This window comes from Phaethon aethereus, assembly GCF_964289735.1.
Source record: "Phaethon aethereus genome assembly, chromosome: 17".
In the NCBI taxonomy this organism is placed as follows: Eukaryota; Metazoa; Chordata; class Aves; order Phaethontiformes; family Phaethontidae; genus Phaethon; species Phaethon aethereus.
The window spans coordinates 6,814,743-6,947,758 of NC_138593.1; the positions used below are offsets into that span (position 1 = coordinate 6,814,743).

Here is a 133,016-nt window from a genome sequence, read left to right on the forward strand (position 1 = left end):
CGTGTTACAGAGTTAAGCAAGTATAAAACACTTTGGCAGAAGGGAAGACAGATAACCTTGTTTACTGCATTTTATCATGTGGTTAATTTAAGGCTACATTCTGGTTTCTATGTATTTTTCCAATAAATTTTGTTTATTTGCAGTAGAATGGAAGGGAACTGCATTTAAATATAAGTTAGTATTAATAGCTTGTTGCATGTGGCCACACTTTCTATAACTGGATTATATTAATATTGCTATTCAAGCCTCGAAGCTGCAAAAAGTGTCCCATCCTAATTGCATAACCTCAGCTGAGGTCCCTTGGTAATAAGCGAGTGGATAAAACTCTTCCTTATGAGTTTCTCAAGAGTCAGAAAGAGGATGTTGGCATCCTATTAGACCATGTTAATTTTTAAAGGCTCTTGTCAACCAACAACCCAATAGCTTTTCTTCCCTCTGGGTTTTGTTAGGTTAATCCATGAGTCATGGAATATTTGACTAACGTTTCGTGAGCCGTGGGAAAGCTCCATAGCTCTCGTAGTTCTGAATGATCTTGCTGTCCAGTACAGCCAGGTCAGGTATCTTCCCAATGCCTGGATATACATGGCGAATGCATCCTGCAACATTTTATAGTGTCAATAAAACCAAAATCCTCTACTGGGAAATGTTAGGGTTAACCCGGTGTATTAGCAGAACAACTCTCACAGCTTGTACCTAGCCCTGGGGAGCACTAGCTATGGACAGAGAATTCCTAAATCAGGGTTAGCCTTTTTCCTCTTGCTTTCATTCAGATACTTGTTTTTACTAGTGATTGTAACTTGATGCATTTGAAAAAGGGCAAATTACAACAGGGCTGCTTTGCTGAGGTATGTGCATTTCTGATCTTTAATTGGACATAACATTACTGCATTGAAGTAGCCACCAAAATAAAAGTAGTACAGAAATAACTATGAGAAATTAGGTCTTCAAAGACCTTTTCATTTACATAGATGAGGGAAAAGGAAGAGATGGCAATCTAGGGGAGTCGAGTACCTAAATACCTCTCAGAAATGCATCTCTGATTTGTCAGGCAGGAAGTCAGCAGCTAGATATTGCCAGCCCCAGTCAAGGGCTTCAGCTAAACATTATTCCTGGGCAATTGTTATGTGAAATCATGGAGCAGAGAGCTCAGACGTGCAAAAAAGAGGGAAAGAAATTTTAAAATTCAGGTTACAAATAACTTGTTTCATTAGCTCCTTGCCTGTAGGTCTTCCTCTTTGCTGTGGTGTAGTAAGTGTTGGGGTATAGATATCTGTGGGTCTGACAACTTAGCAGATCAGTGATTTTTTTTTTATTATTAAAATGAGTCTGAATGCACTAAACACTAAAGAAACTTTTCTGATGCTCCACTGTTTTCCCCTGTCACTCATTGCTTCAGGCTTCTGTGCTGGAGAACTGTCCCTCTGGTTTCCCAGAAATGTGCAAGGACAAGGGATCATTGCTTTGGAGTGTTGCAACGCGGGTACAGATCCCAGCTGCTTGCTGCTGCAAACAGCAACGTCCAGGCTCACCACAGTGTGCATCTGTGCCGAATTTTACATTTCTGCGAGGCAGCCTGTCCTCGTCAGTTGAAAAAGCCGGCTGACAACAGCTCCAGAGGAAGAGTCTGAGGTTTTTTTCCCATGTGCTCTTTCTTTATTTATGTAGGAATGAGACTAGGATGATAACTTTCAAGGCCTGAGTTAGGAGTAACTGCTCACCTTGGGCTTTTAGGGAGAGAAACTCTCAGCCTCTGCCCAAAACCAGAACACTGAAAACAAACCACAGAAAGGGGGAGCGAGCTGGGCATGATCCAGCTTGCTCAACCAAGGCCACAGTTTGACCTTGCCTGTGTTGCTCCTGCCAGATCTTTGCCCAACCTGTCCCAGAAAGGCTCCAGCAGTGGCAGTGCTCTGCTGCCTGGGCAGCCTGCTCCCCTCCCGAACCCATTGCCAGGGCAAGAGGTCTCCTTCCTTGATGCTGAAGCTCATTATGTCTTGTCCTATCTCCTGTGGACATTTCTCACTGTTACAGCAGTTATTTATGTATCTCTGTAAATAAAGGAAACTATCATTTTTGTCCTGGCTTTACATGGGATGAGTAAGGCCTTGGGTGGACCAATGCCTCTTTGAAATGGTATATGCTACCGGTCTACTTGAAAACACAGACACCTCCAAGCCAGTTAGTCATAAAGAGGAAAGTTTCGTAACAGTCCCTTCCCAAGGCAAAGCTGAAAGCAGTCAGCCATCCTGAGTGAGCTGATCCCAGGCGCAGGGTGCTCCCAGCCATGCCTTCCCCAGGCGCAGTGGTGCTGATGCACCAAACCTCAGAAAGAGTCCAGCTGCAAAAAAAAAAAAAAAAAAAAAGCCTGAGAATCCAATTTTTAAGTTGTTGCAGGTCTTGGACTTAGCAGATTCACAATGGAGAGGAAGAGGTGACTGTTTCCAGAAGCCTGCAAACTTCTGTGGCTCTTTGCCATAAGCCAGCAGGGAAAGGGTGTTAAACATGCTCTCAGATGGGCAGGTTTTGGAGCAGGAAAAACAAGGAGGTCCCTGATTCATAACAGGACAGATGCAGGCTTCTCTGGGAAGTCACTGCTGGCTTCTAATATTTTAGCTTTCATAGGTGATTTTTATCTTAAGGCTGCTTTTGAGAAGTTCAAAGACACCTGAGGTGATAAATGTGACTTCACTGTCCACTTGGACTGCTTTGGAAAGACTTTCTTGGGCTGAGAGGTTCTTTCTGGCCATGATTTTCAGCTCTCTCCTGGAGAAGGAGTTGGTCCTTAAACCTGGAGGTTTCCCCTGTATGAATCATGTCCCCTCCTCACCCCACGTTGGCCCTGCCCTACCTGGAGAGAAGACCAGGCTGAAGGCTAAGCAGCCTTCTTCTGGCCTGCTAAAAGTATGATTCTGTAGATATGAAAGATAAGGGGTATGACACTCCTACGCCTTCTCCTGCTATGAGATGAGTGGTTATTTTTAACATCGAGGTCACCAAAGCAAGGGCTAGAGCTGAAGCCTGTTGGAGCTGCTGCAGAGGGTCCTGTTGACTTGAGTGAGCATTGGAGGGGGTCCCAGAGGACTGGGTGCTGGCCGAGGAGCAGCCTGAGTCCACTCCTAACAAACCTTGGCTTCCCCAGGACTGATGTGAGGGTCCCCATGGATGCCATGGACCAAACTGTGTGTGCAGATGCAGAGAGAGGCTGAGGGTGGATCTGTTCTCATCCGGGACAGAGGCAAGGTCTTGGAAGGAACTGGGTGATGATACCTGCTGATTTATGGACAAGCAGTGTTCTGGCAATAAATAGCTTCTAATTAGCCTGAAAACAGACTGCTCTGGGTGGAGGATTTGCAGACTCTCTCTTATTTATTGGCAAACCTTATTTTAATATCATCTGCTGCTTGACAGGCAGGTTAGGGAATGGTCCTTGATGTGAGCACTAGCAGATTCGAACACTGAGTACAGCCTTTAGTGCCCAGAGCCCTTTGAAACCCATCTGATATTAAAATGCAAGGGGAACCTAGGAAACCCCTTGCCAGAGCATCTTGCTGAGTACATTAAAATGCCACCTTCAATAATTCATAAAATCTGCTCAGTGAGCTAGTGTATACGTGTGGGGAGAGGGGTAATAAAACATCTCAGACCTGGCCTGCCAGGATAATTGAGTGGCTAGTTAAATCTCTCAACAGTATTAATCAATAAAGGGGCCCACAGCGTAAATAAATCCAGAATGTAATATGACAGGGCTGTGGAAATGCACGGAAAGTGAGTCTTCCTCTCCTGTGCCATACTGCTCCAGCAACTGGTATTTGAACAACCTCAATGCTCTGACAGTTCAAACACCCAGTCTTTCCAGCTGTATTATACCACGTTTAGATGTCACCTAAATGTCGATTCCGCTGTGCGTGCGACGGGGGAAGCGGTTGGCTGTGAAAGGTAGGGAGCACATTGTAACTCCATCACTTAATTGAGTGTCTCCAGTTTCACTGATCAAGAGCTGATGTCGTGAATGGGGGATCACTCCCTTTCTATGATAAAAGCATTTTAGCAGAGTTTGGAACACTGTTTCTGCAGGTGCCTGGTGAGGTATGAACAAATATTCTTGACATAACTTACACTGCTGCTGTAAATTTACAGATGTTTTCAGGGCTCTGAATTAATCCACTCCTTCAGCCTCTCCAGGAATGCAACACAGCATGGTGGTGTTCAAAGCTCACTTATCCTCGTGTGATTTTGGTGCAATTCTACTGTAGTCTGTGTCTTATCCTTACTGTAACTAAGCCAGAATCTAATCTACTAACAGACATCCAAAATGGGTACGATTGAAAAATGTCATTTTAATTTTTCATTAAATTGAGCCTGCAGCTTGCCTTCTATTCCATTAAGGCTGGGCTAATATTTACTTCTACCATTTACAGATATTTGTGGACCTTCCACATATTTCTTCCACCAAACTGATTTTCAGCCAAGCACTATATATTCAGTTCCTTCACTCCTTCCTGATGAATCTGACAAAAGTTCCAGCATTCAGGTTAGTGTTGGCTCTGCCCAGACACTGGTGATTACGCTCAGCTATTAAAATGTTTGTGGAAAGCGGATGTGTTACTGTCTTAACATGTCTGAACTTGAACCAGGTTTTGAATCCACACGAATACAGCATCTGCTTTTCATCCAGATGTACTCTGAAACGAAGCCATACCCGATAATGCTTCTTGTGCTACTCTGTCCATCTTTTTTGGCTATGAAATTCTCAGAAAAACTTTCAAGCACCCATTTTTGTAAGGAAAATGAACTGCCCAGCAACAGCACTACCGCTGTATGTACCTATGACTGCCTACAGCTCATGTTGAAGATCATCTTCAGGCTTAAGCTTTCATTTCATGCAAAGAGGAGATGTGTGGCCAATTAACAGGCTCAGTCCATGTGCAGTAACTTGTTCAGTTACATCTTGCTCATGTGCCCAAGCCTCACAGTTCGGCATTTCCCTTCCTCCAGAAACACTGATTTGTTTTCCTGGCCTTAGTGCCCCTGTCTGTGAGGCAATTGCTGTAATAAAAAGATTACACAGGGATGCCTTGGAGATTCCCTCTGCATCAGGCAGAACTTTGACTTCAAAACAGGGATACATAGTGAGGGAGAGAACTTGTTCTTTGTAGGCTTTGCAGTCCGGAATGAAGTCAGTGTTGCTCTAGGTTACTGGTAAAAGAGTTAGCTCGTTTAAAACTACTGTAGTTGTACCTACATGAGCTTCAGTCACACCTAGAGCTACTGGTTAGGTACTTATATAATTTATTCCATAGGCTGGACTATGATGAGAACAATTTAGCTCTAGATGGAAATCTTTATTTTGTCTTCATTCTTAATCTTTATTCTGAGTTTGCTTGTTCTTGCATAATTCCCTCATACTTCTGTAGCTCTAACCAATTCCACAGCATGGAAGTGGTGTCAGAGATAATTATGTCGTACCTCTGCAGCCCAGAGGTAAGGATGCCACTCTTGGATTCCGGGAGGTAGAAACAGCCATCTTTATGACTACTGATTAAAACATGGTATTGGAACAGAGTGTCATCTGAGTCATCAGAGTATCAGCTGTCTGTTGCTTTCCCTCACATGTGAATTAGAAAAAAAAATAAAAAGTTGCATTAAATTAAAAAAAAAATTTCAAGAAAATATTCAAAAGTTTCCCACAGTTGGGTGTATGCTTATATTTTTCTCCACCCATCGTAAATCACAGCAGTAGATCTTTCCCCACTCATGTTTTGCATTAGTAAATTGAACTATATACTCTGTCCCCTCAAAGATTAATGCCTCCATCTGAGGAAGTAGTTGAATATGTGCTGGTGGTAGTACTTTCATCATTAGGAAATGGGAGACTGTGGGAGGAGAACAGAATTTACATGTTGGCTGTTGGCCTAAACATACTCTCACTGACTTCTGGACATTAGGGAAGAATTGATAGAGCATAAGTATTTAATCAGCAAACCACAGAAAAAAAATTTGAGGAATCCTACTTTTAATTAAAAAGCTTTTGAGCCGCCTTTGTTCCATACTGAACAAATGTTTTGCTAATACCATGTGTCTGCAGAGTGTACTCCAAATATCTCAGAACTGTATTTGTTGTCAAGTGCCATTACATTTATCAGTTGTCCTTGGGTAAGTTTTTAAATCTTTGTAGAAGTCTGAAATCTCTTCAGTAGCCTATTTTTGCAAGACATGTTTGAGAGACATTTAATTGCTACAAATGTTAAACTGTCAGTTCAAAGAAAGTGTCGTGCCTCATGTGTACACATGGCATCCGGCACAACTTGGTCCTCATCCTTGTAGACCTCTGAGTACCTTCACAATTCTTATGCTACTTTGAAGTTCCACTTATTCACTGGAAAGCTACTCAGTCAGTCTGCTTAAAAACAAACCCAGTTTGCTTAGGAAAAAAAAAATGTCAATAGAGAGGAGTCTGACTTTGCCACCCTGCTCTGTATGTAGCTGCACGCAGAAAGCTGCCTTAGAGCCCACGTTTAATCAAAACCGATTTAAGTAAGTTAAACATTTTTTTCACAACCATCAGCACGTGAAGGAACAAATAAGCACACGCAGTACAGAACAAAGAACATTCATCGCTGTGATATTTTGGCCTCTAATTGAACAGCATTCATATCAACTTCCTCCTTCGCCCAGCGCTGGGACTGCATGTCTTTGCTGCGCTAGGAAAGCAAAGGCAGAAACACCTGCGGTCGCTCGAGATTTTACCACAGCTCTTGCAAGCGTACACTTGCTAACCATGGTGCCCTGGCTATTTCCAGTGGAGGGGGATACAAGATTTTGCCTGCCTAGAAATCACCTAAGATGTTTCAGAACATTTTCTTCACTTCCTGCCTTAAACTTTTGCAACTGTTATGTTCTGCATTAGAGACAGCGGCTTTTAGCAACTGGTAAAATAAATTCATGTGTCTGTCATTTGCCAAGAAGCTTGACTTTTTTGCAAGTTTGATAATGTTTGCCATTTTTACTGGTTTTTGTGTTAATTTTTGAATTAACTCCTTGTGACCAGTGACAAAAGCCTGAAATTGTAGACCTCGTGGATGGCACAGGCCTAGAAGTGAGAATGAAAACAAATAGCTAAGTATATTGTATTTTTTTAAAAGGTATTTTTTTAATTCATTTGTGCTGAAATCACAAAGGTGCTCTAGTCTTGTTTTGGTTTGAAGGCCACTTCAACAGATGCTGTTATCAAATTCCCATTGAAATTTCCATTGAATTCCCTTATCACTTTTACAGTTCCCACTAAGCACCAAAGAACTGCTGGAATTTGAGATGCAAATTACCACCAGTCAGGCACTGCTACTTTTATACCGACGTTTGGTATGCGCTGTCATTTTTCCACAAAAATTTTAAGCGCAGGGTGGTACCTGAACGCAAGCTATCTAGCAGCCAAGGGCAACAGACCACAGGTCAGACGTACCAGTCAGCCACCGCTTTTGCGTCGCAAACAAGGCCTGATGCTGCGAGGTGCTGCTTGTTCCTAATTTTTGCTGAAAACGGCGATGACTGCAGATGCTCAGCGTCACAACACTGAGCGCCCTTTGCATCGCCTACCTGTAGAGCCGCCGGCCTGGTAACGCAGCGCGTGTTTGGTATTGCAGTGCTGATGCAGGTCGGCGCGCAGGTCGATACCGCACAGTTGTGGAAAAAGCAAACTTCAGACGGGAACATGTGCGCAGGGGTGCCGCCCGTGAGGCGCGTTGTTGTCTCTGCAGCTGGAATATGATGTTCTGGTTCGGACATTTCGGTACGGATGCAGATGGACTGGAGTGAGTGCACAAGTGGTCTAGAGACCACCATGGCTGGCGGGAGCGGATGTGGGCAGCCTGGAGCTGCGGATGGGTCGAATGTGTGAGAGGTTCCTGCAATGGAGGGAATGACCTGCGGGCCCACACGCACAGGGCACAGCGAGACACTGAGGATGGCCAAAACCGAGTACCAGGCTGGGGCTGGGAAAGGTTTCTCATCGCAACGGTGACTTCATGTAGGGTGTCTAGACAGGTCTCTCAGAGGAGTGCTCGATGGAGGTGCCCTCGATCGCTGCTGGGTGCATGCTGGAGGCTTCGTTGCTCCCCTCAGAGCCGGGGCCCCCCAGCACTGAAGCGTGTGGGGAAGGGCCAGAGCGTGAGGACGAGATGGGCCATCCTGTGGGAGAAGAAGGGGTGCTGTGGGTGGGGGGACCAGGCCCACATGTGCCCCCCAGGTCCCACCGAGGCCTCATCACCGATCCAGTGGTGACTTTTGAAAATTCACCCAGACCTATTTATTTACTTGTTGGAATAACTTCTCAAGGGCTCGAGGCGGGGGGGTGGCAGGAGCCGGCACGAGCCCTCCCGCTCCCCGCCGCAGGAGCGGCGGCCGGCAGTGCGGAGGGGCACGAGGTACCGTTCCGCGCCGCTGACTCAGGGCCGCCCGAGGGCGGCGCCTTTAAATGTGTCGGGCTCGGCCCCCTCCGCCTCAGGTGGCCGCCGTGCCTGCCTCCCCCACTGCCGCGCACCGCGCTTGCGCCGCGGCCGGCCGTCTCTCGCCTTTCCGCTCGTCCGCGCCGCGCTCCGCAGAGCTTGGCCTGGGCCTGGGCCTGAGCGGGTGGCGAGGCCGGGCGGGCGGCGGGAGCCTCGGGGTAGCCCCGGCCCCGCTGTGTACAAACGGTCGGGGGGCGCAGGCGGCCCTTAAGGTGGACTCGCAGTTAAGGTGGACCGCTCCCGTAAGGTGGACCGGGCGTTAAGGTGGCTCGCGCTTAAGGTGGACTCTCCGCGAAGCCGCGCCTGTGAGGCGGGGAGGGCCGGGGCTCGGCATGGGGAGCCCCGCCTGAAGCCGCCGCCGGAGGAGCCGCGCCGGTCTGTCCTGAGGAAGAGATGGGGAAGGCCCGCTGCTGAGGAGCCAACTTCTCCCCGGCCTCTAACAATGACCAGCTCGCGGCCGCTCTGCAGGAAGAGGCAGCCCATGGACGAGGGCGAGGTGGGGGAGCGGAGCCCGGCGCTGAGCTGCCGAGGGGCTGACAGGAGAGAGGCTCCCCCCGCCAGCGGGTCTCCGGCTCCTGACTGCTCTTGGGGGGGCGGTGTGTGGGGTGGGGGGTGCTCCGTTGTGTTTGGATTGGGAGAGGTTTGAATTTTCTTTAAAGGGAGCTCCTTCATCACCGCCATCCTCCTCCTCCTCCTCATCCCTTTGCAGCTCTGAAGCCGTCCCGGCCGCAGTCTCCCCGCCGGCTCCGGGGACCCCCCGGCGCAGCGCCATGGAGACGGTGGGAAAGTTTGAATTCAGCAGGAAGGACCTGATCGGGCACGGAGCCTTCGCCGTCGTCTTCAAAGGCAGGCACAAAGAGGTGAATAATCTCTTCTTTTTCTTTTTTCCTGCCCTTTTTTTTTAAATTTATTTTTCGGTCTGGGCCCAGCTGGGCACCGTGTCCCGGTCGCCCTGTCCCCGCTGGGCTGCGGCGGCTATTCTTAGCCTGGGCATCAGCCCCGGGCTCTGGGGCAGCGCTGGTGATGGTAGACGTGTTTATTATTATCTGTTATCCTTCTCTCCGGAGCTCCTTCGGGGGGCTGGCGTGTGCCCCGGCGGGGCCCGGGCAGGTGGCTTCACCTTGGGGCTGGCCGGAGCGGGGCGGGGGGCCGGCAGCGCTGCCGAGGCCTCCGCAGAGGTGGCCTGCTCGCCAGAACTGGCCCTTACCTGGAAAACAAGGAAGAAATAAAAAAAAAAGCGCGCCCCCCCCCCCCCCCCCGGTCTATGAACTGTGCAGAAGGCTCTTGCTTTCGGGTTGTTGGGGGGTTTTTTTGTGTCTGTGAAATTTTGTCCTTCTCCACTTAATTTTTCCAAGAGGAGGGGAAATCACTCACTGGTAAATACAAGGAAACCAATCCGGTAGTGGATTTGCCATCATTAGGGCTTGGGATAAGCCTTGGCTCCCACAGTGTGTTTATTTCTAGTGATTAAATAAGAGGATAATCATTGTATAAAGTAGTAACAAAAACCCGAACCTTGGGCTTTTCTCCTTGGGCTGACAAGCATAATTTGGGAAAGGGCAAGTCTGAACAAGTGAGGGATAGGCATTAGGATATAAAGTGAGAGGCCTTTACCGGTGCTGCAAGACACTTCTTTCAGTAGTAGTTGTAATCTGTTAAAAGGCTGCTTATCCTAATGTAAATTAATGTTGAAATTTACATTTATTACTGAATTACATATGCACTCTTTCAGAAACCTGAGTTGGAAGTAGCTGTGAAATGCATTAACAAGAAGAACCTTGCAAAATCTCAAACTCTGCTGGGCAAGGAAATAAAAATACTTAAGGTAAAAGTAGACTGACTTGTTTTCTTCAGTCTTTGTTTTCTATGTCTTTTGTTGCTCCTAGCTTATGGTCTTTGTTTTATTTTTTCTAGGAATTGAAACATGAAAACATCGTTGCCTTGTATGACTTCCAGGTAAATACATTCAATTATGGCAAAGCATTCTGGATTTGGGAGAGATTGAATGGTGGTGTTTGAATTTCAGTTTTTAACAGTTGTTTCTAATCAAACATCTGTATTCTGGGGTAGGGAAAAAAGGTCTTCTGGTAAGTTTGGGAGAGAGAAACAAACATGACTGAGCAGATCATGTGTTAATTGTTGTCTGGACCACAGAACTCTTACGCAGGTCAGAGTTGAGGTGGGACCTCCTGCTCTCAGGATGTTAAGCAGTGAAATACAGTGTGTGGTGAATATGTCTGTGCTGGAAGCTTATAAGTTCTCAAAATGTTAGAAATAAAATTGCAGTTGTTATTCTTGGCATGCCTACCTTTTATTTTCTTTCTCTAAGAAAGTTTCTGTTTCCTAAGCAGTGTAAAAATAGTGTGAGCATGACTTTGTAGCATATGATTGTCTTCAGTTCCAGAGGATTTTCATTTGCATTTTTCTGCTGTCCTTATGGCAATCACTAAGTGTTAAAAATTGCAGCAGACATTTTTAGATTATTGTGGTTTCCCACAGTTGCTTTTTCCTTCAAAGTCAGCTCTGAAGATCTAATCTAAGGGGCTAAAACTGATCTGCTCCGAAACCAAAGTTATCCAAAGACTTTTTTTTCTCCTTGACTTTTTAGTTAAAAAAAAAATCCTGCTGGGTCATGGGGCAAGTTTTCTCTGACATTTGTGATGCTTTTCGGGGAGGGGGAACCAAACCAAAACCACCACAGGATCTAAAAGCATAAAATGGAACCCTTCCGGTCCTGGGCGGAGGGGCCGGCGTGCGGCGCGTCCGTCCAGCCCGTGCCACCAAAGGCTGGATGTCTGCGAGCGATGGCTTCGTGGCCGCTGGCTCCGCCGGACCCCCCGGCTGGCCCTGGGGTGGCTTATCTGGAGCTGCCTGCCCTGTCCCTGCTATCACGCGTCCCGCAGGCCCCGTGTTTGTTGACATTCCTCCTCCTCCCGTGGATTGGCTCGGGTGGCCTGCACGTCACCCCGGGCAGGAGTGCCAGCCGGTCGGCACAGCCTATTTGCAATGTCTTCTGGGCGCTGTAGTCTGCCCGCGTCACCCCGGCCCCGGGGCTGTGTCACCCGCCGTGTACCCCTCTGCCGGGGCGGGGGGGTGTGGTGAGGTGCTGCGGGGGGTCAGGTCCTCGGAAAGCGTTTAATGCCTGGTGGTGTTTTGGCGAGAGGCGGACACGGCGGATTTCGGGCCGCTCTGGGAGGGAGGCAGGCAGGCAGGGCTGCTGGGAACGGGATTGCTTCTTGGAAGTATCCTCTGGGTAAGAGACCAGCTGTGCGTTGCTCCTGAACCACCCTTTAGAGCTGGTCTTGCGGAGCAGTGACTGCCTTTGGCCTGATCTGTGCTGCAGAGTAGTGCAGAGAGCTGGGGAGGTTTCCTCGGGGCCACTTGGGACGTTAGATCGCGTGTGTTTTCATCCTCCTCTGTACCTTCTGAGTTTACTTAATAATAACTTCTCAGCTGAGGGAGCGAGTGGCTGGTCCTGCTATTCCCCTATAGTTTGCATTTGTATGAAGCATTATGCTCTTGGATTTGCTTATTGCAGATCTTTCAAAACCTTTGTTCATGTTCTGTTCCTCACCCTGCTTCAAATAACTGCTGGGTAGGAAGCAGCTGAAAGACATTTCCTGCAAAAGGAGTGATTTCATCACTCTTACGACTGCAGCAATGCATTTTTCTCCTTATGTGATGGCAAATGAGCTTTAGTTAAATTCTGCATATAGCAATGTAGCCTGGTGAGAGATTAGCAAGAAGCTGCGTAAGATACCCCAAAACAGGAACTTGAGAGTGGTCCTGGGCTCAAGGCATGCCCAGGTATGTGTTTAGTTACCAGCTTTGTCAGAGAGTCCTTGTATGACCTGGGTAATTCGATTTCTTAAGCAAAATGAGATGACTTAGGTGGCATTGGGGCATTAGAGTGCTACCAGAGTGTGGAGTCTCCTCTGATGTAAGGTGGTTGCTCATCGGACACAGCCTGATGTGGTCCACCCGCCTCGGTTGTGTGTGCAATGTGTCCGAGTGTTTGGCCTTGCTCTGTGTCTGCTTAGGAGTTGTATGACAGTAAATTATTTGCAAAGGTAAAAGTACAGTTCTGTGGAAGGCTGGCTGCTGCCCATCTTTCCTTACTTTGTGGAGAAGGCTATTCATTACTCACCTTGTTCCTCTGATACAAGATCGGCTGCTTCATTCATAGCTGCACATATATTTACCCTCGAAAATGTCATAGTTGCAGTTAATTGAGCTCTTTTAGGCTTTCTAAAACTGAAGAGGCTTATTCTTGTAAAAGGAAAAAATATTTCCTGTGAATCTTAATGTTGCTCTGTAGCTTTGCCTATGGTTGCATTTCATGTTGTCCCTTCCTCTGCACCTCCTGTCAGCAGTGACTTAACTTTTACTCGCGTGTTCCTTACACACAAGGAAATGGTTGCCAAAACCACAGTGGCTGTAAGCAAGTGATTACACCCAATGATGCTTTCGTTTGCATTTTCCTGGTTAAAAGCTAATGCTAACCAGGCCTCATGCAACTCAAGATTTTTGATGTAATGCCAGATTTGCCCGATAGACACTTGCAGTGCTCATATTTAATACTGACAGCAGCTCTCACCCTGGCCCACTTATTTTATCCTTCAAATCCATGAGAATTGCTGTGTTCCTCCTTGTTTAATAGATCTTTGTGATATTGGTTCATAAATAATGGCAAAATAAGAAGCTTCCTAGGAATAAATGATACTAGTCAATGTTTAATGCATGAAAGTGCAGTCTATGGACTTTTAATAGATCCCTTCACTGGAATCCTAAGAGCAGCATCATTACATGAAAATGGCTCACAAAATGAAATATGCATATTCCCATTATTATGTGCTCACGTATTAATGAGAGGTGCTGTGAATAGTGTAGGAGCCTAATGCGAGAACCCCTGCTCAAAAAGATGATGTATTGTATTGCGTTTCTAAAAGTGCTGTCTATTTTGTGTCTGTATGGAGTTGTGCAAACCTTTCCCAGGGACAGGAGATCTTTGGCATAAAGTAAAAACTGTATTCCTCCATATGTGGAGTGCATTAGTTGCTACTGAGTAATTCCCGATTGCTCAGCTGGCTTGCAGGGGGGTGGGAGTTGGAGTCTCCAGACTGCAGCAGTAGAGAGGAGTGGAGCAGTCTAGAGGGACATCTGGATACCAGAAATCTTTTTACTCTGTTTGAAGACTGCCAAATGAGCTCTTGTTCCTTAAGGTGGAAATTAGTGACAACAAGGATACAAATGATGGTTTCTGCCGGATGAGGTCTTGGTCTGGAAATGAGGTTTCTTAGAAAACGGATTTCCAAAACTCTGAGGATCAGCCCGACTCATCACACATACTGACACTGACAGCTTAGCAGCATGTGGTCTGGTGTATGGGACTTGCTTTGGTTTCTTCTGTGGCTGGGGGCAGTGAATCTGAAGCTGTGATCAGAGATCACTTGAATAGCTAAGGGGATTCAATGGTAGGAAGGTAATTCTTGAACTTGAGATCCTAGGAGCACTGTGTGTGAGACGACTTCTTCCAGCACTAGTAAGAAGCAGGTTCTTGTGTGTAACTAAGATCTTTGGGGCAGTGGGAGGTTCTGGGTATGTTTTCTTCCCTGTGCTGTGTGTGCCAGCTGCCCCAGGAAGATTCCATTGAATACATTTCAGCTGAAGATCTCGCTTGTGGCTGTGTTAGTGCTGGCGCAGAAAATCTGCTGTTCCTGGACATAAATCATGCTTTGGATATTAGAAACCATTTTCCTGCATGAAATAGGAAGAAGGATTATTTTACCGGCACATTTTCCCTAGTTGTGTGCTGTGATCTGAGTTTGCTGCTTAAAGCAGCCTAGCAATGACTCTGCCTGTGTGGGTATCGGGTGGTTTTTGTGTTTCTCATTTTTGCACGGGTGGGATGGACTGGTTGTAGAAACCTAACTGCTAACATCGTGCAGGGCACTGTGCTGCTGAGTTTCTGGTTCAGCCTAGGTTACCTGAGGGTCTGCTTTCTATAACTTTTGTGTCAGGTTGGCTTATTGTACTCATCAGCTCGGGATGAGCTGAGAGTAATGCTTAACTTGCTTGTGCAGTACAGACTCAACAAAAATATTTCTGCTGGGATGACTACCACCAGGAGCTCCTGGAGACAAAGGACACAGTCCTGGCAGTGCAGTTTTTCTTGTACATATGGATTAAGGCATGGGTGGCAGAACAAACACTTCTCATCTTAATAATCAGTCACTCTGGGCTGCTCTTGAGAGCAGAGTAATAACAGGCTTGTTCTATTGTTGCTGTGTAGATAGCCTTTGTGATCAATAGGATGATGGCTGTTGGGCTGTGATGTTCTCTTGTGCTGTCTGCACCGTCATTCTCTTCTGACACGGAGCCTCTAGCTGCTAGTCCACATCTTGCCTACATGCCCCCCGCTGTCCTCTGGGACCTCTGGAGCTCCGTGTATGGCAGTGTCCTTTGGTGTGCCCTCCAGCACCGCTTGCTTCTGCTGCAGCACTTTGCTGATGAGTGTGATGTCGGGTGAGTCGGTGTTGCTGCAGTGTCACCTCCTTGCCTCGCCACCCCTCGTTGCCACCTAACGCAGGATCTTCTGTTCCTTGGGCACTGCTGTTCGGGTGCCCCGTCTCGGGAGACAGGGCTCCACCGTGACACTTGGAATGACTAAGGAGGCACTCTGTGTCTGTGAGATCACACTCCTGAGGTCAGGCTGCCTGCCTGGTTAAATCCTGTTTTAATTCCATCCCTGAGTGAAGCTGGCAAGTTGCCTGATGAGTGGGTGTAAAGTGCAGGCTTCTCTGAAGTGCCAAGCAATCCTCTTTCTGTTCGCGCTGTGGACAAGAATGGGGTGTCTGCTATCCTGCTCTGTCAGCATCCTCGCATCTGTCGAAGGGAATCACTCTGTTGCTGAAGATTGGATCTATTTTAATTTAGAGCTGGAGGGGGGAAAAGGATGGAAAGTCCAACCGCCCTCTGCCAGTAGTTTTGTAGGATGAGGCTTGAGTGTTTAGTGGACCAAAATGGCTCTGTTTATGGAGACTAGAGAATTGTATAGTCTTGGACTTTTGTTTTATGTTGGCTTCACTACCTGGGTACCCCAGTGTGCAGGTCACAGAAGCATGTAGCAAATGTTGACCACTAAATATAGACCTGAGAGGAGTCATGGGCTTTTTTTAGAGGGAGTGGTTTTATTGCATTTCTGAAATTATGATCACTGTTTTACTCATCCTGTGTGTAAAGCGTATACCTGTGTTCCTCTCACATGATTAAGATGTCATGGAAGAGCCGACGACGTGGAAGTTAATAGCCTCCAAAGCTCCTGTGGAAGGTAGCATTACTCAGACTATAATGACAGATTAAGGAATGTTTCCCAGGAGTAATTGGAAACTGGTAGGCTGTTGTGTTCACAGTTCGACAGCAAACCTCTGGTAACGGCTGAGGTGCTATTCATGCTGCTGCTCTTAAAGCTCCATCAGTGCTTCCATTATAAAAATTTCCACTGTTTAAATCCTTATGATGATTGAATGCATTTGGTTGGAGTAAGCAAAGCAAGGAGGTGGAGATTTGGAAGATGGATGGGAAGAGGTGTCTCCTAATCAGTTGCTGGGTGGGATTGAATTCAGGTGGAGAACCAGTGTTTGAATTTCTTTCCAGTATTTGTAGGTCCAAACCAAAGCCCAGTTAAAAGATTTAATTTTGTGACTGGACTGGACTTGACCTTAAACTGTGAAATTGCAATAAAGCTGTGTGTTGCAAAGGCTCATCTTAATGCTTGAGTATATAGAGAGAATTGAGGATAATCTCTTCACTTTCATGTTTCTTCCTTTTTCTTCTTCCTTCCCTGCACTACCTGCCTTCCCACCTGTTGATAACAACTAAAAAGCTTGCACAACAGGCAGACTAGCAAACAACAAATGTAGGGTTGGTGCTGGTGGCAGGAGTCTGAGCTGGATGGCTCTGGTTTGCTTTGGGGAAGTTCCCAGAGAATCTCTGCTCATCTGCAGTGGATGTGTGTCTTCCATGAGGCAGACCACCTTCACCACACAGTGAGATACAGTCAGAAGTGAGAAGCTAAGCACAGGGGTGGTCAGCAAAGGTCTTTGATTTGCAAAGTCAAGGAGAGCAGGTTTTTGGTTTGGTTTTGCTTTCAAAACGAGTAGTACTTTTTTGCTTGTTTTTGTTTTGTTTGTGGGTTGGGTTTTTTTTTTTTGCTGTTATTCATGTTCATGTAGCAGTAGTAAATGGCAAGCTTGATGGAAAGTGAATATGAGTGATGTGGTCTTCCAAGGCAAAGTTTCTTAGGTATAGACCTAAACATACTGTGCTGAAGAGGAGCTGTCTTTAATTGTCTTTAGATGTTATGGTTCCTCTCTGAGAAATGTATTAATAAAAGCCCATAGCAGAATCCAGGGAAGAGCCCTGCTAACAGATAGCTTTAGAGCCTCTTTTGTGCTTAGTGTGTAGCAAGAGATGCTTTAACTGTGTGTTGTCTCCTGCTTTGACATGTAGGTCTTAAGTACCACCATAAACATAAAGATGCTTTCAGAATGCAAAGTGGGGATCTCAAAGCTGCATTCGTTTAATAAGCAAGGTTGTTTCAAGGGGGACTGATAGAAATGAATGAAATTTTGCATCACTGGTTGCTTAGGGCAGTAATGTTCTGTCTGGCTGCAGGAGCACCTGGCTTGTCTCCTAGCATCAGAATAACAGGAGGAATTAGGTCAGCTGCGCTGGTGTACTAGAGATCAACCAGACAGTGTGGTTCAGGTAGGGGTAATGAAAGATGTAGAATTTTAAGTCGTTAGAGATCCTATTTAGTGAAGTGTCTCCTATCTCCAGGAAGGGAAAGCCTCCCAGCCGGCTCGGTACGTGCTGGTGGCCTCGAGCGCAAGAGCTGCTGGCGCGATGGGAACCCCCACGAATCGCAGCGAAGGGCGAGGTGGTGTCAGGCAGGGCCGGGACGCGGCCGCGCCGGGCTGCGGGATGGGTTTGGAGCATGCCGGTTGCGTGTTGCCTAGGCACGTGTGCTGCTTAACGTCAACATGCACACAACTGCGCAACTTTCTCTTTGCAGGATTTTTCATTTGTGTTTGGTTTGGGGTTTTTTTTTGGTCTAGTTGGCAATTGTAGCCAGCCTGTTAAATATGTTAAAACATATTCAGTTCTCTTCTTTTTTTTTTTTAAACACTGCAGATTCAAGCCCATGTTACTCTGGCTTCTGGTAATTGGATTTTTTCCCCCCTCTTAAATTAAGGCAGTTTTTATTTGAAAACCTATGCTTTTTTTTCTTTAAACTCCTTGTTATAGTACCTTTTGTGTTGTGGCAGTGTGTGTTTGTTTTCTTAAATCTGGTAAATGAAGTATGAAATAAGTGGAAGTAGAAGAGAAGACTTGCAAAGGCCAGTCAGTCATGCAGCTGCTGTAGAAAACCCAGTGGGGGTTGTTGACTCTAATTTCCAGACTTGCATTAAAAAAAAAAAATCTCCTGCAGGATATCAGATGGTGTTTGGGATATGCTGTTAAAGAAACAAGCGGTTCCCAACTTTATGAGTAGAACTACATTAATTGGTTCTAAAATCAAACTTCCCGACTGAGTGGCTTTGCTTGTATTTGAACATATCTCAGTAAGTGTCTCAGTGTGTGAGTGATTAAAACAGAAACGCTCGCTCTTGTAGCCTGCCTTATTGTCTGCCTCGACCCACAGCACTCCCCCCACTACTCCAGCGCCTTTGGGTAGGCTCATAAAAGGCAACCTGATGGTATGCAAGGATTTCATTCCAGTACATGTGACTGAGCTTAAGGTAATGGGGAATTCAACCTTAAATGTTCACTTTATAATATGACTGTGATACAGAAAGGAGATGAGGAATAAATATAGAAAAGCAAATTGGATCTTCAATATTTTATTGCTGCTTTTAGAATTCTGAAGTCTCTTCTCTTGATAGCATTAACATAACGCATTGCCATTTGCAAAAGGAGGTTGCTTTTGTTTAAGAAGCTTCTAGGTCTTATTCTTTCTGTTGGGAAAGGGGTGACTACTTCTTTCCACTCCATGTCATAAAGTCCAAACTCTGCAGGATTCTGCTGCTTTTTTCCTCCGCAGTCTCTTATCCTCGCAGGGCTGCTGCACACAGACGTGACCTGCGCTGCCTGTGCTCAGGCAGTAATGCCTCCCTAAGAGCTGGCCAGCTGGGGCACAGACTGGTGTAGGTGACCCAGCGTTGCTCCCAGACAAACGTGATTGCAGTGTCCCAGCAGCAAGAGTCTTCAATTTGCTCTGATGCATGTTTTTGGTCCTGCCTTGAAGCTCTGTAACTTGTGGAACTTGCCACTTGTCTGTATACTCTTATGACATTAATCCTCTATTTTGGTTTCTGTGGTTAGGCTCGGATGCAGCTCTCAGCTTTGACTTGCTGCAGTGTGTCGCTCTGCAGAGGCCCCGTCTGCCTCTGAAGGAGAGTCATATTTTCCTGTTCGAGCTCCCTGCGAGCGCTGTAGCCATCAGTCATCCAGCAAGCGTGTTGAATCTCGGGGCGTTGTGAACTCGTGTGAAGCCGACAGCAGACTGCCCAGTCAGCGGGCTGTGGCAGCTCCTGCAGCCTGGAGGTGGAGAGGGCAAGAGAGCTGGGGCTGGTTTGAAGGAAGCTGCAGAAAGCTCGTATCCAATGGTGAAGTTTCTTCAGGTCACTTGAAGATTGAGCTGTCTTACCAGCCATGCTACCGTTTGTCTGTGGTGGTATTAGCTGCCTGGTAAACAGTAGCTCCACGGACGTGATGTTGTCTTGTTTTTTTAATGTCATGCAGTCAGACTATAGGACTGTTGCCAGGGGGATGGGAAGTACTTTCCCTCCCTTCCTGAAGCCTGTGTAGAACCAGAGGATAGCTTTCCTGCTGTTTTTAATCTGCCCTGAAGTACGACCTCTCCTGAAACAACTGGTCTGTTTTATATGCAGGAAATACTGTAGTCCCTGGAATGGGGTAACGCGGGCCCTTGGCATCGTTGTTCTTCTGGTCCTACAGAAATCTACCCGCTGCAAGCTGGCCATAAACCACTTCTATGCTGCAGGGCCTCCTTTCTGCTTGCCCTGGGCCTCTGTTGGCACTCCACATCTTGGAGCAAGCTGACAGGTCTGTAGGAAGCAGAATGCAGTCAAGAGCCAATGCAGAAGTCTGAGGATGTCTCTGGTTCTTGCTGCTTATTCCTTGGGATCTACATGAAGAAATTAGGAGCCCTCATTCTTTTGGGAAGTCAAAGATCTGCTGACTGTGATAATGCTTTCCAGTCAGTAGCAGTAGGTCTTATTGCTGGACCTGGATGTGCCAAAATGGGCAAAGACATTGAGCAGATTGTTGGATAATACTTGTTGCTTGTATACAATCTCCTGGACTGTGCTTATGTGTGACAGCTACCGCAGCCCAAGATTTATCACCTCCAGGGTAGCCCATATGCAAGAGGAAAGTGGCTGGTGGTTTCTTATAATGTGCTAACTTTTGGTGCAGGACCTTGCTGCCTGCACAACTTGAATCCCAAAAGTCTGTCCTAAAATGTGCTTTTGTCTGGCTGTGAATTTGTGTCTGGGTTTGGGAAACATTTTGTGGTATTGTGTGTCTGTGCAGAGAGGAGATTATACTGCAGTGAATGAGTACGTTCCTTTTCTTTCCTCCTTTTCTTCCATTATCTGAGTTAATTGTTGTCTCTTGAATTGTAAACCTACTTGAAATGTTCCTGAATTCCTTATTGGTAAGGTTCAGAAGGAGTGAAGAGAGTGACCAGGGACAGAAAAGCACAATAGGCATGTGGCTATCTTCCAGCTATTTGCGTTAGGTCTTTTTTCCAAAGGGTGAGCATTGGTAGGTGTTCCCACAGTTGAGATTGATGTTAAGTATTTGTCTTTTATCTTGCTTCCGTTCAAATAGTTGCATGAAGAGGTAATCCTTGCATAGTGTGATGGTTTTCCTTTCCCTACTTAAAGGTTAGCTTGGCCAGGCTGTGAGACAGGGTGAAATAATACCAAGAGATTTTACTGTTTGGAAAGTTTCTTCTCTCTCTTGAGAATGGTGGGTTCTGTTTACCCAGCCCAGCCGGCTTGGGAGCCCCTGCCTTAGCTAGAGGCTTTCCAGGTGCTGTTGGCCTAGGAGTTGGCTTCTGTAAAGCAAAATTGTTTTTGTTACAGCCAAAATTGTTCTTGACTCCAGTGTCGGAAGAGCAATGATTAGAGACTGTGTAGGCCCAAAGGGCACTGGCTCCGTGAGATCCTACTGGCCAAACAGGAGGATGCGGTGTGCGGTGGTTCTGCCGCAGTGAGCGGGGGAAGTAGCATTTAACGAAAAAAGAGTGGAAAAGCTTAGCTTTCAGCTGGTGTTGAGTTGACCCTCCGCTGTCAGACCCTCAGTTTTATTTTATGCTTCTGTTGTGTTGGTACAATTGATGACTCCTAGCCCCATTTATAGAGATCTGTGTGTGGCAATTACCTTTGCCTGGCAGCTGCTCTGGGTGCTGTTTGAGAGGCAGGGTTGAGCAGCACATGGTAGATATCTTCTGAGAAGTACAAAACGGGAACCCTTGCCATCAAAGGGAGGCCAACCAACAGGCGGTGGTACGCTGCTCTTCAGGAGAGTAACAACACCAGTTTTGAGGACTTGCGCCCACATGGCTCCTCTCTTGTAGGCAGTAGGAGCTTTGTCAGCCGCATGGTGCTCAGCACGTGGGTGTAACAATGGAGCTACGTTCATCTCCCAAGTGTTCCCCTGCATCCCCCCAGTCTTCCTAGAAAAGAGGGTTTGTGTGAGGTGGAAGCCATTCTTTGCTGGTTTTACCCCAGTGTCTATTACAACACTGGTGCAACAGAGATTGGTGAGAACACTGCACTGCTGAGAGAGTTTGGGAGCGTTGAGTAATTAAACTTCAACTTTTTCCCCTTCCTAAATGTCTTTCTAATCTTGGTGTCGGGTTAGGTGGTGGGGTAGAGTGCAGAGGAGAATTTCTCTAAGGTAAAGCTTCCTCTCGCGGACTTTTTAAGCTGTGGTAGGAGGATGACTAACTGTGGGTACACCCAGACATTTCCCTTTGGACACACCTAAACACACACTTTCCAAGAAGGGGATCATGCCACCTTCCAGTATGGGTGGAGAGAAAATTTAAAGGGGGACAGGACTGCTGGGTCTTGATGTCCATATTGCTATTCCTTCTAGTGTCCCAGTGAGGAGTTTTAACATAGTACTGTCCTGGGGTGATTTATATTGTACTGCTAAATGAAGTTCCTTCATTTCTTTGTCTTCCACCAGCAGATGTGTGTTATTTGTAGACAGTAGAGGCTGTTGCCTATTTTTACACTCAATTAAATTGTAACTTCATTGCTGGGGCCTCTGCTGCAAGAGCTACGAGTCAGGCAATGATCCAGACTGATTAATTATCAGCTTAATGTCTTTGGCAGAGGTCTTTTGCTGCTGTTGTGGAGCATGGTCAGGGTCCTGCTGCCCTTTGTGATGAGAGGAAAAGTTGTGGCGTTGCCTCTACACTGTTCCCTTCATCGAGCTTGTTTAGTGACAGGATTAGCCTTGGCTGCACGGACTGGCACATGTGAGTAAGAGGTCCAGAGTAAATTATCTGTAGCACTTCTTGGACAAAAGCCTCTGCAAAAATACAACAAACTGTAATATTATTCTGGTTACTGATGTGGAAATGAGTGGGTTGGGCACTTTGTTTCTTTTCAGTGAGACTGGTAGCCTGCAAAATTTGGTTTGCAGTATTTTTCCCTTGTTTTGTTAATGAACAAATCATAGATACTGTGGAAGGATAAAAACGGAAAAGAAGTTGTTTCTGCTGCTGAATCAGCTTGAGAGAAGTCCATCAGCCCATTTGAGAAACCAGATGTCTCTTTAGACAGTTGTATCCATTGTAACCACAGTAAGCTACTGGCTGAAGGCTTTTTTCAAACCAGAGCTTGTTTCTGGGGCCCTTCCTGAAATAAATGTTTCATTTTGGTGTCAAAATTCCTACAAATCTTTTTCTGGTAAGTGGTTCTTGAAATACTGCCGTTGCAAATGTGGAAGTTGTGTCATCCCTGCTGCAGGCGTCTGCGATCTGAAAATACACTTGGTAAATGCTCCTCTGCTGCGGTGGGTGTGCGTGCAGCAGGGTGGAGCGCTTCCCAGGAGCAGGGAGCAGAGGGTGCTCTGGCCAGTGGACGGTTGGGAGAGCCACCTACTACTCTGCTGGAAGCCTTCAGGCATCGCCGCCTTATCTCTTCACCCTGTGTTGGTGGGATGAAACCACCAACCACCAAGGTCACTTTGCTGGGGACATCGAGCAGAGCATCCCCCTCGCCTGTGTAGGTCCTTGTTTAACCCTAGTCACTGTATGCACTGGCTGCCAAAAATCAATTACTTGCTTGATGATGTTCGTTTGCAGAGTCTTTAAATAACGTGCAGTGGGGAAAACAACCAAACCGTACAGCGTATATTAGCTATTGGCTAATAACTTGTTACAAATATCTTTTGGACTTTGTGTAAGCTGAACTTCCTCTTCATTTTCTATATCGGTAATAATATATTAAGCTTCCCTAAACCCTGCTGGCACTATACATATTAATGTGTAGAGTTACTGAGCTGCAGTGATCACAGCATGACAGCGATGAACTAGGTGTGGGCTGCAAAACCACTTCAGACACTTTCTCCACGCCCAGCAGTTGCCCTGTAGTGAGCTGCGTGGCCTGCAGCCCCACCGTCGTTCCTGAGCAGCTGCATCGCACTTCTGGTGTGTCCTTGCATCTTCTGGTCCGTGGCTGGAGGTCCCAGAGAAGCGAAAGGCCTGTGTGTCTTTCATAAACCTTGACATTCCACTGTTCCTGCTAAGGACAGCAGGAGCTGGTGGGCTTTGAATGTTTCTGAAAGTTTTCCCGCAGTGCTTTCACGTGCAAAGCTGGTGACGATGCCTAGGGTTTTCTTCTTGCACTGCTTCCCTGGGCTGGTGCTTTTAACCACAGACTCGTTTCCCACTTCATCTGGAGCATGTGTGAAAGTGGATCACTTAATGTGTGCCGCTTTTAAATGCAGAGATTGGAAAACAAAGCCTGTTTAAAGCAGTACTTGTCATGCAAGCAAATGCAACAAACACCTTCTTGAAGTATCACAGAAAATTGCTTTTTGGACAAACAAGGGGACTTTCAGAAAGCTCACTGGGGTTGGCAGTGAGAGCAGCTGTAAGAGCTGGGGGTGGCCAGCTCTGGGGTATGGTGAACACTCGAACGGGGGGAGCCATGTGAGACGAGGCTGCCGGACTGCTGGTGCCTGGAGCCCCTCTGGGGTGAGGTGGCCTGTGCTGCATTCAGCTGTAGCTTGAGTTTCTCAAATCACAGGTAGCTCAGTTTCCTTCCCTCTTCCCCCCCCGCTTCCTCCAGCCAGTCTTCCAGCAAGCATCTGGAAACTCAGATTTCACGTTGCGAGGTTAGAAGAGGACTGTGAGAGAAATGATGGGAGGTGCTGAAGACTGGAGGCACTGACAAAGGCAGCTGATGTAGTACAGGCTTGGTGGGAGGTAGAGTCTTGTGGGCAGACCAAGACGAAAGGGGCTGAGAGCAGACAGTGGAGACTGCTTGGAAACTAAAAGACCGGTGGGGTGGATGCTGGGGCTTTTTGAAATTGTAGTTGGGTTCAGAAGAGAAATCGGGCAGGCAGGTGTCTGAACAGCCTGTAAGTAGAGGCATGCTGCCCTGGAGCTATGGAAATGGAGTGAAGTCTCCTGCTCTGCTGTTGCTTTTCAGAGCTTCTCGACTCACACAGCTAATTGCTGCCTGCACTTGTCCAGGGCTGGGCCTGGAGTTCAGCAGTGACTTCTAGTGTACAGGCTTTTACACAATAGGTCTGCTGCTGTCTGACTTCTGTTTCAACAAGAGCATTTAGACCCCTTCTGGGTCTACCCAGGGCTGAAACATCTGGCTGTTCTCATGTTTGATCTCTGCTAGTGGTTTGGTGGCTCTGCTAGACAAGTGCCAGGCAGCTGCTGGTGCCACCGCGTGCGCTGTGCAGCCACCAAAGCTCCTGATGTGGCTCCATGGTGCTGTATGTTTGTGGGGCACTTCTCTGCAGTATCTTGTGCTTGTATATACATACATGCACGTAGCTAATACTGCCTTGTGCATGCTTCCTAAGGCCAGGGAGCCAGTGGGGAAGGTCGCCGAAGGCTGGAGGTAAATTTTCAAGATTGGAAGAAGCATCACAGTAGGGCATCTGGTAGCAAATTTAGGAAGACTATCATTTGGCTTGGAGTTGCTGGTGTTGACCCCCATGATAATCAAGAAAGCTTTAGCCACCCGATAACAGCACTCTGTTAATGCACGTGTAGAAATTGGTTGGCTGATGTTGTGTTTTTGACCTGAGATCCTTTCTTTTTGCTCTGAAATTAAAGGTGAACCTCTTGGGCACTTTTCAGCCGTGGGGTTGAATTGCAGGTGCCAAAGATGTGTTGCTCTTATCTCTCTGTTCAGACTTGCGCTGCTCATCTGGGCATAGCTGCTATAAAGGGCCAAGTTAAATGTGGAAATGATTAGGGCTCTAAGATAGTAGTGTGCCAGCATCTGCATTACATGCCACAGTTAATGCTAAAAGCCAGGAAGGAACATGAAGACCCAAGCCACAATACAGGAGATTTGCTTGCTTAAATAGGTGCACACTTAGAAAGGAATAAAATGCTTAAATACCTAGCTCTTTCAAAATAAGCAGTCCTCCAGGGATTAATCTATAATGAAATTCCCTCCCCCCCTTCAGTCTGAATCATATAGAGCATGGTTACCTGTTTAAAAAGAAAAGCAGCAGCTGTAATGCATGTGAAATATTTAAATGCATAAATGTTTTATTTTTCCATTTTCTCTTTCCCCAGGAACTGGCAAATTCTGTCTACTTGGTTATGGAGGTGAGTGTTTTTTTGTTTTTTCTTTTTTTTAAACTTGGTTTAAACAGACCAGCTTGTTACACAGGTAGTGCTTTCTGCTCGCAGTCTCACCTGTGATGCTTTTGCTAATCTAATCTGCAGCTGCATGCCTTTGAGAGCTGGCGCAGTGTGGGTGAAGACAGCAGCCAGGGGGATTTTTTGCAGTGCTGCTGTCAGAAGGTCGCGCTGGCACAGGTTTCATCAGTCGGACGTCTTACCTCAAGGGTCAAATGGGAGTTACTGGGTAGTATCTGCCTGAAAGATACATGGAAAGTACATTTTCTCCACACAGCTTTAATGCAAAGCTTTTGAATGTTTTCTTTTCTCTGCAGTATTCCCTCTGAGGTCTTGTTGACTTTCCTTAATGATATGGAACATGATGGGGGGAATTTCAGTTTTTAGCTGTGGCTTTCCACAACCAGCTTTCTGGTGGTCTCTCCAGTGGTGACCCTTCTGTTTTGGTCTGGTTTTATTTTCTCTCTGATGTGCGTGCACATGGATGTGCGCCTCCACAAAAGCTAGCTAATGCAACATAATGTGTAGGGGAAATAGGACAGAAAAGAAACCTGCTTGGAATGTTAGGGGTGTTTTTTTTTTCCTGCCAACTTCTGAATACATATTTTGACATATGTGTGATTTATTTCTGTTTAAATACCAAGATCAGCCTGCCATCCTAGTGAAGTTTACTGTTTTTAATCTTTGATTTGCCTTGCATTAACTGAGCTTTCTCTTCCGGTTGCAGTACTGTAATGGTGGTGACCTGGCAGACTATCTTCACAGTAAGTAGAACAATATGGAGAATATCCTCTGTATTCAGAAGAAAACACTGCCTGTTTTAGCTCATTAAAGTTGCTGGGGTTTGTGGAAGATAAAGTAAGCAGATGGTATATCTCTTTTTAATTCCTGCAAAATAAACAGAGTATCACTGCTCCTCTTCTAACAGGTTCACTCTTGATAATCATCTGAAAACTGAGAATCTATGACAATAAAAGCTAGTTTTGTAGTCTTTCCTATGTAGGTCAGTGGTGGCTGTTGTCAGTAGTTATGCATTTTAGTTACGATGGCCCTATAGATTAAACAAATTTTAACACTGCTACGGACATGGTTTGTCTTTTTCATAGTCACTGGAAAAAAAAGCTATTTATACTGAAGTCTTGCAGTTCTGTAGGGTTGGATTAAAATAAGATCCCAAAAGTATATTTTACTTTCTTTTAAGTTTTCCCCTAAGGGTATCCCCACACCTAGGACAGAACACATTTCTTACTCCACAGTGAATTGAGGGTCACTGTAGTGTAGCCAGTAGTGTTGTGAGGGTGATGAAAGCTACTAAGTCAGGGTCTTCTGGAGAATATAGCACAGGTATCTGTGATTGTGGTGCTTTGAAGAACCTTTTGGTGAGACTGAACTGTGTCTTTGCCACCAAACCGAATGAACATGCTCTGTATGTTACCCAGCAGTTATCCGGTCAGGTTTCAATCTCCCAAGCTATTTTTCAGTGCAGCCCACTGCAGAGGTATGGGATCCTGGCCTACATGAAAATCACATTGCACATGAGTACCTAAGGGGTAGGAGGATAACATGTTTAACGAGTTGCTTGCTGCAGTCAGACACAGCCCTTATTTTCTGTTGGCTTGACTGTATTTTTTTTCTCTAAAGTAGGTTTCTTGTTGTTTTGCATGTTAACTAGAAGATTGCTAAATGTGAAGAGACATCTTTAATCTCATTTCTTGTGTGGCTCTGGGTCATGGTTAAGCAAAGTTTGTTCATAGTGTTCAAATTAAAAGCTAATCAGTTGGATAATACTTAAGGCTCCTTGTTTGAGGTACATTATGCCTGGAAACGGCAAAATTTGAAGGATTAAAAGCTAAATTTACATTTGCCCTACAGCTAGTGTTGGTATCCCTGGAATGATTATTTGGGGCTTGATGCTAGTATGTCGCATTCTCTTCATACAGGGTAATGAATTACATTTGTGGACTTTAATTTTCAGAAAGGATTTTGTACTTGAAAGAAAATGAAGGAATATTCTGCCTTTCATGTCTTTTGTTTCAAACGTGGGTGAGATGGAATTGACAGGCATTTTTTTTTTTTTAAATTCAGATTTACTGTGCTTTGTCTTAGATAAGTGATGGTATTTTGCATCCATTGGGTATTGCTGTCCTTTAAAAGGAGCATCTGTGGTGGTGGTGGTGGAATGCTGTAATGAATACCAAGTGAAAATGGTTTTGTATTTGATACCTTCTTTTTCTCCCTGAATACAATAGTCAATATTCAGTTTTACCAATGTGTGGGCTTTGAAAGCTAAAGTTTCTAGCTTTCATGAACATGAAATGAACCTTGATGTTAAAGCACTGAGCTGTGCACTCTTGTTGGCAGAGCTGTGTATGTAAACAAGAACACAACTCCTGGCTGAATGATTTATAGAAACATAGGCTTATAGAAGCACTAGTACGAATAGTAAGGTTTTCTATGTGTACATGGTCAGCTTCCCCCCCCCACCCCCCCGCCGCGAAAAAAAGAAAAAAAGGATACTGTGCAGTTAGCTAGGCTATTAATACAGCTCACTCCCTTATTTATCAAATGAAACTACTCAGGAAATCGGTGGCTAGTTTGAGAAAGTGATGATGAATTGTATTTTCCAAATACAATTCAGTTTTGTCCCAGTTCCGTTTGACTGTTGCCTAGGGTAAGGTTTGAGCCATCTTTGCCTGAGTTAATTTTAAAGTTTAAAAGTTACCTTTAGCTCTGTCTACCTATAAAATACGCTGACAACTGTAAAGAGCAGCTGTTGTGACTGAGGCATTGGTGCTTGCTTTTATTTGCACTCAATATCTGCATGCTAGTTGCTGGCAGAGAGGGAAGCCCAGCAGGCACACATTTCCAGAGGGAGCAGTCAGTAAGGGACTGCAGCAAGAAAGGTAGTTACTCCCGTCACTGCAGCAGAGATCGGCATCTTCCAGATCCTAGTGCCTAGATACAAGCATCAGCTTTTGCATCATGTGGCTCTTTCCATTCCACCACATGCTCCTTTGGGGTAACTCCCAGTTTCTGCAGGCACTCGGGCTGCTTTTGACGATAATGATCTTTTCCTGAAAGCTCGTCTTGGAAAGTTCAGATTTCTTCCAGGGTATTTCACTGGTACGCAGGAGGCTCACCTCTATTGAGTGGTTATTGTGCTGCTTCGGTTATTTCGATAATTGTGTGATGGTGTTTAATTGCAACATCTACTTTCCCACTGACTCCTCAGCATTTCTGCTGGTAGCTCCTGTAACACTTATGCAAGCTGTGCATGCAAATCCTCCGTTTCTCATTGAACGAGATGCTTGTAAACTTCCTAATCCATTCTGCCCTCTAATTACAAGCATTAGGCAATATGGTAACTCTGTGTTGAATCCAAAGGCACTCTAATTCTCCTTGTCTTCATAACTGGAAGATGTGCGTATGTGCACGTTTCAATGCAATAAGCATTTCAGCTGGCTTACGCTGTCTGTCAGCCCCATCTCTTTGATACAACCCAAGGTTGTGTGTGTTCTGCTGAGTACAGCTTCTGTGCTGTTGTTCCTTAATGCTATAACGCAACTTTCCTTCTGATAGATCTGTGTGGATGTTGCTTTCATTTAAAGCCCACCACAGGGTACATTTTGAGCTGAGAGTGGCAGATGTCCGCTGTGTGTGGTAGAGCCACGGGAGGTGTTACAGAAGTGACTGTCTTCAGTACAGGGGTAATTGGAAATTGGTGGCCTCAGGTACTCAGGAGGTCAGAGCAGGCTAATGTGTAATTTCTTCTTTAAATTCTGTGGACTGGCACTGACACAGGCTGTTTATAGATAAGTTCATAAGTGCGCATTCATGACCTTTCTTAAAGCTGCTTCTTGGAGAGCACATCCTTGTGAAGAAAACGTGTCAGAGCAGGATATTTCTTGGTTTGACCACAACATGTGCAAGGAGCTGTGATCTTCTAGTTCATCCCAAGTGGTGTGCGGACCCCGTTGGCAAACAAGAGGTGTGAGGCACTGCTATGTAACTCTTCACCTTCTACAGCTATGCGATTAAGAATATCTATGATAAGACTAGACCTATCTGGAATAAGTCTTCTGAATTCTACAGAAGACTTCACAGGAGTCTCACTGGCCACACTGCATGGGTGGAGCTCGGGGAGTTACAAGATGGGCCGCAAATAAATCAGCTTGGTCTCTCAGACCTCAGCATGATTTGGAGTGGGCCTACATTGAAGAGATACTTGTGGCACCTGTGGGTAAGAGGAGATGTTCTTTTTCCTAAATAACTTTTCCAAAATGCTGTTGTCATGTAACATCAGTGGGTGTACTCCAATGCATCTACCCTTGGATCAGCTGACAAGGGCTGTTTACTACAGTTTACCTGGCAGCCTCTTGGCAGGTTGAACATGTCAGCACGGCCTGACCAGGCTACTTTTTAAGGTGGTTTCATCCTTTTCCTATGCCTCAAGCTACAAGGCACGTGGGCCCCACACTGACCTGCAGTAAATATTTGCTCTGATCTACTGACCTGTGTAGCTGCTCTTCCCAAAGCAGTAAGCTGAGTGCCTCATCACTGAAGTGGAGCGCATGAAAATAAATACAGGGATATTTTTACTTCTCAGTAATGGCAAAGTAAGGCTTGTGAAAGAGCGTTCTCTGCAAGAATGTGTTGCTGACCACAGACCTCCATGGGGATGCCCAGACTGCAGTGCGGGCTTAGTGTTTTGCCAGCAGTTTTCTGGTGAAGATAAAAGATGTCCTCTTTCTACAGGGACAGAAGTACAAGCTCCCTAGCTGAGATGTAGCAAAGTGAGTTGTTTCATTCTCCATGCTTTTTTTTCTTGTGGCACCTAAATTGAATGAGTCTTCTGTATCTGCTCCTTCCCTCTGCCAATGGTAGCTGGTCTAGAAGATCTTTTGTGGACCAATATCCCGAAGTCCCTGAAAGTGTCAGTTGTATTTATGTCTCTGTCCTTCAGTTGAGATTGCTGCTGTCATGCAGTAGACTGATGGTCTGAGTATGAGAGATAAGGACTTCTGTTTTTCTGTGTTACAGCCTGTTTGTTAATGGAGGGAAGTAAAAGGGTATGCTCCTATGCTCCTGAAATAACTGACTGACCCCTCTCTGTTACTGAGGGCAGCATCTCAATTTCACAGTCCTACCTTGCTCAACTACCTGGATTCGTGAGATTTAGTGCTGCCGGAGGATCCAACAGACCTCTGTCTAATTTTGCTGCGCTGCAACATGGTAGCTCCACTATGCCACAGCAGATGCACTGGGGGAATCTGCAGGCTCAAGACACCAGCTTAGATTCTGCATGTGTCAGGAAAAGAGCATCTTTGCAGCGCTGAGAGCTTCATACAGACTTCTGTAAAGTGGAAACGGTTAATTTCTGCAGGAATTAGTAGCTCAGAGGCCCTGTTTTCTTTGGTGGAATGGATTTTTGTGATCTTGATAGCAATGTTGTTTTCAGTATAAAGGGTTAGATTCCACCATAGGGAGGCTTAGCTGGTTTGCTGAGGGATGGTGGCTAGTGCTGTGTTAGCCTTATAGCCACCAAATTATATAAAGGAGACGGCAACGCCTTAAAAGATGCGGCATGCTGTTGGGACTGCAGGTCAGAACAAGGCTCTCAACACCACCGTTTCTCTGCTAGAGGCAGAGTGTATTTAGCCAGAAGTTTGTAGCTGCCTGCTAGCTCAATAATGTTAAGAACTGCCAAGTTTCAAGTCTTGCTTTGTTTGGGGGAAGATGAGACATCCTGTCCTTTCTTGGGCCTGAGGCGAATTGGGCAAAAAAAATGGAGTTCTTGCTGGTTTGTTTAAAGATGGTGTTTTGACGATTCCCGAATAGATTTCCCTGAATAGGAATTGCAAAAATAATGCAGAGACCATTTGTTGGAAAGAAGATTGAGCACAGCTAAGATGCTGGACCCTTAATAGACAGAGAATGATGGTATAAGATTAAGTATGCCGATATACTTCAGCAGGAGGTCAGGGAAAGCCGTGTTAAAGATGAGGCAGTGCTTTTTTTTTTTGGAAGACACAGTGGGTTTAGGAGACTTGCATCTGAGCTGCCTTTTCATATCCTTAAAATACCTTCACAGAATCTCCCCTTCTTGCAGAGGAGTCTCTTGAATTCCAACTGAGTGCCAGTTCATGAGGAAAAAGGCCCAGTGAGGGGAGAGAAACTCAATATACATGTGCACTGGTCTCACGTGTATGAGTCCAGGACCAGCTGATAGCCGTGGTGACATTTCAGCTCTGCTTGTGCCTCCTTCTGGAACAGTGAGGTTTGGGAGTGATGCGAGTTTATTTTCTATTCTAAGTGCTGTTTAACTTATCTGTGTCCCTTGCTGTTTCCCATGTGCGTATTTTAAAAGTTAGACTTTTAATTTCCTGTGTTGTGTTTAAAGCTGTGTGCAACCTCATCTGTGTTTTCATAAGGATTCCTCCCTTCTAGCTGACTAGGTAGAGTAGCATTTTGAAGCTCCTGCCAGCTTTTTTTAAAGTCTTACTAGGGAACAGCTGGAAAAACACTAATGAAGTCCCAAGTAATTTACAGGGACCTTTTACCAAAGAAACTATTTTATTCAAGTGGAATGGTGCTTTCTTTAAGCCTGACTTGCTCAGTGACTGACGAGGAGGCAGGCTGGTAGCACTGTTGATCCTGGAGTTTGTTCAGCAGGCTGCTCCCAGCTTTGGCAAGAGTTTTGTATGTATCGTTCTTAAAATAACAAGAGCTAATGTCGCATCGCTCTGATTAGAAGAGCCAGTTGAACATTAATTTAATCCTTTCAATATTTGTTTTCACACCATAGTTCTTGGGAAGCTCGTATCCCAGGAGAGTGCAGTTCAGAGCTTCCTTGTTTGCAGATTTTGATTATTTTTTAAATACTTGCTTATAAAAGAGTTCTGAGACAGTCTTGCTGCTCTTTGCTACCTATGGATTCAAGATGGAGAGTGTCAGATGACAGTTTGCAGGGGACACTTGGTAGGGGTACGTTGTTACGTGTTGGACCATGGTTCACTCTAACACTGGAATTGGGATTAGAATTATGGTTTAGTCTAGCGGCTGATGATGCACAAGGCTTAGGCCTAGACTTGGACTCGTATCCTGAAGTTACAGATTCCGGCTGGTCATGTACCCTAACTGACTCTGTCTGAATTTAACTTACCAATGCTTTCCAGGCCCAGCCTAGGCCTTAATGATTCTTGCAGGTGTAAATCGTAATCCTAACTGCCTTTCCTTGTAGCTCCAGGTTTAGACATAGTCTTCATGATAAAGCTCTGAATTTGTTGACCATTGCTTGAAGGTAGCGACCCTCCCACTCCTCGGGCCGCAGGCCCTGCCCAGTGCATGCCTAGAGCTGGCTGGCAGCTCTTGCTCAGGGAAGCCTAAACCTCACCAAATGTCACTTTTTGGACCCAGTTGATAACCCAAATTCAGCACTCGCCACTGGCCTGAATTCACCATGAGAGACTCGGGGCTGAAGACAGCCCTGACCACAGAGTAAGCTGAGAATGCAAATGCTCTCCCTTGTTGCCTGTAGGAATCATTCAGAAAAACTTACGGTGTGGAGAAAAAACACCATACGTGGAAGTAAAAATGCCAAACTATGGCTAACTGCGGTGGGGAATCTGCCCTCTGGACTCTTCAGAGAACTGGCATTGTAATTTTTTCATCTGTGGTTATTTTTTTTCCTCTTCTCTAGCTATGCGAACACTTAGTGAAGACACCATCAGGCTCTTTCTCCAGCAGATAGCAGGTGCCATGAAAATGCTGCACAGCAAAGGCATCATCCATCGGGACCTGAAACCACAGAATATCCTCCTTTCCTACGCAGGAGGCAGGAAATCAAATCCCAACAACATTCGCATAAAGATCGGTAAGACCCCGTTACAAATGTCACCCTAAGTGCTCTTGGGAGAGTTTGATGGATAAGTGGCAAGCCTCAATCTTTCTTTGGGGAACTGTTTAGGGGGAGGAAGAAATTGCTGCACTTTTTAAGATGCCCTAATGTTTTTCATCTTCTTTGCTTCGTCCCTCTGCTAGACATAACCATTAGCTGGCTCCAAGCAGCAGGAGCAAGAGCTTTCTGCTCTGCCAGGACACAGGTTAACGCGAGAGAAATTGGGCAGCCCTTGTTCCATTTCCAAGCTGCACTATGCCTCCCTTGGTAAAAAAAAAAAATACCAGCCTGCCCTAATTGGCTTGTAATCTCCAGGTTTACCAAGAAATGAGCAGCTGTTGTGACTTGTCTTCAGCTTTGAATAGAATTGAGGTAAATGGTGTCTTAAGGCCTGAAACTAGCTGCTCTCCTAGCTGGCCTCAGAGCACAGTGGGTGTCAGGCACACCTGAAGGCAGGTGTTTCCCTGGTCTGAGACCTTAGAGACAGGCTTCTCAGCTGCCTCTTGAAGAAATTCACTTTTTGCACGTTAGGCAAGTGGCACATATGGAAGTAGTTGGGACAAATGCTCCAGAAATCCAGTTACAGACCATACGTATCCCCTGTGGTCTCTCAGAAATGAGCGCTGGATGATATCGCCCTCCACATGTGGACTTTTGATTATGTTACAGTTCATGAGCTGAAGCTGACACCAATTAGATAAAACTGTTCCTTGCCTGAACCCTGTGCTGTGGAGAAAGCGTTAATGCTTTCATTCAGATGAGAAATAAGGTCCAGTGGGAAAGTTTGAAATGTTGCTGCTCATTTGGCTGCAGTGTTTTTTTGTGAAGTGCAGAGTTATCTGGAAGGTGGAAGTGACTGGGAGCTGCAGGTGCAGGCAGAAGGGCTGCGGGCACAGCTGCTCTCGGGTGGGATGTACGCTGCAACCCCTCCCTCCTGCTTCCCTGAGAAGTACGTGGTCCAGGGAGTAGCTAGCCGTACCAGTTCGTTAGTGACAGATGACTGTGTAAACAGCTGTGTCAATCTCCTAGCTTGAAATATCTGGTAACCTTGAGACAACCTCTGAGTATCATATGATCAGATGCTGAGTAACCTGCAGAGGTAATTCATCTTGGTATTCCTTGTCCCTAGCTCTTCTAGCCACCAGGTGAACTATGGCTCAGCTTTCTGTCCTTGCGCTGGGGTTAGTGCCATTGAAACTTGTCTAAAGGAACAGAGGAAGGCTGTTTTCAGTAGGGCTGGTCTGGAAATGTGGGCGGTAGAGAGTAGTTTCTCTTGGATGTCTGTTACCCTGCAGCCTTTTCAATGGAGGGGAACTTTCAGTTCTCCAAATTAGAAGTTGAGATAGCAGCAGATGAACTAGCTTGTATGAACTGGCCTGCTCTCACTAAAGTCGGGAGAGCTGTACCAGCTTCCAGCAGCTGACATTTCAGAGTGCAGACGGATGGATACAGGAAGAAGTGACTGTTGATATCTGAAAAATGGATGGCAGTTAGTTCTTCTGAATACTTTTTTTTTTTTGTGGCATGGTCTCTCCTTTTCTATGTTTGTAGTGTGCATTAATACCCAGCACAAGTTTGTTGCTGCTTGAGAAGAGAGCTATCAAAGTCTTGTTAAGATGTGGTACTTCACTTGCTGCAAAGATTCATGAGAAGTGAAAGGAAAGTAGGGGTGATCAACTGGGGAAGGTGCCGGATCTCTAGAACTGGTGTCTGATCCTGACCTGCCTCTCTGTTTCTCCTTGTAGCTGACTTTGGATTTGCCCGATACCTGCAGAATAATATGATGGCAGCGACATTGTGCGGCTCACCAATGTACATGGTAAGTGTGTTTTGCCTATGTGTTTTTCTGTATTGTTCGTGCTTTGACCTCCAGAAGCAAGGCTTTGTTTTTTGCTAGTCCTTCCCCCAAAGGGGAAATTTTATTTGCTTGTCAGAAACAAGCTATTGCACAGGGAGAGTTCATAAAGTTCTAGCTGCTGGTAATGTTGGACAACAGGTGCCTGTGTTGTCATTTAACTTTCAGGTGAGCTCTTGATAAATAAAACTGAACACAATGAAGTATTGATTGCTGTCTGTTACCAGAAACTGCATGTTCCAGAGGGGACTAGGGCTTCTCCACTGAAGGCATTGGGAAATGAAATCTATTTCCTCTGCTGCAAGCAAAGGAACAACAAAAGAGAGTGAGGGCTCAGGTGATATTTCACACATCTGGCTATATTTGAGGTATTGCTTCCTTGGAGAGGAATCACTGCTTCCTCAGGCTCTTTTGAGACAGAGTGGTTCCACAAGCCTGCTGTCACCTCGGGCTTTGCAGTCATTTTTGCTAAGGCTACAGCAGCAGGAGCAAGGTCGCTGTTTAACAGCAGTTCTGTAAAATCTCCAACTGTTTTTAGCTCTGGGGTCTTGCAGAATCCCTTCAGATGTATGGACCTATGCAGGCAGAGATTTTGCCGTTCTTGCTGACTTACTCCTAAGTATGCTTTGCTGTACGGCTCAGCGGATGGGTGTAAATGGAGCTCACCTGCTCCTGTTTGCAATTTATGCTTTGTGCATTCCACTTCCTAACCTTGTCCCTGACACACTAATTCTTTCACCAAACCAACTGTTTCCAGGATGACTACTTAGCTGGTGAAACAGATGTGTTGAAAAAACCCAAACTGATCCCTTTCACCCCTTTTGTACTTTCCACTCTGGGACTAGGATGGAAGGAGGTGATCTCACTTGTTTGTGCTCATGGCAGCAGTCAAGATCTAGTTGTCGCATCAAGTCAGTGAAATGAAAAATGACAAAACCAGGCCAGAAATAAGTGTCAAAGCCAGCCACGTAGTAGTTCCTGGGGATGTGGGTGTCTGAGCTCAAAGTAAAGGTTATGTGGATCAATTTAGGTTGTAATTTTTGCAAGTGCCCTGGGGCAGTAGGCAGCTGACTTTGAACGTGTTCTAATCCACTTTTAATTTTTTGTCGTTGGGCAGTTAGGCTGGACTGTGCTGTGCTGCACAGGGGTAGTGTGTCTGTTCCACAGTGCTAACTCAAGCAAAAAAGACTTCCTCTCTCTCCCTTTTTTGAAGCCTGATGTTTATTTGAACTATGCTATATGTGAAGATCATGTAATTTTTTTTTCTCCTGTGAGTTTCCTGAATTGTCTATTTTTAGTGATACCTTTTCTTTCGGAGTCTCTTATGAAAGTAAATGAAAACACCCAGACTTTTTTTTTTTTGAAAGGGCTGGAGGAAGTTAGTGATGTTTTTCTATTTTTTTTTTCTTATTTTAAATGACTCTGGACATTACAAGGGATCTCAGAATGTTTCATATTGTTCTCTGTTTACTGATGGGTTTGAAGGAAGAGGGGGAGGGAGGGTTCAGTTGGAATTTAGGGTGTGTTTGAAGTCTGTCGCTGTTGCTATTGTGAATCTTGTGCATTATCCCTGGGAACATCTGCTGGCAAGGCAGGCCCTTATGCCTTGCTTTAGCTCATTGCCTGTTGCTGCTCTTTTCATTTTGCTTTGCTTTTAAAAGAAGATATTTTACCCACCCTGGAATGAGCTTTCTGTCTTCTGAACCCCGATATGGCCCATGTCACATGAGACTTGAAACCTCCTTGTACAGTTCTTGTCCTGCTTCCTTGGCTTTGTTTGGTGTCGGGCCTGCTTCGCTCAGGGAGAGACCGAGCTCCTGTCCATAACTTGCTGCCATTTTTCTTCTGTTACATGTGGCCTTTACTTCTAACAGAGCTAGAAAATTGATCCTGTTCCGTGCTGGCAGCACCGTGATGAAATCCGTTGTTATAAACACGTGGGATTAGCAAGCTTGTCCTTCTGTCCCTCCTCTTCTGCTGCCGCTCCTAAAGCACGCTGCCTCCGGAGCCACAGGGCTTTGTGGACTTGCACCATCCCCAGCTTCTGGAGCAAGCCTGGGAGGGAGCAACCAAGGGCATGGTGTGAGATTAGAAACCCGAGTCTGGGGCACAGCAGGGCTCAAGCTGTTGGACTGAAACGCATAGATCTGCCTTTGAACCCAAACTGTGACCTTGGCAGCAGGCTCCGCAGCATATTAATTATGCTTCCATCTTAGGCTAAATGAGGAAAGTGCGTAAGCGATGCAGATCAGGGTGAAGGCTGAAGCTTACCTGTGCAGTGTGAGCCTTTGCTTTTCTTGATCGTTTACCTGTTACTTGCTTTGGTTTAGAAGATCTGTCTGTGCCATTTCAGTGAGGCTGCTTCCCAGCACAGGTGGATTCAGCAAAAAATGGTACGCTGAGAAGGGAAAATAATGAGTTTACACAAAGCAGCCAAACAGCATAGGGTATCTTTTTGCCTGCCTGAATGAAGGTCTCTGCTTCCCCCAATTAGGTAGGGCATTGGCCCTTTCAAGGTAATGTTACAGTTATTCAGGAATCTAGCTCAAGGGTTTTTAAAGCATAATAGTGACTTATGTTTCTTTCTTGGAGCTGCTAAAAAAAAAAAGCTACATCTCTTCTAAACCAGCTTTGTGTTCTTTCTCCAAACAGGCACCAGAAGTCATTATGTCTCAACACTACGATGCCAAAGCTGACCTCTGGAGTATAGGAACCATCATTTATCAGTGTCTGACAGGAAAGGCTCCTTTTCAGGTGAGTTGCTTAGATCTAATGTTTCTGACTCTCTTGCTTTTTTTCTTTTTTCCCTTTTAATCTGCTTACTCCAAGGCTTCTGTCATCTATAATATTAACTCCCGTAAGATCTAGCCTCATGGAGGTCTGGCTGTCCAACACCTTGACAATGTGGTGGTTTATATGTTGTCATGCTGGACATATTACTGGAATATGACTCTACTTCTCTGGGCTGTATCTCAGTGAGATGTATTTCCTGCTTATAAATCCTTAGGAAGGGTCATGTCTTCAGAAAATCATTGTGAATCAATTAAAGCAGTGGTTTTTTTTCCAGGCCCACACTTAAAAAATCAGTTTCTATTTACAACTGTACTCTGTGTATAATTTATAATTATAATTCTGTTGCTTGTGGAAGGACAATAAGGAAGATTGTAATTGCAAGTTAATGTTCGGGGTGATTTGGTGGTAACTGGTGTATTGCAGCTAAATGGACTTTGTTTTTAGAGCAGTTAAGTAGGATCTTATCAAAAGGATCTTATCTGTCATCTAGCAGCAGTCCCAGCCTGAAATGTTTATGTTCATCAAGTCCAAACCCCTCAAAGTATAACACAGTCCAGTAAAACTCCACCCTGTAATTTATGCCATAACTTCTGGATGAGCTAGAGCATATCTTATGTGAAAGGTATTCTCTGATTTTAAAATTTTGAATGATCGAGAGTTCATAACAGCCTCATACAAGTTGCTTCAGTATTACTTCACAGTATTTTTAATCGTATATAGCTGGAGTTCATCTAGACTCAGTGCGTTTTTCTTGTTCCCAGTCATTAGTGTGCCACACTGCGTATAGCTTCTCTTCCATGCTGAATGAGATCTGCAGGCTCTCCCTTGCAACCACTGTTTAAGTACTGTACTTCCTAGGTTTTTTTCCTTCCTGTTTTATGGCATAGTAGGGAGGTGCTTGAGTTGCTGATACTTTGCTTCTCTAATGTGTGAGCTCTGTAGAGCTTGTATCTAATCCATGGAGAAAGGCCAAACCTCAAATTTGCATGCTGATGTATCAGCTGATGCCAACTCTTCAGCTGCTTAGATCTGTTGAACTGTGGCCCTCTTCTCGTGTCCTGACATCTCTTTATCCTGATACCCTAACAAAATAAGACAAAAACAAACAAACCCAACCACCCCCTCCAACCAAAAAAGTTGGGGGGGGGGGGGAGATTTATGCTCATGTGATAAGGCAAATTTTGTGAACTGCGGGACTTTCTGAGCATTAGTTCCACAGATCTTTAGAATTTCACACAAGACTTTATCCTTCTTGATGATGTAACTGCATGAACAAAGTGAATTATGAATCTGTTGCAGGAAAGAGTAGGCAAATATGGAGTAAACCTATGGTATGTTTTGGTCTTTTCTAGAACCAAGAACACTTTTTCTCCTTCAGGGTACTTTTTTTTTCTCTGCTGCTGTAAGAATCTTCCATTCCAGTGCTTTATATTCTGTCCACTGGCTTTCCCCTGTATTTAGAGCAAGACTTCATTTCCTTTGCATGTTTCTTTTTTTCTAAACACCCCTGCGAGTACACTGAAACTCCTCAATGGCAGCTGTTTAGTGGCTGCATCCACTTGTCAGTGTCGGTATCTTTGAGAGGAGAAAATGACTGTTAGGATAAAAGAAAATATTTGTCCATTAAGATGAAAATGTGGGGCTGGAGAAAGCAAGCTTTGACTCTGCATGCATAGGGCAGCCTTGCGCTCATTCTGTCTTGGCACTTGGTGTCTTTAGCTTCTAAAGGCACCTTGATAGTGTAGTCATTCAAATGACTTCGTTACCGTTTAATGTGGTGACTTTCTCATAAGTGTTCTTAGCTTAGTAGCTCACACACAACCTGGGGGCATCTGATTTCTTGGAAAAGAATTAGGTGGCTTTTATGACTGGTCATTGAAGCATGTCACAGAAATGTTCTTCTGAAACATTATTTGTTATAGAGAACATTTTTCACAGGAAATAAAATTGAATACTAGTCATCTTCATTTGTCTCTCCAGCCAAAGTTTTGAAAAGGCAGGTGGTCAGAAAACCATCAGCTCTCTGCCTATATATGTATATATATGCATATATATATATGCATCCTCAGGCTCACACGAGGTGAGAGCAGCCCCGAATGCCTCTGTCCCTCTGGCTGAGGCATGGCAATACCCTGCCTTGTGGCAAGCAATGAAAGGATATTTTGGTCCCTGCTCAGCAGGTCCTGATCCTTGCTTTGGGCTTGCCTGACTGGATAACTTCTCTCTTTCCCATATACATCCAACATCTGTTGGGCTGGGGACAGGGGTCACTTGTTTCTCTATTTTAATTTTTCCCCACGCCCTTTCCTCTTTTGGGGTTTTATTTTGAAGTAAAATGGTAGGCCCCATTTGTTACTGCAGTAGCAGCTGTGGATTTGTTTGATCAGGGAGAGAGAAAAGCTCAGCCCAGATGGTTCTCTGTGCACCATCTATTTGTTTTGACCATGTGTGTCACAAATTGCCTTCTAGCTGCGAGTTTCAGGTGAAAGAAGCCTGTCTAGGGCAGATGTTGGAAAGGCAGTTAAAGGTTAACCAGCTTTATTTCTTTGTTGGCATGACTGTGTTGTAAGAATTTGCTGCTGATGACTGAGCCAGTGAGAAGCTATTGTTTATAGAGGAGGGGGGGTAGTGGACAGAGGTGATGGGGTGACCATGAATAGGAATGAGTCCTTTTGGAAGGGAGATGTACAAATGGGTGGGGAGATAACAGGCTGATTGTACACAGTGCCACCAGCAGACCCAGTTGTACAGGGCAGCCAGGAACTGGATTTCTGGCATCAACCTCTTCAGGCTAAATCCTCACCATGCCTTCCCTCCCAGACTGGCAAGGACAGCCCCTCACCTCTGTCTAGCTGAGATTCCCATGGGAATCTGGATCACTGTGAGCTGCATTTGGGCACTCTAGCTGTTCTCTGTATGAGCCAATTAGGCACCTCCATGGACATGCAAACCAAAAGGACTCCAGTGTTACCTGTAGTGAGGAGGAATGAGCTGCCTAAAAATAAAATAGGGCTTCGTGGTTCTGGGTTAGATGGAGAAAAGATCAAATGTGTGGAAAGGCTGAGGCAGCTGTCAATCCAGAAGGTGCTTGTAAGTCAAGACAGAGATGTGTGAATGTGATTTTCAGCTGTCTCAAAGTTAAAATTAACTGTAGCTGGGTCCTCAAAGCAATTTCCCAGAGCCATTCCTATCCCTTCCCTGCCTCCCTGCACACAGACAGGAAAGAAGCTGCTGATGTTCAGATGTGAACAGTTGGTAGGGTGGCTGGTGAAGCTGTCTTAAGGAGCTTTTTGTATTAAACATGCCCATAAACAAAACAGCGAGGCTGCCATAGGGATAAGATTAATGAGATTCATAATCCTTATAAACAGATTTGCTGAGCACTGTATTAATGTGGAATTGTTAATTTTCTTTGGCTAATAAATGGTCTGCACTTGCATCTCTTCATTTCTGTCACTGAGGACAGGGCTTGAACAGTAAGTTTCCTGATCTTGCTGACCAGTATACTGAGAAGTGCCTCGAGGGTATACTGGTTTTCTCTTGTCCTTACCTGAGCTGAAAAGATTGGGACCCAGTGCCCACCATGAAGTGGTGTAGGCTGTGTAGATAAGTGACAACCAGAAGCAAAACCAGAGGCAGGGAAGAAAAAGATTTATACAAGGTCTAAAATACCTTCCAAAAACAATCTAGTCCTTGTCAGATGACATTTTAAATATGATTAGAGTTAAATGACCTCAATCTCCTTTTTTTGGGGGAGGCGGGGGGCAGCAGGGGGAATAATCTCACTGATGTTCCTGGTGACTTCAGTTGTGTGACCCCTTTAAAAACTGGGCAGCTCTTGGTAAGCAGACACAACACCAAGCACATGCACTTTGTCAGAGCTGTCTCTGGCAGTGGCATGGGTCTACTTGGACATCACATCTTGATAAAGACCATGAAACCTGGTTATCTGCTGTCTGAGCATTTGCATGAATCTTCTAGCTGCTTTATGGACATGGACCGCTGGGTCCGCAGGAGCATGAGACAGGGAGCAGGGAAGTGGCAAGAGAGGTAACGCAAGTTTTACTGCCTGGTCTGGCAGCTCTGAAAGAGTTAACTTGCCTGTGTATGTTCTCATCTCAGCTAGCTGCTAGGTGAAAAATTCATTTCTAAGCCCGGTGCACCAAGTCCACTGCTTTATTTCTGGGTTAATTCTGCCCGCGTAAGTACTAGGATTATGTATCACTTACAACAACTGCTATGTTGTGAAATGGGCCTTGAGGAAGACTAGGGAAGAGAGGATTTTATAGCCAGCATTTGAACCCCTGGTTTATTTGTTAGGCAGGCTGTTCTTCTGTTCCCAAAGCTGTTCCTCTGGACTGTCCTGTGTCAATGGGGGCAGGTATTCCTGACGGTGGTAGTTACTCTGCTGAAACTGGGTGCAGTGGTTGACTTGTTGCTGTGGACAGTGAGCCGTTGGCTTTTAGCCTAGTGTTTGTGGGCCTGATCCTGATCTGTTGGGAGTAGAGAGAAAAACATCCATGGACAGCTAAAGAAAAAGGTTTGTAGTTTGTATTTTGGGTTTTTGGTGGTGTATTTTCTTTTTTTTTCTCCTGGTGGTTGTGCTTTCAAGATCCCCTGAATGACAGCCACTTAGTTGTGGAACTCTTAAAATACCAGCTGTAAGACTGCATGAGCAGGAGGTATTGCAGCAGGTTTTCAAGCTTTTTCCCCAGAACTATCAAGCTAGAAACATTACACATTTTTTTCTTTCTAACATGTCTGAATCCCCTCCATATCCCCAGGGATCCCAAAGGATTCAAAGAGCAGAGCAGATACTGTACACCTGCTATGAAGTGTTGACTAGACAGTGCTGTTCACTTGAGGGTGTGAATGTCTCTGGTCCTCTTCTGACTGAACCTTGGGCTTTTGCATCCAGCCTTTGCCCAAGTGCAGCAAATCCAGCGCTGAGTGCTTTTTGGAAACACCACCCTGCGTGCTTTTCGTGTGCAATTCACTTGTAGGCAGCCAGCACCGAATGGGATTTGGCAGGGTTACGCTGAATACCTTTGGCTCAACATATTTCCACTGCTGCTCGGGACAAAGTAACAGGGTGGCAGGATTGAATTTGTCCAATTGTCTTTATGTATAGAAAGGACAGACAAAACTAGAGCCAGTTACATGGATGCAGCTGCTCCATAGTAACATGAGAGGGGAACAAGGGCATGAATTGGCCTGCTGGTGCATCTCCTGTTCTTGGGGAAAACTGAGCTGTTCATTCTGCATCCCTGTTTCTGACAAGTGGATGCTGTCCTACAGGTAGCAGCTGGCTCTGTGTACCTTGAATGGCGTAGTTGTTAGGTGCCTAAAATGTGCTTTTTCTGGTGTTTTCTTTGGGTAGGGTGTATCTGCCTGGAAGGTAGATTTCAAATTAAGTCCTTAATTGCCTAGAAGAAGGCATTTGAATAGCATTTTTAATGTCTTATGAACACTTCTGCATTTTTTTGCCATGATTCTCAGAGAAGAGCTATTTATTGAAAGAAGAGGTGAGCAAAGTGGCTGAAGGTACCAGTGCTTTATGAAACGGATGCTAACAGCTGAAGAGCGCTGGGCATGTTACTGCTGGGAGCAGAACTGTGTGACTCAGTTGATTAATAATGAAGTTACATGAAGATGCAGTTGGTTTTACCAAATTAATGGTGATCCACAGTTTTCTGTGCTGGGCACTCACTAAAATGACTCTACTCCCCATCAGGCAGCTGCCTGTATTGGAGACCAGCCTTGAATTGTGGGCTCCTGTGGACAGCCCTAGTGAGGAAGCGTGGTCTGGGTGGGTAGGGCCTGACACCCTGGATATGGTCGTTGCAGAACAAGTAGAAATTGTACTGAGACAGCAAAACATGGAGAAACAACAATCCCTACAGGGTTAACTCTCTGATTTGTATGAAGAGGAGGAGAACTTTATTGAGGATTTTGTTTCTATCCAGGCTCATACTTAGAAACTCTCTCTAATAAACTGGGCTTTGCGTGTGTGCTGCTTTTAATATACTTGGTCTCTATTGCCAGGAAAATTTTTGACAAAACAGTTTTTGAAGTAGATCAGAGCATCATTGTATTTGTGAAACAATTGAGTTGTTGCGACAGGAAATGAACAGAGCAAACAGCCAAGGCTCGTATCTGTGTGAGCAAAAACTTCACTTGCCTGCGTGGGCATCTGTTCCTCCTTGTTATGTCTCAGGCATATTTTGCATCACGCAGAGCATTGTGGCCAAGCCATGTGGTGCAGTGTACACTTGCCTTGTTTGCCAAATATTAAGAATCTAATTACAGGACAATATCTGCAAGGGGAGAGGTGCAAAACAGAGTTTTACTGAACCAAATCGACTGGCAGTGATTGGAAATCTTGATGCAGTTTGACATCTATCTAGCAAGGTGCTTTGCTGAATAACATTCATTTTAACGGTTTGAAGAAAGTACTTTTGCACCTCCTGTTTGGGTCCCTGCTGTGTCTGTGAGCAGCAAAGGATAGGTTATTGCAGAAAGGAGAACCAGGAAATCTTTATTTCCTTCTTTTAGGAATCCAGTAGCTCTTATTGGTACAAATTATAGGAGAGCTGTGAAGCTTGGGTTGAGTTGCTCAGACGGTGCAAGAAATTCTGTCCTGATTGGTGCTACACGAGTCTATTGATATTAGCAGCTTTCGAGACTCTCCCTTTGGTTTCTCTTGAGGTTTTGTACTGAGCTCTCACAGTCATCCTCAATTTTCATCTTCAGCCAGAGGGAGTAGGTGATGTTGAAACAGTATCTGATGTGGCTGCTTTTCCAGCCATGCTGTGTTAGTGGTATTTTGATGGCCATCTGCAGATTGGCTTGTCTGATTTGCTGTTTTAAGCATCTTAATTGACCTTAAATGCTTCTAATTTAGAAATGAAGTAGGTGGAAGTCTCGAGGGCTTTTTGAGCCTGCCCTGAACATCAGGAGAAGCTGCCTGTTGCCTCCTTGTCCACACTTGCCTTCACACTTTCCTATGCACTCTGCTGCACCAGTAACTGATTGCAGATGAATCTATCTGATCTTCCCCATTTATGTGTGCCTTCATGTCTGTGTCATGCCAGCCAGCCTGCTCTCCCTAAGGAGACTTTGCTTAAGTAGAAAAGCTTGAGCCACTAGGGTTAATTTTACTGACCTGTATTATTCATTGCATAAAAACAAATGGAGAAATGACGTTAGGAGATTTTTATGCGTCTGTGCTTCTATACTGGTGACTTTATTTTTAACCTCAGCCATAAACCTCTTGTGCCTAGCTTTTTTTTTTTAATCTCATCTCTCAGAATTTGGGATCTTGTTGTCAACATCCCCAGCAGTTGCGTATGCTACTGCACAAATAGGAGCTGTGGCTTGAGACCTTCTGGCTTCCTGGAATTAAAAGTAGGAGATCCTAATTCAGTTGCTGTTTCCCCATGTTCCTGGTCTCTTCACAGATCCCTTGCCCATCAAGAGGCTCCCTGCCCCTTTTCAGAATGCCCTGCGGCACTAATCTGTGTTCTCAGCGGGAGCTGCCATTCATCATTTGGGACTCCTCATGTCTGTGATTATTTAGCCTCCTGGGTGAGGCTATTAGGCCAGCTCAGACCTGAGCATCAGAGCCTACTGCAATGAAGCTCAGCCCTTGGAAGGGGAAAGCAGGACATAACCAGGTCGGGGACAAAAAGACAGCAGGCTGAAATACTGTATTTTCACTGTGGCACAGTGCTGGCTTTTCAATCTAAAGCAAGCGGTGGGTTCTCGTTGTCTGTGCTGGTTCAGCAATTGGAAAGTGCCTTTCTGCTCTTCAGAGTGACTGTGAAATAGAAATGCTAATCCCCATGCCTCACTGTCAACTGCTTCATCCACTGGTTTTCTTTCTCCTCTACAGGCCAGCAGCCCACAGGATCTTCGTCTCTTCTATGAGAAAAACAAGATGCTGATGCCAAAGTAAGCATTCTTCCACTGTCACTGTTTGTGTGCACTTGTTTACTCTGTATTTACACCTGTCCTCTCATGCTGCTGGCTTGTCACTCAGGGATGTAAAATATTTGGCCACCTGCCTTCCCCGTTCCTTAAACCAGCAGTGATGTGGCCCAGAGAAAGTCAGACAGCAGTGAATTGCCAGAGTTGATGTTCTCTTTCCACAGCTACTACTTCTCTCCTACGTTGCAAAAATTCAGGATTGTTAGTGATTTCAAGAGCCAGCTAGTGGTCCTGTCCCACGTATGGCTTCCTTGAGGCTGAGAGCCTTGGGAAGAAATCATGGCAATTCTTGAATCATGTGAGCAGCCAAACTGCAGTCTCTGCTGTAACCTGCTATACCTGACTGCAGATCACATTCCCATTTCTCACGTGTCAGGACAACAACTGCTTGTGTCCACCCTGCCAATAGGAGGAAATATTATAACCTCGATGGAAATGGACACTACTGCAGTTTCCAAGGGGAGGATAACTGCTCTCGTCCCACCGGGTGTATGTTACCTAGTGAAGCATCTAGCTGCCTCTCAGCGCTGTGATTTGTCAGTGTATTTTGGTTTTGCTGCTGTGGTCTTTCCTTTTGATCTCTGAGCTCTTAAAGCAGAACCTCATGCCTGCTCTTAAAACCTCAGCTTGGTATAGAGACAGGACTGAAATTCCAAGTTCATAAATCAAAAAATTGGAAGGTGTGTTTTATCCAGAAAGTTAGTTTCTGTTTGGCAGAGCTGACAATGCAGCCACGTATGCAGGAAGTTCATCGAGTCACTGCGTGTGGATTCTTTTTTTCCCCCCCCTTATCAGTTTAGACAGCTCCAAGAGATAGAGGAAGGAACTGTCAAGAAGCTAGAGCTCTTATCAATGACTTGTGCTATGCATCTAATTTCCTTTTTTGATTTGGGGATAAGGGGCAAACTTCTACCAGGATTAAATTTGGGGCATCCGCATGCTCTTCTGGATTGAACCAAAGGGTGTGATGGAGTAAAACACCCAAACAAAACAATTCAAAGCAAAAACACTGCCACATAGTTGGAGCCAAATTGTGTGAGCAAAGTAGAGCTTCTGTTTCCCCTGCACAGCCTAAAACATGGTTGCTCACCTTTGAGGTAGTCCCTCTTACTAAAAGAGTAATTACTGTCTACAATTTATAAGCTTTCTTGTGTTGATCACACTGCCCTGATGCCACTTTGGCTTGTGCTGCATGCAGTAGTAGGCAGGTGAGGGGAGAAATGAAACTCAGCTGTAAGAGGAGAACGTGTCTGTTCTTGTAGGGATTAGTCCTTCTCTTTCTTTTTTTGTCTCCTTTACACCCTCATTTTCACTTATTTCCACTTTTTAACTACCAAATTCCTCAAAAATTTAGATCCAAGCCTGTTGTTTTTTCACCTAAGCCCATTGTTTTTCACTGTAGAAATCTGATCCAAACTGGCCTTTGTGGAAACGCCGATTCCCGGCTTTCTGAAATCAGTTTGTCTCTTCAACATGAGCTGCAATCTGTGCTATTTCCTGAGTAAACATGAATAAACGGCCTCCACCAGCCCTGCCAACACAGGATGAAACACGAAACCACTCCAGAGACCTCCTTCTCAGACTGCAGCAGTGCCAGGATTTGGTTTTATTCTCTTTGGGGCTAGGCAGGCTGGCACCCACCTCCCTGGCATCACCATGGAAAGTGCCCTGTTTTGGCTTGGGAACAGGGTGGGGAAGAAGAGCTCGTTACACGCTCGCCAGCGGTCTCTGCCTGCCGGGCTGGTGCTGTTGCTGGCAGGTGAAATGCCATTCTGAGGTGGGGAGCCCGTGTCAGTAGGAGAAAGCCTAAAGGCTTCACAGTTTTAATAGCGCTGATCTAAATAGCTAACATTCATTGTGCTGATTTACATAGCAAAGTATATTCTAGATCATGGTGGGAAGGAGGCAGTTTTGTTACTTCTGTTGAAAGAGATGGCCTTGGAAAATAATACTGTAGGGTAGCATAGCAAAGCTTGATGTTTTAGATGTGAGAGATAAGAGGCAGCAAACAGGCTGTTAATATGCATTGTCTTCAGTCTGTGTTGTGACATCTGAGGTCTACTACTTGACCTTCCTGTTTCTTGGCTTTAAAACCATACAAAAGCTGAAGTCATTGCTGGGAAATGGACTAATTTTGGATGAGAGCTTTTTGTATCATGGATAAATAAATTATGACGATAACACTGAAGGACTGCAGGTCTCCAGCACTTAACTTTTTTCAGGAGACTCTGCTAGCGGTGGTATCTTGGGTTATTCTGTTATGCAGTGTGCTTCTAAGGTACACCTTTTTTGAAGAGAGCGTGTTTTTTCTGGGTTCAAACGGAGTCTCAGTTTAACTGCATCCCTTCTAGAGTCCTGGTGGCCTCTTCCTTTGTCGGCCTGGGAAAGCACATGAAACCATTCTAGCATCAGGGATGGAAAAGCAGCTTTTCCAGTACAAACAAGGATGAGGGATGCTTGCCATCATTCGCTGTTCTAGGAATCACTGGGCTCAAAAGCCTAGGGCTTCACAGGAAAATAACCAGGTAGCACTGAAACCTATAAATACACACCTTGCCTCACAACTCGAGTTTCAGTGAACAAGAGTCTGTTAGTGCCAGCTAATACCTCTTTTTCTTCCCACTATTTTTGTCCCAGCTGCTTTTTTTTTTTTACCCTGTCTGTGGTGGTAGAAATGGTGCGGGAAGGGTTGTTTCTCCCGGCATCACTCAGGGTGGCAAGCGATGCCAGCCCAGCAAAGCGGAGTCCTGCCTGAGCGAGCCACGCGCTGCACTACTGAGCAGGCTGGGGCTCCAGGCAGTTAAAATTACTGTGCTGAGCATGCATGCCATTACCTCAGATGACCCGCACATGGGGAGCGGGAAGAGCCTGGCAGACTGTGGGGGCCGGCATGGCCACGATAACCAGAGCCAATGCTGAAAGGAGCTGCGGCCACCTAGGCTTAACTTGGAGAGCTCGGCTCTGGCTGCAGGCAGGGCCCGGCTGCTACAGCCCCTAATGATGCTTCTGGTTCCAGAGGAAAGTCGGCAGAGCTGAATCCACTTATGCAATAGCTGAAGTCTGCTTTCCCTGCCTTAATCCGTTCATTTATTCCCTGCTTCTCGCAATCTACTGGGCTTGTGAAGAGCTGCTCTGGCCGCTCCCATCTGCTTGTGGGGTGAGGGAGAGCACAAGGATTTACTAGCTCTTTTGTGCTGCAACGGTTGTGGAAAAGAGTACTTTCTTCCTAGCTATACTGGAAAGTGGGGTAATAGATGCACTAATTTTAAATTGCTTGGGTGGCAGTTGCTTGGATCTTAGTGGCCTTTGATTAATAAATGCTGTATATCAAGGAAGTAAATGTACAAGGATTACTTGCTAGTCTTACATAAGCTGCATCGAAAAAAGAAATGCCTTAATAAAATGGTAGTAATTGGTCATACATTTCACCACCAATGTCTTAATTGGAAGCTTTCCCTTGGTAACTGCTTCATTTTAATGACCTTCTTATTCCCATTAGAGCAAGTAGAAGAGCCTTTATTTATCACGTGCAAAATATTGCATGTTGAAAGGACTTAGCTGAGAACCAGAGGGATATCATTGGCACCACTGTGGAAGGGAAGGATCTGCAGGTGCTCACTGCAGAGGCCGCTGAAGCTAGATGAGCTGTAGCCTTAACAATGACCATGGGGAGTAAAAGCCAGAGATGCAAATACAGATGTTCGTGTTCAGCCTCTCTCCAGTGAGCTCTTATGTTCTTAGCCCAGCAGGCACAAAGTGAGTTTGCATTTGCTGGTTGCCTTCCTGAATATGTAACAGCAGTTTAAGTAGACTGCAAGTCTCTCTTATTTTGCTTTTGTTTTCCATCCTAGCATCCCCAGGGAGACATCAAGCCACCTGAGGCAGCTGTTGCTGGGCCTTTTGCAGCGTAATCATAAGGACCGCATGGACTTTGGTAAGACCTCCTTCCAGTTTTAGTTCTGCTGCCTGTCTGTGTAGTCTTTTGTGCCATGGCAAACCTCTGTACTTTTGCTAGGAGAAGCATCCAGACACTTCGGTTTCACCTATGCCTGGAAAATTGCCTAATCTTGGGTTTTTTAGCATGTGCTGTAAAGGTCAGTGCCGATTCCAGTACAGAGATTTGGCACACCTTCAGCAAATGTTTCTTACTTACATGCTCTCTCCTGGCTTGTGCTTTTATAATATCTCTGAACTTCTATTGTGCTAAGTGTGCTACCAGGTGAAACATGTATATTGTGCATCCATGTTCTTTATCTGTCATAGATCCTTCCCAAAGCTGTAAGCTGCACCCGTTTAATGAACAATTGGGTCAATACCATCCCTTTCTCAAGGTCTACAGTGATCTGAGCCAGGAGACTATAGCTGCTTGCAGACCCTTCCCTCCCAGGTTTCTGTGGAGGGATTGCTCTTAGGGCTCAAGCTGGCAGTCTCTTGGCTCTCCCTGTAGACCTGTGTCTCAGCCTACTGACTTGTCTGGCATGAAGACTTCCTTTTTTTCCTCTTTTTTTTTTTTTGATGTGTTAATTCCTTCTAAACAGAGAACAATCATTATGTGCCAGGCAGTTCTGGGTTTGGCAGCATCTTCCAGATGTGTCTAGCTGAGCCAAAAGGTCTGAAGAACTTCTAGTGAAGTGATGCCTTAGAGGAAAGCAGAGAGAGATGGAACCTTTCCTAGAGCTCCTGGAAGGACCAGGTCATCTAAAGGCAACTCTACTGTCTTTATTCTTCCCACTACCTCTCATCCCCCATGGGCAAAGATAGTCTAGACCTGTCTTGGGTAGAAATCAGGATGTGAATATTCTCTCTTGCCAAGGAAATGGTCCTGGTGGTTTGTCATCTCTGAGTGCAGAGGTGAACAGCAGGGAGAAGCTTTGTTTCCATGGGCCAATGCTGGTGGTGGAAAGGGTAAGTTTGCTCCTCAGCCTCTGTGTTTGAGTAAGGTTTGGTGCTGGGCAAGCCTGTTCAAAGTGGCTTTCCTGAAACAATGCTGTGGGGCTGAAGCCCACAGATTTGTGTTAAGTATAAGGTGGGCAGTATCACAGCAAGCCGTAGAGCTTCCTGCTTTTTACACAGACATTACTTTTTTTTACCTGAAAATAAAGTGTGCTGCTATGTGTTTTCAGGATACTGCTTTTTAGTGAGGCTTGGGGTAAAAGGGTTTGGTATTTCTGTCTTTTGGAGGTTGCTTTTCTGTTGGTGTGTTGTTGCTCATCTGCACAGGTGGATTGTTTCCTGCTGGGCAGCATATGCTGGTTGCTGAAGAGAAATTGTTTTGCAGCCTCTGTTATTCTTTTGGATTAGAGATACTTGGAAAGCCTTTCTGGGGACAGTGTCACCTGGGTGAAGCAAGCATGTGGATTATCAAGGCTGATCATAATTATCTAGTGCTGAATGTAAAGGACTAATAGTTACTGGGGTGCAGAAGTGCGAAAACAAGGGAGTTGTTGAAGCTACTGACACTGACTTGGATATAAGCACCTCTCAGTATTATTCCCCGCAGATCTTGTATCTGGGCTGTGGATCTCTACCTCTTCTATCATGTTGCTGTGCATTTAAGAAGAAAATATCTTTGAGGTTCCTGTTTCCCTGCTGTCAGAAACTGAGTCTGGTAAACATTTTAGCTCCCCCTTAAGATGTTTTTGCTCCTCTTGGGAGTAGAGTGCATGAGTCAGTGTCTAACACTTGGAAATCTGAGATAATATACTTTGATTTCACAGAATCACTAGGTTGGAAAGGACCTTCAAGATCATCAAGTCCAACCATTAATCCAAAACCACCATGTCCCCTAAACCATGTCCTGAAGTGCCACATCCACACGTTTTTTGAACACTTCCAGGGATGGCGACTCCACCACCTCCCTGGGCAGCCTGTTCCAATGCCTGACCACCCTCTCAGTGAAGAAATTTTTCCTAATATCCAATCTAAACCTCCCCTGGCGCAACTTGAGGCCATTTCCTCTTGTCCTATCACTAGTTACTTGGGAGAAGAGACCAACACCCTCATCGCCACAACCCCCTTTCAGGTAGTTGTAGAGAGCGATAAGGTCTCCCCTCAGCCTCCTCTTCTCCAGACTAAACAACCCCAGTTCCCTCAGCCGCTCCTCATAAGACATGTGCTCCAGACCCCTCACCAGCTTCGTTGCCCTTCTCTGGACACGCTCCAGCACCTCAACATCCTTCTTGTAGTGAGGGGCCCAAAACTGAACACAGTATTCAAGGTGCGGTGATTTCACTCAGGACAACAGTTGCAGCACATCTTCCTGCACTGAGATTTTTGCCTGGCTTAATCACATGTGGGATTGTTTTCTCTACAAATTGTCACATCCTTGTAAGATGCAATTGTTTCTCAGGGAGCGTTTGCAAATATGTTCTATACAGAAGCCTATATTTGAGATGTTCCTTATGCTTTATAGAAGGCAGATCTCAATGGTTTTCTGGCATCCTATGTTGTATTTATTACAATATCTCCTGTTGGTTGAGAGGAAAGCAAGCACCAGAGCCATGATTTATTTAGACCAATACACTTCTTCAGCATCTCCAGTTGCATTCTTGTTCTCATCCACCCCTGCCTCCTCTCCTCTGACCCTTTGGAAATCTGTTGAAGCATCTGAGCTTCCTCCGTGCATGTGACACATCTGTTTTCCTTTCCCTGCTCTCTGCTGGTGCTAGGTCTTCCACTCTTCTATGCTCCTGAGGCCTTGGAAATGCTCTGACCTACACCTGCTGAATGGTCCCTTTTTCCTTTTCTGAAGAGTGTCAGCTCAGGACACCTCAAGATGATGCCCCTTGCCAAAATAGTAGCAATATTTAAATGAGAGCACTTCCCTGTGCCCAACTATTGTCATGTTTTCAGTGGCTGTCTGTGGCCATCTGTGCACAAACTTTTAATGTCCCATAGCTCCAGATTCTGTCTGAAACAGATCTCCCCCTTCTCTTAGACGGCTCCCAGTAGACAAGTGCTTTGTCCTGCTACTAGCAAACTAACCGTAGGCTGCTCTCTTCACCTACACTGTTTATAGAAGGTCTGCTGATGGCCGATACCTTTGTTCACTGTTCTACCTTCCTGTGCTTTTGTAAGGTGAAGGCTTGTGTATGCTGCTGGGTCAGGGATGATTTCCTGAACTACCGTCCCCAGAGGAGCAGGGTGTCCTGCTGCTCCTTGTTCTCCAAAGTTCCCTCTGTAGTCTACCTGGAGGTGTGTGCAGTGCCCTCCATGGAGCTCCCCCAGAGTTTAGTTGATTCACACAACAGCAACACGTAAGCTTGAAATGTCATTTACTTGTTGTGTCTCAGCTGCTCTTCTGCAAAGATCACCAGTTCCTGGTAACCTTAAGATTATCTAGAGGAGAGCCAGGAGGGTTGATGATTACAAGGAGGGTTGTTAAATTTTGCTTTGCAAGCACAACTAATAAGCAGTTTGGAAGGGGGAAGAGGAAAAGTGAAAGAAATCATGATTTCCACCCCCTCAATTGAATCAGCACATCTGAGGGATGGTACCCTCTAGAGGAGCAGGCTGAAGAAGCAAGAAACTCCAGCAGCTGAGCAGCTCAAGGCAGGATAGGGATGTTCTCCATCCACAGCAGATCTAAACTGTGAGATTCCAGCTTTCCCTGCTAGAGATTTCCATCACTTCTGTTGTGCTGAAATCCAGACCAGTGTGCTCTGGTTGCAGGACACTGGCATGGCAGCAGCAAGGAGAGGCTAGGAAGAGAGGGATTGTTTAAGTTTAAAAAGCAGACAAACAAAAAACACAGTTACGACTTCTGGAAGGCTCACTGGCTAAAGAGGAGCTGTTTACAGAAAGCAGAAGTTTGTAAACCTTGGGTGTTGCAACAGGAAATCCATGCTTGGGAAAACAAGTTGAACTGCCTGCAGTTAGCCAAATAATCAGTGTTGATCCATGACTAATGCTCCTGAAAGGCTGAGTGCTGATTGTGGTAGGAGAGGACTCGGTGTAGAACTGTAGTGGATCGGAGATGGAGGAGTCAGGAGGGTTGGCTACTTGTGAAGACAGGTGAACATGCAGAGGGTCTCCAGCAAGCCAGGACAGAAGCTTTTCTCGGCCTGGATCTGTAGAATATCCTCCTGTAATGAGTGAAGAAAGCAGCAGTTGTGTCTGGTGTGAAAGGGAGTTCTGGGCTGTTGTTCTGTGGTAGCCTTTTAGAAAATGCACTTCTGCCTTCAGTGCACAATGGACTTGGGTCTGTGTGTGATGGAGGATCACTCAGTGGAAGCCCTTTTGTCCATCATTCCTCTTCAGTGGAATGAGTGGCAGCACAGTGCGATAAATACAGCTGCCCTGGATCCCTACAATTAGGGTGATTTGCCATCCTGATCAGCCAGGGACTTTGTCTTTTAGTGCTACTTTGCGCCTTAGGATTTCTCTCTTCTTGCTGATAGGAGCTTTTGATGCACATGCATAGATGTGGCCACACCAGGTCTCAACATAGTCACACTATCTGGCCCTCAATAACTGATTCCCATTCCTACAAGCGTAAGAGTTGTCGCAAGACAGAGGAGCATTAGCAATCAATTTTGTACATGCTTCCTGGCAGCCCAGGGTTGTAGCTTGCAGCAGAACCGTACTAAGTTCTTTAATGCCCTGTGGGGAATTAAAAATCCGTTAGTACTGGTGGTGAGTCCCAAGGTACAAATCCTGATGTCCTTTGGCCATGCTTTTGGCAAAGATATTTTTTCTCTCTCTTTTGTCATTCATGTAATTCCCCAGCTGAGTTCATATCTTTGCTCCCTGCCTCCCCAGTTGATTTTGCAGAGATGGCTGGTAGCAGAGGAGCTGCTTTTTCTTTTTTCCATACTTGTATATCAATCCCTGGATGTAAATAATTTCCCACCCCTGTTTTTTTTTATAGGTAGGTCCTGCATCCAGTCCCCAGTCCGCATTCTTGACCACTACTTTATGCAACTGCAGTCAGTCAACTTCCATGGTTAACTGGATTCCGTGGAAAAATCACTGTAAAATACTGTAATGTGCTATGCTTTACAGTCATTATTTTTCATTGAGTCATTGTTCTTGATTTTTTTTTTTCAGATGAATTTTTCCATCACCCGTTCTTGGATGCAAGTGCCTCTATGAAAAAATGTAAGTGTTGCATTTTTTTATTACAATTCTTTTTGAATCATGACATGACTTCCCTTTGCTGCTAGTTCAAAAGGAAAGAAAGACTGCTTTGTTTTCTTAATTATTTAGGCAGGGATTCACTGTTTGTTACTGTGTCATGTCTAGATTTTGCCATCAAAATGTATTTAATTTTGCTGAGCTATCTTCAAAGAGATCATTAGGGGGCTATTTAGAAACCTAAAGTAGAAGTCAATGTAGCTTTGAAGTGTATTCATCTGCTTTGTATGAAGTGCTTGGCCAGTAGGATGCTGGTAGGTAAACAGGATTATGCAGTACGATCTTGCTTTTAATCCACATCTGTAGGATAATTCAGGACAGTGAATGATGGAAACTGGCACTCTTGTCCCTGCTTGCCAGGTGGTACCTGAGGTTGGCTGTGCAAAATGGCAGGCTCTGGTTACCAAATCTTGTTGCAGCGTTTAACCTCCAAATTCTTGATCAATCTTATCATAGAAGGGTTAAATTCAGGTGCTCTATGAGAACTGGCTAAAACAAAGACAGATTTCCATTGAAAGTTCTTTCTTTCCTCTTCTGATTTTGAAAAATGCCAACCACATGTACTATGATTCAGAAGTTTGTTTTCAGTGGAAAACAATTCAGAATTGTTTCTAGTGTATGCGATACAATAGTCCTCTGGCCAAGTGACTTGGTTTAGTGGAATTGTGTATGGTTGGTGCCTTCTGGAAGGATCCTCCTGGGCCTTTAATCTCCTAAGTAACTGACAGTGCCAAGAATTTTCATCAGTGACTGATTTGGGGTGCCTAGTGCAAGGGCTGGAAGTTTCACAGGAAGCATATCCGATGCTTTCTGAACATGGAGCCCCTCTTGGATATATGCCGTGCATGGATGCCCCTCGTCTGATGTTCACATCACTCCTGACAGGCTCTTAGCTTTCCTGGTTCCAGAGCAGGACTTCTTAGTTGTTCCTGATACGGATTTTAACTGTGTACTTAGGTGACCGTCCTGTGGGCAGGAAAAGACGCTTCTGGTTTAGGAGAGCTTGCAAGCCAGCCAGGCCCCTGTCTCCATCTGCGCCAGCAAGATGTGGGGCGAGTCCTGTGAAACAGGACTGCTCTGCGGGCAGGGAAGGACTCTGTCCGTGTAGCACTGCTCCCATGCCGGCTCAGCTCTCGGCACCTGCTGTACCGCTGCCATGTGGGAAAAGCCCTTCAAAGTCTGATGCCCCTGTGGGCAGAGGAGGGCTGCCTCAGCACGTCCTTACATGCCTGCCAGCTCACCTCTTCCCTCCCGCGGTTCCGCTGCTTCATCGGCCAGGGGAACAGAAAACCCCCTACAGACACGAGAGGGTTCTCTTGACTTGGCCTCAGTTTCCAACTTCTGCACATTTGCAGTGCAGAAACCAGAGGCACCATTATGAGCAGGGGACCGTAGCTCAGCCTTTGCCCCCAGCTGCACCAAAGTTAGTGGTGTGGGGTCAAGGCCCAATAAAAAGAGCACCTTTACAGGCAGATAAGGACTATGCAAACTCCAGACCTCTCTGCTGCCCTGCTGGTCCTCACCTCTGTGCATATGTCCACAGCCTGGAGTCCTATCCAGGCAGGAGAGACTACTGCTGGTTTTGAAAAGATGAGGGGAGAAATACCTCCTCATCGCTGGAGGTCTTCAAGTTGTTGCGCACGGAAATATGCTAGTGGAGAAGATGGTTCTTACAGTCTGCTGTGGAGGTCTCTGCTAGTGCCAGATGGCAGTGAGGGATGAAGGCCTCTGGGAAGTGCAGTGAAGAGCCTGGATGAGAGAGGCTGCATGTGAGAATGGTGGTCCTTTTGATTTCTGAACGGGTGACGGAAGAGCCTGTGTGTCAGCAAAGGTCTGGGTTATGGTGATCTCAGCAAGAAAAACTCACCTGAAGTGTATGGAATGCTGCTTAACCTGGTAGCGTGCTCAACATTTGCGCAGTTTTAGCTAAAGCAGATGACTCGGCAAGGTTGCAGTTGCTCAGGGGTTGGCTACCCTGGCTTTGCATGGAGAACTAAGATGAGTCCAAAAGTTTATTGTGCTACTGCATCTCAACATGTGGCTCAGCATCATGAGTGTGGAAAGTATCAAAGAGAAGAGATATGGCTGCACCTGAATCATGGTGGTCGTGCTCAGACTGAATTAAGAGTCCTCAGGCCTGCGGTGGAGAACCGGCGGGAGGAACAGTATGCCCTCGTGTTTTTGTTCTCCTTGGGAGCTGGTAATTGGGCTGCCACTGACTTTGGTGGAAGCAGAGTGAAGTAATTCACGTTTGAGTGTGCACATTTCTTGAGAAGAGCTTGTTGGATGATCTGTACCAGCATTTGTGTTTTGGAGTGGTAGCTGTTGCATGGTGAATGCACTGAGACCTCAGCTAAGCTCAGGGACCCGCTGTGCAGCCATTAGGTAAAGGACCTTCCAGTTCAGAGGTGCCTGCACTGCAGATGCAGGCACCTGTGCATCCATTTAGGTTCCAAACCAATTTTAAGGTGATGCACTTCCTTTCCATATGAGAACATTTTGCAGTCTGAGCAGAGCGTGGTGGTCTCCGTACCTCTGCAGGCAAATCTGCCCTCAGTGGCGAAGGCAGAACGGGAGAGCCACCACCAGCGTGCAGGGCGAGCATGTCGCCTGGGCTCCTGAGCCCTGTCAGGGCTGGTCCAGAGCTTGTCACGCAACGATCAGAAATGAAGTGAGAGCCATCAGCTGTTCATTCCGTGTGGATATGTGTTAGTACACCATCTCATGGAATTATAGAGATTTTTTTTTTTAATACAACGTAACTTTGGAATTCCAGAAAATTGGGGAATCCTCAAGTGTGGACAATTCTCTAAGCGGATAGTTTTGAAGTTGCTAAAGTGGGGGATCCCCCTCCTGTAAATAAATTTGCGTGGTTTTCAAGACACTTCAGCAAAATCGACATTTCTGTCAAAAGTCTTTAAATACAACATTTCTGACAAGCTCATTCTCTCCACTGCTGTTTCGAGTGGTGGTCGTTCTCATGTCCCTCCTGTCATCTCACTCCTTGGATGAAGCAAGGACATAAGTTTGCTGCCACGTGGCATGTAGCACAAAGCTCTGTTTGCCACAGGCTTTAGTCTGGAGAGTGGGTTCAGGGCCTTGGGCTTTAACTAAAACATGTACTTTATTTTTTGTTTGTTTATATCTTATTTTATATTGTGGGTTTTGTACCTGTGACTAAGCATGTACTTCAGATGTGCAAAAATTGTTAATAAAGTCTTTAAAATACTGTGTCTAGTCAGCATGTCGTCTGTCTGTAGCCAGGTCTGATCAGCATATGGTATGGGGCAGTGTGTTACAGTAATAATGCATGAGAAGGCATAATTAGACGCTTGTGCAAGTCTTCTTTCAGTAAATACGTTGTAATTGGTACCCGTGCAGTATATTTTGGAGGCTTTTTTGCTCCTGCCTTTAATGAATGACAAGCTGGTACCTCCTTTACTCTGAGCGAAGAGAGCATGAAACGTGAGCGGTTATGGTTCAGAAGTGTAGGGGTGGTTCAGTGTCTGGAATATGTCAGGCTTAACTTGACTTTTACCACCTTTGTAATCTTATCGTACATTACCACATTTATCATAAAATACTCAGGTAACAACTAGCAAAAAAATCACTGACTTCTGCATATAAAAGATTTTAATGGTGCAAATTTTTAACCTCTAAAATGCAGCTTATTCTTCAGGCAAATCCTTTTCAGTTTTTGCACTTAACTATTGCCTTGTCAGAGACTGCAATTAAATAACTTTTTGATGACTTGTTTTAATTGAATCCAGATAATAGCAAAAATGCATCTCTTCAGTCTGTGTAAAACTAGGATTCCAAATAAAGCATTTATATAAAGCTTGAGGCTGGGATGTTTTTAGGACAACTGAGCCCCTGGTAGGATGACTTGTCAGAATTGATTTTTGCAGGTGTAGGATCCTGTTTTGGGACCCACACAGCTGGAGCACAGGCTTGCCTTTATGGCTTCCAGCTCTCCCATTTTGAAACCAGTTGGCATTGGTTACGCAACATACAGGATGACTATTTTGTTGCTGGAACAAGTTTGGAGAGGACAATTATGAAAACAGACTTATTTACATTACAATTACAATCCAGCAATTTCTGGATTTGGGTGGGGGCCTACAATTCATGTTAACATTCCCTGCGTTCAGACTTGAGCTGAAAACATGATGAGCCAAGTGTTTGCACCCTTTTTAATTTTAAACTGGGAGTGTCTGGGTGTGTGGAGGAGATGGAAGCAAGCGTCTCGCTTTCAAGCCGTCCTGCGTGGCTGACACTGAAAAATGCACCAACAGGCATGCGGTGGCCAGAGAGGGTTTGTCAGAGCCAAACCTCATGGTTCCACGTGCATGAAAGTCTGTTTTTAGTGTCAGGACCTTTTGAGTTGGACCTCACAACATTACAGTGTGAATTGGGGGATTTTACAGGGCTTTAAATAAGAACATGATTAATAGAGGCTGTATCTAAAGGTGTGCTTCATGCAGATGGGGTTTTAACTTGAGTTTCAGATGGTAGTGGCAAAGTCTGCCCGCTTGTCTGTCTTCCCAGGTTAATGGAAAGCTGTCCAAAGCACATAGACAAAAATAGGAAAGTCTCAATTCCAGCCAGGTTTGAATCAGTAATAAACACAGAACCAAAACAAAGCGGAGGGGGCCTCGAAAGAGAACTGAAATGACTAACAAAAATACTGATTCCAGGAAAAATGAACGGTGATGCAAGTCTTTCAGCAGGCACGTGTGGATATAGTTCAGAAATCACTTACCTGTTCTTAAAAGCGCCTTTGCATAATACGAAGGTCGGTCTGTACAAGGGTGAATTGTTCTGTAACAGTTGGCAAGATAAAAATGGAGACACTTTCCTCCTCCCTCAGGTTTCTGGTATTAAATAAATAGGGAAGGTATGAGGGATTTCTCCATGGGAGATAGCGGAGATCAAATGTGGAGTGACGAAGGCAGGACAGAGCGCTCCATTTTGCCGGCAAGCTCTCGGACCGCGGTGCGTGTTCCCTGAGCGTGGGCAGCGCAACCAGCTGAGCTGGAGGAGCGCGCGGGGCGTGGGCGCTGCAGCTCTCCCTGCCAAGCCCCTGACCGCCCGCCCAGGATCCCCACTGCCAGGTACCGCGGCCCCTGCTCCTTTACCGGAGCCAGGGCGGCGCGTTTTAGCAGCACGCTCCGTTGAGGGCACAAAATCAAGCGTAGAATAGATACAGAGGCTAAAAACCAGACTCTCACAAAGCTTTGGAAGGATCTGTTTCATGATGGACCTAACGCTCGACGCGCTGGCAGAGTGAGTGCTGCCTGTACGGTCCAACGCGACAGGAAGATGTGTGCATGTGTGTCACTGCACACCGGCCCCACGCAGCCACCCCGCTGCGGCTTCCTGTTGCACAAGCGTCAGGACTCTGCTGAATCAATCTCTATCTGCAGTATTAACCTCTTTAGAAAAAACATTCTGGTTTTGTTCGTGTTAGCAAAGCGGGGAGGAGGTCACTATGACCCTGGTTAAACTGTTAACGGTGGTTGATTACTTATATTAAAAATGTGTATTTTAAGTCTACGCTGCTTTGGCTTCATTTTCCTGTTGTTGGATGTTGTTACATCTCTGTCGGACTGAGAGAGTTCAGCATTTAAGTGATGGCTCTCTTTGTGCTAGGAGACACTAACCTAGTCATCCTTTAACCTTCTTTGATAGGCTGCATGGAAAGACTTCTTACAGCCTTTTAATAAAGGCATATTTTCTCATTCTTCTATCATTAGAACACTGTTTCAACAGTTTATTGCAGAGAGATGTACTTTTTTTTTCTAGGTGGTTGATTGGAGTAAGTACTTTGTAGTATCTAATGCGATTAATGACAGAGGTAGTCTTACTTCAAACAGAGGCATTCTTCTTCTGGATGTTATTAACCCTCCTTGTATTAAGTACAGAGTCATTAGCACAGATCCTGTAAAGGCAGAAATCTGATACCAGGTGCTAATTCTCTGCCAGTACAATGGAAGAGAAGCAAAGCAAAGTGTTCCTCTCCGTACTTGAGCATGGCCTCTGATCTATATCTTGAAGTCATTCAAATACCAAAATGATTGCAGAGTAAAATCTGACTTCAGGCTGCCTCGAAGTGGGGGTGTTGGGACTCTTCCGCAACTTTTGCACTATTCAGTCTTGTGCGGATGGACTGGGGAATTTGATACTAAATACTTCAAAGTCTGTTAAAGAGCCAGTGTTACCTTTGACTTGTCTCCCTCCTCAGCTGAGCTGAGCTCTTCTACGTCATTCACTGAGCCTCACTTGCATAAGTCATTGGAGTTAAATACTCTTTTCTCCTGTGATGCCTTAATTATCTTTTCTGCCTGGAGGTCAGTGCTAACTAGTCCTTTCAGTGTGAAGTTTATATCTCTGTGAGGATTACAAAATGCAGTTCAACAATGAAGTGAATAAAGTGGACAGTTCTGATATTGAACAATAAAACATAAAAGGGATGCAAAACCAGGCAGTGCTGTGGAACAATTTCTGTACAAAGAGAAAATCAGCAAATAAGCAAAACTTCTTTAACTTGCAGAAGTGACCGAGGGAGAGTGTGTTGAGGTATAGGAAGTGATGAACTATTTCCTTGTGGAGTGATTAATTCTACGTTGTTGGGGTTTTTTTGTAACATGTGGCCTGGGATGCTCAAGTGACTGTTTGGGCAGCAAGCACATAGGACTTGAGTAGGCATGTGGTTAACTTAGCACAGACTTCCCAGCATTTGATGTATGTGTGCTAAGCCACGAAGTCTGAAGAAGAAGAAACTGTAAAGGCATGGTGTAGCTTCTAACTTCTGCCAGTGACATGAGTAACTTAGTCCACTTTTCTGTTTATTTTTCCCTTCATTTGCAGAGATGCTTTGGAGACTCTTTAGGGCAGAAAGCATCTTGCTACCTATGTAGGTCTGCTGTTGAGCAGACATGGGATCTTGGTCAGATGTTTGGAGACCTTCCACCTCAAGAGCTGTAAATGTGAAATAGTGTGCAGAGGAGTGGATGGGTGTGAATCGTATAACTGAACAGAATGCTAATTTTTTTTCTCAATTGGACACATCTGATACATGAGATACATGATGGTACATGAGATAAATCTGATGGGAAACATGAAAAAGACCTTTTATTATTGATTGATCTTAGTTTGACGACTTCCTTTGTTTTGGTCTTTTGCTGATTTTAGCTGCTTCCGTGCCAATGCCTTCTTATCCCAGTTCAGGCTCCGGTAGTTCCTCTAGCAGCTCTTCTACTTCCCACCTGGCATCACCTCCCGTAAGTACAGCTCAGAGGATGCACTGCTTGTGTTAATGGTCTCCCTGCTTGCTTCTTTGAAACAAGGTCTCTGCTTTTGCTGTCATCTGGTGCAAGCACTAAACACCTTAGTTCTGCCTGGGTTTGGTTCGGTGTCTCCTCCAGTCTGTTTAGAGTTTGGATCTTGAAGGTTGTCTTTCTCTCCCACGAAATATTTCAATTTGCTATTGCCTATTATATGAAAACCCTTTATGAAAGAAGTTGGTACTAATGACACTAGCTTGTTTTGGCAGAGATGGAAAGCTCCTGGAACCAAAAAACAGTCACTAATTCGGGGTGTAGCACTGCTTACTTGGCTGCAGGTTCTCTGTTCTTACGTGAAGTCTCTGCAGCCTGACAGCATATCCACCCTTCGTTGTAAGGTGACCCTCCTCCTTTCTGACCAGCATTCCCAGGCACCACAGAGGGACGTTCAGAAAAGCTGTTTGCTCAGACCAGACCTGCCACAGTCTGGTGGTCTTGTGAGAGATGATCTGAACTGACGGTTTTTCTCTCTGGTTACCCGAAATGATGAAAACTTTTCTGGAGGGCAGAATATTAACTGACCAGTGAACTGACATTCCTCCAGCTCACTGAACGGAAAACTTGTTTTCGGAGGCTCTTGGTGAAATCTGCCTTTTGACTTTGAACTCAGGAATGCTGGTGGTGTGATGGGTAGGGGCGGGGAGAAGGGTTGAATTTTTTTCCTCCTTGACATAGCTTTTTTTGCTTCATTCTCTGAGTTTCCCTGGGCCAAGGCATCACAGCCTGGTGTGGGAAAGTCTGAGAAGCACTATCAGAAGTTGATGTGAGCAGGACAGAGCAGAGAAATCTGCTCTCCTCTGAATGTCACGTAACTGTATCCCCGAGAGCTTTTTCTCCCCTGCAGCCCTAAGTGGTGGTTAGCTGAGGCCCTCCTGGCCATAAGACTCCAGGAATGCGTAGATGGTGTGAAAAGCAGACTCTCTCCCCTGAGCTTTCCTGGTTTGGGAAGCTCAGGGATGGTACAGGCTCATAGCCAGACCAGGAGGGGGTCCTGTACTAGAAGTGTACTGCACTGGTCCTGCTCTGCATTTTGAAGTTTTGCTGATGGAGGTGTGCTGGTTCAGCATGTGAAAAATGCCATGTCTGCAGAGCAGAGCTAGCAGATTGGGTGGAAAAGAGAATCTTTGACAGCTGGAAGATTCCTTCTGCTTGTATGCACTGCATGTACACTGAGAGAGTCGCCACTGGTACAGCAGGAGAGTCTCAGGAGGGTGAAGAAGGTCTTAGTAGGGCCCAAGTGAAAGCTGATTGAAGTCTTTCTCAGCCTAAAAATGCATTAGGATAAAGACTGTGATCTGCTCTGTGGGCAGTTCAGCTGTCTTAAAGCTTTCTTAAACCACCCAGCCTCTTCCATCTGTCTGCAAAACATGAGCATTGTGGGGCTGTTCACCATTTGGCTGAAGGAAGTGGAAAAATGGGACTTTTTAGGATCTGTCCTGCCTCTGATGGCTGTGAGGTGTTCATCTATTGAACGCTTAGGCTCCCTCATGCTTTTCTTTAACTCCTTATCAGCGCTACAGGAAAACAGGGTTGTCCTGAAAGTGCAGGGACACTTATGTGCACGTTCCTGAGTGCTGCTTACTGCAGAAGTACGAGTAGAGACCAGATGTTTAATGTTTAAGAACAAAACAAAAAAACCCATAATCCAAAAGAACAACCAAAGCTGCCTCTGAAAGCTCTTCTCTGTTTCACAGCCACACTAAATTGAGTTGGTAGAAAATGGGCAGTTGATCCAGAAAGCCTTAGCAGAGGGATGCAGTACCTCAAGTGAATTTTTCTTATCTGGGGAGCATCAGACATGCTGGTAGTATGCTTTGTGTAACAAAAGATGCACTGTTCTGTCATGGACATAAAAGGCTGTTCCTTTTCAGTAAACTAAACAGCTGCTTCTGGCAAACTATCAGCTCTGGTTTATCAGCCAAATGTTGTTTGTAGCCTTGTACAGCTCAGTTTAAAGGATCGAGCAGAATGATGAAGTAGCTGTGCTGAAGCCAGTGTTTGTTTTCTTCTTGAATTAGCAGTCCCTTGGAGAGATGCAGCAGCAGCTGCAGGAGAAGGCGCTGGCATCTCCTACCCAGGATTCCCCCGGCTTTCTGCATGGATCTAAGGACTCCGCCGGAAGCAGCAGTAAGAATTCGTCTTGTGACACAGATGACTTCGTGATGGTCCCAGCACAGTTCTCAAGTAAGCTGGTTTCTGGAAATGCAGTTGTTCTGAGCAGAGGGGGATGTGGATGTTAAGGATAGTTACTAGTAAGTCAAAAGAGTGGTTAAACCTGTTGGTTTTGACTGAATAACAGGAATGTTTTTGTTCTCAAAGTAGAAGAGACATCTGTCTCACTGGCTGGTTTCATAGGATATTTTATAATTACCTTCAAAGATAGGATTTGAGAGTAAGGATTATTTAGGGACCTCAGTAAGAGATTGAGCCTGGAAATCCAACTGGAAAAGAAGATAAGTAGGCTCACAGGGAAATGTCTTCCTCTCACAGAAGCCGGTCCCATGTCACCCTGTCTTCAGTTTCACTCAGCATCACAGCCTAAGACAGGATTTCAGCTAGCAAGCTAGATTTTGTACTTGAAAAAATCCCCGAGAAAAAATAAAAGGTGTTGGATTTTTCTTCAAACATCTCAAATTTCATTTTATTAATTTCATTCAAATTTAGAATTTCGTTTCATTCATTTCATATATGTGTTTATACTTAGACATGAATCAATTGAAAATATATATGTACATAGAGGCCAGGTCCCCAGTTCAGCCACATGCCTCAGTATGTCCATGCACAAGTCCTTACTTAACCAGCAGAAGGGTATTGTTCAACCTTGACCATGTGTCTGATGCTTTGCTGAGTTGGAACTTGAGTGATAAAGACTGCGATTCCTCCTTCCACAGTTGCACTATGTGTTTTGATACAGGAATTTGGAAGGGTAGAACTGGAACCTGTGAAAGGGCTCTGCTGTGCAATCCTTATGATAAGGAAGAGCTCAGTGTTGCTTGTATTTTTCCTGGAAACAGCGATGAGACCAGTATACACTTGTGCTACTCATATTTCCAATGTTCAGACATTTTGGCAAAGGCACAAACTCCCCTGTGTTGTGTATCCAGCTGCCAGCTCATTTGGCTGACCTGGGTTTTTTGCCTCTTAGGGCACGGATGTTTCGAAGTCCTACATGCAACATATAGCACAGGCTTTTTACAAAGGAGCTAATTGCTTGCACCAAGTGGGCATATACTTGTTGCCCCAAATGTTTCTGTCAGGTTTTTGCCCCCTTCCAAAAGGGCTGCCTTTCAGCCTAAGTTCTCTGAAACTTCAGGGTAAAAGGATCAGTATTATCCACATCAGCTTCAGCCCACAAGTGTTTGGCAAAATGATGACTTGGCAGGTCTTGTAGGAGCAGGAAATTCTACCCAAAATCTCAGTTGCTCTGAATATATAAGATTTTTTAAAAAATTCTCTAATATTTTTCTGCATTTCTTTGTTCCTCAGGTGATTTAACTGCTGAGGCTGCAGGAGGGAAACCAATCCAAGACAGTCTGATGTACAGCGGGTAAGAGCGCTAAGAACTAAAATTGCGTAGCCACTGGAGCATACTGTGCATTAGGGACCTTTGGGTTCTGGAGGATGGGAGGGAAGATGTTGCTGAGTTAACTTTTGTTTCAGGCATGGCTGTCACCTGCCTGGTTCTGACCATTTTCAGTTTGACCATCAGCATGTGGCACCTGAATACCAGAGTGTACGTGGGGCAGCATGGCAGTCCCCAGGGCTCTTACGACTGCACTCAGCAGCGGGTGCTGAGCTTTGTGGGGTGAGGAGGGCAGGGTTGGTTCCCAGGCTCTAACAGCTGGGTTCTTTCTGTCATTCTTTAGGAGTTCTCTGGTGACTTCAGCAGGCTTGGAAAGCCAGGGAAGGACACCATCTCCTTCACCCCCATACAGCAGTTCTCCTAGCCCATCCAGGTAAGAAAAACTGCTCAGTCATTACTATGCAACATTGATTAATTGAACACCCATTGACTTCCAGGAGGGAATTTTACAGATGTTGGTGTGCTGGGCAAGATCCACATCTCTCTTTTAATTAAAGGGTAACAAGAAATGCCAGGAGAAACTCCCCAGCCTCAGGCACTAATCAGTCCCAACTACAGAGCCTGTCTCTCTCTCTTCTGGCCCTCAGGAGGGGCTAGGAGAGAATGCAGTAGAGCTGGAATTAACTCTGTTCCCTGGGGAGCCAGGGATTATTCTAAAGCAGAAAGCAAATGTACTCCACTGGCACGTATGTGCCACTCATCCCCTCTGTGCTCGGCCTGTAGAGGCGGTGAGTATTCCAGCTAAAGACCCTTGCTTCTAAATTCATGCAGTGAATTAGAGCGCAACACTTCAACTACCATGGGCTTGAATTACTGGGCAAAGGATAAGAGGGCAAATGTGGAGGAGTGTTGCTCTTCCCCTTTTGCTGGGGATCTGGGCCTACTTAATTGTTTGTAGCTTGCTTGAAGCTCTGAACATCTCCTTGCACTATGTCTGCATAAAGTAATGCTGCTACCTGGGCCTTGTTTAGTAACAAGGGAGGCAGGAGTAGGAGTAACAAGTGCAAACAGGCGTGGTCATAGGTTCACTTCTAACCAAACCAGTTGCTATAAACTCAGCTTTAGCCTTTAGAAATGTCATAGGTGACAGCTGCCCACACACAACAGCACCAGCTGCCCAGCACCGCCACTGCCTCCAGACACGTTTATGTTCAGAAGATCACGTTAATGGTCTGTGGAAGGTGATCCCATTGACTCTAGAGCTTGAAGCTTTAGGGTACGTACTTAGCTTGCAGGGAGCTGGCAGCGTTGCTTCCCATCTCGTTCTTGCCTACTGGGGAAGCAGGGCAGCTTTCATCTTCTATTCTGTCAGTATGGCACCTGTTGGAGAAAGAGAGTTGAAGGTGACTTCACACTGGGAGATGGGTGACCCCAAAATCTTTCTTAAGGAGGCAGTGTAGTCCCAGGCTGTGTTGAACACACTTGTCACATGAACAGAGCCCAGAAAATGACAAAACATTGCCTCAAAGCATACAATTTTAAAGGAGAAGAATATAGCTCAAAGCCTTGCTGACGTGATCAGATTAATTGGCAAGCACGTACCAGAGTGTGGAGTTTAATTGCATGAGGCTTCTTATGCCATCGCCTGCTAAGCTTTTTAACAGCTTATTCCTTAACTGATTCCTCTGCATTCTGGGGATCAGTCTTTATTAAAGGATTTGGCCTTGTTTCTGGACAGCAGTGAGTGGAAATTCATAAAGGTTCACTACAAACACTGCCTACTATTCACTATTCACCACTGTCTTCACCAAACTGGCCTCCTCATATTCAACTGGATCACAACGTGGCAAGTCAATGCCAGTGGCTATCTGGCAGCGAGTTCTGCTCTCGCTGTCTTTTCTACTCATTCCCAGCAGCTTCTGTGGAGCAGATGCCAAACCCTCTAGTGCTACTTCCCACTTTTCTATCTGCTTTGAAGAAACACTGAAAAGTTACTTCCTACCCTGTCCAGGACTGGGAATAAGACATAAATAACGAAAGATTTGAGCCGTCACTCCAAATCCAGAGTGTAAAGCATGATCTTTGATCTGTCCCCTGAAAGTGCTTTGAACTGGTGCCACCCAGGTGTGTCCTTCACTGTAGATGTCATGAAGCCTGTTCGTTCAGCATTTGGCTTGGCTGGCACAGAGGACTCCTGGTTTTCTCTCCCTCTGTCTTTCCTCACTCACAAGCAGCAGTTCTCCCTTTCATATGTGGCTCTAGGGTAGCAAGCAACGCTGGATGCAGTCCAACTAGGACAGAAAGCAAAGGCTATTTCAGAGTGGCCAGCAGTGGGCTTTCCTCAGGATATCATGGTGCACTCTAGAGCAGCTCTCCTTGTTAACTAAGAGCATAAAGACTAGGCAGAATTAAAATACGCTGACAGTTGATCTTTTTTTTTTCTATTTATCTTTTTTTTTTAAACACTTCCATCTTGAAAATGCTCTAATAAGTCTAATGAAAGGTAATTCATTGAATGTATTCCACAGCAATGGTTTTAATACCATTTGCAAAGAGCTTTTAATTACTGCCAAGTAATTAAACTCCCTGCCCCTGCTTTATCTCTTGGTCTTTGCAAATCTATGGTCACTTGTATTCTTTAAGGCTTGAGGCCAATTAGCAGGTTTAGTATATGTCAGCTCACTTGGATGCTTTCTTTTGCAACTTGCAGCTTGTGAAGAAAGCTGCCTCCTGTAAGGACTTGATATAACTCTTGGGGCGAGGGAGGATCCTTTCACCCGAGAACTTCTTTTTCTCCAAAAGATTTTGACCACATGGAAAAGATAGCATTTGAAATGTACGTTGGAAGTCAGGGTAGGTACAAAGTTTGACGTTAACACTCAGATTCTTGGTTAAAGCTCCATTCACTTTATGTCTGTCTGACACCATGTCTTACACTGATGGAAGGCAGAGACACCAAAGCCTCACCTGTCCACTGAGCAATCAGAAACCTTGAATGCCTTTATTTTATTGCCTGTCAATGAAGAATCAAGGCTTCCATGCTGCCTTTTAGAGACAAACATCAGATTAAGAGTCTGTTCTCTTGCTAGAAGAAATATTTAAGAGCTCACAAGAAAGAATATTTAGAACTTAAAAATTAGCAGACAAATGGATAGAGGAACGAAGAAATCTGAATCACTTTTTGATCTTTCAGCTTTGATGAAAGTTTTTTTCCAGTTATTTTGTGATGGAGGAGTGTCTTCACATGCATAGTGTGGAGATCTGCAGACACATTCCTGCAGGTCAGCTTTGTTCGACACTGTCACTGTAAGCCACAGAGTACTACTGACCTTCCTTAAAAAATAAATTCCGGTAATGGGATGCTTTGAACTGCCAAATAAATCACAAACTCTTTTCCCCTGTGCACGCGTGTATGTTCTTGCTGAATTAAATATCTCCTTTCATCTTACGTAAAAGAGTTCCACTCAGTGTTAGACCTGAAGAAGTGATGCTTCCTGCTTTGCAGGGGCAGACCCAGGCATGTGTCCTCGACTGACAACAAGGAAGACTGCAGAAACCTTCATTACCAACAAGATCTTTCTGTAATTGTGCAACATCTCTGCAATTGGTGTTGGCAGTTGTAAACAGCATTGCCATGGCAATTAATCCTAGAATTCTGGAACCTTTGGGAAAGCACTTTAGGCAGCTGCTTAGTTAAATGTGGTGTTTGCGTGGTTTTTGTATAGCGTGGTTTGTGTATAGCGTGGTGTACAGGCTAAGAGTAACAGGGGAAGCTGTCACCCGGGGAGTAGATAGCAGGCGTGAGCTGATTAACCTGCTTGGATGGAACTAGAGAGAAGTCTGAATTTTGCAGAATGGGCCTGTCCCATTATGTGTGTGTGATATTCTAGCTGACCTTGATGGGTAAATAGATACCAGCTTCTGTCTCCAAAATTTATTCTTTCCCAAGTCACCTTCTCCAAACTGTAGTTAACTTGCAGATACTTTGATAGGCACCACAAGTTTGTATTCTCTTCGTGGCGTGCTGAGACTTTGATGGTGATGCCATTGCTGCAGCAGAGCCTCTGCATGAATTGCAAGTAGCTCTTGGCAGCAAAAATCTTTGCTGGTGTCCATTGTGAGCCACAAATGTTGAGCCCCTGTTCAGTGATGTGCTCTTTGGCTGTGGATCTGAGCTGTTGGAAACTAGGCCAGTTGTGGCCTGAAATAGCAGGGCTCCAATTTTCCTGGAGGGAGTGGTGCGCTTGGGTGTATGTTTTAACTCCAGTCTGTGGGTGGGAATCGTGCTGGAAGAAAGGTGCCTGTTTACAGGAGGTGTGTGGTGCCACTTCCCTTTGATACGACTTTGAACCACCTCCCAGTATAAACCCACGAGCTGAGAGCAGCCGACCCGACTCTCTGTGTACAGTTGCTTTATGAAGATAAAACCTCCAATTACCTGGTTGAAGGCCCACCCCTTACAAGAGGCTTTCTTTGTGTGTCTCCTTCCAACAGCCGGACAGGTCAGTTTTCTAGCAGCAAGTACGGACACTCGGTGCCCATTCCAGTCCCAACGCAAATTCATAACTACCGGCGGATTGAGCAGAACCTGCAGTCTCCCAATCAATACGCCTCTCCACGGTAAGCACTGGGGCTGGGAGACGGGGGTAACGACAGCGCAGGGGTCTTGTATTACAGCTTGAGGATTGTAAAACAAACTGCTTTACAGTTTGTTTTCCATACCTCTAAAAATTGCCCTGTGTGATGGGCTCTCCCCCTTGCTCTAGGGAGCCAGTGTGATGTGTGTTACGTGGTAACATAGTTTTGGGGTATTTTTTGTAGTGGTGTTGAGATTTATTTGTTACCACGTACTGTAAATTTTGATTGGGTGCATGTATGTGAGACAGCTCCTGCCAACTCTCAGTGCAGACTGAGCCCCTTTGAGTCTGACAGCTTTTCCCATGTCAGCTATGGCTTGGGTGTCCAAGCAGAGAGAATCTTCCATCTGGCAGATGCCTTCATAAAAGGAAAAAGTTGAGATAAACAACTAAAATGGATGGGGCTGCAAAACTTACCTGACTTTACCTTAATTGGTTCCTGTAGCTAGTCACACCATAGATGATGTGTCTTACACAAGTTGCATATTAATGTGGTTATGCAGCCAGGACTGATTAAGTCATGAGCAATTTATGCCTATGAGGCAGAGCACATTTTCTGAAGGCTGTCAGAAAGATCTGGATGCCAACCTTCAGCCGTACAGCTGACCCTCTGAGTTCAGTGGTAATGCCTTGTACATCCAAGACACACAGGGCTTCTATCTCTTCTCACGTATGATTTCTGGTTCTTGTTTGAAATCTGGGTTGACAGCAGCAGCCCAGGTTGTAGACTGGTTGGAAGGAGACTCATACAGGATCTTAAAGAGTTTGTACAGCAGGGCCATTCAAACAGAAGTGTCTATGAGGTGTCATGTCTTTTTTTGTGTGAGTTGCTTTGGTATCTGGGTTAGTTAAAGTTTAGATTTCAGAAGTACGGTAATACCTATGTCAGCCTAAGTTTGGTCTTCAGCCAGCCTAATTCATGATAAGGCTTATTCAAAGTGAACCCAGAAGTAGAGACACAATATGCTGATATCAATCAGGGATCAGCAGAGAGATTGTTTTGCGACAGTGTTACTTTAATACTGTTTTATGTTCACTTCTTTGAGTGTGTGGCAGGTTTTGCCTGCTTCCTACGTGCCTGGTATTTTTACAGCAAAACTTGTGGACCCTCTTATTGTTGGAACTCACAAAAGAGTCTTGGTTATCCATGTGACGTCTAAAGTGAGAGCTCTGGAGAAGATGCACCCAGGCACACTGTGCATAGCCCAGACCTGGTGACAGGCTGCTGAGTTCAGGTTCACAGCCTGCAGCTACCAGTCAGGGATCAAATTGTCATGTTTTGCTCCTTTTAGTCAGCACTGTGTAATGATGAGATTAGCATCATCCCTGCAGAGGAACTCGAGGAATGGACGCAATCAGATGATTCACGCTCTGCTTTTAGCATCTTCTCAAAATCTCTGGCGTCATGGGTTTTTTTCTGCCTCAGGAAGCCATATTTATCTCTCGCCATCACTTCCTCTAATCAGCAAATTCAGTAGACACCCTTCAGGAATGGAAGGAGAAATCTTCATCAAGCATTTAGTATGTGATTCCACTTTTCCATCAGGTGTATCAAATAGGCCATTACAGCCAAGTGCCTCGTCACGTTTGCCAAGTCATTTGACTACAAACCTTGAAAAGTTGACCACTGTCATCTGACTGGCTGGTGTATGCCTGTGTAGCATAGCTTCTTTGTGGATAGATATATTGCTTGTTGAGATGGTAATTATGTGTGTGTACTTTTGGCCACATCACCTGTCCTGCTCATCTGCTTGCTTGCTTACTTATCCCATGTCTTGTAGGGTGGCTTTTGACATTGCACATCTTTCAGCAGTGGTTGTCAGCTGGTGTTGTTTTCTGCAAGTTCCTGATAGATAATATTCAGCCTTCTGGATGGCTCATATTCTGGAGAACTGAAAACATAGGGGAGCAACACTTTCTGCCACTGAATGTCTAGGTATCTTTTCACCTTGCCAGGTGTCCATTTCCTTGTTGCATATGGCACTTGATGAGTGTTAGGCTTCTGAATCTGGAGCAACCTGAGGATGCTGAGGTTGCTGAGGTAATTTTTCGGTTAAGATTTTAAAGAATTTCCTCTTTCTCCAAGCATGTGAATATAGCGCAGATTCATTTGGCTGAGAAACGTAGTAATACATTGACAGTGTGGAGGGGCGGTGGATCAAATTCTTTATATCTCAACTACTGAAATAGATATGTTGTTTGGGGTTTTTTTTGTTTAGGTTATTATTTCTTTTATTTACTTATTTACTAATTTTCTGAACTGTGGCATAAAGTAAAAGATATATCTAGTAGTGTTATTGAGTAGATGTACTGATGCTTCATTAGGATGACTTTGCCATTCCTGGGTAATGTAGCTAGCTGATCTAGCTAGTCCTGCCAGCACTGCTGAAACCCATATGCCTTTGTTCCTCCTGTTCAGTTACGTATGGACAGCTTAATGCAGCATCAGTGGGAGAGACAGCGGGATGCCTTGGTGATAGCATCTTTCAGTGGCTTGAGCACAGAGGTTTTTTTCAGCATATTCATTGATTCCTGTCCAGAAAACCACCCACTGGCTGCGACTAATGTTCTTTTCACAAGGGGAAAGATGTTTCCAAACTGACAGTAGAATGAAGGGTTTGATGATAAGACTGTTTTCTCATATAGAGGAGTGTAATGGGAATCTTGGTGAAGGAGCCTGCAGAGTCAGAATGGCATTTCAGTAGAGTTTAGGTTGTGTGTTCTTAATGGTGAAAACGTTAAAATATTGAGAAATAATTAATTAATATACAATAATCCCGTCTCTTTCCAGAGTGATGGTGTGGCTATACTCACTTTCCCCCTAGTCTAGTTTCCTCTTTTGTTTTATTTTAGCAGCTGGGTAATACTTGAGGTTCCTGCATGGTGGGCGGTACAAATTCATTTTAATTCCCTAAGGTGAGGCTTCACAAGGAGTTAAAGGAGTTTGGAGACCAGGCAATTCTGACTATCCAGCCCAAAGAGAAATTCCTTTGGGTAGTACTGAACTGTTTCAGATTTGACAGCCACACACTGCTCTGTTTTGCTCTGTAGCTTCTGATTTGAGTCAAAGCTGTGTTGCAGAGCAGTGCCTTTGGCACAGCTTATGTCTACATCATACAACCTGCACTCACGGAGCTTTCTACATACATGGCTGCTCTGACAAAAGCGCGAGTGGCTCAGTACAAGAGGGACGCTTGAGTAAAGCCCTCTCGGGGCGTTCTGAAGACACTGCCTAAAATAAACACCTTGGACATGGCAAGATACAAAACTCTTGTCTTGTTCAGCATTGATGTAGATACCCGAAAGTATCTAAAAGTGACTTCTGAAAAATGACAGGCTTTCCTGCTTACAGCTAAGCTAATATTGTTCTTTCTTTTTAGATTGAAACTCTTGAGAACAAGCGTTATCATCTTAATCTGTATTGGTGTAGTCCTAGAACAGTGGGATTTTGATCCAGGATAAACCATCATGAACCTCTTGTTCTGTGGAAGTAGCTGAGAGGGGGTGTGTCTGGTAATACTGTTCTGTTTACTCTTCTGCACTGGCATCTGGATAACATGTGTGCTGCTATTGTTTCCTATAAGGTCTGGTACAGTCCGGAGGTCTAGCAGTACAAGTCCTCTTGGTTTTCCTAAAACGGGTGCTTCCCCTCCTTATCCTGGAGAGCATGGATCTGTGCCCAGCTCTAGAAAGCTCTCCTTTGGCGGTGCCAAGCCGTTTATGCCATCACCACAAGGTAAGATGTCAACTGGCATGTTGCTGCCCTAATAAAATCACGTGCCTCTTTACAGGAAAGAGGGAGATTATGGCCAGCTGTAGCTGCCAGGTAATAGGGAATTCAGATTGTTGTATTCTCCCATGGCTCTCCTCAATAGATTATTTGGCAAATGTTTTGTCCTCAGTAAAATGGAGAGGAAAATACCTATTAGCCCCAGGAGAAGCAAGCTTTGTTTTGGTGTCTGCATCAAACATTTTGTTGCCCTCTGAAAAGGACTTCTGTAATGAAGAAGAGAAAAAATGTAAGCCAGTTGTCAGAACAAAATTCTGACCAGCTTTGGAACTGCTTGAACTTCACTGTTCAAACTGAAAAGTAGCTGTCTGAATAACTGGTAGCCTGATCCAGATGCTGACAAGCAATTCAAGTGGAAAAAGGATAAGAAAAACACCAGTGTGCAACCGATGCAATTTGCTGTTTTCTATAAAAGACAGACTCTGATGTAACTAGCTATTCTATATCCCTAGTGTCTCTGATCCTGTATTTATTAGTCTCTGCTGGTGGGGAAATGCAGAATATTCATATTCTATCCCTCTGAATTAATATCACGGCAAAGTCAAACTAAAACTGGCTAAACTAATACCAGACAGCTTTTTTTTTCCTCCTTTTACAGGGTTGTTGATCTTTTCACTACACAGCTGCAAAGATGGGAGAAAAAACTAGCATCTTTCCGTAAAACAAATGATGCATAGTGTTGTTGCCTATGGAAACTTAATACTGAATAAACTTTTTTATTGTGTTCCCTCAAAGTTGGAACAATCCCAGAGCAGCCCAGGCAGAGTGTTATCCCCTCTTCCCTCGGAGCAGAAGTGAGAAGCCGGATTCCTGTTGCTGGTGCGTTGATCCTTACCTTCCTTTGTTATTCCTATGGATAAGGCCAGAACCATAGCCTCAGGGCATTCAAGGTTGGGTATGGTCCTTCAGCAGCTTCTGTATGCTGGTAGGAGTCGGGATTGATCCGTTCACGTCCCATCAGCCAGCCTCCTCCAGTCCTGATGGATCCTGTGTCACAGAAACTCAGATTTGTGACTTGGAAGTCAACAGGCTGACTGAAGGAAAAGCATCTCAAAGCCCCCAATTCCCCCTCTGCCAAAGGGCCCGCTTGATGTGTAATTTCCTTGCTGCTGAACTGCGACAGTCAGGGCCCCTTGCTCTGTAAGGGCTGCAATGAAGGAAAGCAGCAACACATTTATGTTCTTATTGTGCCTGTCTCTTCCTCCTGTGGAGTCAAAACCCAATCAGGCCTAACAGATTGTGGCACTAATCAGAGTGCCAGCCTTAGCCACCCACTCGAAAGTTTTGATCTGTAGATGTTTTAGCAATGGATCCTGGGATCAGGCTGGCTTTTTGGGTTAGAACCAGAGAATTACGTGGTTTGTTGCTGTGTTTGGGCACTCCAGGTTCCTCAGCGCCTGAACATTCTCCTCGAGGGATGGGCTCCCGGCTCCACAGTGCTCCCAACCTGTCAGATTTGCATTCCTGCAGGCAGAAGATAACCAAGCAGCACTCTGATCCTCTTGTTGCTCACTTCGGTCATAACCCAGTCAGCCAGCCTCTGCAGATTCATGGCTTGCAGCACTGCCGGCAGCTCAGATCCTCACCAAAGCTGTCCGAGTTCATGCAGAGAAGCCCTTTGCCAACTATAATGGGCTCCCCTACAAAGGTATGTCAAGGAGCCTGCTTTTGGGTTTCTCACAGCTTGATCTTTTGGGTTCTTTTGGGGTGAACTGCTGGATGATCAGAGAACTCTGGCCTGGATTTATCACCACTTCTTCGCTTTTCTTTAAGGGCTGCTTAGTGATCTGTGTGAAATGGGGTAGTGTCCTAGTTCTTAGTGGACAGATCTCACTTGGCCTCAGCGTTTGCCATCTGAGCGGAGTCCAGGGTTTTAAACAGGCAATGGAAAGGAGCTGCCCAGATTCGGCAGAAGCGCACTAGTGAGCTGCGCTGCCTGGGCTGGTTTGCACACAGCGGCTCGGCGTGTGATACAAGTGTGTGTCCAGCAGGAATCCCCAGTGGAGACGGCAGACGGTTAAGCAGGTGGCAGCCCTGGTGTCTCATGCGTAGCTGGCACTGTGACAGCATTTTCTCTGCTTATGTTAGGCTGCTACAAATTTTCAGCAGAGTTTGTTGTCCTTTCATTTTATTAGCCTTTCTGGGATTGGGGGCAAGTAACTGCTTGGGTTGGGATTTCTAGCTCTTTATTTCAGGCAATTTAATTCTGATAAACAAATGGAGGGGGTAGGGGGAGCCTTCCTCCTTCATTTTGAAGACACATCTCTTTTTTCTGTTCTTATTAGGCTGTGTCCCCATTTGAGTTTCCCAAAACCCCAAGTTCCCAGAATCTCCTCACCCTCTTGGCCCATCAGGGGGTCATGATGACTCCGACACGGAACAAAACCTTGCCAGATCTGAAGGAGATGGGTCATTTCCACTGCCAGCAAACTGGCTTGGGATTGAGGCCTGTGGAAGAGATCAAGGGCAGGTGAGCTGTAGTCTGCTTTATACAGTGGTGCTTCATTCCCTGTTACGGGACGGATGGGGCAAATTTCAACCCCCAACTAACATTTAAGTTGTAATGCAGCATCTGCAATCATTCTGCAGTTTTCTGCTAGCACCCTTGGTTTACAAGCAGATATGATGCAGGTGTTTAAATTGTTCCTCTGCAGGGGCAGGCCATGGCCTAGATTTTATCAAATGAAAGATTGTCTGCAGTATGTCTCAGTATGTTTAGTGTCCAGGGTTTCATCAAGTGGGGACCAGGGGATTTTGTTCCTAGACCAGTCTCCCTGCAATTATGCAGATGCGTGCCTTGCTCTTTGTGGAGCCTGTACCTGTCGTGGATGAGAGGGTGTTGTGGGTGTTCCTTGTCTATGAAACAGTGAGCACCAATCTTCAGACCAGAGATCTGGTTGAAAGCCACGTGCTGACTGTCATGAGCACTGCAGGATACAAAGTCGCTCAGATGTATTAGAAACTCAGACGTTTCTAACATGCCTCTCTGCAGACTCAGATTTCTGCAGTGATCTGGAGGAGTCCTCTGTTACTAATTTCATATCTTCTGTCAAAGAAAAAATGTGTTAGAATAATGCTGCAGTCTACTTGGATTACTGCAGTTAGTCTTGGTAGTTGTTGAAAGAGTGGTTATTTCAGTTCCAGACTGTTTGCTGTGTAGTGTTAAGTGGTTGTGGACCAAGAATGGCACGAACTGGAGTGGAAGTTAGTTGAAACCTCATACCTGTTGACTTTCTGCATCATGTTGTATGTCCTCTTTTTAGATCTCTGAGCACAGGCAGGCTGACTGACCTCCTTCTGAAGGCAGCCTTTGGAGCACAGATCTCAGAAGCTGGCAGCAATGACAGCCTGAACAATGAGAAGCCAATGGAAATTGCAGGTAGGTGGGGAGGCCAGGCAGATCTGGCAGGATGTCCTGGGTTGGGGCGAACAGTTTGCCTGCATGCCTCCTACAAATGGGAGGCTGCTTTTCTGATGGCTTTTGGCAAAGGAAGCGACTGCCGTGTGTGAGGAGTGTAATGATGTTTGCTTTCTTTTGTGGAGCACTCGAAGGTCTGTGGGCTACGCGTGCTGTGTAATTGCTGGCTAGTGGTGTGATTTTTGTAGGCAGGGCTTCCTCTTTCGGCCCCTTCTGAATGTGATAATGTGTGGAAGTGGGGCCTTTCTGCCAGGCGGCTCAAACATGAATGGCTCCGCAAGGGTGGGTCTTCCTGGGCTTGCAGGCTGGGAAGCAAGGAGGGGAGAACAGCTGCAGCAATGCGTGACGCTGCCCAGGCTCGTGTCCTGCAGTCCAGGCCAGCCTGGCCCGGTCGTGTTCTCGGGGGATGCCTCCAAAGGCAGCGCTGGCCTGTGCTGGTAACCACTGTCTCCCGGGAGTCTGCAGGAACATAAAACCGCTGGGTGAGGCACACCATGCTCTGAGTAACTTTCCTGTAATGCCAGTCTGCACCTTTCAACTGTCTCCCCAGCTCCCTCAGGTGCTTATGGAGGGACCCTGCACTCTGGTGCCCGGGCTGGGGGCTCTGCCAGCCCATCCCCAGTGATTTTTACTGTCGGATCCCCTCCCAGTGGAACAACCCCCCCACAGACCACGAGGACCAGGATGTTTTCAGGTAAAGGGCTGATACCTACCTGCCTGTTCCAGTGGGAATGCCTGGGGGCAGAGCGATGTGTTGAATTCCGTGCTACTGAACACTGGTGGTGGCAGAGGGCTGCTCAGAGCACAGTCTGTAGAGCTCAGCTGGTCTAAATGCCTTTGAGGTTCTTTTGCTGGCTCCTGCCAACCGCAGTTATTGCTGATAACTGTTTGCACTGGCACAAGGGCAAATGCCATAGAGTGGTTTTCCAGTGCTGGAAGAGAGAGGCAAGCTATTCTTTTACTTCATTTCTCTCTGCTTCAGGAATAATGCTGCAGCTGTTCCTAGACCCATTGTTGCTGATAAGTCAACAAACGTAAAGACTGTGTTGTTCTGATTGTTTTCCCCGTGGCTTTTGGATGAGCTATAAAAGATGAGTGTGACCATCCGTGCCCAACAATTTCCGTGCACAAGTACTGTTAGGAAAGCACTGGGATGGCTCTGTATGCAACATTATTAGTGGTGTTACTTATGCTCTGAGCTGCTTAAGTAGGAAATGGGGAAATGCACTCCTGCTTGACAGATACTTCTTTGAAGACACCGATGCTCTGGCCTCATCAGTCAACAGTTGAGGCTGTGGTAATTGGCCCTTTTGGGATAGTGCGTCTGGGAGCTGGAGTCTATGTTCAGTTTAAGAAAATATTTGGACACTTTTATTTGCATTTTTGGCTTGTTTGGGTTCTCGTCTTGGCTGTTCCTCATCTGAATGTAGTCGATTCTGTTGTTCTTAATTACTGCAGGGAAGGTTTGCATGTAGCCATGAATAAGCTGCTTGACTGGGATGGGGGGACACATGGGCTCAGTTCCTGGGCATGGCTTGGATTTCCATCATAACTAAAACCACTCACATCCTTAATTGTCTGGAAAGTTGGGACCGTAATCCTGTTTTTGTCTTTTCTGTTTAGAGGTTAAGCTCTGTAGGGCAGAGGCTCTTGCAAAGTATCTGACGGGCCTGTAGCACAATGGGGTTACTATCCCGGCTACAGCCTCTTGCGACTACTGAAACGTTACAAAAAGATAATTCAGACTTCCTGTATTGCTTTTGTGGGGATAATAGCAATTTGTAAGCAGATCCAAGCACCAGTTTTTAGTGGTTTGATATTTGGATGCTTAAGTGTCTGCTGAACAGTCAAGATCTCAGATGGGATGCCTGGAAGAGAAGGCTGTTGAGTAGTGAACAAACAACACAAACACAGCGTTAGGTCAAGGTGGTCAAAGTAATGCTGCTTGACAAGCTTCGTTTATTAGGTCTGTGCAGTAACTCCTTATGTTACAGTTAATGCACAAAGTTCATGGTGAAAAGGGGAGCTTTGAAAGCTGAAACTGTGCACCCCTAGTGCTTGGACAAGCCATGAGTAAGATCACATGACAGATGAAAAGGCAGAGCCTTTTAGTGAGTCATCATAACAATTTCTGCAAACAGCCTCTTGGAATTACAGGGTAGCCAGAATGTGATATTGTTGATCCTTTCTTCTCTTGGAAAGATCTGGAAATACTCTGCCAGTCTTTGATGATCCACTTGGCTTTGAAGCATAGGTGCCAAGAGGGAGAGAGCTTTGAGAGGAGAGGAGACTGTGCCTCTCTGCAGATCAGTTGTGCATAATATTGCTGAACCATTTGCAGGCAGGGTAAGGCAGCAAATTAAATTCATGGGTAGAAGAGAAACATCCCTCTCCAAAGGATCAGTGACAGTGGAGAACATTGCCTGGGTAGAATTAGCAGTGTTGTAGCTGATACTGGCATCCCCCTGACAGACAGAATATATCCCTGTGTGGCACTGTGTTGGGATATGAAGCCCTGGAAGTGGTGAGTGTATTATGAATACTCTGAGACAGAAATTCCTTTTGAAGTGTCCGTCTTTTATATGCAATGTGTTCTTAGGGTTGATTCAGGGCAAAGACGATGGTGAGGGGATTGTCTGATGGACACCATACTTACATGGTCTCCCAAGTCCTGAGGTTAGGGTCTTGACTCAGCTGAAGTCACTCTCTGCCCAGCCTCCTGTTTGTAAAGAGTGGGAAGCAGAAGTGCAGGGCATGTAATGGAAAGCTCTCCTGGTTTGCATGCAAGTGGTTGATGTTTTAAAGCCATGATAAAAACCTCACTTACCAGAGGTGCTGGTTCAGTGATAGAGTAAAAGGTAGGGAAGCAGGGTTCAAACCATGCTGATGCACGATGGGGAAGTTGGCTATGGTGGTGTATGATAAAAATCAGCCCAAGATGTCATGTCAGGGTTCAGAAAGTGTTTGGAGAAAAAAAGAAAGAAAAAGTGCTTCTGAATTGTCTCCATAAATGACAGACATTCTAGAAGGTGTATTAAATCTGCTTGAGCTTGTAAACTGGTCTCTAAGAAGCTTATGTTGGGGAGTGTTTATTCTGGATCAAGAGTCCTTGCATCTTCCTCCGAAGTACCTGTTGCTGGCTCCTATCAGAGCCAGGATCCTGGATCCTACAGGATTGTCCCCTCTGCTGGGCAAGGAATACCTGGCCTACGATTAATATCTTCAGTAATTCCTTTGCCTATTTTTCTTCTCAGTGGGGTCTTCCAGCTCTCTCAGTTCTGGAGGCTCATTCACCGGCAGGCACTTGGCAGTGGGAACTGGTGGGGATGCTGTGGAAGGCCCCTCGAGTCTCCGGTACGCTTTTGCTGATCCGATCACTGCCAACCTGGAAGGTGCTGTTACATTTGAGGCACCAGAGTTGCCTGAAGAGACGCTCATGGAGGTGGGTATAACCCAGGGACTTGTTAGGGGCAAAGGATGGGAATAAAGTAAAGCAAATCCAGAGGTCAGATTACTCCATATTTGCAGCCAAGGGAGTTGCTTCCAAAGATGGAACAAACTGGTTTCAAGACAACCAGGCCACTGCAGTGCTCAGAAAGCCCAGAGCGTATTTAGCACAGTGACTTTTGAGCCTGCTGTTTAGTTTGAACCAAGCCTTGCTTTGAACCAAACAACAGCCCATGACAGGGGTTAAAATTCACCATTTCCGAAGCTGAAATTGCAGGTTGGAAATATCAGTTATCTAATCCATTCTGTATTAACAGTGTTATGAAGAAAACCTGTGTACTTGGGCCTTTTTCCTTTTAAAAGGCTCAACTTCAGTAATAGCTGATTTGAGAGCATGAATAGCTTAGTGTATCCAACGACTGCCTGCTGCATGCGCTTGGGGAGCCAGGCAGTGATATGGCTTCTGCTGAAAGGTCTGGAAAAAAGTAAACCTGAGACTTCTGTTACTGATGCGGGCAGGGGACACCATGTTCTGCATCAGGACAGCTGAACCAGATTGCGGAGCTGACGGGCTGCCAGGCTCCCCTTCTCTGCAGGCTGAAGACAGGCTGAAGCAGAGCAAGTGCTATTGTAGCTGAGATATATTTGAAATGTAGGTCAGGCTGCCCATTTGCAGTAGAGGTGGGAGGCAACTTCAGTCACGGTTTCAGCTCTGTTCGTGATGCCTCCTTGGGCTGTCTGGGACTGGGGAAGGCTCTTTGTAGCTGAATTTTGCTGGTGTTGCTAAAAAAACCCAGATACCTGCAGAGGTATGCATATATTGCTTTAAGGATGTGGGTTTGCTCTTCTACTTCAGATTTTATTTAGCGCTCTCTTTTTTTGTCAATTATGCATTGAATTGCATTTGTTTGCTTAATTACCTGCAGAGCCACAGGGCTAGGACTTTCAGTATTGATGTGATCGCAATAGTAGTGAGTAGGACTGAGCATCCTACCTCTGTGAGGTCCCAGGTATGGGGCACTGCCACCTGCCACCACTCCAGACGCTGGTCTGAAGAGAAGTGTCCTAAGGAAGTACCAGCTTGATCTTGTTAATACCACTCACTTCAGCTTCTCATATCTGTAAAGAGTCATTTGGATTCGGTCATCATTTCTGCTGAGCACAGTAATCCATTTGCATATCACAGAACCTTCCTGGCACCAAACCTTTACAGCATATTTTGAGACTCCTTTGTGCCCTGTGGAGTTGGCCAGGATGCAAACCTGGAAGATTTTCTGATTTCTGCAGATACTTCAGGGCATTGAAAACTTGCTATTTAAGCTCCCCTGTTTATCTTGAGCAGAGCTGTTGTGTTCAGAGAGGTGATTCTTCCATCTTTTGAAAAAGTTTCTCTAGGTGCAGACAAGGCAAATTGAAGGCTAGGTTTTAGTTTGTTTTGCATTGCTTTAAAAACTGTGGAAGGAAAGACTCTTGCGGCGCTAAATGACGCGATGAATGCCAGCATAATTAATAGAAGCCAACTGTATAAGCAGAGAAGAAGGCCTGTGCATTAATTGGAGATACCAGGCTGAGGCTTGCAAGATCTCAGCAGTTTCCTGCTGTGCCACAAACTTCTTGTATGACTTAGAAATTACTTAATCTCCCAAGTTCCTCTTCTGCTTTTAAAGAAAATGGAGGAAGATGGAGATAACGCTTCCTTACCGTACTGGACTGTCGAGGTAACAAGGCAGTGGGAGGAGACATCAATGTTTCAGATAGTCAAAGCTGTCTTAGCAGCCAAGTGCCTGAGCCAGTGAATGAAAAACAAAAGCTTGCAGAACTTGAGTCTGGGTTTTTTTTCCAAATTCATGTAGGAAACATCCTTACCAGCCCCCTTTGAGAGAACTGAGCCACTGAATATTTGAAAACCAAGCAGGTTAGCCACCTCTCTGGAGAGAGAGTACAAACAATGGACTTGCGTCTGATCCAGACAGCAATTCATTTTCTAGGACCCACAAGCATTCAGTTTTTCCACAAATACTAACTTCCCAAAAATGTTTTCAGGGACTTAAGCAATGCAGCTTCCCAGAAATGGGATAATCCCCTTTGATCTGTAACAGCAGAGGCAAAACTGCTTTGAAATGAATGTAGCAGTTAGTGTGTGTGCCACTCACCAAGTGGCAAGGAGTTGCAGACAAAAGGCTGTCCTTGCTGTCCCTTCAGAGGACCTCACCCAGGACTCACTACACTGAACTTGGAGGATATAAAGACCAAGGGCCAGGCTGTAGGGTGGGACACACTGTGTTTGCAGTTTTCTCTGGCGTAGGAGGTTGTCACTCTCATGAAACCCTCACCCGCTTTCAGTTTTGTACCAGCATTGCTGTGGTGGGGACCAGAGCTGAGCCAGATGGTCTCTCCCCCTTCCTGGCTGACTTCTGAAGGAGTCTCTCAGAGCTGGGATGCCCCTTAGGAAGGGGGCATGTAATTTTTCGAGCAAATCTCATCAGCTTCTCCAGGGAGCCACCTGGAAATTTCTGGCCTGGGGCTGTTGCTTGCTGTTGTTACTGTGGAGGAGGAACTGGTGCAGTGTGTGAGCTGGGGGCTGAGTTTGGCTGTCCCTGCCCAAAGCAGAGGTGTAGGGGAGTTGGGGGCCTGAGTGTTATTTCTGTAAGCCGGGATGAGTCTCTGGCACAGCGGTAGGTGAGCAGCCCGCCCTGGCATGCCAGCTTTCCCTCTGTAACACCCACCTTGGTGTCCCTTCAACAGCAAGAGCACACCGACATCCTGCGCAGCCTCCGCTTCACGCTGGCCTTTGTCCACTATGTGATGGAAATCGCTGCCCTTAAAGGCAGCTCCAGTGAGATGAGCAGTTCAGTGACATCCGAGTACCAGCTCCAGGAGAGCGTGGTGGCCGACCAGATCAGCCTCCTCAGCCGGGAGTGGAGGTAAGGACCGGGGAGCCTCCCAGCTCCTAAGTCTTCTGTCGCTCTCGCCCCACCGATCCTTAAGTACCAGAAGTCCTTCGGGACACACCTCTCTCCCATCGATCTACTTGCATTGCGTTGTGCTTTCTTTGCAGCTATGCAGAGCAGCTCGTGTTGTATCTGAAAGTAGCGGAGCTTCTGTCCTCGGGGCTGCAGATGGCCATAGAGCAGATCAAAGCTGGCAAGCTGTGCCTCTCCTCCACCGTCAAGCAAGGTAAGGGGCTGCTGGGCACACAGCACAAAGGACTCGCCTGGAATGGGAGTGTTAAAAGTATCACAAAGGGTATGGAGGGGGTTGAGCGAGCGTGAACCCCCACCGGTATGTGCCATGGGGCTTATTTCTTATTGTCCCCTTGCGCAGCCGGGTCTTTTTTTATTCACACTGAGGGGAATGTTCCTCTCTTCACATTGACTTTAGGTCTCAAAACTCCTGCTCTTGCCCCTGTGAGAATCTTCAGCACTAATTAGTGAGAGGGGAATGTATCTTATCTGATTCCTTGTACAGCTTTATCTCAGGTGCTTATTTGTACATGATGTAAGTGCAACTTAATTACACAGTGCATGTCCTAGGAAATGCTTACTTGGCACCTGTCTTGACAGCGATTATTTTTCAAATGAAACAAAAACACAGGAAGTAAAATACTGGCAATGCCAGGGTCACTTCTTTGCTAGTGCTACAGTCTTGCATTTCCATCTGACTGGCTGGCTTGTGATGTGAGCTGGCTGTGATTCAGTGATTAGGATAAATAATTTTAAAACTGCCATTGTAATATTACTGAGGGAGCTTTTTGAAGCACTTGAAGTACTTGACCCATCAGCTGCCTTCCACAAGAGCTTAGGCTTTGAAAGTACTTGTGCTGCCTTGGGATGGGGTGTAAAAAAAAATGGAAGTTAAATACAGTGAGCACACATACATTGTAGCAGGCAGTATGGAGCAGGGTACATAGGTTTAGCTACACATATTCCACAAGTTCAGGCTAACAGGAAAGTTGTCGTAACCCAAATAAATTACTCCTTTTCAGGGCAGATTGCAACCTCTAGATTTGTAGTGTAATTTGCCCTTCAGTGTGTGGGAATTGGGCAAGGCTGTCTTGTCTTATTTCTCTCCCCCCAAAATCCTGCTCCCTGGAGATTTTCCAGGGCACAGTGAGGATAAAAGTGTTTTCAAGACACTTGTGTCCCAAGTAGATGGAAAAAGCAGGGAAGCACAACAAGACACTGCCCTGGAGTGTCCTTGGGTGCTGTGTGCCAGGCAGGGTCCCTACCCACAGACATCCTTTTTTTCCTGGTAATTTGGGCACAGCTTAGAGCTCTGTTTGAATTTCATGGAGGAGGATATTGCTATATTTGTGTGTTGTTTTGGTTTTTAAATAGTCTCTATTGACTCTCTTCTCATGGAGTTTTTCATTTCCCCCTCCTGATGTCACCCATGAGCTTCGGGGTTCCCATTCCCTCTGGGAATATGAGAGAGGGTGATCTGACAGTCTGACCCTGACTGTGCCTCGGTCCTTTTCTCTGATGATTAGTTACAGCAGCCTTTCTTCCTGGAGGCAGTCTCTTCTCTGGCTCTCTGCTCTCTTATCTCTGGCTGGGAAGGCTAGATTTAGCCGCAGGGCCTGGCTGTCACGTCAGGTTGCCCCTCTGCATGGTATCTGAGAGAGGCTGGTTCATGGTATGGGTTAATTTGCCTCCCCCAGGAGCAAATCATGCAGCATGGGTATTTCCAGAAATGTGCACGTAGCAGTTAATGCTCGTCAGATGTTGGTGGGAGTTTGTATTCGGTACTTTGGTAGATCATGCCATGCAGCTAGGGGGAGACTGTGGTGGGCTGACCCTGGCTGGACACCAGGTGCCCACCCAAGCTGCTCTGTCACTGCCCTGCTCAGTTGGACCGGGGGGAGAACATGTAACGAAAGGCTCACTGAGATCACTCAGCAGTCCCTGGAAACATTCAAGGTCGGGTTCGACAGGGCTCTGAGCAACCTGGTCTAGTTGAAGATGTCCCTGCTCATGTCAGGGCGTTTGGACTAGATGACCTTTAAAGGTCCTTTCCAACCCAAACTATTTTTGATTCCATGATTCTCTGTCCCATAACCTTCCTGTATGAGGTGCTGTGGTTCAGGAAAGGAGGTTGCCTTTCACAGGCATCAGTGTCTTTTCTTTCTGGGACAGCAGAGTCCCAAGAGAGAGTCCCTTGCTTACTCAGTGCTGCTTATCCACACTCAGCTCCAACAGCTACTACATGCAAGTCACGTACTTCTTCACGGCATATCACCACCCATCAAGTAGCAGAAGCTTTGTATCTGGCACGTCTGTTGCTTCTGGTGGTATGTGAGATGTCTTGCACGGTGCAGACTGCTCTCTGCCTTGTGGCAGCTGAAGGAAACAAAAATAGACCTGGCCTCAGGTGAACTAGGCGTATGTGTAGGTGTTGCCACGTGCAGGCTTATAACTGGTGAAGGTGACAGTGGGAAGGAAAAAGACCCTGTTGGTGCAGCAAGTACTTTCCTGCCAGGCTTTTGGCTTTAACATAACCCTGTTGTCTTGAAGGTACTCATTGGGGGTCCTGTGAATGGAGACTGAGAGGCACAGGGAGAACTGGAAGTAGCACCTAAAGCATTTCTTTCCTTTACTCTAGTTGTGAAGAAGCTGAATGAGCTTTATAAATCCAGTGTATCGTCCTGCCACTGCCTCAACATGAGACTCCAGAGGTTCTTCTTGGACAAACAGAAACTCATGGATCGGATCAACAGCATCACTGCAGAGAAGCTCATCTTCAGCTATGCTGTGCAAATGGTAATAACCGTACAGTGCCTGGGAACAGGGTTACCACAGAGCCAGTGTTTGGCGTTAACGGCTCCTGCTGGTGGCCTTAGCAGAGGCTGAGCGAGGGAGGTGTTCATGCAGCTGAGGGGCCATGCTGGGAAAGCTGTCTCTCGTCTGGAAATAACCCCTTGGCACGGGGTTTTTGCCTGCAGGTGCAGTCTGCAGCCCTGGATGAGATGTTCCACCACAGAGAGGACTGCGCACAGAGGTACCACAAGGCTCTGCTGCTGATGGAGGGGCTCCTGAACATCATCACTGAACAGGGGGACATAGAAAACATCAATAAATGTGAGTGACTTTTTTTTTTTCCCCACTAGAACATGTGTTTTTCTAGCTGCATGGATCAGAAATTTCAGTACCCAGTGCCTATTTTCCCTTTGGCTACATCTTGGTGGACATAGCAGAGGTCTCTTGGCTTGTTACAGCTCCTCACAGCCTGGCCTCTTCCTTTCCCAGTGGGAAAACCGTTAGAAATGCAGGTCCCTGTTCTGAGCCATATTTTGAGTGCTTCCCATGCAGAGTGATTGCCAGGGCTTTGTTGGAGCGTTTGATGTGTGAAAGAACTTGCTGAAGGAAGTGGTTTGGCAACAGCAGGGGCCTGGGTTTGGTCTCCAGCCAGAACCATCCCTCTGACTGCACAGAGCACTTGGGAACATGGAACTGCAGCGGCTGTCAGGCAGAGATGGTGGATCAGCACAGCCAGGGCTCCTTCCAGCACATCCTCTGAAACACAACTGCTCGCCTGTCTGGTTCCCCAGCCCCAGGCCTGGCTGAGAAGACAGCGGACACATATTTTTCTCATCAGCTAGAGCTTGCTGTAGCAGTGAAAGCTGAACTCTATAGCTACTTGCTATCATTTGGCTGCTTCTCCCAGGGACAGATGGACCCCTCTGTCTGCTGCTCCAAGCTGTCGCCTCTCTTGCTGCTCTCCCTTTGTTGTGAGGGGTGTTACTCTCTACTGCTGCAGGCTCCGCATCTAACACACATGGAGCAGAAAGGACTGACCTTGCTTGCTCTGAGTGCACTTCCCGTGCCCTTGTGGCTGGGGTTTGATCACCTCTGTCACCCCCCTCTACGGGAGGCGGGCAGAGGGGATGTGGGATAGCCATCAGCTGTTAGGGCAGCTTGCCTTGGCCTCGGTTCTGCTCCGTCACAGCTAAGCCAGCCCATCCGCGGCAGCCCCGACGGCTGAAGGGAAGGGGCACAGCTGGCAAACCATGCCAGTCCCCTCCGCCGGCTACTGACTGCGCTTCTTGGGCCGGTGCCCAGAGTGCTGCCAGGCTGCTCTAGTCCGTGCAGGCAGAGCTCTCGGGTAGGTAATGAGAGAAGAGATTTGAGGCTCACAGGCAATCAGTCAAGTAATTATCACCAACTTTCGCAGCTGACATGAGGCTCACTGAAGGAGAGCAAAGGGAGACTGGCAGGTTCTGTGTGGTACTGGAAGACTAAGTGAATAGGGAATACTAAGTAGTTCCTATTGTACCATTTCTTACCAAACCTAAATTGCGTCTTTTGTCCAGAGATGCACTTAATAGATTTAACAGATTTCTTTTCCCAGTTGATATCCTGATGCTCCCTGTTTTACCCTATGTTCCAGCTTCCTGATTGAGCTGTTCTCTAGTAGGCTGTAGTGGGTATGCATTTCATATTAGATCTCAGGTATATGATGACTTACTTCTGAAAAGTAGAATGATGAACCTAGAAATACAGCAAATCTTCCTGTGAGAGGAATGAATTCCACCAATCATTTAGTTTTTGAGAGAGTCTTAGGCTCAGGCGATGAGAATCCGGCACTGACGGTGCTGGGCTCAGTCTCTCTGTTGTAAGCCATGACAAATGGCAGTGGAGACCTTTGAGTCATCCTGCCTGCTGGCAAAAGCCGCTCCAATAACTAAAAGTGAATAAATCGTTCCCGGTGGACAGCGGTTCTTGATACCTCTGTCAGAACTGCTGCCTCCTGGATTTCATTGTTGGATTTCTGATTATTCAACCCTTCAACCTGTCCCTTCCCAGCATGGTGTTTGTGGTCAGGTCCTCACCTAGTCTAAATCGGTACCTGGTAAGGATTCTTGAAGGGCTGCTTAGATTTGCTGAAGTTCTGCCTTTTTTTTTTTTCTTCCTTCAATCTCCAGCATGTTTTGGTAGTCTTTATATTGCCAGGAAAATGCGAAGTTGATTTCTTTTGTTGTTGGTTTTTTCTCTCCCAGGTAAACTGTGCATTGAACGCAGGCTGTCAGCTCTGCTGTCGGGGTTCTGTGCCTGATTTCAGCGTTGTTGTTCTTCACGCATCTCGCCCCAGCTGATCACTTTGTTTCCAGCGGCCTGCTGCTGTGGTGGGAAACGATTCTGGCAGTAGGAGACCTGGAGGATGAACTGCTCAATGTTTTGTCTTCTGACGTTTTGGGAAGTTGTTCCACAGACTCGGATTCCTTTGTGGGGACGTGTGACTGCAGCAAGCACAAATACTTCCCTGCCCAAAGGCCTGGGTGAAGGCATAGCCAATGTGGAAAGGTTCCCTCGTTGGCAGGGGGGATGAAGGAGAGAGGTCTGCTTCTTCTCAGCACTTTGAAGGATAAGACTGCTGCCTATCCCTCTTGCTTAAGAACAGGGTATTCCAGTGCTCTGTCCATTGCAGGCAATGGATGTGCTGAAACTGCTGGCTTCAGTTAATGTTGGAGGGTGTCATTCAGAAATCAAGGCCAGTTTGTGTACTTTCCCCTACCCAGCTGACAGCCAGGCATCTTCCAGCTTCCCAGCAAGCCGAGGCTCCCCTCCTTTCTCCCCTTTGTCCCTTCTCATATGTGTTTATGCCTCGGAGTGCTCACTGAACGGCAGAGAGGAGGGAGTCAGCTCCCTTTTGCCTGAGTGTTGCCGAAGTGGCTCCCACCTCCACAGACTTACCACGCGAGGCAGAGGACGTGCTGCTGCGGGGGAGTTCGCAGCTCCCACGGCTGCCGCCTGGACTTGCCTCTCCGCCTGGATGGGCAAACGACACAGGGAAAGAGACTCTGCAGGGAACAGGAGGAGGACAGAAGGTGTAACGCTCCTGTGTTTGTAAGCCAAAATGAATCCGTTCCTCCCTTGGTCCCCAAGCTCAGCGGGATCAATGTGAAAGATTCCTGGCCTGTCAGTACATATCTACCAGGAGGAAGCACTGGCGCTGTCCTGCTTTCAGCTGTTGGCTCGATAACCCCTTTCCCGGAGCCCTCACCCACCCCAAACTGACAACACTAGCTTTGTGAATCAAAGGAGCACTTTACACACTATGGGAACTTTTAGAAGTTGACTTGGCATCACACAACAACCCAGGAACATCATGACTGTTAGGAATGCTGTTCTTTTTATTCCTTTCCTTGCTTCCTGGTTGTTTTATTGCACTACGTGTGTGCGTATATTAATATGTATTCCTAAGGGTGAATATATATTGATATATATATATATGGTTTGTGTGTAACTGTATGTATTTAACTGTACTGTATCTTGTGAGTGTGACGCAAAAAGCACTGCAGAGTCTGTGCTGTTCCTCCTCCACACCAGGTGAAGCTGACTTGCAGTCTGGCAGTACCAAGATTTGTTTTGTTTTGGGTTTTTTTATTTAAATGTTCTTTTAAGGACAGTCAGTATAAAGCTCCATGCTTTTTAAGAGCTCAAGAACAGGCGTTAAGATCCTACACACTTACAATTGGAAATGCATTTTTTAAGAAGTTTTATTTGCTGCTTCATTTTTTTTTTTATAAAGAAATCTTGTAGTGTTCAGTTTTATGTTCAGCATTTCTTTTAAGGAGACTCAGCAGCCAAATGAGACTGCGGATGCGAGTGGCTCGAGTTCTGGTTGAGGCTTCGGATGCTGTGAGCATGTGCGTGAGAGGATAGCTGGCTGCCTTTCTGTCTGTCTGCGTGCGCATGTATGTGTCTTAATTTATCAGAGTCGTGGCAGTATTTGTTAGCGCTGGGCAGAAAAGTATCTTTGAAAGCAACTCGAAACCTCAGGCTTTGTTTTTGGGGATCTAAAAATATTTTTGCACATGGTGGTTAAGTCCTCATTGCTTTTTTTCTCTCAATATTGGCACGTTCAAGTGATACTTTACAAGGGTTTCAGGAGCAACTTAATTGACTTTGGAGCTGGCATCATCTTTGGCAACATGGGTGTTTCTGATCACAGAGCGGAAATGCCAATGAAGAAATTTAAAAATATTTCCGATTGCCCCAAACAGGGAAGTTTAAGTGTAGCTTTCACAAATGCTTCAGTATCTGTTACATCGTACGTTCACAGCCTGCTGCTTCTCTGGCTGTTTGTGCTTGTGCCTGGGAAAAAAAGGAAAAAAGGAAAAAAAAGACAAGACAAACTAACCAAGCCACCCCCCCAGCCTGTGGCCAGAAATGCCGAGGAGACCCAGACTGCTTCCGAGAGGATCTTGCCAGTTCTGCAAGGGCTATGCTGCAGGTGGGAGCGGTGCACCGGCGGCAGCACGAAAGCGCTGAGCCAGGACTGACTCTGCAATACAGACACCTGCGACGTGGCCCCCGGCCACCCCCGGGGTGCACGGGCAGCCTCCGGCCGCGGGGCAGCACAGCCCGGGATCCGTGGCCGCGCCACAGGTGTCACGATCCGTGTGTGTGGCAAGCTCAGCACTAACCTTCCAGCTGTACTTAATTACTTGAATGTATCAAAATTGTCCACATTCAATGTATACAAGTATATATGGCTCCAAAAAATTGTGGTTTACAGACCTACAACCAATATATATGTATGTGTTTGTGTATATACATACAAGGATGTGTGTGTGTGTGTATGTATATAGATACACACACAAACACAAACGTGTATATATGTTTCCTCTCAATACTTGAAACTTAGCCACTGTGCTTGAATTACAAAAACATAAATAACCACATTTAAAAAAACCCCAAAAATAGGGGGGAGAGGGGGGAAGGAAAAAAAAAACCAAATCAGACCGGTGATTTATTTTGCCATCATTTTGGTGACTTTCTTTTTTATCTAACTGCATGTAGCGTGAAACCAACTTTTTTGGTTAAAAATATTTATTGCTTTGTAGACAATGTTATGAAAAAAAAAAAAAAGAAAAAAGGAAAAAAATAAAACGCCCCAAAACCGATCCCCCCCAACCATTGTTGAAGTTGCTAGTGTAGTCCACCCGCTATTGTCATGGCTTTGGTACTGTTGCAGCGTTTGTGTCTAGCGTCTTTAATAGATTTCAAGAAACCTCAGTCTAAGAAACACGTATCTTCAGGTTTGTGAGAGCGTATGATGATGTTCTTTATAAGGTAATGCTTGATACGATACTTTGTCAACATTTTTTATTTGTGTTTTGTGTGACCTTTTTTTGCGCTTTAAATTGTACAACACCAATTTAAGAAAATAAAATTGATTTGAAATTGTTAGTGGCCTGTTTTCCATACTTTGTAATTCCAGTTTAGCGCAGTCTCCGAGTAAGGTGTCTCGTGTTTGGTTCTACCAGGCTTTTCAGGTGAAAAAGCAGTTACCCCCTTTCCACAGAGGGTGAAGCTTGGAAACCAGAGAAGCTGCGTTGCCTAAAACCACAGACGATGCCTTTGAATTAGGAAAAGCTGAAGGCGGTTTCAGGGCGGGAGCTGCTGTCCTGGTTCATCTCTCCGTACTGCCTGGCTGTGCTGTCCTGCTGCTGTGGTCAGAAACTGTCACCAGCTGATGGCAGACCCCGTCCCCTCCTGCCGGGTGCCCCAGTCTCGCCGAAGCGCGCTGGCGCGGGGGGCGAGGGCCCTGCGGGAGGGTGAGTGTGGGTTGGTGGGGGAGGTTTTGTGACACCTGGTAGTTATGTGTTATTTTGAACTCTGGCGCTTTTTTTAATCAATAGCTGGGAAGCTTGCTGCTGTACGGGAGAGGTACAGCAAAGATGAAGTGCGAGTATAGTGGTAAGATTTGGGTATTTTTCATAAAGGGTAACTGTTTTCCTGCCGTGTCGGTACTCGTCGCCGTTTGTTGCTTGAGCAGTGGCACATGGCTTTGCTTTCTCTTGCCCACCTTGCTATGCAAAAAATCACTGAACAGGGCAAGAAGTGTAACGAGGATGCTGTGAGCATTGGTCCAGGCAAGACGGGTGGTTGCAGTCCCTGCTCTGTCTGGATCGGAAAACTCAAGGACGAAAAGCTCAGCTCTGCCTCTGGGACCTGAGAGAGATCCCGAGTGAATTAGTCTGGTCCTTCCACTCGTACAGAAACTTAAGCAACAGAGGTGTAAGCTTTCAGGAGCCAACACCATCATTCCACCAAATGTTTCCCAAAACTCTGCTTCCGGACCATGGGGGTTACTGTTGGCTGGAAGCATCGCGGGGAGAGTCAGTCCTGCCCACCAGCCCCTGTGTGACCCAGTTACTGGACTGTACTGCGTTTTTGTAAGAAAAGTTTCTATTTAAAAATCTTAATTTACTGTGAGCTGGAATTGTTTTTTCTTGCTCAGCCCTATTTATAACTTCTGTTTCCTGCCGCTGCCTTTCCCACCGCAGGGAACTGGACACCATGCGCTCGCTCCGTGAGAGCGGTCCTGCCTGGAAATGCCAGGCCCTGGGCGCTTACGCCGACTCGCGCAGGGAGAGTCGGTTCCTTTTCCCCACGGAGTTGCCCCACGCTGTTGGGGCCAACTCTGAGAAGCCGCACTTCAGCGTGGTGAAAACATCGTGGTGGGCCAGCCTGGGCAAGAGGCTACGGCAGGAAAGCTGGTGGGAGCTGAATCAGTATAAATGCTGGTGTTGCTTAAAGCGTGGCAGCTCAGCACACTTGGATCTTTGTTTCAGGGTGGGGTTGTAGGGGTTTTTGTTCATTTTTTTAATATGTAAAGCCCCCTTTTGTGGAAAACCTTTGTGTTTCTTCCCTTGTGGCATGGGATCGTGCTGAAGAATATATATACAAGCTTCTGGCACTGAGGCTAAAGGAGGGGGTTTCTTCTGAAGCTGCCATGAAGAAGTTTGAAGGTTCGCATGGAAAACCCATGGCCAAATGAAAGATGGACCGCTGTGTGTCACACGCCCGTGTGGGTAGAGAATGGTCTGCTGAATCCATGGGACCCTTTCATAGGCAGCAGAGCAAAGGGGGAAGTGCTGGCTGGGAAGACTTAAACAACAGAAATAGAGAGTCTCCTCTAAAAGCACTAAACCACGGGTCCCGAGCGGTTTAAAAGCACCAGTGAAAATTGCACAACTTTCTAGATGTTGACTGTGACGTTACGCCGCTGTTGATTCGAAGAGAAAACAAACTCGAGCAATTCTTCTAGGGCATTTGGCTTCATTCCCACATTTTATATTTAGTTGCTGGTAAGTACGTCAGAAAAAACGTGCTCATTCAACTCTGAAAGATCAGAGGTGATTTAGTGACATCAAGGAAGCAGAAATGGGCGGGGGTGTGTTGGACCAAGGCAATACAAAGACGAAGTATTACGCTTCCACTTACCAGCTCTTTTAAAGCTCTATTTCATGAGGAGTTAACTCCTTCTCTCCCGAGGGGGGCGAGCGGCCGTGGACGTTGTAGTGGCTGGAGGGGAAGGGCTGCGTGGCAGGGAGGCGATGCGCTACCACAGCTCTGCCGGGCAGGAGCTAATGCTCTCCAGACAAATCCTAGCGGCTGGATTTATTGGAATTTAATTACCATAAATGTAGTGCTGATGATGGGTGCCGTTCTCTGGATGAAGAATGACACATAGTGCGGGGATACAAACTTCCCTGGGACATTCCTGTTCTAAAAGCAGCATTTTTAGGGACAATAGAGTCAGAACCACACCCCCTGCTGGGAGCTGAAAACTGGCAGGGGATTTGGATGCTTTCAGAAAACACATTAAATAACATATTTCTAAGAATGGGCTTAAGCAAATGATGTCAAGCACAGGTTTCTGTCCTTACTGTGGACAAAGGGTAACTGAGTTTCCAAATGTTCGCCGTTGTCCTTCCTGAGGCCCAGGGGCTGCTACTGGAGACCCCTTGGAGCTGGACGCAGGCACCTCGCGCCTGGCTGTGTCCACGACGGGGCTCGTATCCAAAGCCCTGGTGCAAGAAGAGTCAGCTCCCAGAAAAGCCATTCCCGAGTCTGCTGCGCAGGAGGCAACGCGCTGCAGACCTACAGCACGCGGGGTTGTGGCTTCGGCTTCTTCTCAGCATCTGCTGTGCCTGAGTATCTGCTTACGCGGGCTGAGGGATCATTAATTCACCGTGGCGCAGAATTGCAAGTCTGCTAGGGTTCCTGCTGCAGGTAAGCCTGAAACACCGAAAAGTGAATTGTTACTAAACGTCTCGCAATCCAGATCTTGTTTTAGGCAGTTGAGTCACTTCCAAGTGAGGAGGGGCTGGCCTGCGTTACACCTGGAGCGGGAAAAACACTTGACTTGGTCTCAAACAGGAATATCCTCCACAGCTGAAAGACTTTCCAGTGCTCTCCCTGTGTCGTCTTCTGTGTCCTCGTTTCCAGCTGATGCCCTGACACACAGCTGCTGGGGAGCTGCAGACCAAGGTACTCCGTGTCCCTCGCAGTGCAGCAGGACTCCAGTTCCCAATGTAAATAGCCTTTGACTACCACGTTCGGGATCTCCTGAACTTCTAGTGCCATGCAGCACGGAATACTTGCCCAAATTGGAAAAAATTGCCTCCCCAAATTTGCTTTGGGCTTACTTTCCCACTGCTGCGGTGAAGATCTTTCCACTGCGGGCCTCAGGATACGCACTGACCCTCAGCGCCGACCGCGGTTCGAGGGGCCGGCAGGGCTGTGGGCTTTCATCCTCTGCTGGAGTCCGTTGCTACAGCTGATTGCTGGGAACGCTGCACTCCCCACCCCCAGACTCATTAAAGATCAGTTCTGCAGGTTTTTCCTTCCCTTTAACGGAAAACAATTTGAAGAAAATGTCCTTCGAAGCACCATGTTTCTTCAGAGCCTTTTTTTACTTTATTAAGAGAAGTTCTATTTCTCTGAAAATTTAAAGCAAATCCCCTTGAAATACATACATCCTTTTTCAAAGCAGGCCCTGGCGGGGGGAGATGAGAAAGTTGCTGGTGTCCCCTCGCCGCAGCAAAGCTGGAATAGGCTTCTCAGGGAGGGCAAGGCCAGCTGTGGCAGGGCTGAGCATCATCTGCGGCCGTGGGGCGCGCCCCAAAGTGTCCTCGGGGTGGGAAGAGTGGGTCCCCGGCCAGAGCAGTCAGGGGAGCCCTGGCAAGGAGGCGCGGGGGCGGCGAGCCGCAGCTGACCTTGCCGGGGGAGGCCGAGAGGAGGCGTCTCGGGGCAGGGAGCTACGGGCCCCCCACCCGCAGGCCGCATCCCTGGGCCGGGAGTGGGGCCGCAGTGAGCGGCGTGGTCCTGGGAGGGAGGGATGCAGCAAGGAATTGCCCCAGAAAAGCTTCAAAGGGCCCTCTGCAAGCGTTCCTACAAACCAGCTTTGAGCGAGGACCGATACCGATGTTGTTGCGAAAATGAAATGAATACGCCCCAAACCACAACCATGCTGAAGCCCGTTCCGGCGGCTGTTGTGCCCCCGCGCTGGCTACCTGTTTGATGAAGGTGTCATTGTCCACCAGTCCCCAGATGCATTTGTACCTAGAGAGTTTTTGCGAGGCTGATTTCACTGCCGAGTAAACCTGATGGCAGCACTCCCACTTTTATGGCCAAGCAGATGTACCATTCAATGTACTTTTAATTTTATCAGTCCTATTAAACACGTATGAAATGTTCTGCTCCTCACATAAACAGCAGGGAACTTTTGGGAATTGTTTGCACCGATTCAAATTTAATTCTGGGTATGCATGTGAGAGGAACAAAACCCTTTGTTAATTTAATTCTTGAACACGTTGGGTGCTCACTGTGCATTGGAAATCAAATCCACCCAAGTGCGCTGCCTTCGCAGACCCCACAGAGAGATCTGCAATTGGACCTTCTGCTCCACGCCAGGAACTGCAGCCGTGTCTCTGCTGCCTTTTCACTTGAGTTATGCACCCCTGAGGGTCTGCCTTCCCTGACAGCGGCAACTCTGGCAAGTCACTTTAATTTCTCCTTGCCTTCAGTAGCTACCTGTTTAAAGATAAAACAGGTAAATTAAAAGAAAAAGGCAGCACGTGCTGTGGCAGGTTGAGAGCAGAGCTTGTGCTGCCCGTTTTGAAGCTCCTTTGCTGCTCTTGGAATGGGTAAGGGGCTGAGATACTGATGCTTTTTCCCTCCTGGGATATCCATGCAAGTCTTCCTCCTGTCACACCCCCGTTTTTCCACATCAGCTGGGGCTTTCTTCCCTACCTCAAATATACCTGAAATGAGCCAAATTCAGAAATCACGGCAGGGAGGGAGGGAGAAGGAAGAGATGGTGGCAGGCAGACAGGCAGCATGATTGCATAAGCTTCACTTCCTAAGGAAATGAGGAAAAAAATATTCAGACGCTCTGGTCAAAGCGATAGAGAAGTTTGTATTGCCGTTGCCCTTGGCAGCAGTGCTGCAGTGTGACAGGAGATCTTTTATCACTTCTCTAAACAAAGTGCAGCTGGGACTGTGTGATAAATCTTCCCCTTGTCCCATGCCACTACTGAAATAACTCAGAAGTGTCGGTTCAAAAAAGGATGCGCTGCATTTCTTCCCCTTATTCGCAGAAATAACAAGCCTGCGTTTGATAATCTGGCCTGCTCGGAAACGTCACCCCTTCCATTTTCCATCTGAATGATTAACCGGAGCGCTCTTACAGCAACCCCGCAGCGTGCCAGGGAGCCTGCGTCCTCTCTGGGTGGCTCCGTCCCATGAAGCGCTGAAGCTTGTAGCGTAACACGACAACTTCCAGGTGCATTTGGGTTTTTGGGAGGTACATGCTGTTGTCCGATAAGGGTGCAATGAAGCGCATCACCGCAGATCAAAGTCGCTGCTGAAGCCGTGAGCACAAAGATTGCTTGAGAAAGCTGGCTGGAGGAAAAACCCGATGGGCAGATGGACCGTGGGTGCCTGCGCTCAATACTGGCTCAGGTCGAAGCTGCGGGGAAAGGGGTGACAGGGACCAACATCACACCCCTCTGGGAAGGGAAGGCTCGAGCTTTTAACGACAGCCCTGTGTTCCACGTGAACTATTTCCTCCCACTCGCCCTCGCCTGACCGTGACCACGGTGCTGCTGGCAGTGCTCGTTTCCCCGGGTGGGCTTGTAAGGGGAAGGCCTCGTTTACTTATCCCGCTGGTATTTACCACAGGAGCGCGTCGGTTCGTTGGATTGAACACCTTGGCGGGCTCTGTGCAGGCGCTGGCCCCGCAGCCCGCGCGGGGCAGCTGGGACGGCGCAGGGGATCGTCCCCGCAGCGGTTACTGCGCGCGGGAGGCGCCTGGGCCGCAGCGCTGGGAACGCCGGCGCGGAGCTCGGCTCACCCTGCCGCGGCTTTCCGCAACCGGGGGACGACTTGCCGCCCAGCCGGGTGCCCCGGGAAGGACCAGGCTTGCTGAAAGGAGCCAACAGGACCGCGCTGCTGACAGGGACGGTTTGGCGCTGCCGGTATACGAATGCCCGTTCGGACGCCCCAAAGCGGGACCCTTCGCCCGCACAGCGAGGCGCCGCACGGCAACCCCCAAGCTCGGCTCCCGCAGGCCCAGCGCAGCCGCCGGGCCCCGACCCCACCGCCCGGCCCGGCCGTGCCGCGCCCCTCAGCACCGCCCCGCCCCTCGCCGTGTCCCCGCGCGGCCGCCGTAGGGCGGCACGTGGCTCTGTCGCGCCGCGTCCGCGCGGTGGCGTTGCTCCGCAGCGCCCGCGTAAGTGGCGGCGGCGGCGGGAGGCCGGGGCCGAGGGGGGCGGCAGGGGACGGCGGCCTCTCCTGCCCGGCGGGGCCGCCCGTCGATGATGCTGCGGTGGGGACTGAGGGTTGCGAGCTGCTGCCTCTCCGCCCCGGGGAGCGCGGCGTGCGGCGGGCCCTGGCGCCGGCTGTGCAGCGTACGTACCCGGCGGCCCGCCGCGCCCTGCCGCTCGCATTGGGGAGGTGGGAGAGGCCAGGCAGGCCGCGGGGGAGCCGCCTCGGCTCGCCCCCTCCTCGCCCTGCCGGTCTTCCCAGCAGGCGCGGCGGGCGCAGGGCTGCCGTGTGGGCCCGGCCGTGCAGGCCGCGCTTCCCTTCTCGGTCAGGGAGCGGCCGCAGGCGCGGGGGAGATGACGCGGCTGGGGAGGGCGTAGGGGCGGGCGCCCTTCCTGCCTCCCCGTCGCCAAACCGACCGGGTGCCCCGCTGTGCCGCTCCAGGGGACGGGGCTGTGGCCGTTCGCCTCGGCCCACTGTTGTTCTGTCCCTTGCAGGCTCTCACGATGGCTGAGGGCTTGAGAGCTGCGGTTGCCAGCCAGACGAAGAGACTGAGCAGCAGCGGTGAGGTGGCTGAAAGGCTAGAAGAAAATGGACACCAAAATAAAAGGTTGAAGAGAGATGCAGATGAGGAAGGTGCGGAGGATCAGAATAAAAAGTCACCCAAAAGGAAGATTGTGTTGTTGATGGCATACTCAGGGAAAGGCTACCATGGGATGCAAGTATGTGGTTTGGCAAGGCAACGTGGCCTGCTTTTTGTTTGAAGTCTGTTGGCTTTATAACTGTAGTCATAATGACTGAGTAGGGAAGAGTTGCAGCTTGAAAAGCTGGGGTAGGAACAGTGCATGCCTGGATTCAAATGGCTTGGTAGTAACTTGAATAAAAAGAGTCAGCAGTACATCTCTGATATTTGGTGACTGTAACGAGTCTGCTTTTAATATAGAGCATCAGCAGAAGATTGTTCAAAAACTGCTGTAGATGAGGCTCTTGAGGCTGAAAGCACAGGCACTGCAGTTCTGTCAGAACCTGAAGCGCTGTCTAGTGATCCCCTTCTGACCAGCGCTGCAGCTTCTGCTTGAAGCTTTACATAGGTTTCTTCTAGACAACCTCAGGTTGTCTCATCACATGCAGATTCTGGAGAACTGAGCTGCATATTTGTATGAAACCAATTTGCATCTATGTTGCTGTCTTTTCTACTTTTAAAAAGACTATCTGTACTTGAAGATATTTTAAAATCTTCTTTTTCTGATGCACTCTGATGCACTACTGGCTTGTAGCAGTTTAGAAACGGGAAAACTGTTGCAAGACTTCTGTTTGCGTGTGAAGAAAAGGGATGTTGCTTTGTTATAGCATCAGCATTCGAGCAGTGCCCCAGCACCAGACCTGCCCGTGCAGGGATGGTCTTGTGGCACACGGTGTTGGCAGCAAGAGGGTAATTTTGCTCCATCTGCTGCTCCTCTCTGTGTACTGCAAGCTCCATAACACGATCTTGAGGCGTACTTTAAAAGCTCCATGGCATAAATGATAAAATTGCACACAGACAGGGAAGGGAGTCTTTCATGCTTACGCACAAAGCAGACTTGTTCAACAGCAGCAAACCTTATGCTTATGGGCACATCCATCTAAGTGCCTATTGGCTTTACTGCTCTCGTAATTGCATGGTATGTGTCGAGGGTGTGTGCTTCGCAGCCTGACACACGAGTGAGTTGTGCATTTTTGTTACAGTTCGTCTGTGAGTCGAGTGCAGAAGTCACTGGAGAGAACAACAGTCTGTGTTATACAACAGCTAAGGCAACCTGAGCAAAAGAACCCAATGTAATTTCTAGAAGCAGAACTTGCAGAGGCTAGGCTTGGAGCAGCAGCTGTTAACTTGCAGGCACTGGAACAGTATTGCATTGGTGCCAGTTTCATGCAGTTGAATGAATCATCAAAAAAGCCTCCATTGCAGAAGTATTGCACAGTGAAATTAGAAATGATCCTTTACTTGCAATAATAGTAACAGGTAAATCAAAATGTTTTATTAACGCTCTCTGGTATAGTTAGTTTTGTCAGAGAATGGCAGCTCTTCTAAGGCTGCGAAGGGAAGAATTTTAAAGAATTTCATAACAAAATTTTTCAGGTATGATCTTCCATTATGCAATTATTACCATTTGTTCCATTTCTTATTTTTGCTATCTATCCTCTTGTAGAGAAACACAGGATCGTCACAGTTCAAGACAATTGAAGATGACTTGGTATCTGCCCTTGTTCAGTCAGGCTGCATCCCAGAAAACCATGGGGAAGATATGAAGAAAATGTCTTTTCAGCGGTGTGCTCGAACAGATAAGGTAAGTTGGTGAGGGCCTGTGCTCTCATAACTGTGGTGTACCCCTGCCACCGCTACTGGGATTGACTGGCAGAGCATTGCCCAGAGTGAGATCCGATAGCAAATACTGTAGGCAGTGAACATTGTTTGAAACTTCTCCCTTCATCCACACTAAACTTAAGCACAAGCAAATATTTAGAAAGCGCAGGATGTTGATTAGATGGTGTTTGTAAAGTGGTGCTTCATACCTAAACTTTTGTCTGTTTGCATTTCTGTCACATTCATCTGCTTCGGCCTCACAGCCTGCTGCTGCTCCTCGTTGTTGTTGCTGCCTGGTTGCTGTGGAGCTTGAGAGTTTAGCTGCATCTCAGTTGTTTTTAAGCCTGCCACAGCAGGCTAATAGCAGTCCAATACAGTGAGACGTCATGGAAGGGAGTGCAATGTTCTGCTATCTAAGATTGCTAAGGTGCTGTAGCTATACAGCACCAGTAGGTCTTCCAGGAGTACTCCTGACTTGGATTTCTGCCTGTGGCCTTGCCTTTGCCTCGCTTCAGCCTGAAATGACCAGTGAGAAAAAGGAATAAATTTGTTCTTCAGCTATTTCAATTCTGCAAGTGCTAACTCAGAGCTTCCAAGATACATAATTATGTGTGTGTGTGTTTATGGTTTTCATAGGGTGTGTCTGCAGCTGGCCAGATTGTCTCACTAAAGGTCAGGCTAATAGATGACATCTTAGAAAAGATCAATAACCATCTTCCTTCTCACATCAGAATTCTGGGTAAGGATAATGGAATGGGCAGAGAAAATGTTTTCAAAGAGGAGCTTTCTCACGTAGAAGGTCTCTCTCTTACCATTATAATTTTACTCATAAGTGGTTTAGTTTTAACATGAATCCATATGTTTCCGTTAGTTTGAGATTATAAAATAAATCTGTCATTCGACTGTATCTTAAAAATATGGTTGTTGGTGGGAGCGAGATCACAGTCAGGTTGTAACCTACTGATTCAAAACCCTAATGTCACTTTTAAAACAAGGTCTGAAGAGAGTCACTGGGGGATTCAACTCCAAGAACAAATGTGATGCCAGGACCTACTCTTACATGCTGCCAACATTTGCCTTTGCCCATAAAGACCATGCTGTGCAAGAAGAGGTTTATCGACTGGACAGAGACACCCTCGAAAAAGTCAATAAACTGCTTGGGTGCTATAAAGGAACACACAACTTCCACAACTTCACATCTCAGAAGGGACCCAGGGACCCCAGTGCCAAGCGGTACATAATGGAGATGTACTGTGGAGAGCCGTTCCTGAGGGAAAACATAGAATTTGCCGTGATCAAAGTGAAAGGTCAGAGTTTCATGATGCACCAAATAAGGAAGATGATTGGGCTGGTGATAGCTATTGTGAAAGGTTATGCTGCTGAGTCTATCATAGAGCGCAGCTGGGGAGAGGAGAAAGTAGATGTCCCCAAAGCCCCAGGACTTGGGCTGGTCTTGGAAAGAGTACACTTTGAAAAATACAACAGACGTTTTGGAAATGATGGGCTGCATGAGCCGCTGGAGTGGACAGAGGAGGAGGAGAAGATTGCTGTTTTCAAAGAGCAATATATCTATCCTACCATTATCAACACAGAAAGGGAGGAGAAATCCATGGTGAACTGGCTAAATACCCTCTCCATTCATGACTTCGAATCTTCTGCTGTTGGGATGCAAGCTAACAACAAAAATTCAAAGGTAATCATTGAAGCCATTATTTTATCAAATGGAAGCTGTCAAGTTGAGTAACATTTTTGTTGTCCATCAATATGTCATGGAAGATGACAGTCATCTGGAATATGAAATGTGTATTATCTTTTCAGTCTTTGTGCCCTTGATAGTGGAACAAACTATACAAAGTGTTATTTTTGTGGGGTTTTGCATGGGGCTGTTGAGGGAGGGAGGAAGGAAGGAAGGAAGGAATGCTTTAAAGCACAGGTCAAGTTGCAGAATCATAAATTGGCAACAGACATTATGGACACGCTACCAGCCTTTGCTATTTGTGAAGCTGTTCAAGAGACTAGTTTTCAGGTTGACAAATACCTTTAAATACCTGCTGGATTTTTGTATTCTCTGATTTTGGGCAAATTCTCACTTTTGTGTAATGCCCTGTTCACTAGATAGGGTTTGGAATCGGGGAAATTTAGGACCAGCTTTTTTAAGTAAATCTGCCATGAGCTCAAAATGGGTCATCAGAACGGCTCCTACTGAGTAAAATGGGATATTGCGGAATCCAATTTCTGACAACAGGAACTGCTGTCAGCTGTAAGTTGCAGTAAAACAAAGGTGTAGAATACATTTTTAACCAAAAGAAAATTACACTTTAAGCTAAAGAGTGGTTTTTCTGTTTGAGGTGTAGAATAGGCTCACAAGAAAAGAGGGGGAAGATGCTTAGGGCATGCTAGAAGTAGGTTGGAAACCACATGAGGAATGTTGAGCCAAACTGCACAAAGTATTTCTTTAAATTGACAGCCACTGGACTGACTGAAAATACAACAGTGCTTAATTGGGCAAATCCCTGATTAACCCAATATAACTTTGAAGCAAGCCCTGCTTGAGTCGGGAGTTGGAGTCAATGACCTGAAGAAACCTTACAGTTCTGTATGTAATTGAAATTTTCTTGGTCAGAGGGCTGGCAAATCCTTGAAGGACAGATGATGGGCAGGGCTAAAACTTCTGTGTAGTGCAACTCAGAAGAAAAGAATGGCCTTTTTTCACTTAATGAAATCTTCAGAAATTAGCTTTATTTTGTGTAGATAATGATCCTGCTCTGAAGAATGTTAGGTTTAATCCTGTCTCTGCCATTTGAGGAGGAGCTTCAACATGCAAAATTTACAGCCTCTTTGAACAGTACAAGCAAGATACCAGAAATTTCTCAGGGTTATTTTTGGACTTGTCGTAATTGTTTTTCTGAAGTATAGTGCTGTATGAGGACATTTCTGACAGGAGGCTATGACAAATGCCGCATTAGTTTGGTTAAATGGGACTCAAAGAGCCCATGTGGTGCAGAGAGTCCTTACCTGGCTCAGGGTCTTGATGATAATGTTGACAAGACTTACTGCTGACGGGTTCAAAATCACTGATGTATTGCTAGCGGGAGGCGGGTCTGCTGGCTTTAGATAAACTCAAGCAAATACAGTTTTGGCATCATAGTTAGCACAAGCTGTCTGGAGAAGGATAAATAAGGGATGATATGACAGACTCCTTTGAGATTTTGCAGGCTGTTTGTACTTCAGTGAGCTGTGCTTGCTGTTACGAAGGCAACTGTCTAAGTCTCTCAGAATTTGTTTTGAAGTAGGATGTTAAATTGTCAATGTTAAATTCATGGGGTTTGGGGGTTTATATGTTTTCAGCAAGTGGTGAGGGAAAAAAGGAGTAACTACAGGCATGGTGATATGTTAACCTTTCTTTATAAAATCCTTTGATGCCAATCATGTCAGTCAAAATACTTGCTTCAGAAAACTGTGTAAACCCCCCCCCCCAATTATTGCACCATATTGACTTACTCCTGAAGGAGTGACTCCCAGTTACAAACTCAGACTTCAGTTTCCTTCTAAGCTGCTGACATTTGTAGTATTTCCCTAATACTACTCTCTACAACTGCCTTCATTTTTAAACAAGTATTGGTGAGCCCTTGCATATGTCCAGTACAGTTTGGACATAAATTCTGTGCAGCAAACAACAAAATTCTCAAATCTGGCTTTAGACGATGTAACAAACTTTTGAGGGACTTGCACAAGAAAAGCACTTGTTAACTTCTCAGCTGCGTTTATTTTAAATGTCAGCATTTCACACTATTACCCCACTTTTAAGTTTCCCACATACTGCAGGTTGTCATCATGCAGTTGTAAGTATAAATGAGAAGACATTTCTTCTGCTGCTGAATGTCATCCAATGTACCATTTTTTTGCTACATGAAGCGTGATTTACCATCACAGAAGTTTGTTACAATAGATGGGTCTAAGACATGAAGTTGGGATCTAGCACCATTTTCTTACACTTTTGGACAAGTTTAAAGTCAATGTCTTTGATTTAGGTCAGTCTCTAGATGTAAATGAAATACTGACAAACCATTTTCCATTTTACTTTACAGAACAGCAGCGATCTCGAAGGCAGTGATGGTTGTGATGATGATTCGGACTGAGCCAGTTAAGTGGCTGGACGTGGGACCCTTGCCGCTTGCAATTCCTTTTGTCTACAAAAAAGTGGCCTTTCTAAATCCAAGAATCCAGTAAAGTAGGGATTTGTGTGCTTGCAGAACAAGAACCAGATGCCCAGGAGAAACTGGGTGGGGAAGACAGTGCAGTAGAAGAAGTAAAAGAGGCTTTTTATACCACTGACTGCTTCACCTGACTGATATACTTGAAAATAGTGTAACAAGAAAGAAGCTTTCTAGAAGAATCTTGTAACGCAGGATATCTTAATTGCCATTTGAATAATGTTTTTATTATATGTTTACCTGGAAAACAGTATTTTAAATATGTATAATCTCTACATAAAGATGGGGCAAATCATTTTAATAGACTCTTTTTATTATTATTATGAAGTTATGACTCCATGAACTTCTGATTTTTTTCGTTATTATTTTCTTCACCTTTACTTAACCTGATCTCGAAACACCATTAAGCTTTTATTTTCCATGTCATCCGTGACTTTCCTGTGGAATAACATGCATGAGTTAGGAACTTGTTATCATGCTGACTGCTGTGAATTCTTTTGGTAGTGAAACAAATTTTCTGTGTCTTTTAAAGCTTTGCAAATCTGAAGGAAATTATTCCTTACTCAGTGAGAGGTCTTAGTTTTGGAACATGGACTGAACGATGTATTTCAAGATGAGACCTTTTCTTTGGGAGATGTCATCCTCCCAGCATTGCCTGCCTGCTTCAGCAGACCCGAGAACAGATCTGCAGCTACATGTGTAATTGGGCCTCTGCTACCTGAGGTGTTGTTTCAAAGACCTGTAGTTGAGACATGAGGAGAAGATGTAAATTAATTGTTAGGACTGCAATTCAAAGTGTGCAGCCATGGACGTTCTAGCATTGCCTGTGGTGGATCACTAAGTGTGTTGCTCCTGGTTTAGTATTTCTGGTTTTAGTGGAAACTATCTAGCTGTCTGCTAGATTCGGGGTTGAATGAATTTAGCATGCATGAAAGGAACGGTGCTGACTGCCTCTGGGCTTTAATCAAGTCTGCCTTCACTTTGTGTGTATGAACTCTTAATTCCCATCAGGCTGCTCAGAACAGAGGAATGTATGCAATGATACTGGAAGCACATGTCTGAGGACTGTCTTCCCTTGGGAATTGATTTTGATTTTCTGTGTTTTGGGGATCTGCATACTCTGGAGTTCTTGCTCTCCTTTCCCCAGCTGAGGTTTGTCTTCTGATTCTTGTTTCCAACTCTACTTGTTTGTTCTTCCACTACCTCCATGGAAAGGCAGCCACCTTTCTGCCCTCCCAGCGTGTAGAACACTTCTGGAAGGGGTGGAACAAGAGTCTCCAAGCATTCGGGTATGGGTATGAGTGCTTGACATGCGTCCCTAGCTGGGTCTGTATGGAGACTTACTTTGTAATATGGTAGTTACTGAATATGAGTAGTCAAGTCTTTGCTCCTTCGTTCAGTGGTTTCTGGCCAAAGCCTCCAATTTTATGGCTCCTTCTGGAATTTTTTTTTTTTTTGCCAGAGCGCAGCTATCCTTAAAATGAACAAGCAAATCCCTTTTTAATCTGGGTTTTCAATTAGTGCTTTTTATTTTATAGTGAAGGCCTTGCTCTGTTTTATCAGAGCGAGTGTGTAAACATGTGCTGGAGAAGGGCTCTACCTAGATTTTCCTTGCTGGTCCTAATCTGCATTAGTCTTCTATCCAAAGCTCTATCTATCATCTGAGAAACACCTTTGTTTGCTTGTAATAAAGGAAAAATGACATGTATCTCAGTTGAAATCAATTTATTTATAATCAATCTATTTATAGCCTTGGGAGAAAACTAAATAATAATAATAAAAAAGGGTATTTCTTACCTCTTGGTAATGATGCTGTTTTATTTCATAGGCATTATTTCAGCTGTTTTCAGTGCAGGAGTTGAGTGAAAAAAAAAAGCAAATAAATACAGAGGTGATCTAAATTCTAAAACGGACCCTTCGGAAGTGCACTATGCTAAGCTGTGTTATGGGGAAGAAAATGAAGGCGCTGTGCTCGCCCCAAGGCTGCTGTCGTGGGGCAGAGGCCCGCCGGGCCGCAGGAGGCCACCCCCCGGCCCCTCAGGCGCCCGAGCCGGCACAGCCCCCGCCAGCTGCCTGCATTTGGACCGTCCTGCTGGCGACCCAGCCTGCGGCTCGGAGGTGCGGCTTGCGAGCCGCCTGAGGGCAAACGCAGCATTTCAGGAGAACAGATTTTTCGCTGTTGCCTGAATTTGACTTGACGCTACGTTCCAGGCGCCCCTCGGCCTTCGCGCATGCGCCGCGCTTCGCTGCTCCCCCCTCCTTTGCGGGTGGGACCGTCGGGTGGGGGGGGTGCCCCCCTCAGGTGAGAGGAGAATGGTACCGCCTAGTGCCCGTCGGGGCGGGGCCGGCCGAGGGGGCGGGGCGGCTGCCGCCCCGGCCGCGGCCGTGCGGGGTCGCTGCGCGGCGGGGCGAGCCCGGCGGCGCTCGGGTGCGCGCCGGTGCGGGGGAGCGGGTCACCAAGCGGTGTCCGAGGTGGGCGCCCGGCGGCCCGGGTGCGCGCCGGTGCAGGGCAGCGGGACACCAAGTGGTTCGAGAGGCGGGCGAGGGCTGGGGGCTGCGGCCCCTGGAGCAGCGGAGGGGCCGGGCTCGCGCGGGCGCTGCGAGGCTGCTGGGGGCGGGCTCTCCCCACGCGGTCTGCGCCCCCAGGTGTCGGTGCCCGTGCCAGCGCCGCTGCGCAGGGCGCGGGAGTACGCGTTTCTCTTTCCTGGAAGATGGAGGGCGTTAAGTAAACGGCCGCCTTCCCGCTTCGGGTCCCGCGGCCGCTCGGTGACGGGGTGCGGGGTCAGCCGGGAGCCGTGCGGCGGCGCGCGCGGCATTGCCGCCGGTTGGGAAGTTCCCGGCGGGGGGGCTGCAGGTGCCGCGGCCCGCGCCGTGACGCGTAACGGCTTGGTCGTGCGTTGCCCTCGTACGTTTCGGTAACTTTTATCTTTGCACTGAAGCGTCTTCACTGCCTGGCCGGGCGTGCTGCAGACGTCATCACAGTTTCAAGGCAGCATTTAAACCGCACTCGGGCTCGCACTAACGGCGCGCGGGGCTGTGGTGTCCTCGTAGGATAAACCCTTCTGCCCCTCACACGGCAGCGCTTTACGGAACGAGAGACCCGGGACTTGCGCGAGTGACAGCAGGCATCGCCCCGTCCTCAGAGCTTCCGTCGTCCCCAGCGCACCACCGTGTACGAGAGCAGCGGCCTCCACCTCGGCCTCCACCCTGGCTGGGCTGCCGGTGTCAGGGGCCCCTGCGCTGGAGAAAGCCTGAAGCGCCTGTGCGCTGTCCTGTGTCGTCTTCCAAGTACCAGTGTACCCGGACCCAGTATGTGCTGCAGGAATCCTTCTTGGTCTGACTGCTAGACGTAAAGCAGCTGGATAAATCTGCTGGAATGATAAGGAATTCAAGTGGTGAAACGGAGTTAAAAGGTTGATGGCCGTTGAGATGAGCTGTCTTTATAAGTTGGGCAGGACGCAAACTCTGTGACCGTTAAAAATAAAGCGAATGTAAAAGTGAAATCGGGCGTAAATGCAGATGGAGCTTTGGAAGTGGTAGACCGATGCACAATTTTATTGATAACGAGATACTTCGTTCCGTTAACTTTATTTTAGGTCCGAAATAGTACTTTGCGTATCGACTCATAATTAGTTTTGATAACAGTTTAAAAAAAAGTCGCAACCTATAAAATAACGCTGGAACATCTAGTGCATATATTAATGATTTATGATAAAGTATTTATGATCAAATACAAGTTTTAAACTTTGTAATTAAAGATAATTGCTTTAATGAGATTTTCTGTAATTGTAGCATCATATCTAATTCCAATTATTATAAGATTAAAAAACCCTCTGGAGAAAATCTTAGAGATCTTAGTCAGTGCTGCACATCTCATTTTCTGTGCATTGGGCTTAATTTTGCACCCTCTGTGCCCAATTTGTTGTTGTCTGTAATTGATGTTGTTGCATGAAATTTTTCCTTTTTGGTCATTTGATACTCTGATAGAGATCGGTTGCCTAGCGACCACCTCTCTGTAGGATGTTATTAAAAAAGATCTTCATGTTGGCAGGTTAAGGAGCAGATAAGTACATTCTAGACCAGCATGCTGATTGATTTGCATAGTCATAGCTTTTAGATGTGCAGTTGTAGTGTGGTATGGTAGAAAGTTGATTTGGCGAACTACGTAACAGTCTGTATTGCCACCTTCTTTGGTTCTTTTTGATATCCACTATTTTAGTTACTGAAATTGCAATTTTTAAAAGTTCCTCTGCAGGTGGAATGTCTTCTGTTCTTCAAGTGGGTCAACAGATTAGCCAGGAGCAAAACGGACCAAACTTGTCAAGTTTGCATAGTTCCTTACAGCAGGAACCCAGCTTTTCTTCAGCAGGTACAACCAGCGGGCTGCGATACGAAGCATGTGGTTTTGGTCCCAACTTCCTGTATGGCAACAGGTATCAGATTTGCATATTATATTGTATGTGGCTTTGAACAGCTGGGTTTTGTGTGTTGTAATTGCTGCTCTTGTCTATTCTGCACCATTAAATAGTCTGTCTTAATACTGGGAAGAGAGTATCCTCAGAAACAGCGGTAACATCTATCTTGTTACGGAAGTCTAGACAAGATTAATTTTTGGCACTTGACTGTTACTTTGCCTTGAAATTTTACTTCTGTGAAGAACATATCTGTTCATTTATGTCATTTGCAATGTCTACCCAGCTCTCAGTTTAAATATTCTTGTGCTGGATTTTCATTTTCATTGAATCAAGTTCATTTCATCCTTCAAAGTAAATTTCAGATGTGTGGAAGGTTGCAGGTAGGTACATTACACGGTGCAGCAAGAGGGAACAGCATCCTAACCTCTCACCGTGTGTGGCAGCGTTATCCTTTGTGTTTTGTATTGAGACTTTGTGGATGACAGAATTTATTACTCCAGTCTGGGGGAGAAAAGAGCAAATAATTTCAGTAGTTTTTGCAAAAGACTTTACCAAGCACTCATAATTTGCTTCAGATAGTCACTGTGTAGCGCAGCGGGGTATGAGTCTTTCTTTACAATAAAACTTTGTGTTCATTCAAATTTAGAATGCTCTGTAGCTAGCTCTATCTCTCTTTTGGTTTTAATTAGTGGTATGATTTTTCTTGAAGAAGGAAAAGGAATGAGAAGGAATCAGGCAGATTCTCTAGGGAAGTAGAATTTGTTCTTGTAATGAAGTCCTAGAAGGAGATTTAATTAAACAGAACCAATTATTTTAACTTTTTATGCAGCATATTTAGAGTAAGGGGGGAGGAATCACAATGAAAATTTGTGCTGCTTCTGCTTGCCTGCTAAGCAGTTGCAGGATGCTTACATGTGTTAATAAAAATGCCATAAACTAAATGTATTTTTATATGAACATTTTAGAGAATTCTGTCCATCTGCCATCTGGCAGAGCATTTCAGTTCTGTGAAAATTCTCACTGAATCAGCCCTGCTCTTCTGATGAGATCTAGAGGTACTATATTTTAGGAGGAAAAAAATAAAGTTCTCAAGACTGAGTACCACTGCATCCCAAACTTCTCTACTGATTTTACATAATACAGCTGCATCACAAAATCCTTCAGAGAATTTACATAAATCTGCACAAGATGTGTTAGTTATCTTTTAATAAAGTGCATCTTCAAACAGTGTAGAATGTTTCCAATGACTGAATAATCATTTCTGTTGGTTATTCGTGTAACATTTCACCATGTCTCGGTCTTGTTTTTGTGTTGTGCAGTAGGAAACGTAAGTTTAATTATGTTTACTTGAAGGAAAATGAAATTCTGCAGCAAATAACAGCACTTGGGAAAGAAGGTTTATGGTCTCTGAAATGTCTGCCCAAACTCCAAGAGGCCTCACGGCACAAATCACACCATGATTATCTTTTGGAAGAAATACAGTGGATGGCAGCTGATTTTGTTCAGGAAAGAAGATGGAAGATGATAACTGCCAAGAGAGTAATGTGAATTTGATATTTTCAACCAGAAAAGGGGGGAAGAATAGGCAGCATTTTCATGGTTAGGATGTGATCATAGAGGATGTATGGGTTTTCATTTGCCTCTCCACTGTCTTTGTAAAGTTTGGGCAGTACTCCTAAAGGGACTGTATTTTTTTTCTTTGTTTAGAAATATGCTTTTTAGATAGAGTAAAGACTTAAAATAATTTTACGGTTTTATTCAGCTGATTTTAAGTGTGGCTCGTCATCACGAAGATAAGATACTTCATAAAGAAACATGCAAGAAAAGAGAGGCATCTGAGTGCTGTTGCTGCTTTTACTGCTAGAGAAATTGAACAATTCTGGTCCACCATTAAACAGGTAAATGTAAAAAAAAAAAAAAAATCTAAAAACGTACTGAATAGAAACCTATTGGACCATAACAGCGAGAATCTTACAACTGAGCTTTGCTCAGCCCATGTGGTGAATCTTGTCTGTTGGTAAAGATAGCTTCATGTTATGGTTGCGTGAACAATTTCAAGTTGTCTGTGTCACGAAGGAGAGTGCTTCACTAATGCTAGTCGGTGCAGTTGGCTCGCTGTGGACATTTAAGTTTTAATGTGAGTTACTCTTGGGTAGCTCTTGCTTATTATGTGGATGACTTCTATTCATGGTCAGTTTTGTACACACTATTTTTATCTTTGAGTGCTCTGCATTGTATCCATGTCTGATGCCTGTCTTACTGTTGAGGAAATGTTAAGTAATTCATAGCGGTATTTGAAGTTAAGCACGTTCATGTTTTGTTGTTTCCTTCTGCTGTTTTTCCCCCGCTCTCTCTCCATTTTAGGTGGTAGATTGAAAACTGCAAGTAGGGTTAGAAGAGAGGAGGAAGAAAGCATTAAACTCACAGAACATCTCAAAAAAAGGTAATAAGAACCTGGGACTTTTGGGGTTTTTTGCATGACCCTTTTTTTTTTTTCCTTTTACATACCTGGTGGTAGTAGTAGTATAAGCTTACCAAAATAAATGTTTAGGAGCTAATATTTTTGGTCTTAGTTTTGAGTCATAAACCCTAGCTCTCTAACTTCCTGTAGCTTACTAAAGCTTTGATAAACACACCGTAAAGGCTTTTTGTTGCTGAGCTCTTATTTGTATCGGGGTTTAGTTTTATGTCCCTTGGGGGCCACACATGAGACTGAATTCACTAAAACTGTCATGTGTGTACCTGTGTCCCACTGCAGTTTACCTTTTTTTATGGAGTTGAGTTTGACAAACTTACAGTATTCTTACAGTGTAGAATTCTTGTGTTCTTTAGACCCTGGATTAGTTGTAAATGGCATCAAATCTGTCAATGAATTATTTGTCTCAGATATGACAGCACCATGATTTTTATTACTTTGTGCAGAAATAAGAGGCCCTTTGAGTAAGAAAGAGAGCCCTCAGAAGGAAGTGGTAGCTGCCAGTTCTTCTCACATCACTGTAAAGAAATACATGGCAAATTTAGGAGACATTGCTGCTGCTGCAGAAGCGTTGTTACCCAAAGGCAATGCTCAAATCACAACAGCAGTAAAAAGTGATACTCTGTCCCTATTATGCGGCACTCCTGGAGATAGTCAGAAGACTGGACTGGAGCAGTTGGCTAAGCTTTATAAGGTGAATCTCAGTGGCATTCTGGCTGATGAAGCTGGACTTGGAAAAACAGTGCAAGTTGTTGCTTTTTTTGCACACCTGGCATGTAATGAAGGTATGAAATGTTGTAGATCTTTTATTTTACAAATCTATATTTTTAACAGTTCACAAACAGTGAAAGAGAAGAGTAAGAGAAAAAAAAATTCCTTTTAATAAATATGTGTAATTTAAATAAAAGTACCTGGAATAAATTTTTTAAAAAAGGACACATGGTTCCTTTCATTGTTAGTACATGTGTATACTGTTTGTATATACACAGTTGCCTTTTCTTGTAAGTTCTGAAGTGGTTTGCAGTCATTTCCAGTCATGCTGTGCCTTTTACCTCTATAGGTAACTGGGGTCCTATTCTTTTTGTTTCACAAAACTTTAATGTACTGAAGTGGGAGATTGAACTGAAATGGTGGTCTCCTGCTTTGAAAATTCTTCTGTATCTCGGGAACACAGAAGAACTTTTTTAAAAAAGACAGGTATTGTGGAACATTATTTCATCTACGTAACATACGCATTACACAGAAAGAAAATACCAGCCTCAGTCACAGTTACACCATTGTGGTTAAAAACTTCTGTATAGTGATATCACAACCTGGTTCTTTTCTCTTTTGTTATGTAGCATGCTGGAAGAATGAAGATATTTCCTCATTTCATGAATGCTAGTTTATAAGCAGAGTTTGATATTTACCGATAAAAACTGCTTTGATGACCTGCGATGTCTGGCTAGCCTTTTTGAGTTCTGTGTAGGTACTTACTGGCATCATGTCCCTTTGCACGGATCTTTTTGACTAGTACCTAATCTCTGTATGGGGAAACTCACATCTTTGTCCCAGTGACTTGTACCTCATCTTAGTATTTGCAGAGGTTTATTAAGAAAATGTGTTGAATTTAGCCGTTTTTTGGATGAGAAATTGATGCGTAATCCAGAAGAAGCAACAGGAAGCTTGGTGTGTATTTTGTAGCTTGGAGGTGATGTGTATGTTTTCAGGTTTCAAAACTTCGCCAAACTTACTTGCAAAATATGCTGCTGCTCCACCCCCGCCCCCGCTCCCCACCCCCCGGCTTAGTGTTTGTATTTTCAACTTCCATAGTTGCAAGGAACTTCTTGGGTTCCTCCATTAATGGTTTTACGACACGCAGCTTTCATCCCTCCTTTTGGGATGATGCGTCTGCATCTTTTCCAGTTACTTTTCAATTTCTTTCCTTGTTGAAGTCCTTCATATAATCTTAGATTTACTCACAATTTTTCACTTCTCTCTTAAGTTTGTAGAATTGGGCCCTATAAGTCATGTAATAACTTTTTCTTGCCTTGTGACCTGAGCAGAGCAGCAGAAAATGAACAAAACTGCCATAGCCTTAAGCATATTTATTCCTTTAGTTCTGTGACTCTTCCTTTCACTTTTGCAATTTTAACTTCGTGTCTTGTGTTTCTAATTTTATTTGCCTTTGAAAGTAACTATTAGGATGTTATTTCACACATTTGACAGCTTCTGCAATCGAGTCCATAATAATTTTGATACTTCTGGGTAGAATTCGCCTAAATATTGACACATATGAATCTTGGAGATTAGAATTTATCCATGAAGTATGAATACTATTGATAACCTGTAACAACAAGTATAAGTATTCTGAAACATGTCCAGACTCTTCAAGGAGCAATTTAAAAATGCATAAGCAAAGATGGCTTTTCATTGCCAGTTGTTTTTGGATGGCGAGGAAACTTGGTCTACTGTGTTTTGTAGGAAAGTTTCTTCTTCTTTAAAAAAACAGTTTCTGTTAAGGATATTTTTTTTGTAATATTAGAAACATCACAACCAGAGAGTTAAACTGAGCATTCTCTTCCCTTTTGGGACTTTGAAAGCTTTGAAGAACTGCACTGGAATAAAGTGCAAGATAATCTATTTTAATCCCAGAAGAGGAAACACTTAATAATCTTTGCTCTGAAAGCCATCAAAAAAGCCTTTAGGATTTTTGTGGTTTTATGTTGCAGGAATGGACTGACCCCACCAACTTTAATGTATGAGTTGCCTCCTGCAAGCAATTCTTTAAAGACTATGAAGCATTCGCGAAAGTATGATGGAGATACCAAGTTTTAGATGAGACACACAATGGTAATAATCTGACAGAGAAGCACTGGGATGCGATATTCAATCTCCAGAGGTTTGAAGTATTCATTCAAATTTTTCTTTTTGCTTTTGTCTATCAGTTACTTTCTGAAATAACTCCAGCACTTAAAACTGCAGTTTTTGAAAATTTTCTTGCTGTGATGTAATTTCAGTTATGAAATAGATCTTACCTTAATTGTTATCTTTGTTGTTCACAGTCATCATCGTTTACTCTTGATGGATATGCTTCTGCCTACTGTGGCAGATCTTAAAAGCTGTGGGCCATTGCCTGTTTCCCCTTTCCAGTGATTTCCCAATCCTGTCTGGATTTTATGAAGGCAGCGTCTGTGGAGGGGAATGAAGATTGTTACCAGAGAGTTGCAGTGAGACTGCAGAGAGTACGTCTCCCTTCAGGATGGCATCTTAATACTAGTATCTTTTTCTCTGAGGAAATGCAGTTCGGGAATTACTGGTTTGTATTCTTTTAGGTAGTGCAGTCATTTATTTTGCGGAGGTCCAAAATTCATGTTGCGAAGCAGTTACCAAGGAAATACGAGCACGTGCTTACGTGTACTCTTTCTAATCGGCAGAAGTCAATGTACAAAGACATCCTGTCTCAACCAAGGTACGTCTGTTGAGTAATTCTTAGTTGTTCATTCATCGTTAAAGTTAGGAACTACTCCAGTTACAATAAGACAGCTTCTTTGCTCGTGTATTATTTCTGTGTGAGTCATCGGCAAACCTAAAGATTAAAGCACATTGGCGTAATCATAGTGCTGTGCAGGCTAATCATTTTGTACACTAAGTGGTAACTGCATTCAGCCATTTCTTCACGCTGTGTTTATTTATTTATATCTAGTTGTTGTACAAGGTGAAAAGAAGCGTAAATAAACAGTATTTGCAGATTATGGGACAAAATATTTAATTTAGTTTCTTAAGTTATTTAGGAACTGAATATCCTAGGTTATATGTTACATTGCTTTTCTGATATGCCTAGTTTGTATTTTCCAATGAATTTGATAATTTAAAGTGGTGTTTATTTTAGGTGTTTAAAAAAAGGCCTTAGTATTGACAATATGTGTTTTCATATATTATCCGATGTCATTTCCATTTGAAATAGCGTGGCTATTTGAGAGATTCCGGCTTATGATAATGTGAGTTTTAAAATCAGAATATATTCTATAAATTATTTAAAAATTTGTGTGAATGTGAGAGAAGCTGGAGGAATGGAAGACTGCATTTTTAAACTCATTCTTTTCGAAGTTTGATAACGGTGTTACCAGAGTTATTCAGAGAAACAATTTGAGTGTGCAGAAAGACGTAAGCTCCTTTAGTTTTTTAAAACACAGTTTCTTAAAGATAATTTAAATTATATTTTCATTTTAAATAACAGAACTCAAGAGTATCTTAGAAGTGGGCACTTTGTCAGTATCCTCCACATTCTGACGCAGCTGCTAAGGGTGTGTGACCATCCTGATCTGCTAAGTCCCTGGCTTCCAAGTTCTTCCTGTGTATTAGACACGCTGGAGTTTACAACTGCTTCTTTAGTGCTGAATGCATTAGGATGGGCTCTTTGGAAGGTGAGTAGAGAAGTAATTCTCTTGTGCTTGACTTGATTTGACTGGGAGAGCAGGTGGCTTAGGACATAAAATTTCTTGCACATAATTCAGGTTCCAATTAAATTTCAAAATCTGAATTGCTAATTCCTTTATTTTTAGAAGCAACAGCTAAGACTATAAATAATAACCATTGACTTTATGGTAGTACTGAATTTAGTAGGTATGCTGGGAATTTTCTATCCTTGTCAAAGAAGGTCAGACTATTTTGCAACATTTTTTGCTTTTGCTTAAAGCTGCCAATTAACTGAAACTGATGGGCCTTGGAGTCAAGGGAAAGGTGCCATTCTTGTCCTCTCCTGAGGAGTAGTAAAGGCGTAGTTAAGCTGTGTGCAGCTCTGGGGATGAGAAGGTGTCTCAGATTCCACAGTTTAGTTTTAACTATAGTTTGTCTGTTAAAGTTATATTGCAAGGGATTTAATCCATTTTTTTCCTAGTGATTTCAGCAATATGAGAGGTTTAAGGCTGGACAAAGCTAAACCAGTAGCATTATGTGTCCTGGGAAATTCAAATAGTTACTCCTTTAAGCCTGTTGGAAAAATTCTTTTGGGGCAGGGGTACAGGTGTCAAAGGCTTGTGAAGGAAGTAAGGTTAATAGATCAAGGTGGGAGTGCATGAGTCTGGAATGCCAGCTCTGCAAAGACAAATGTTTTCATTACAAGCGTTGAATTAACTGCAGAGCTTGTAATTTGAGGGTGCTGTCCTGTTTTTGACTCTTGGTAACATGAGCATAATGCTCTACTTTCATGGTGTAGGTTGCTGAAGCCTTTAAAAGTCACGGCAGCTGCTCTCTGCAAAATCACATGACACTTGGCTCCCCCACGTTTTGGTTTAATTCTGGCATCAGCTGTGAGCTTTTTAATCATTCACAGACAATGTGGTATTATTACTACTGTTATTTTTTTTACTGCAACTGAATGGTAGTAGAGTATTTCTTTAGGTTGGGGGTTTTTTTGTTTGTTTGCTTGGTTTTGTTTGTTTTTTAAATAAATTAAGCATGCAGACTCGTCACTCTCTGATGTGATTGGGATGGAAAACCAAATGACTTGCTATGAAGCACAAATACTGCCAAAACTGAAGGTAACTCGGAAGCTTATTGAAAGGATCTGCTGTTCTCGTTCGTCACCCGGACTTGAGCCGGTGAAGCTCAAACCAAACAGGTATGCAGTGTTCTGGTGACTGACTGACTGATTTATTTATTTTACGTAACAGGTGAAAATAAGTAATATTTGTGAGGGCCAAGAGGGTTCATTCCGAAGCATTTTTTTTTTCTTGCTATCTTTTGTTTCCAAACTGATCACTGCTAAAGACTGTATGCCAGTCTTCTGAGGGAAAGTAGGCTGGTTTTTACCACTTAATAGTTCTTTTCATTTACGAAGGCTCAGTTGTGATCTTTTCCTGCCAGACTCAATAGAGTTGACGTCTGTTGTGTTGTTGATCAAACAGTGGAAGTGACTTCTGTAGTAGAGTTTCCTAAGCAGAATAATTAATTCTTTTCCTTCTAGTTAATTTTAAGTCTAAGATGTGCTTGCATAAAGAAATCTTGGGGTTGGTTTTTTGGGGGAGGAAGAAAAAAAGGTGTTCTGTTCAATTTTGACCTTTTGTTTTTGCTATTGACTTTTCTCTCTGAAGAGCAGTTGGGAGGGTTCATTTTTGAGTCTCGGAGCAAATGTAATTCTGCTGTAGAGCAATGTAAACTTAAACATTTTACAATAAATTAACCTGATAAGAGCAGAGTATGGTTACTGAAGCCCAAGACCGCTTCTGTACCATGCGGCTGTAACAGGTGGCAAGGAGGAGGTCCTGCACTAGTTCTGTTAGGCAGTTCTGCCAGAAGGGAGCTTTGTCCGTTAATGAAATTTAAGAATTGGAAGCGGTATCTAAAGTATATATGTAAAGCAGAAAAAAACCTCATTCTTTTACCGTTTAGACAACTTTAGTTTCCCTGAAGTAATACACATGAAAGAGTTACTGTGAAGTCAGCTTTTACAATTGCAGTATGTTTGTAAAACCAGACTGCTTGAAGATACAGGGGAGTAGAGATCCCCCACTTTTTGTACTTACATTGCACCTAGCCGTAAGTTAAGATCTACTTTGCTCCATTAAGAAGTTGGATCCCTATTAGCATCTTTTGGGGAGTTTTCTTGCTGTCTCTAGACTCCAAAAATGATTAAGGAATATGGGAGATCTGTCATGCTTGTACCCCTCCATGTAATCTTTCAGAGAAGACTGGAGCCTTGGAGCATTTGGTGTACTTGTATATTGTGTTCTGTGTGTTGAGAAGCAGAATCCCTCCTGCCAGATGCTCTGCAGCTGGGTGCCTCTTCTAGCTGAGATTACTGACTAAAATAACAATTTTCTTTTTAATTTGATTTTTCTGTTAGGATGAAGAGATTAACAATTTACTCATGTACGTTTTTTGTATGTGTAGAAAGACAATTTGTTAATTTTTAGGTTATTTACACCAGTGCAGTATGGACAGAAACGCGAAGGAAGGACTAGAGACTTCTCAAGGTCTCAGTTACAGCAGATGGTGGGCACAGCAACAGTTACGGCAGATCATCATGAGAAAATACAAAGACAACAGCCTCTCGCCATGTTTTCAGAAAAACAGAGTAAGAAAGGTGTGTTGTACATATAATAAAAAATTGCTTTCTGGTTTGTTGTCTTTTTGTGGGGGTTTTTTATATTTATTTTTATATTGCTTGAATTTGGGGAATGAGGTTGTACTGAACGCATTTGTGCAATGTATATTTGAATAACGAGTTCCATTAGCAGTTTTCTAACAGGAATTCACTCACAAAATCAAAACAAAATTCCTTATTATCTATCTGTCTGTCTTTTATAAACACAATGACACTATTGTGCAAACACTGGAGATTTTGCTGGCAGTGGTGCTGGTCTCCAGGTATACCATCTTAATGGAACTCTCTTCAGACCCAACCTGCAATGTGAGACAGCTTTTCACGCATGTCAGTTTTAACTGACTGATCAGATTTAGGCGTCATCACTGTCCCATCCTCTGGGTCTCTGCTGAGCCACTACTAAAGGTCAATTTTTTTTTAATTTAATGTGATACAGTCCTTTGGAACAGATTGTTTTCAGATGATGTGGGGTGTACTGCAGTGTTTCAAGCACACTTTTTTTCAGGCCTTTTCTAAATTCTGTACATAATGATTTCAGCTGGGTACAGTATAAGTTTTTGCATGGTTGAATTTGAAACATTCAGCATGAAGGGAGACTGAAAGGTATGTCTGATAATTAGTCTTTTCTAAGAACTTTTTCATGGCTAAAAATGAATTGTGCAGGAAAAGATCTCTTATTCTGTGGTTGTTTCCCCCCAAAACTTTGCTTAAAATATGCCTGTGCAGACTGTTGAAGCCCAAAGTTTGTACGTTGTCAAATCAAATGAGTACACATGTGAAACACTAGTCAAACTGCATCTAGGAAATCATCCTTTTTTTTGTTTGTTTAATAGGCCTATCAGTGGTACCGAGGGAAAGAACATTTCATGTGTAGTTTAAGGACACACAGTATCGGAGGGAGACCTAGTCAGTTTGCAGTTAAGTGCAACTCAAGAGTTATGTCTGGAGTAAAATCGCCCTTCGCTGGAAATAGGGCACGCTGTATGCATGGGATAAGCATGCAAATCCTGCAGTGTGCAGTGAAGAAATTCTTGTTTATAAACCTTACACTTTTTTTGTGTTCTCTTAACAGCCAGCAAGATAGTACTCAGCCCAATGGCTTCCACAGCTGGAGCACAAGAGAGAATTGCTCAGCCAGAGAAGGCTGTAACATTACAGTTTAGAGGGAAAACATTTACTTTGTCTTATGGTTAATTCTGTCAGCTTATTGGTAGACAGTCTCTGAAGCATCAAGGTAAGGTGCTACATGATTCAATTCCCATCTTTCTCTTTTGTTTTTTCTCTTTTTTTCTTTTTAACTTTTTAACTATTCAGAAATCAAAATTCTAGAAGCTACAATGTCCTCATATTGTAGTATCATGTGTCTGTGAAATTAAATTATTTTTCTTCATTAAAATATTTTTCTTGTCTTGCTGCTTTCCTGGAAAAATTAATTTATTAATGTGATAGTGCATGACTTGAGTACTAAATCTAAATTTCCATGGCCAACTCGGGTACTATGCTAACTTTTTATATAATAGAGTATATACTTGATCGTGAACCATGTATAGTTTACAAGATTCATGTGTGCATATCTGTTTGCTGAAATAGTCAAAGCTTTAATACTGGAAGCATGTAGAATATTGTAATTGAGTAGTGTCGTGCATCTGCACTAGTGAACTCTCCAATGGCAGTTTGAAAGTCCCATTATATTTTTGCCAGTAGGCATAGAGTAGTAAAGCAGATTTATTTTTCATTAAAATACCAAACCTAACATCTGTCCTTGTATCACAAATACAATTCTAATCGTCAGCTTTTTTCCTGCTTACTTCTTCTTTCATAGACATTCATAGAACTCTCGCATTAACTAAATTATCCTTATTTTCAACTTTCTTTTGCATACATTTCTTTTTTGCATACATTTCTTCTTTGCATAAGCTTTATCTGGTCAAAATGCATTCAGAAAAGTATTTTTCATTTAAAGGGTATCGCAGAAGAAAAAAGACAACTAAAAGAACACTTGGACAAAATATATTTTGGGAATGAGCGTTGTTGTTCCAGACCCCCCTCTGTATAGCAGAGACTTGTTGGAAATTTGCTCTTGCATCAGTGAAAGAAAAATCTCTCAGCATTGTTCTGCCAGGATTAACAAATGGGGATGGGCTGGCTTTGCAAATTGCCTTCAATATTGGAGTACTTCAGAGGTTCTAAAGGATCCACTGCAAGAACTCATTCTGACATTGAAGCAGCAACAAATCGCCCTGAAGGATGTTGTTACTAGGTAATTGAGACAAATCCATTCGCAGTCTTTGCACAAATTTGGTGGGTGTATACTACCATCCAAAAGAGGGCATTTATGTAAAGTACTGTAAAACGCTAAAAGTGATAAATGAGTTGCCTTGTTTTATCCTTATTGCAGGCTAAATTCCTTTATGCAGAATCTATTTGCATCCCTGATGTATAATTTTAGATCATTCTAAGGCTTTAAAACTCTTAATAGTTCCATGGCAATTGTTGTATAGCAATTCTACTTTATTTTGACATATCTTGAGTTTTTGGTGTGAATACTTATAAAAAAGTAGGAGTTGTAAGTCAGCTTATCTTGGTAACTTTATGGATAGTGGTAATTTCCTCTTGTCTTGTTCTGATCTTGAGTGTTTTTGCAGTTGCTTGATGTTAACATAAAACTTCATTGTCTGATTTACTTTCAATCACCTCTAGCCAGGTCCTTTATGCTTCCATGCAGACATCTTTGTTACTGATTTTGAGTAGTTAATAGCCCAAGCTGTTAAAAATTAATATATTAAAGTTTTGGTTTGTTTTATAGAGATCTGCGTGTATTGCCAGCTGTAGCTGTTGCTCCTCCGTATTTGTATGTAGCAAATCCTCCTTACACATATACCCACAAAATGAAGGTCTTGAAGTTAATCTAAAGGAACAGATACTTCCCTACTTCCATTCAATGCAGCAATGATAGCAATGCCTCATTTTCTGCAGTTTCCAGATCCCTGACTGGTGCAGCGTGATTCAGGTATTAAAAAACCTACCACTTGGTATAACTGTGCAAATATGCTTTCTCTAATTGTTGAGTGCTACCTGCAGAACCTTCCATTTCTTATTTCATAAACAGGCAAGATGGAAGCTCTGGCTATCTTGCTTCGGAAGCTGAAAGCAAGAGGACATCGTGTGTTGATTTTGACGCAGGTGATTCCAATGCTTGATATACTGGAGCTTTTCTTGAACTTCCATTTTCTCACATACATAAGAGTTACCGAGAGTGGTGCTCACAGTTGGCATTGTCTGGTAAGAGGACCTCTTACTCAAGCTAATAGTTAATAGATGCTCGTAGCGGGAGGGAAAGTGCTAAAGGGAAGTCTAATACATTTGCAAAATTCATTTGCATAATTTCATTAGTTATTTAAGCATTTATGTATGTAACGGAAGCACAAAATATGTAATTATATATGAAACATCTTAGTCATATTACTATTTGATGAGGCATCCAGGGTGTTTCCAAGAGGTATGCCACTAGTTGTACTACATTTATGAGTAATTTGTGCTTGAAATACAGACGTTGTATTTCACAACAGTGTTTTGATTAATTGCTTTTGCTTTCATTACCTGTAGCTATCTACATTGTTAGTACTTTAAGTGTAGTTGCTATTTTTATGTTGGCACTTCCTCAGCCTTACTCCAGGGGCTTTTGTTTTTGGTAGAGTGCCCTGGCATTGCCTGAGGATAAACTGAAAGTATGCTCACTTCCCTCCCCAGTAAGATTCTCAGTATCCTCTGGGGCCTACAATTTGAGCAAACATTAACAATATGGTTAGGTTATTCTTTTCTTATTTTTTATTTCGAATTGCATTGTTACGCTTTCTGCCAGATGCAGTATAAAACCTAAAAGAATACTTAGCCTTAAAGCAACACAAGGCAGCACAATAGAAGGGATTCAGTTTAGTCAATAGACAAAAAAAATGATGAAGCACTTACAGAATGTAATAACTCAGTCAGGTGTGCTTAGTCATAGGACATAATGTGATTACTGTAATAGATCTTTAGATCGTTATCTGGTTGACTGCACCATACATTAATAGTTTTAATGGTACATAAATTAATTTTGAATTGTGTAGATCTGTAATGTGGGCAGTCAGATGTTTGCATGCTTAATGTAGGTTGGGGAAGTAATAAGAAAGCAATGTTTCTGATCTCATTCTGTAGAACGTTTGTCTAGAGATTTATGCTTTATTAATGTGAATTTGTAATTAAGTTGCTTGTCTCTCCATTTTAGGAATCCATAAAAAACTTCAACCAAGACAAGCGATCCTTCTGTGCTATTCTTTCTTCCCTTCTTCCCTGACACCTTCCCTTCCACAGGTGTCAGCCATGTAGATGCGAGTACTGTTGTCTTCTATGGTACTGAATTAGATCCGTTGGTGGATAAAAAGGCTATAAAACTATATTTATGGTGTGATAAAATTGCAAGAGACAGAGATATTCACATATACAGGTGACTTTTACACTAAGAAATAGTATAGGTGTTTTAAAATAAAAAATAGAGGAATGATGTTTTTAGGTGAAACTAGGATTTTTGGTTGAGATTGTCCTTTTAAAGTCATTTGGTCTTTTAAGATCCCTTTAAAGATTGGATCAGTCATACATACTTCTTCCCTTCGTGCTAAAGGGAAAATGAAAACCCTGTCCTTCCCCTTACTGTATCTTCTATTCCTGTCTTTCCCTCCCATTTTCATCCTGTAAGTCATCTGGATTTCTGTTTTGGGTCAGTCAAAATGAACATTAATATATGTGGGTGTTTTCTGCTCTTGATAAACAATAAATGTCTGTCTTCATGGTCTGTTGTTGGATTTCAAATCTGCTAGTGATGATGTTCATGTAGTTCTAAGATATATTTGAAAGCTCCTCTCAAGCAACTGTTTCTTTTCCTGGAAGGACTTGCTCTTGCTCTTGCTCACCTTACACCACTGGCCAGGTATGCATGGGTGTGCAGTGCAGACACTGTTAGCAAATACCCTGCTGTTGTAAGGATTTTCTTAAAAAATCCAATTGTATAGAAGACAATACCATTTATTGTTCATTTTGAAAATAAGAACTTAAAAGAACCTGTTGTTTTGAAAATATGAAGTCAGATGTAAAAAGAAAGCTTTCCTCTAAGAAACTAAAAAACAAATACAAAACTTCCTATGAAAATACGTATGGAAACACTCTAAACGAGTGGTGGTGCTCACTGTAGGTGAGGAACATTAGACATGAAACAGTTGAGTTTCAGAAAATGTCACTGTTTTCTAGGGAACAGTATTTAATGAGTGTCTTTGTTTTACAGGCTTGTAAGTGGTAATTCTGTCAAAGAGAGGCTGTTGAAAAAAGGTATTAAACATTTGATTCAAGAAGTGGCTGCTCAGGGAGATGATTGTTCAACGGACTTTTTAACTCAGGTACTGTAACGTCAAGAATGTGAGCAGTTATTTAATGATATGTAAAAAATGAGTGCTTTACTAGATCAGAGTCAGAATTCTAAACATTGTCCAGTTTTGTATTTATTTCCTGACATGTTTGGGGCCAGTAGTATGTGATCACAGTTAAAATCAGTAAAAAACTTAATTGCTAGCTCATCTACAACATCAGAAGATAAAAATATCTAGAAAGAAAACTGTTTTTTTTTCCAATTAAGATTTTACACTATTTTTGGAATTGTTCTAATCTAAACAGCATCTCCTTCAGCAAAAGGTATCAAATATGTCTGTAATCTGACACTTCTGAACTCATTAGCATGATGAAAAAACTTTCGACATCATACATTGTCTTATTGAATACTTTAAAACATGTTTCCATAAGGTTCTTTGCTCTGAATACGGAAAAGAGGATTCCAGCAAGTTTACAGAAGAGACACTATCTGAGATAAGGAATGACATAGATTCAGAGCTGTATGATTCAAGAAATACCATGGTTCCTTCACAATTAGAACAGCTGGCTAGCTTTGTGGACCAGGTATGATGTTTTCTCACATTTTATGCAAACCTTTAGAAATATTTGAAATTTACTTTCCTGTGCAACAATCAAGTGGCTTCCGTAAAGTACCTTATTTCCACTCCATTTACATGAAACAGTTGTGTGCAAACTTAAATACTGAAGCAATCTTGGGAGGTAAACTGAGCTTGCTGATAGATCTGTTCATGTACTGAAACACTGAAGTCACCAAATGTTCTACTGAGAATTGTGAAGTGCGCTGGACTAAATTTTATCTTGTGATGCAAAACTGTTTTACAGCCCTGTGCTTTGCCAGATACTTCTGTTTTTTTCTTAAAGGCCTCAGATCTGTTTCTTCTTAAGCATGAGATGAATATTCTTAGCATTCCCTAAGTTCTGTCAGATTCTGATTGTCTCCTTTTCCCTTTGGCTACTTGTGCAGAACCCAAGTAGCGGTGTGCTTACTAACTACCAGCTGAGTGTGCATAATAACTTAGATGGGATTCTATTTTTTTTTTTTTTTTTTTTTTTTTTTAGTTAGGAAAATGGAAGCCAATAGTTGGAGCCCATTCTCTGTGATACGTGGGACGTGAGCAGGCTAGCTTGGGACCAGAATGTCACATTTTTTGTGCTAGGTCTCTTTTCTACCTTAATTATGGTGCCGTTATTTGCAACTGAAATAAAAAGATTTCTTGGTTGGGGTGTTCTTCTGCTTGTTTTTAAATCGCTGGTTATTTACATGTTTCTAATTCAAAAGCTAAAAAACTATCAAAGTGTCAAAATGTTTTCCTGAACAGCTTAAGCCAATTGAAAAGTATATGTTGAATTTCTTGGAATTGTTTCATACTTTGAATGGTCAAAGCCAGAAAGTCAGCAAGGTAAGCGACTATATTTAATTTTCTGAGTAATTAATAAAAACAAAATAGAAAACCCCAAACGTTGTCAGATTTTATTTTTTGTCTGTTAATTTGTGGTTTTTGTTTATGAGCACTCAAATTTTGCTCAAAATGGTCATGGTCTAAAAACACCTTGGTTCCTAATTAACAGGTAGACGTATTTCCCTTTTTTTTTTTTAACTGGCATGAGGGTCTTGTCCAAGAATGAAAACTCAATTTAACTAATTTTGCTATGACTATAAAAGGTGAGATTCAAATCAGTGGCAATTTACTGCCGTTAGTATATTTACTGTGAAAAGTGGTGGTATTTTAAAGTGTACAAATTTCCTCCCTAAAAGGAGTTAAAAACTGCAAATATAAAATGGGAATATCAGCATGCCAAGGAGCTGGAAAAGGCAGAAGAAAATTTACAGCAGGAGGTGAAAGAGGATCTCCTAACGTATACCAGACAAGATGCTTATAACATGGTAACATCAAGGGATCTCCAAGTCCCTGCTTTTTGAAGAATTTGCATATTGTGACTATGAACCATGTATTTAAGTATGTCTGTCTGGTTCGTATTGCACTGGTCTTGTGCCCTTGCACAATTATTGACTCTTGAAATTGAAGCTGTCACTTTATGGACAGTTTTAATTGCATAGAGTAGCAGGTTGCTGTTTTAGCAGAACTGTGGGTTGGTAGGTTGACTTGGAATGGAAATGCACAGTTAGGTATCAAGGTAATAATAACTGAAGGAAGAGATTGAGAAAAATATTGAAAATTAAGAGTCATTCCTTAAAATATTTTTTTTTTCTACTGTAATTCAAAAATTATAGTTACTGCAAACAAGCTTATGTTTGTAAATGCTGGATTCTGGGCTGGATGGTGTATTGAGGTATCAGAACTTACTTGTTTCTCATCCAGGAATTTGTCTGTGAAGGACCAGATGGAGAAATAAAGCTAATGCCTGTAAATCAGTAGCTCTTATTTCATCTGAGGGAAGCCTTACCTAAAATTTAATTAATGGCAAGCTATGGCTTGTGGGTTTTGTTGTTGTTGCTGATGTTTTGTTTTGTTTTGGGTTGGGCTTTTCTGAAGATTTGGACTCCCCCTGTTGTACCTGAGAGTCATGATGACATCTACACTGATTCTGTTATTTGTCTGATGTATACTAGTACCCTGATTCCAGAGTCTCAGCTTCCACCTCTGTTAGGAAGGCACGTAAGCAGCAGAGAACAGATCTGTCATGTAAGTTGGATTCAAAATTGCATGGGAATGTGTGGTAACACTTTTGTGTGAAACAATAGGAAAACTCTTTTGCAAGAATGCATGTACTGTTATCTCTGGTAAGATTGATATCGCTCAGACAAAATGATTGAATGTAGAATGCAAGCAGAGGGAGTGCACTGTGAAAACTTGCTATTGTCCTTACAGATTAGAAATAGAGATATGGGTGAATTCAATAAGCAGGAGTAAAGCAGTGAGACTCCTGTACGTCCATCTGATCCATTTTGAAGCTTATTTTCTTAAGCTATTTAAAAATGACTGATCAAGTCAAATACTGTACTAGGGGACCATGGGTTGAAGGTATGTGCATTCAGAAAAGTACTGCAAAAGGCTTGTCGTTAGTCAGATGATTTACAGCAATCAGTTTTCTGTCATGATCTTGTTGCACAAAGTTCCTTTCTTACTGGAGATAACAACTTTGTCCTGCCAGTTAGCTTCAGGTGAGAGAAAGAAGCATTGCCATAGAAGGATGGTTGTTCCTCCACCTTCCCTTTTTGATCAAGGGACTCCAAGAATATTGAAAACATGACAGAATAGCAAAGCTCAGAAGACGCACCTCTGGGTAAAACAGAAAACGTATTTTGGAACACCTTTGTCAGCTCTCAAGTCAGCTGCTGACACTGGACAAGATAGTCCTGCATGGCTAATTGCTGAAGACTTGGCACTGTTAGAAGTAAGATGTACTTCATTTTCACGGACTTCAAAAACTTTTTACTTGGAAGTTTATTATAGCATTCACAGACCTTGATTGATGCAGGTTTATACATGCTTGTGCACACAAGAAAAGCATTTAATTGAAACATACGCTGGATTGATTTTTTTTCTGCCTCTTGGGCAGAAACAGGTAGGGATACTTCCTTTAAACCTTGCTATTGTGTCACCAGCGGTGACAGCAAACTGGAACTTTGTCAGCGATGTCATGAACTCTTGTAACTAAGTTTATCACTCTTCAGAGCAATGCCAAAATCATTACATGAAAACATTTGCAAGTCCAGAAGGAAAGGTGAGTTTAAGTTGAAATGTGCGTTACATTGTGAAGACTTGGGGTTTTTTTGGATTGGGTTTGGGTTTTTTTTTTTTATTCTTGCTGCCAGTGGACTACACAAGTGTTTAGTAAGCAGAATCATAACTATATTTTAGAATTTTGAATGGCTTTCTATACAAGTAAATGCTAGTAAATATCTTCCCCTCTCAGTATGACTACTATAGGTTATATTTATTATAGTTTCCATATACTTAAGAATATGAATTTCCCCAATGCTGTGACAATGATCTAACCTTGGGTGTATCACTTCGCACTATCAGTATATCGAAAATAAGGAAGGGGAGCTATTTATTTTAACTTTTATTTAAGTGGCAGGATATGACTTGCCATCAGTCAAGACTACTGTAAACTATGATTTTTGAGACAGGGCACATACGACTACTTATTTTTGGTACCTAAACCTTCAATTTCTATTTATTCCAGAATATAGGTGGTTATCCTCTTTGTGTTAGACAAGCCTGTGCTAATGACCAGAATTCTGAGTGTACTGAAATCTATATGAATCACTTTGAGTTGATGACAATGACTACTAGAAAAAGAAGTTCCTCAAATAGGTTTCTGTAAGTTTACTTCTACTGTCCATGATAATTTTTCCCCAGTGTAACATTTAATCAGTTTGGTGGCCTGATCGGTGAATTTTTTTTCTCTTAAGCACAAATGTGTTTCCTGGGGGTGTTTCTCTTGTCAGAGGCACTGTGATGACCTTCAGCCTTAGCTTAAAGTAGTGCATTTACTGTCGAAGAATCAAACCCGTGCTTCTGCAGATGTAAAGAAAAGCTTGAAGTGCTTCAGTATTGCTCTATGTGATGTACCAGGAGGGTCAGCCAAGGCTTTCAGCTCTTCTCTCAGGTCTGACAATACAGCGGTCATATTTCTAGGTAAAGAACTGGCTGGAGTTCCCTGCAAATCCCCAGCTTTGTCAGATCTTAACTGTAGCTTCCTCTTCCAGAATTTTACAAATATTTGTGTTAAAATGAATATTAAAATAGTTGCGTAAACTTAAGTTAGCTTAAGCTACTTCATTTACGTTCAGGGCAGACAACTATGACAAGCTACTACGTATGTCTGAAGTTGTTTCCATCTGTGCAGCACCTATGATGATGCAGGAAAAGGTCCATTCAGTTTTTTCAGGTGAATTCCATTCTGTGCATTCTTTTCAATAGCTTTTAAATACTTTCCATTTCAAGTATTTTTCAATTACTTTTTCCTGTAAAAACAATTGCAAAGGCTGGGAATAAGGAAAAATAACAAGGGTTTTTGGAAGACTGAAAATTGTGAAGTACGAGTTTTGACTGCCTAATCCCCTTTCAGTGCATCAGCTGTCCCTTCCAGATCTGTTCCCTTACACTGCCGTGGTTGTCTCATTTTTTGGCATTTTAGGAATGTCAGAAGCAGCCAACCCTGATACATACTAATTTTTTGTCAAGTCAGAATTTTCTGTTGCAATTATTGCTATAGACAATTAGGAATTCCTTTCAGGATAAATCTTTACATGACTTCATGGTAACAGTCATGGTGTTTATCTACTCAGAACTAAAATAATTAAAAAGAAGCCTATTGCTGTGATCCACCCCTCCTTCCACCTAGTTCTGTTGTCATAGGCATTGACTGAAGAACAAGTAGCTCCACAACCGCAGGAGCAGCAATATAGTCAGAAGCAAGAGGAGGAACAAACAGTGGAGCAAATCCAAACCCAGTGTCAGCCACAGGGGGAAACACAGGTGAGAATCAAAAACACGATTGCCATGTGTTTGAATGTGAATTCATTTCACTCCTGCAGTTGTAGGCAGAGAAATATGTTCCTCCTGGCTAAATGAATCTGTAAGCACAGATTCATCTGCACTTACGGCATCTGTTTTGACTTGCCGAGGCTGTGTGTAGGAGTCTCAGCAAATCTGGAGAATTGGGACGTTGAATAATGGGAGCATTTTGTTTTATTTGAGCTAAGGTGATGGACTTGAATGTTACTGAAAAAATATAGTCTTGTTCAAGGATATGAGAATACTATTCAAAGAATGATTATAAACAGGCTGTTTCTTAAAGATAGAGGAATTCGGGCTTCATCCCAGAGTGGATTTTATGATGCTGAAAAAGGCATTCCATATATAGACTGGAACAAATGTAATTTTATGGTACGGATATAATTGTATTTTTTCGATATATTTATCTCCCTCGTTGGAACAATTTCTTAAAACTTCATGTATTCTTTTGTGATCACTTTAGAACACTTGTAAACGTTAAAAATCCAAGATGATGACACTTTCAGGCTTCAGGATGTGCACTCGCTCCAGCCATTTCTGTATTACAGCAGGTGTCCATGGCACCCGCCATTCCAGCACAGCCGGAGCCCACAACCCCTGGCCAGTTTTTTCAAGGCGAAGCATTTGACAGCATCAGTTGTAACCATCACTCTGATGAAAACTGTGCAGATGCTTTTGATGATTCTGTTTATATCAGGTAACCTTTTACTTTTTATTTTCAGTTCACATTTTGCTATTGAAAATAAATCATCAAATCCTTATTAAATAGCACTGCTCACTTTAAAATTTATTGACAATAAGTGAACATGATGGGAGAATAGTCTTCCAGGAAGTACTTTACTCGTTAGAAAGCAGTATATCCCCAGATGCTCTATTCTTAAGTGTAATTAATGATAGTTACGTAGAATTTTAAAGTCATCTTTGTACCCTCATGACTTATGTTCAGTTTTGAGTCTCTACTTTTAGCTAGTAAGCACTATTCACCTCAAATTTGATTTTAGTCGCAAAATGTTCCAGGAACCAGGTCCTGATCATCAGTCACCACAGTGATGACTTCGCCACAGATGGAATCGGTATGGAAGTATCGGGATTAGCCCCTGGAAAGCAAAGCTTATGAGCAGCCTGGAGCCAGCGCATGGGGCACTGGCAGCGAAACGGCTGCTTTGCACGTGAGAACTGAATTCATTCTTTAGCAGGTGGAAGCTGTATTTTCTTTATTGCTAAAATCAGAAAAGATGTTGGGGAAAAAAAGCGGGGGGGGGGGATTATTGTGAAGAGCCTAGTCGTGGGTACCTTCCCCCCCCGCTTCTGCATTTCTTGTTTTGCAGCATACGAGGCTTTTATTGCCATGCTCCAGGTAAGCAGTACCTCGTCCCTCCTGTAAGTAGGCCCTTTCCTTTGGATTTTTACAGTATTTTTACAGAATCTTGACGAGCTGTCAGCAGGTGCCTGCTGAAGTTGAGTACCTGCTACTTGCGCAGGCCGGTCACGCCGCTCTCCTCTCTGCACTACAATAAAGCCTCATTTTCTGTCCTGTCCCCGAGTCCCCTTCCTGCGCGCGCTGTGCCCGGGGCACTGCGCCCTATCCCGACATACAGCCCGGGCGACAGCGGCACGCACCTGCCCGGCGGCGCGCGGGGCCCAGCGGCCAGCTCGCGCGGCGGGACCCCCGTGCGCAGGCGCGGGCGGCGGCGCAGGCGCAGAGCGCGCTCCTGAGGGCGGGGCGGCGGCGCAGGCGCGGGGAGCGGCGCGAGGCGCAGGAGGCGCGGTTTGTCTCCTGCCGGCGCTGGTAGCGGCTGCCGCCTCGGCCGCCCCCCGCCCCCGCTTCCTGTGAGGAGCGAATGGAAAGTCTGGCCCCGGCGCCCGCGGTAAGTGGGGCTCGGGGGCTGCGGGGGGCTGCCGGGCCCCGCTCCTCCCCGCCTTCCATCCCCCCTTCGCGCCGGCCCCACAGGCCTCGGGCCCGAGGCCCGGCAGCACCGGTCCTGGCGGCCGGGGAGGAACGGGCCTTCCCCGCGCCGCCGCACGGCGCTGGGGCGGGGGGCGCCGTGCCCGGGGACGGGCAGGGCCGGCCGCGTCCCGCCGCGGCGCAGGTGGGGGGAAGCGGCGGCGCTGCCCCTGCGGGGGAGCGCCCGCGCGGGGCCTCGGTGAGGGAGCCCCGCGCGAACTTCGGGCGCCGGCCCGCGGCGGGGCTGGCGCTCGGCGTGGGCCGGGCCCGGCCCGGCGGCCCCTCGCGTACTTCAATGTGCGCACACAAAAGGCGATCCCTTTTCCCTGGGTAGGCAGAGGCCGGCGGCGGCAGCGCGTTAGTGACGCTTCCTTATCAGCGTGTAATTAATTAAGTGTTTTCACTTGGGTCGTAAATGTGAGCGAGGTATAGGTAATTAAAATAATAAGACCTTGTTTCTGGCGATAGGTGATATCATTTAAATCTTAATTATTTGGTATCAGTGCTATGAAAGAGTCACGATGCCACGAAGTAGTGCAGTATTATTAAATCTTTTGGAAAAGGTGCCTGTAAGGAGTGGAATTTCCTTTCCCTTCCCGTTCTGCCGGGGGATCTCCCTCAGCTTTGAGCTCCCAGGAGCGGGAGAGACAAAACCTGCTCGGAGCGGTGTGTTCGTCGCTGCGCTCCGTGGTGCGGTCCTGCACCGCGGAGCAGTCCCGTTCCTTTCCCGCCGCCGCTAGCACGCGTGTGACAGCGCTGCTCGGCTTCCTCAC

At 44.9% G+C, this 133,016-nt stretch overlaps 2 protein-coding genes across 3 annotated transcripts; both read left to right on the forward strand.

The window, feature by feature from the left end:
* Positions 1-8,905: 8,905 nt before the first annotated feature.
* Positions 8,906-89,762, forward strand: ULK1 (unc-51 like autophagy activating kinase 1; the record flags this gene model as incomplete). Of its 2 annotated transcripts, XM_082007582.1 has the most annotated exons (30): positions 8,944-8,997; positions 9,161-9,361; positions 10,234-10,326; positions 10,416-10,457; positions 25,381-25,413; positions 26,174-26,210; positions 33,146-33,319; positions 35,089-35,162; positions 37,851-37,952; positions 45,886-45,944; positions 49,832-49,914; positions 55,029-55,079; positions 62,310-62,398; positions 64,483-64,645; positions 65,948-66,008; positions 66,328-66,417; positions 70,479-70,604; positions 74,206-74,357; positions 74,497-74,619; positions 75,147-75,230; positions 75,797-76,059; positions 76,697-76,881; positions 77,675-77,790; positions 78,380-78,523; positions 81,084-81,271; positions 84,022-84,200; positions 84,335-84,453; positions 86,878-87,035; positions 87,218-87,353; positions 89,273-89,762. In XM_082007582.1, the coding sequence occupies 30 exons, from the start codon at positions 8,944-8,946 to the stop codon at positions 89,326-89,328; spliced, it is 3,435 nt and encodes a 1,144-aa protein (XP_081863708.1). In that variant the 3' UTR covers positions 89,329-89,762. The 2 variants fall into 2 exon arrangements, with proteins under 2 accessions (XP_081863709.1, XP_081863708.1); XM_082007583.1 differs by lacking the exon at positions 74,497-74,619 and having other exon boundaries at positions 8,906-9,361.
* Positions 89,763-98,841: 9,079 nt separating this feature from the next.
* PUS1 (pseudouridine synthase 1) lies at positions 98,842-105,317 on the forward strand (the record flags this gene model as incomplete). The annotated part of the gene is made up of 6 exons (XM_082007640.1): positions 98,842-98,980; positions 99,332-99,556; positions 101,024-101,161; positions 101,815-101,917; positions 102,174-102,871; positions 105,267-105,317. The coding sequence occupies exons 1-6, from the start codon at positions 98,888-98,890 to the stop codon at positions 105,315-105,317; spliced, it is 1,308 nt and encodes a 435-aa protein (XP_081863766.1). The 5' UTR covers positions 98,842-98,887.
* Between the last annotated feature and the right edge of the window lie 27,699 nt (positions 105,318-133,016).